The sequence below is a fragment of the Hylobates moloch genome, unplaced genomic scaffold (genome assembly GCF_009828535.3).
Source record: "Hylobates moloch isolate HMO894 unplaced genomic scaffold, HMol_V3 SCAFFOLD_2, whole genome shotgun sequence".
NCBI classification, from domain to species: domain Eukaryota; kingdom Metazoa; phylum Chordata; class Mammalia; order Primates; family Hylobatidae; genus Hylobates; species Hylobates moloch.
Window position 1 is genome coordinate 97,519,925 of NW_026652277.1, and position 142,768 is coordinate 97,662,692.

Genomic DNA, 142,768 nt, shown 5'->3' on the forward strand with positions numbered 1-142,768 from the left:
AAAAAAAAAAAAAAAAAAAAAAAAAAAAAAAAAAAAAAAAGGGTGCTGTGGTGGTACCTAAAAATGCCAAACTAGGAACTGGGAATGAGATTCAATCTAAAAAAAAAAAAAATATTTATTATATATATATATATATATATGATAAAATTATTATTGAGGCATCTTCATGTGAATTTTGACTGTTTGAATTAACTTTATTTTATAGTTCTGGAGATGTCACTTTGTAATTATGTTCAATTACTGGTATGTATGTCTTGTCAACATTTTCTAAGAAGTCACTGAAATAAGCATATTTATTGAGAATTTACAACACTTTACATATTTATATGACATGGAGAGGGGGCAGTTACTCTGTTAGTAGACAGGCATTGTTTCCTCCTCCCTTCAGTATATACTATCTAAAAACAAATCAGTGGGAATTTTATTGAATAAGGCATTAGCTTAATGTAGATGCCTGAGTCTTAATTGCTGCTTGAACATTTGTTTTACATGTAAAGTTAAAGCGGAATTCCACATAAATTTGGAAGCAGAATTCCATGACAAACTTGGAGTTGGCAGGCAGAAATGAGCTTCTGAGTCTAGCTTAAACTTCAGTGCTCCTAATTATAATCCTAAACTAAACTATCAAATGAGAGTATGGAAATATTTTTATAAAATAAATAAATTAGAAATCATGTGATAATATTTCACAAGATATTCATAATAGTTTATATAAAGCAGGTTAAAAACACTGTGACCTATAAAATTTGACTGTGAGACAAACAGAATGTGAGACAGACATTATAATGTAAAGGGTTCCTTATGTATAATGTGAAAAATTTGAAGTTTGAAATTAACTTCATTTCTAAATTTGTTTGTTAAATGTTTTTAAAGTACTAATATCATGCTAGATTGTTGTTATTAGTGAATTTTTAATTTCTAAACGTGAGCAGGATAGGATACAATAATAAACTGTCACGCGCCCTTCAGAAAGCTTTAGTAGTTATTATTATTTTGCTGTTGTTGTCTCATCTATCATCTCACACATATTCTCTCTCTCTCTCTCTTCTTCCCCATCTGTTGGCTGTTACTGTCTAGAGTATCTTAAAATGAATGCAACTCTAACTAAAAAATTTTATTTTTTATAGAAGCACCATTCAACTAGTACAGCAAAATTAGCGATACTTTCTTAATATAATCTATTGTTTCCAAGTTTTCGTTGATTGTCCTAAATATGAATTTTTAGAATTGTTTAGTAAAAATAAGTATTCCAACGTCTTCACATAGCATTTGATTGGTATGTTTCGTAAGTCTTTTCAATCTATAACTATTATCTCCTTACTGTCTCTTTTTTCCATTGTAACATATAATGAAAGAGAAACCCAGTCATTTATCCTCTGAAATGTTTTATATTTTAGGCTGGGCACCATGGATCATGCCTATGATCCTAGCACTTTGGGAAGCTGAGGAGGGCAATTTACTTAAACTCAATAGTTGGAGACCAGCCTGGGCAGCATAGCAAAAACCCATATCTACAAAAAATAAAAATAATAAAAACTAAATTAGCTGGGTTGGTTGCACACACCTATAATCCTAGCTTCTCAGGAGACAGGTGGGATGATCGCTTGAGCCTAGCAGGTCGAGGGTACAATAAGATATGATGACACCTCTACACTATAGCCTGAGCAATAAAGTGAGACCTTGTTTCAAAAATAAATAATAAAGCTTTGTCTATTTTTGGTTGAGTTGATTGCATCTTTGTACTATTTGTTCTGTTGTCTTATGTATTCCCTGTAAATCAATCATTTGATTCAGAGGTTTACTCACTTAGGTGTTATTTTGTACTTTAGTCACTTGTAGAAACAGTCACAGTCTTAGGGCAGTTACTTATCCAGAGGCATATAATGCCTAAGTGCCCTACTCTCGTTGTAGCTTTTGTAGTTTGGTGAGAGGCAGGGAATGGCGCCCAGCAGGTTTTTCTTTTTCTCCCTTGTTGCAGGAGGTAGGGTTACAGTGCTATAGGATTCATTCAGTGCCACTTCATCAGTCAGAAATCTGTTTGGCTGCTGTGACCTCTGCCTGGGAACTTGCTTGGGCCAACCAGGCTCACTCCACCTGCTCAGCCTGTCAGGCTGCTCTCTGCTTGCACCATGGCCCAGATCTTGCACCCACTATAGGATCTGTGCTCATCCCACAGCTGAACCAGGCATGCCACGAGTGGCTTCCATGTTGGGCACTGACATCTAGACAGTGATGTCACACTGGTGATGCCTGAAAACTCAGAGATGCCAGCCACCACGGAGCCCCAAGGGGTTTTACAGCTCTTTTCTGGGGAGTCCCAAGGTCTGAGCCCCCAAGAAATGTTACAGCTCTCTCTTATTCCTGTCTGCAGCTCAGTGAAAAGAGGCATGATACAGCTCATTCCTGTCACCCGAAGCTTTGTGAGTTCCAGGTTCTTGTCCTATAACCAAGAGGACAAATGTGTGTGGACATCAGAAAGTGAGTAAGGCACAGAATAATTTTATTCAGTGACAGAAGGAAAGCTTTCAGTGGAGAGAGGACTTGAGAGCGGGTAGTCTTCTGTGTGACAGGGGGCCCAAAGGAGATTGCAGTTTGTGAGGCTAAGTCTAGGGATATTATGGGCTCAGAATGGGGCAGTGTGTGTTGGTTGGTCCAAGAGTGGACCTAAAGAAAGCATCTTTTGATGGGCTAAAAGAGATGGAAGAAGTTCTCACTCTGGTCGAGGACTCCACCTGGAACTGGCAGCTCAGTTCTCAGGATTTGAACTGTCTTTCGTTTGAAGGTTGGGTTTCACTGGGGACCCGCCCCTCTGTACCTAGGAATTTGTCTGTCTCCTGTAACTATTACTCTTAATAGATGATCAGTGGCTTCCCATGTTATTTGATTCAATCCATCCATTGTAAAATTTCCCATCAATTTTTCACCTACTGATTTTTGTAGATATTGATGAATTTTTTTAGACTCATTATTTATTTAGGAAATATAAACTAGTGAAGTTTGTGTTGCATAATTTTTCCACATCTTTTAGCTATAACTCTTTTACAAAGTGGAAATTTCCGGAATTGGCACATTTGGTCATTAAGATAAAATATATACAGAAAATCTTGGATAAATAATTGGTACTCCTCCATCCTTTTAAATCAGTTTTCAGAGCAATGATTAGTTGCCCAAGCAGTGGTATGACCAGTGAAATTATTGATTTTTTTTTTTTTAGTTATTTTGAAATGGGGTCTCGCTTTATTGCCTAGGATGGTCTCCAACTCCTAAGTTCAAGGGATCCTCCTGCACCAGCCTCTGGAGTGGCTAGAATTACAGGCAGTAACAACCACGCCTGGTGTGATGGGTAACACTGAGTGTCAACTTAATTGGATTAAAAGATGCAAGGTATTGTGCCTGGGTGTGTCTGTGACAGTGTTGCCAAAGATTAACATTTGAGTCAGTGGACTGGGAAAGGTAGACCCACCCTCAATCTGGGTAGGCACCATCTAATCAGCTGCCAGCACAGCCAGAATATAAAGCAGGCCGAAGAACGCTGGAAAGACTACACAGGTTTAATCTATCAGCTTACATATTTCTCCTGTACTGTGTGCTTCCTGCCTTCGAACATCAGACTCCATGTTCTTTAGCTTTGTAACTTGAACTGGCTTCCTTGCTGCTCAGCCTGCAGATGGTCTATTGTGGGACCTCACCTTGTGATTGTGTGAGTTAATACTCCTTAGTAAATTCCCCTTTATATATACGTCTATCCTGTTAGTTCTTTCCCTCTAGAGAACACTGACTAATACGCCTGACAATATTTTAAAAATATTATTTTGAAATTGTGCACTTTATCAGTGATTGCCATCCTGCGCTTACCAATTAGCAAACTCCAACACAGTTACTCCTGTAATCCTCATTTTTCTCTTAATGATAATTTCCTTAGGTTTCCCACTGGACTTAAGTGAAACATTATGTTTCACTGGGTTGTGAGAGTTTTGAGTGGTAAGAAACCATTGGGGAAGCTCAGACATATTTACGATTAGTTGTCTTCTGACTAACCAAAAGGCATTCTGAATGACTAAAGGACTACAGTCTTTAATCTTGGAGATCATCACCTAGATTAACAGATAGAATACTACAAATACAGATGCAAATACAAATTAGAAAAATGCAGTAGTAGCTAAAAATTTGTAGATATGGTGAATACTATTTGAAAGTGTTAATATAATCAATAACAAAATAAAATAAAATAATGTGTATGTTGGTGGACAATTTTTAAACTATAAATTCCTCTCATGTAGTAGTACATTGAATGGCATCATCTACATATATAGCAAGTTTTAATTAACTCATATAGAATGAATCTAAGATCAACTTACATGTTCTTTCCTTAAACATATATTGCTACTGAAATAAATCAAATGCTGAAAATTCCAATTAGTTTATTCTTCTTTTAAATATATCTATATATACATATATATGGCTTATATTTGAGTATCTCTAGAGTTTGTTCATAGAACTTGAATATGTTAGTACAAATCAGAAAACAAGAATAATTATCATTTGGAAAAACCAAAGGTTATAGGGAGGTTATAATTTATAGCATCTTGCTATCAAGACCATTCAAAACTATCTTATCTTTCCTATGTTTGAATTCAAGATTTCCTATACCATAAATACCAAAGCATTAACATACTTTACTCAGCATTTCCCTTATTCACATTTTAAAGTTTATTTTGAAGTATTGATTTATTCCCTTTGCTCCATCCACAGTGGTTAGCACTTTGTACACTCTTCTGTACTTCGTTAAAATATTCACGAACACTTCTTGCTTCCTCAGGGACCAAGTGCAGTGAGAAAGAGGACACTGTCATCAACTGAAAGCTACTAAAATATACACACATTACTGTTGTTATTTCTTGCTGCATTTCATATTTTGATATTGAGAGCCCTTCTGGAAAAAATACTGAGATGCAAGAGGTATATCTGGATAACTTGAAAATTATACCTTATTATATACTTGTACCAGTTCTATAATGAAAACAAAACAAAAGGAGCAACTTTAGGTAAGTGATGTTCCCAAAATCTGACCCTGTCTTTTACCATCAGGATATTTTTTTAAATATCCTGATATTTTTTAAAAGATTAAGAAATCTTTTCTTTGATTTAATAACATACAAGAAGAAGTTACTAATGCTACAGAGTATTTAAAAATAAATTAATCATTTCATCTCCACCTCAGCAAAATTCCTAAAGTCTCTTTTAACACTAAGGTTTTCTTTTCTTATTTATATTAGCTTTTGTGTATTAGAATTCTATCCACTCCAAATTGCATCAAATGTGGCAAATCAATGTCAATATTGATCTGAAATCTTTCTCAAGTGGCATATATCATCACACAATAAAAGGAGATATTTTTCTTCTGATAACACAGACGGTTGGCCTGCTTATCCTTTAATCCTATCTCAAATTTTATTTCCGACTTTATTTCTTACAATATTTTTTGTTAAGGACTATAAAATAATGTACTCACGACACTTTCTTTTCTTCCTTAACTTTGAAAATAAATGCAGAATTTCCCATTAATGGGTATTCTTTCATTCTTGTGGTCATCCTAAATCATCCTGGTTAGAAATTTTACCTTAGACAAATGGATTTAATAATAGCTACAAAAGTTACTTTAGTACCTATTTTTGTATTAAATCAATGGCATATTACCATTATAACAAATTTTATATTTTTGAATCAGTATAGAATATAACATTTTTATATCTTTGGCTAGGAAATGCAATGCCATTTTCAACATATACACAGAAAAAATATGAAGACTCACTTGTGCAAATGGAAGCACACACACATGCAGATACAAATTCATATCTAGCTGACACTCTAGTTTTATACGAAGTTGATCTATTTTTGCTTTTAGCTTTCAGCACAAAATACTTACCTCATTACATATTGACCCTTGGCTTTTGTTCATACTGAAAATATTTTCAATTCATCTTTGAAGAATTTTGAAATCTCTTTTTATGAGTTTTCTTTAATGTTGCACAAAACAGAGTGCCAAGAATGTTAATGATATTGCTATATTTTCCATAATTGAAAAATGACAAATTATCATCTCTAAGGGCTGAGCTTGTAATCTATAATCAATCTACTTCATTGCTAAAAACAACAATGGCAAACAATAGGCTTTGTTTTATTACCTAGTTCATTTTATTAACTTATCTTAAAATTAATATTGAGTAATATTTTTATAATGTTGTTAAGTGCTGAGATTTATTATTTCCTTTTATGTGGATAATTTAATGTAGTACACAATATATTACGTATGTGTAAGTTAATCAGCAATGTTTATCTTCTTTAGCAATGTACTTATTAATCAAAAGTGAAAACAATTATTTATATTATATGAATTTTCTAATAAAACATTCAGAACAAAATTATTATTTAAGTTAGTTGAGGGATTACTAGAAGTTACCAAAAATAAAATCACTTGCTCTGAATGTACTTGTACTAAATTTTTGAAGAGGAAAAATTATTGGGGGAACCAGCCCCCAATATTTCAACGTAGGTTCTTTTCTATTTTCCCTAAGTGTTGGCCGGTCTGAGAAATAAAGAGTAACAGTACAAAAGAGAGAAATTGTACAGCTGGGCCTCCGGGGATGACATCACATATCAGCAGGTTCTGTGATGCCCCCCTGAGCCACAAAAGCAGCAAGTTTTTATTAGGGATTTCAAAAGGGAGAGGGGTACGAATAGGGAGTGGGTCACAGAGATCTCATGCTTCAAATGGCAATAAAAGATGACAAGGGCAGAAGGGCAGAGCAAGGTCACAAGGCCAGGGTGAAATTAGAATTACTAATGAGGTTCCTGTCCTGCTGTGCACTCATTGTCATTGACAAACATCTTAACAGGAAACAGGGTTCAAGAGCAGAGAACTGGTCTGACTAGAATTTGCCAGGCTGGAATTTCCTAATCCTAGCAAGCCTGAGGGCACTGCAGGAGACCAGGGCATATTTCTTCCCTTATCTTCAACCGCATAAGGCAGACACCCCCAGTGTGGCCATCCATAGGCCTCCCCTGGGAATGCTTCCCTTCCCAGGGTTATTCCTTACTGGGAAAAGAATTCAGCAATATTTCTCCTACTCGTTTTCTGCAATAAGAAAAATATGACTCTGTTCTGCCTGGCCCCGCAGGCAGTCAGACCTTATGGTTATCTCCCTTGTTCCTTGAACATCACTGTTATCCTGTTCTTTTTCAGGGTGCCCAGATTTCATATTGTTCAAACACACATATTTTACAAACAATTTGTGGAGCTAATGCAATCATCACAGGGTCCTGAGGCAACATACATCCTCAGCTTATGAAGATGATGGGATTAAGAGATTAAAGTTAAGACAGGCATAAGAAATTATAAGAATATTGATTGGGGAACTGATAAATGTCCATGAAGTCTTCACAATTTATGTTCAGAGATTGCAGTAAAGACAGGCATAAGAAATTATAAAAGTATTAATTTGGGGAACTAATAAATGCCCATGAAATCTTCCCAATTATGTTCTTCTGCCGTGACTTCAGTCGGTCCCTCCGTTTGGGGTCCCTGACTTCCCACAACAAAAAATCACCTATAAGAGACACATTTTCAATGGCAATTAAGTAATATAACTACAAAGTGTTGATTTGGGATACAATTTAAAACCTTTAACTTATCTCTTAATAGAGTAGACCTATGAAGATGGATTGTTGTGTGACAGCTCATTCCAGCGTATCCTCAGGTCCCTCTGGAGTCAGTGAAACACAGATCTAGCAGATGTTTACGACAGTGCTAGGTCCAACTCAAAATCAAACTCACAACTCTGTGAATGCAACCAAAATATACTGTTTAATACTTATGAAGAGTTGGAAGAAGGCTAATCTGAGGTAATGCATATCTTGATGGCAGCATGACTACATCCCAGGCAACTATGATTAGATTAATTTGGCTAAAAAATGCATTCTCATTTTGAAGCTCTTACATTTGATTATCAAGTTGAAGTTTCAACAATATTATATTGTTTTATTTTTGAGACAATAGTTTTCTATTAGATATTTCTATATTATATAATTTGGAAACAACTTGTTATACAATCGCATACATCACCATTATTGAAATATGAATACCAAAAAATTGATTTTCAAGTATATTTTACATAAATTAATGAAATAATAAAATACATTATCTAGACTACTAAACTAACATAATTAACTTTAAAAATTCTCATACAAGTATATATCTTCTTAGCAGATTTTATGTTTTATGGAAAATCTTAAAATTGTTGAATTTAGATTTTTATACATTTTATACTGATATATTTGAGTAGCTTAAGATTAAGTGGCTCATATCAATAAACTAACAGCAAACACTTATTCTTATTGGTGTATACTGACTTATCACAAATATTTACACCGCTTTTATCAAAATAATTTCATTAAAAGGACTAAATAATATAATATGTAAAAATCAACTTTTACTACTATGCAATAGTTTACCATAAATAATAAATTATAAAATGTAAAAACATCTTGTTCCAGACAATAAATTAAAATTAGTGAAATGCAATTTTTTGATGTTTAAATTGGATTTATTTTTTTTAAATGGAGTTTTGCTCTTATCGCCCAGGCTGGAGTGCATTGGCATGATCTTGGCTTACTGCAACCTCCACCTCCTGGGTTCAAACTATTCTCCTACCTCAGCCTCCTGAGTAGCTGGGGTTACAGGTGCCTGCCACCATCCCCAGCGAATTTTTTATATTTTTAGTAGAGACAGGGTTTTGACATATTGGCCAGGCTGGTCTAGAACTCCTGACCTCAGGTAATCCAATACACTTATGAACTTTGCAATCATTACTTCAAATAATATGTAGGATTTTCTGTCACTCCAGAAAGTTATCTCAGCTTCTTTCTAGTCACTTCCTCCCAATTCCTGGCAACATGCAACCACTGATCTGCTTTCAATTATGATAGATAAGTCATGCTTGTTTTAGAATTGTATATAATAAAATCATACAATATATACTCTCTTTGGTTTGCCTTCTTTTGTTCAACATAATAAAATTGAGATTCCAAATATGTTTTTACTGTATCAGCAAACTTCTCCCCTTTTCTTACTAATATTTTATTGTAGAGATATAACACAATTTGCTTATTATTTGATGGACATTTGGATGGTTTCTAGTCTGGGGCAAATAATTATGAATTTACCAATCTATTATAGGGTTTAAATTTTCATTTTTCTTGGTAAATATTGTGTAATTGCTAGAACATAGATTAAATGAGTATTTTAATTTTTAAAATGTGCAAAATAGTATTCCAATGTGTTTGTACTGTTTTACACTTCTATAACAATGAAGGTCAATTCCAGCTCCTCCGCATCTTGTCCCATAGTATATATTGTCAGGCTATTTAATTTCAGCTATTTTAGTGGGTGTGAAAAGAAATTTTTTTGTAATTTGTCTTTCTCAGAGATTAATGATTTTGAGCATCTTTTCTTTTTTTCTTTTTTTTCTTTTTTTTGGAGATGGAGTCTCACTCTGTCACTCAGGCTGGAGTGCAGTGGCACGATTTCGGCTCACTGCAACTCTGCAACCTCCACCTCCCAGGTTCAAGCGATACTCCTGCCTCAGCCTCCTGAGTAGCTGGGACTACAGGCATGTGCCACCATGTCCAGCTAAATTTTTTTGTATTTTAAGTAGAGACAGGTTTTCACCATGTTAGCCAGGATGTTCTTGATCTCCTGACCTCATGATCCACCTTCCTTGGCCTCCCGAAGTGTTGGGATTACAGGCGTGAGCCACTGCACCTGGCCTTGAGCATCTTTTCGAATGCCCTTTGTACATCGTTTTTTTTTTGTGTGTGAAATATTTCTTTAAATCTTTTGCCTGTATTTTACAGAACTTTAAAATTTATTATTGATTTGTATATATTTCTTATATAATCTGGACACAGATTTCTTGTATATTTTCTACTAGTCTGGGGCTGCTTTACTTAAAAAAAAATTGGGAATATGATATAACATAATGTAATACAATAAGAGAGTGTAATCTAAATACAATACAATACACAGGTTTTATGTGTTCAGTTCGATGACTTCTGAGTATTGTATACACAATATAACCAACACGTAGGATGAGATAGTGTTTCCATTATCTCGAAAACAAGTGTCTCTTGTGCACTTTTCTAGTCCATTTGCATTTTCACACAGGTAGCCTCATTATTATTCCTATAATCATAGATTAAATTATACTGTTTTATAATTTTATATAAATAAAATTATATGATATATTGTTTTTAGTTCATCTTCTTTCACTCAACATAATGTTGATGAATTTGTGATGAAACATTTTTTCTATATTCTTTGAGAGTGTGGTAAGTATAATGCACTAACAATTGTCAGAACTCAATAAACTAGACACTTAAAATATAGGTGAGTGGTATCGGTTTTGATCTAAGAATAATAATGTTGAGATTTTCTTTTTAAAGTTTGATGTACTGAAATATGAAAAACAATTAGTTTTGGGAGGCTAGGCAATTTATCAAATAGGAACTATAATAAAAATGAAACATTTTATCAAAATAAGGAGAAGGCAATGTGGTTAATATCCTAAAAGAATATGAAAATTAACAATTGTGAAACCATAACTCTATACGTAGCTGAACTATGATTTGACAATAAAGGCAATTTTAATACTCTTTTTAGATAAGTGAAAACATAGTGTTTGTCACTTAAGAAACAGATATTTACATCAGGAAGAAGGAAAATTATTTCAGTTGAAATGTTGATAGAAATAATTGGTAAACGTGGCTGTCTCTACAAAAATTATTGTTTAATTTTACAATAACCAATCTGAATTTAGAAAATAATTAAACTCTAAAACTTAGAACACATTTAGAATAGGCTCATATGAAATGGCCTGTTTTCAAGCTTTCTAAGATTTTTGTACTATTGAGGAGAAGAAGGGAGATATTTCTTGGTGTTAACATTTCTTAGTACTTTTTTTTTTTTTTTTTGAGGAGTCTTGCTCTGTCTCCAGGCTGGAGTGCAGTGGCACGATCTCAGCTCAGTACGACCTCTGACTCCAAGATTCAAGAGATTCTCCTGCCTCAGCCTCCCGAATAGCCAGGATTGTAGGAGTGCACCACCACGCCCTGCTAATTTTTGTATTTTTAGTAGTGATCTTCTTTCACCATATTGTCCAGGATGGTCTCGATCTCCTGACCTCATGATCCACCCACCTTGGCCTCCCAAAGTGCTGGGATTACAGGCGTGAGCCGCCGCACCAGGCCAAAATTTCTTAGTATTAAAAGTTAAGTTTTTTAGCAAAGCTTTAAGTATATTCATTATAAAATTTAAAATAAAGAATAATTTCTAAACTAACAAAAAAGAAAATACTGAAAGAACACCAATGATCCAAAATAAGGCAGGAGAGTAGAACAAATGAAGCACAGAAAGAAACTATGTAAATCAAAAGTGCAAATTGTAATGGTAGAAATAAATTCAAATATAGTTGTGGTTACAAGCAATGCACAGAAATAATTATCTCTACTTAAACAGTAGACATTGTGAAATTAGGTTAAATATATACACTATAATTCTTTACAGTGTATCTCAGGGCATGGAAAAGTCAACAGTAAATGTATGGGAAAGTAACTAGGATAAATAATAATAAACAAAGCTTACGAAATTAAAAGAGAATGTCCTATTTCTAAGTAGCTAGTGTATAAATCACTTCTTTATAAGGAAAACAAATAGGAAACCAATAACCCCCCAAAAAACTCAAACAAGAACAATCATATTACAAGAAATGTAAAACACATAGCAGGTAAGCAAAATAAAATCATGAAAAAACAAATAAATAATATGAATCATGTCAATTATAACAACTTATATCAGTATTTTACTTCTATTAAAATGGAAAGAAAATTAGGATGCATTGAAATGATTAATAATAAAAAATACAAATTACTTGCTACTCCCTAAAACATATCTGAAACAAATTGGCAAAGATGTTTTAAGGCATAAGAATGGGCAAATATGTAAAAAGAAGATAAGTAAAATTAAAGGTTGGACTCTATTAATTTAAGAAAAAATATTAGGGCAAAAAGCACTCAAGGTGACAGAAAACATCCTATTATATGGATACAAGATACTATGTACAATGAAAATATCATAGTCATAAAATTTTATGAACCAAGTAACAGAGCATAAAAGCATATTAGGCAGCAGTGTTAGAAAGTCAGAGATACATACAGACTACACAAATGTACTGGATTTTAACACATCATTATCTGTCCAAGAAACATCAAATAGTAAGAAAATAGAGCCATACAAAATTTGTACTACATATAACACCGAGATGTTATAGGTGACAAAGCTAAAGAACTGTGTTGTAAATTTCATTCTTTTCTTCTTTTTTTCTTGCTTTTCTTTTCTTTTTGTTTTTTGTTTCCCCTTTTATTTGTTTGTTTGTTTCCTAAAGGCATATATTCACTTACTTTAGAAGCATACTTTTGAGGATATGTGAGGTGGGAAATTAAAAATAAAGAGAATGACTTTTTAGTTACTCAAAATATTTTTTTCCATTCGTTGTAAATAAGACAATGGTGATACAATTAAGCTTAACTTATATGCTTCACTATGCTATGCTATGCTAATATGTTTATTTATGAAGAAAATTTAATGTAACACTATCAAGACTATATCCTTCTAAAGTTAGAAATATCTTAGCTGCACAAAATAGGAAGTTAGGTGACAAATGCCTTAAAATTTTTGCTATTCTTATTGTGATATGTGTACAGGTGTATTTTTTTTTTTTCTAAAAGCTCTCTGAAATTGAGACAATGCCATAAAACAAAAGCTATTTGTAAGTTCTCAGGTAAACTCATGTTTGCTTGTTTATTTATGTCTTTTTTCAGAATTATTTGGGAATGAATCTATACAATTTTCTCTCTCTTTTTTTTTTGTTTTTTTGAGATGGAGTCTCACTCTGTTGCCCAAGCTGGAGTTCAGTGGCGCAATCTTGGCTCACTGCAACCTCTGCCTCCTGGGTTCAAGCCGTTCTCCTGTCTCAGGTTCCTGAGTAGCTGGGATTACAGGCACGCACCACCAGGCCCAGCTAATTTTTGTATTTTTAGTAGCGATGGGTTTCACCATGTTGGTCAGGCTGGTCTCAAACTCCTGACCTCGTTATCCGCCCACCTTGGCCTCCCAAAGTGCTGGAATTAGAGGTGTGAGCCACCGCACCTGGCCTGAATCTATACAGTTATTAATGTAAAATACAACAGTGTTTAAGAAGAGAATGTCTTATCACAGCTTGGCACACTTTTTGACACTGTATTTTTTTCCCCTTTTTGCTAAGTAGGATTAAATTCTTCAGCCTCTCCGAGTAGCTGGGACTACAGGTGCCCACCACCACGCCCGGCTAATTTTTTGTATTTTTGTAGAGACGTGGTTTCACAGTGGTGTCGATCTCCTGACCTCATGATCTGCCCGCCTCGGCCTCCCAAAGTGCTGGGATTACAAGCGTGAGCCACCGCGCCCAGCCTAAATTCTTCTCTAACAGAAAAAAATAACAATGGCTCAAGCCAAAAGTTTCATTTTTTTCTCGTACATTAAAAATAGGTGGTTCAGGATGTGAGAGGGGATATGAAGTCATCAGGGATACTAGATCTTCGTGTTTTCCTATTTGGCTATCCTCCGCGAAGGAATCAGAGGAGGCTGCTGAATTGCAGCCTTTCTTTTATTCTTCTTATTTGTTTTATTGTTCGGCTTTCTCTTTCTAGGTAAAAATCAGAAAATGCATATGAGACATTTTCCATTCCAATGTCTGCTTGCTTAAAGTCTGAGCTCCAGAAAGGGATAAAGGACAAACAAAAACAAAACAAAACACCTTGCCCCTCCTGGAGTCCTCTGTTCCGGATGCGACCTAGAATGAACTGATCTTTAACTGAAGGGACATGGGCCTGATGGACAACTGAACATAGTGAACATGAGTAAGTGATAGGTAGATTACTTAACAGATTTCCACAGTATAAGTTCTAAAGCCTTTTCTCAACCATTAGAGGCATCTCCAAAACTGTCTGAGATTGAATTATGTACCAGTTTGTTGTGTGAACACAAAATATCTGAGACAGGCAGGTCTCAATCAATTTAGAAAGTTGACTTTGCCAAGGGTAAGGATGCACCTATGACCCAGCCTCTGGAGGTTCTGACAACATGTGCCCAAGGTGGTTGGGGCACAGGTTAGTTCTATACATTTTAGGGAGACATAAGGCATCAGTCTGTGTGTTTAAGATGTACATTGGTCCAGAAAGGTAGGACAACTTGAAGCAAAAGAGGGTGCTGCCAGGTCACAGGAGACAAAGGTTGCATTCTTTTGAGTCTCTGATTACCCTTTCACTGAATACACAATTCACATGTGACAGGAGGGCAGAGGAGTAGTCACTTATGCCTTAGTCTGGCTTAGTAAAACAAAAGCGCAGAGGAAGCAATCAGATAGATGCGCATTTGTCTCAGGTGAATTGAGGGCTGACTTCCGGTTCTCTCTGTCCTTTGTCCATGGGAAATTTTCTTGCGTGGAAATTGTGAGGCAAGTATGTAGCTTTTTTATCTTTGCAGCAATCTTATTTAGAAATAAAATGGAGGCAGGTTTGCCAGATGCAGTATCAAGCTTGATATTTTCCCTTGGCTTAGTTATTTTGGTCCTGAGATTATTTTTTACAGCTGACATAATTCAAAGTTGTGTTGAATGTGTGTGTGTGTATGTATGTATATGTGTGTGTATATATATAATATATAATACACATATATAACACAATAGTAATATATATAACGTACAATATATGAGTAACACCTAATAGTAATATATATAACATAATAGTAATATATAACATATATATTAAAATTTATATAACATACAAATATATATTTGTTATATTAATATATATGCTATTATAATATATAATATATTATTAAATATGTTATAAATTTATATATTATAAATATATTTAAATATTATATGTATATATTTATAATTTAGAATATATTTAAATATATATAACATATTTATGTAATAATATATAACTAACATATAATACATATTAATGTAACATTACATATTAATATATATGTTAATATATATTTTATATATAGTATGAACTGAATTATCTCCCTCCAAAATTCATGTGTTGAAGCTCTAGCCCTTAATATGACTGTAGTTTGTGATATAGCCTTAATAGAATTAATTAAGGTTAAATGAGGTCATAAGAAAGACACCGTTATCTAATGGGAATGTGTCTTTATAAGAAGAAGAGACACCAAAGAGTTTTTTCCCACCTGCCAAGTACACACAGAAAAAAGGTTATGTGAGGACACAGGAAGAAGGCAGTGGTCTGCAAACAAAAAAGGGCTCTCACCAGAAATCAAATTTGCTAGCATTTTAATCATGGACTTCAGTAAACAATAAATAACTGGAAACAGATCTATGTTGTCATTATAAAATGACAAGGAGTTATTTGTTTAAGACACTCAGTCCATAATATTTTGTTAGGGAAGCCCAAGGCAACTAATACATATGAACATATGAATGAATAGTTGTGTGTATATACACACTCACATATGTGTACACACAAATATTTATAACAAAACTATTTCATTGCATATAATATTATGCTTCCATTGTCCATTTCATACTTATATCATGAGATAATGTTCCATTAATATAGGTCTAGCCTGAAATAATGTTCTATTAATGTAGGTCTAGTCATTGATTCCTTATGCAATTTTGTGGGTGATTTTTAGATATATTCAAGAAAGTTTTCTAGGTAAATAATTATTCCACCAGTTGACCACAAGTTCTAATCTCATAGATGCTTGTCTTCTAAATTTTTTTAAATTTTGATCTACTGCTAGATTTAAAGAATAGTTGTAAAGATAGCTTAGGGTGTTTTCATACATCCTTCAATCTATCTCCTCCAGTGTTTATGCCTCACATATCTGCAACTCGATTATCTTGTAACCAAAACTTTTATGAAACTTTGACATAAACAATGCATTTGTTGAATGCGTTAATGTTAACTTGGTTCTGTTTTACAGTAATAACAGTTGTGTATTAATAAATGCAATTTATTAATATATGTGTGCCTGTTAACTAGATTCTTACCTTTTTTCTATTTTTTCCTATTTATTCTCATTTGTTTATTCTGAAAAGTCTTGGCTATACTCTTGCTTTTGATACTGTAGACACTTTAATCAACAGACTGTGAGATCATAAACAATGAATTATGACCTCTTATGTGATCAAACAGCAGGAGAGAAAGAAAACTCCTCAAATATGACAAATTTAACAATTAGCAATTTAGGGAAGGACGTAACCGTAACACAGAACAGACAATTTAATTAATGCATTTTCAGAATGCATGTGTGAATTATTTGACTCAATTCAAACTAATATGAAATCTCAGAAAGCTGTGTCTACCTTATCTTTCTAAGCATTATCTGGCAGGAAAACACCAGAGATGATACCGGCTGTAGTCTACAGTCATCCGCAACATTCTTATTCTTACAGCTCATATTAGCTTTTTAAGTAATAGCACTGGAAGCGTCCACAAAACTGTAACCTCTGTATGATATCAAATTCATAAAAGAACTCCAGTGACTTACCTTTCTCTACCATTTATATGTGAAAGACACAGAACTGCTCAATCAAGTCACCTTAATCTACTAAAGTGATTAGAAGAGTAACTCCCATAGTTTTCTCTCTTTTCTATTAAGCTTTTTTGAAAACATAACCAATATTAAAGAAATAATGGCTAGCAGTGAGGCACATCAATGTTCACAAGATAAGAAAATTTGAAATCTATTATTTCATGTAGTAGAGTTCTTGTAATTATATATTTTATACTAATCCCTATCGTGTCACCTGGGGTCCCCAACCCCCAGGCCACAGACTGGTAGTTGTTTGTGATCTGTTGGAAGCCAGGCTGCACAGCAGGAGGTGAGCAGTGGGCAAGCATTATCACCTGAGCTCTGCCTCCTGTCAGATCAGCAGTGCCATTAGATTCTCATAGGAGGGCAAACCCTATTGTGAACTGCACATGCAAAGGATCTAGGTTGTGTGCTCCTTATGAGAATCTAATGCCTGATGATCTGAGGTGAAAGAGTTTCATTCCAAAATCATTGCCCACCCCCAACACCCATGCTGATCCTATGGAAAAATTGTCTTCCATGAAACTGGTGCCAAAAAGGCTGGGGGACTGCTGATGTAAGTGACCAACCTGAAAAGTAATTGAGCTAAAGCCTCAACTTATTGGATAATATTTTATTATCCATGTGTTCTTTATGATATTTAAATGAACTCATAGCTTCATTAAATGTCTAAATTATATAGACTACAATTACATATCATTGCTAAATAAAAAATATTTTCTAATGTAAGCTTAATTTTTGTATTTTAAAGCCTACTCATATAGAAAAAGGATTATGAAATTTAAGTGTGAGATGCTTTAGATATTCTATTACTATCTACTTAACAAAATGTATTATTATTAACTTAAATAATTTTGTGATTTCTTCTTTTCAAATTACTTCTGAATGACTTCACTGAATTCTTATGCTATATTCATATATGGCAGTCAGAAAATTGCCCTTTCCTTGTTAGCAGAAATGAAATATGCCATTTTGTAACTTTTAAAGGGCAGCAGGTAATAAACATATTTAAACTATTTGCAGCTTTAAATAGTGAAACAAAGTATTATAGAATGTAAATCACTAAATATATAATATTTAAACTGAAAACTGTCAGTCCACAGACCTACTATATCACCAAATGGAAGTGATATTTCCTTATAAAATGGTAAGATTATAATTAATACATGTGTTTTTCACATCAGAGTTTGACTGTCTATAAATGTAAGACAGAATGAGAAGTATATCAAACGGAATACAAAATAACCTGATCACTGAGGCAAAACATTTTTTTCTCTTTTCTTAAAATATGTGAAAAAAGTGATGCCTTGTTATAGGCTTATATTCAGGTTTTTATTTTGAGTCCTCATTAAATGACCCAAATAATATTACTCCATAATGTACAATGGAGTGATGTCAAGTTTAATGGTAGAATAGATGCTAAACAGAATCTACCCTGTTCTGCTCTGTTACCCACTCAAGAATCTGAATTTTCCACATGAACTCCTGGGATTCTGTGTCACAGTTGCCATAGGCAAATTTACCAAACTTTATGAAATATACATTTTCAGAGTGGGGAGAAAAAAATAAGTAAACCAACATACATTGAAACCAAAAATTTATCTCAATTGTTCAACTCAGAGAGTGGTCTCAATCAATATGAATCATTTAAACCATACTGAATCTTCACATTTTAGCTGTTAAAATGACTGACTAGCATTGCCTTTCTGCAGCATATATTTTTAGTCACTTATAGCAATAGTCATAGTCTCAGGGAGCTTATTGAAATTAGCAAATCTATAACACATTTGGAATAGTTTTGAAGGTAGTCTAATGAAATACACAGTGTACAATCAATACAAAACAGCAGGAACAGAGTTATACAGTGATTCTCAATCATACATTGTAATGCAAATTGTGAAGCTTGCTGTGTAATGCTTTCTATAAATCCTTACATTTCAGAAACTGTAGAAAATGGTAGGATTTTTTTCCTTGAAAATAAGAGCAACTAAGATAGTATGCACTAACTTGAAAAAGAAAAGAATAAAATAATAAATGTACCTCTATAGTTTGGAGGTCATACTGTACAAGAGGTTCATAGTAGATTTTTCTTTTAACAATTCTTTACTTCATTAAAAACAAATATTCACTTTCCCTTTACTTTATTTGTTCTTTTTCTCATTGCCAGTGTTATACATCTTTCCCTTAAATCTCCTGGCCTATGCCTCGTGTCACTGACACCCACTAGGACGTTAAAGCCATGGAGATATGAACTCTACTCTTCTTTCCACAAGAGCAGAAGTAACAAACAGAAGTCAGATTCCACCACAGCGTGCAAGATACTTTCCTGTGCCCTTACCTAAATCAGTAAGGGTGATTGTGCCCTTCTCAGGGGATATCTTAAAATGTCTAAAGACATTTTTGTTACAACTTCAGGAGGAGGTGGTTACTAGCACACACAGTGAGTAGGGGACTGGGATGCTGGCCCGGCATCCTGTAATGAACAGGTCAGACCCAGAGCAAGGGATTACCCATGCCAATATGACAATTGCCTAGAGATTAAGAAATTCTGCTTTATATGAACATTGGTTTGCTTGTATGCTTTTCTGGCACACAAATACGTCTTTCATGAAATTTATTAGGACTTGATTTTTCTCTTCAACTTTATGACAATTTCATATTTTCTCCTCTTTCTGATGTTGCCTTTATTTTCACTGTCTCTGGTAAACATTATTTTGCTTGTTTGCTGTCAAGTGTTATTTCTGGGTAGGCTTTTTTTTTGCTTCAAATAATTATATATTCACTAAACTTCTCTTTTTCTTTATATTGCTTATTATATTGCATTCCAAAACCTAAGTAGGACCTAGAAAGAAATATTTAAATTTAGGCGTTCTACTATTGAGCACATGTCATGCATAGAGTATTTTATGGATACAGATGTGTTGGATATAGGAAAATAGAAACAATCTCTCTCGCTTTCTTGGTCATTAAAAATTTGGAAGAAAGAATACCTTGAATAAATATTTTATATCCTTCATACTTTCAATTGAAGGAATTATCAACATATTTATAAATAGTGGCATATGTGTTTGTGTTTATCTGTAGGTATATGTATAAATATATGTACATACACACACAGGTATACACACATAATGCACATAATAATGACTGTAATTTTAATAGACTACATCTCAGAATTATTTGAATATTACACTGAATTCATATAAAATTTTAATCTATTTTGATTTTTGTTTTGTAAATTAATTTTTTAGCTAAACTATTTTATACTATATTTTATAATGAAGTATGCTTATGCCACTTGAGTTTTTATTTTAATGTAATTCAATTCAACAAAATTGTATTACAAGTATTGCAAGTGTTACAAAATAAGAAAGCTGAAAATTTGGAAACGGTGAGTAACTGGGATTTATGAACTTGTAATTCAAAGGCAGGAGAGTTTACATTAATAATAAAAGTCATTATATGGCCAAAGAAAAAGGGTTGAAAAAAATGGAAAGGAAGAGCATTGGAAGAGTTGGTCAAGAAAGCAAGAGGCCAGGATTTTGAATGGATCATTCACAAAGATGTAATTTTGTCAAAATCTGGACTGTGAAGCAATTGCCAAGTTACTGAGGAATGATGGAGATTGACAAGAATGTTGCTAAGTGCAAAAATGAATGTGGCTATAGGATAAAATAAGCAAATTATATAAAGCTTGAGTAACAAGGACTTGCTTATTTATTTTTATGTTTTTAGTTATTTATTTTTAAATTTAAACCATGAAGGAACAATATTTTCAGAAAAACATTGCTTAAGAAAATAAAGAGGAACGTGATCTTTTCACTCATGTTACTATATCAGTAACTGTTACTGTATCAGTAACATGAGTGAAAAAGTATCAAAATTTGAAAAAGTATCAAAATTCTACTTGAGACAATTTCAACAACGCAATCTTATGAAGCACGAACTTTAAGGCTAAGTGTTACAGGGAACAGTCCGAGAAATTTTAAGGACGTTGAAGCAGCCTATTAACTGCCTTCCACTTCTAGGTAAAATTGTGAGCATCAATCAAAAAGTCATATTTATTTCTACTTACATATTCAATTAAAATATGTTTGATTCTCTTGAAAAATAATTTTAAATTACTGAGCGGTCTTTTGTAAAGCAAAGGCTATCTCTGATTTCCAATTTTTCACTTGCCATTTTTATGGCAATAAGTGCTGAAACGCTCAATAAAAAAACTATAGGAAAAAGAATCAAAACCCACATATCTCCATGTGATAAATAAGTGTAAGTTTGTGTCAAAGAACAACAGACTTCTATAAGACCTGTTGAGTAAAATTCATGAAGCCTCATTCCCTTTGTCCTTAAGTCAGTGAGGTCATTTTTGGCAAGGTCTGTCGCATTGATTTGCTGTCCATGTCAACAAAAAAAGCATTACAAATCTATGTTTCAATTTGGAGGTCATCTGAGCAAGAGTAACCTTCAACAATTTTCTTCAGGGTTTCCAAGTTTCTGCAGATTTCTGCCTGGAGATAAATTAAATAGGATAATTTGCATAGTTGCCTTTCCCAAGTAACTTTAACACGGAGTACAGAGTACTAGCTAGGCCAAAAGCAGAATTCATAATAATGACTTGCAGAATTTTGAATTCCAAAGGATTTTACTCACTCATACATTCCTAAAACTCTACCAAACAAGCCACATTATGGATTTACTCTGTATTTTCAAATTATTCTAAGTGGCCTTTTCTTACATTTAAAAGCAGATCCTTCTGCTAGATTTTGAATGAATTATTTTATTACATGCTTTATTAAACATTATGTAGTTGGGAAACTGCATTTTTCTCTTTGATTTTTACAAGTCCACTTGAAAAGTCTTCAAGTTTTAGTTCATAGAGATATGATTTCATAGCAGTAGGTTTAAAATATGTAATATTTTTCCCTTCACGAAATCCATCAAAGCTTATCAGTTGTGAAGAATCAAAAAAGTCTCATAAGTTAATGAATTATCAAGAATTTTCTTTCAGTTGAGCTACTCTTTGACAAAAAAAGGCCACCCACAATTTTAAGTTGTTCCCATAATGTTAGTATATGTGTTTTGAATTCTGAGATGACTATTGTAAAAATATCACCCTAAATACTAGAAATCAGAAATTATCTGGAAAACCTAATTTGGAGTTCCAGGTTAAGAAGATAAAGACTTACATTTTTTTTTGTCCTTACGAAATTTTATTCTAGCTATTGTAAGAACACTATTTTTAAAACTTACAACTACAATAATAGAGATTATAGGAGATACATGACAACAGCTACAAAAGTTTAGCAGTTGGAAAGAGATAAATGAAAGCAGCTCTGAGATAACTGAAACCTAAGCTAGCGTGCACAAAGATGAGAAAATACATTATTTCAACTAAAGATCCCTAAAGAGGATGAGAAACAGGTGTCTTTGAAATTAGCAATAAAGGATTGGTGGCTAAAATAACAGGGGTTGCTTGAAGGCTATTTATGAGTCCATTAGATCTCTACATTACAAACAGCAAGCTGCTACAGAATTCCACCTTTCTCATCCCAGCTGAATTATGAAATTATATTCTTTGTTACCAATTACAGTTCAAGTATCCATATCTAAAGCTATTATTCCTCTTAAATAAACTTATTAGAATTATGTATCGTGTTTAATTATGAGATCCACAATGGTGATTTACTAGGTCTAAAAATAAATAATGAGACCAGAATGAAGTATCTTTGATATTTTCATTCTACGATCATCAGTTACAATAAAGCCAAAGAATATCTGCTTTCCAGTTTATTTATTTGTTAACATATTACATATCTACATACTTGCAAACATGAATGCCTGACTAAGCTTGAAAATTCTTTTTTAAACAGTAACTTGACACATTTTCTAATGTCTACAAATGGTAATGCAGATGAAAACACAAAATTTCCAGAGTGACTGAATAATCATACATTTACAATTTGTATAGATGCCTGGCATTTGTGTAGCCTCAAGAAGAAAATACAGCTAACAGGTATTAGTGCTTGCCTTGGAGAAAAAGAATTAGGTGGCTTGAGTAAAAGAGTTAAAAGGATACAACGGAAACTTATTCTGCACTTTATTTTGTTCTTTCTTAACTTTGTATAACAACACATTACCCGTTTGAATGTAATTAAAGATACATAAATATATATTTTTATCTTTATATATAATAATTATATATTATATATAATTTAAATATATACATATTTCCCTCTATCAATAAATAGGTAACAGTGCATCAACCACTGGAAGAGAATAAATTTTTAAAATTCAACAAATATAAAATATTTCTTACAAATAAATATTTTAAATGGACACAGGAAATCTTTGAAGAAAAAATGTTCTTTTATATTTGAGACATGACTTTCTTCAAGTTTATTCATTAAATTTCTAACTTAATAATACCAAATTTTAGAGATTACAATTTTTTTAAACCACAGATTTGATCGGTATGGCTTAGTTCCACACTTCTTGTGTTTTGTAGCAAGCGCATTAACATATGAGGCAATACATTTATTTTATGCATCCCCTTTTCCCTCTGAAATCTGAATACAGAATGTATGTAGAGCATTGAGAGGCAAAATAATAGAGCCTATGAGCAAAACAAATATTAAATTACATGATGCTAGTTGCTAGATTTATCTATTAGGGATGTTTTAGCTGCAAGTTATAAAGCATCTGACTAGACCGTCTTAAAGAAATAGGACTCTTTAGGATTTATTAGTACAACAAGTCTACAGGTACAGGCCTACTGGTTTGACAGTGCAATGGTAACAGAAACAACATACCTGTGACTCTTTCGGCACCAACTTCAGAGTTGTAAGATGGCTTGGACAGACTGAGCCATCACATAACTATCTAACAAAAAAGAGGAAGGAAAAGACATAAAAAAAAAAATTCCAGGAAGCTTTGGGTTATGGTTCACTAATAATAATTAGAAAAAATTGGCATGCACATTGAGAGAGATAATAGTTAGGTAACATATTCTCAACAATAGTGGCAAGCGTAAGAAACTATAGGTTGAGTGTGCCATCTTGCTGTTTCTTATACACCATAAAGAGAGGCTACTACTTGATAAACTATTCCTTATCTTCGTGATGGGCATCGACCTTATTTTCTAGAATTTCTAAAATGGACTCAGACCTAAATAAATAAAGTAATATGTTTTGTTTGCAGAATTAGCCAGCACACCATCCTCCACTATCTTCTTCCATCTGACATTGGATGTTGACTCTACAGTGACTCAGAAGTCACATAGTGAAGATGCTGAAGTCTCCCAGACCTTTGAATGTTTAGAAATACACTTTCTACCACCCATTAGAAACAAGTATTTTAGAATGATAGAGAAAATTTTATTTATAAGCTACTAAAATTTTGAGACTTATTTCTTATAGCAGCTAACTTAATATAGTATCTTAATTTTCTTTATCACTATAGCGTTTAACAAAATTTATTTTAAAGAATCTAAGTATAGATTAAAGATTTCTCACGCAAATAAAAAAGTCAGTTTAGGAGATGTTTATTTTTTCTTTTTTATAATTTACCTATCTTCAATAAAATACTGAGCATTGAAGTATTTTAATTTGAAAAGTTATGCTACTAATTGTGCATTTTACAATATTTACTATGGCCATGGTGTAAATTTGCTGTATGTAAGACTGCAGATGGAAGGATATTGTCAAAATAACTTGAGTAAAATGATGAGTTTCTAAAAGAAGAGATATACAGTGGGGAGGAAAAGAAGTTTATAGATCAAAAAAGTAGAATATTCAAAAATAAATTTGTGATGAAATTATTGGAAAGAAACATGGTTTCAAGAGTGTTGACCAAATTTCTAGTCAGGTAAATGTGTAGAGGTGGAGTCACTCACAAAAAGGGATCATGGGAGAAGAGGCATATTTGAGGAGACAATATATGCTCAGCTTTAGACATGTTAACTTTGAATTACATGTCTGTGGCACATAAATGTATAATCATCCAGGTTATGGAACTTATTATAAAAATATAGATTTGAAAGACTGATGCTAATTGGGTACATAAGGATAAATAAAATAATAATGATATGAATGAGAAGGAAAACAAGTAAGATCATTCTTGAGGAAAACAAAAAGCAGTCATCTAAGAGGAAGACAGTGAAGGATCAAGAAATAGAAAACAAAGAAAAGAGAATTATAAGGAGTGTAGAATATCAATGATATCATCTGCTGTTTAAAGCACATGCTAAAACACAGTCTACTAGTGATTTTAGCATGACAATCCTTCCAGGCTTTTTGGGGTGATACAGGTCATGGTCAAGTTCGATGTAATGAGATAGAAATGTTACATCAGAAAGAAGAGACAGCATAAGTTCTCTGTCAAGCAGCTACAGGAAGAATTCCTATAAAACATAAGATTCAAATTTTTTAAAGGAGATACTGAAACATATTAATGCTAGGTTAAAAGATCACATACAGGGGGGTGAAAATACTGGTCAAAAATGGAGAAATTGTAAGATTTAGGTCTCTAAGAAAGCTAGGGATGAAGAGATCCAGAGTGGTGGGATTACATTGACTGATTATATGAAGAAAAATTTCTGTGATTGTTGTCAAAACATGAGAATGATGATAGTAGATTTTGAAATTTAGGTAAAGTAGACGGAAAGACATTCTAAAACCAGGCACTGTGGTGTGCACCTATAGTCCCAGCACTCGTTAGGCTGAGGCGGGAGGACTGCTTGAGCTCATGAGTTTGAGGCTGTAGTGTGCTACAATTGCACTTGTTAATAGGTACCACATTCCAGCCTGAGCAGCATAATGAGACTCTTTCTCTAAAAATAAGAATAGATTCTTAATTGTATAGGGAAACAGAAAACTGGTAAATGTTGAGGGCCAAACTGGGGTCAGATAACTTGATATGAATTAAAGGCATAAAGCCTAAAGTTATAAGATATTTTCCATTTTTGTTTAGTAGCTTAAAACAGATACGGAAAAGACAGGCAGATAGACTGATCTAATGTTAGAATTTTGCCAGGCTTTGAAACACAGGATAATGGGCCAAGGAAGTAGTGACTTCAGTAAGGAAAAAGTTCTGGTGATTTATTTTGAAGTCTACATTAGATATATAAAGAAAGTTGTATAATTGCAAATGACGAAGTTGGCAGCAAGTAAAATGTAATGAGTTGTTATCCGAAAATTTTAAAGTATGTAAGTTCTGGGCTATAAACAGTGGGATGCTGGAGCAGATTAAGCATATCTCCTTCCAACTTATGTTCAATGCAAGAATTTATTACATGTAAATCTACATATCAGAATTTTTTTGTTTGTTTTCTGAGAATTGGCTGTTAAACAGTTATGACACACAGCCAACTATAAACTCCAAGACATGTCTATGGAAATTGGATGGCTGGCTAACATGAGTAAATAAAGAGAGATGCTGAGTTATTACTTAGCTCATCCACATTACAATTTTAAATTCTTGATCGTAATAGGAGGACTTAGTGTGAAAGAGTTCAGTGTCAATATTTTCAATAAATTACAATAAACAAATATTTGATAACTTAAATAAATTTATGTAAATTAATTTACTGCCTACCAGATTGTAAATAAAGGTCTGAAGCTGGATAGGGAGCAATAATGACTAGATGACTATATATATAGAGAGACTATATATATATATATATATATATATATATATATAAAGAGAGTATTATGATTATAAAGAGAGTATTATATATAAAGAAAGAGTATTAGGATTATATGGAGTGGTATTGTAAAGTGAGTATGACTGAACTCATGTATTGATACTGAGGTACATGGGATGTAGGTGAGAGGCCGTCCTGAGAAGCCACAGAGCAAAGAATATGCCAAAAGGAAAGGAGATTTAACTGGGAATAATAGATGGAGTAAGTATGCAGTAATGAAATCAACTACATATAACAATATTTACCTATCAGAGAATAAGCTTTACAGATGGTTAAGACAGGAATTTAGTCTGTGTGCTCATTTTCTTAGACGTGAAGTGGGGGAATGTGGGCCAAAGAGAAGAAGCCAAGTCTATGTGGTAATGAGTGTATGAGATTATGAATGGTCAAGGGACTCTTACATTTTAGTGGTAACAGAAACCTCATTAAAGAAGCATAGATGGAAAGTTTTTCAGAGGAATTAATCTCAAAAGCCCCAGTAGATGGAGATCTTAAGTGTTTCTAGAACCTTATTTAATTGTGTTTCTATAGCAATCTGCAAAGGGGTTGTTTGTTTCCTGAGCAATCTGCATGCATTGAAAAGACAACTGTCTCTGATGATTGCAAGAAACACCGAGTTTTAGAAGAAGCCATCTGTGTCTTTAATTGATTTTATTCCCAAGGAAGTTATGACCTTTGTTATTTTTTTTTAAAAAGCCAGCAATGAAACTAAGTCATTTTCCATCTCTGATTATTTGCTCTAAGAAATGTGGACAAGCTCTACTGGAAAAGTAAGATAAACAATTCAAAGAGATCTATCTTGAGTAGTAACTACCTGCTAGAACAAACGTTTCATAATGTGTGCCCTCTGGTATTGATTTTCTGCTCACAATCTCACAGTAGCCGCTTTTATTAACATTATATTGTTTTGCTCTACACTTACACAGCCTACCCCTCAACTAAGAATTAAGGGAAACCCCCATACTCCTTTCCTGTGTCTCATTCTTCTTTTTTTCTAAGTGCCCTATCTCCCAAATTCCAAATGCTTCAGCAGCTGCAAATTCTGATACATGCCTCCTTAGCTCAACAGAATGGCAAAGTTTTGCTTTGAGAAATTGTTCACAGGCCATTGACTGGGGTAATCGTAGGGTTCATCTTATGAATTTACTTTCTTTTAGCAATTGCCATCTTAAAATTTCTGTTTCCCATGACTAAAAACTGTGCCTGATATATTTTGCTATTTTTGTAGTTGCTGCTAGTAGGAAACCTAGCATAATAATTATTCTGCCATGTCTGAAAAAAGATGTTCTTTACATTTTGTCTACTCTTATACCATTCATTCCTAAAATGGAAAGATAAAATCTTGAATGATAATTATAAATTTTGTCTATTCAGTCCTGTATTTTGTCAGTTTTTATTTTATGTTTGAAAGTTCTATTAAGCATATCTTCTTATATGATTATTGTGTCTTTTGGAAAAAGTGGGGATTTAATAACTGTGAAATGACCCTCTTTATCTCTAGTGATACCATTTCTCTTTAAATATAGTTTTTCTAATATGAATATAGTCACATTTTCTTTTTTATAACTAGTGTTTCTATTACATACATTTTCCATATCCTTTTACTTTTAAAGTATCAGTGTCTTTATATTTAAAATGGAGCTGTTGACGATATCACAGAGTTGGGTATTGCATATTTTAATCTACTCTGACAATCTTGCCATCTAATTTTGAATTGGGAGTAAATTTACATTCAGTGTAACCATTAATATGATTAGATCTATTTATACTCCTATTATTTATATTTTACTTGTTTCCTGTATTCCTTGTTTTCTTGTATTTTCTATTACTTTTGGTTTGCATGATTTACAAATTTTTGTTATTTTTTTCTCTTCTATTGGCATATAGTTATGTGACCTTATTATACTGTTTAAATGACTGCTTTTTGAATTAAAATTAAGAAGCAGAAAGAAAAGGCAGCAATAAAAGAAAAGCAGAATAAGAGTTTACCTAAATCAACTTTATTTCACATTTTATATAAAAGTTTTATTTTCAGCAGAGATATTTATAATCAAATCATATCCAGTCAAATCCTATATTTTTCTTCAGTTACAATTATAATTAAAATGTTTATTCAGAATTGTTTAAAGATCAAGCATAATTGGGATAAGCCAGGTCTCTAAATCACAGAATTTACACTAAATAATTATTTAATCTTGGGCGAATTTTTTAACTTCACTTGGTATCAGTATCTTTATCTGTAAAATGAGGATAATGGTACTTGGTACATACCTCACTTATTTTAAGTTCTCTTTTCCTGATTATTTTGAATGACTAAGTTTTTCAAATCAGGAATTCAACTAATTCAGTATTTTTTATGCTTTGTCTGGACATACTACTATATTTCTTTGCCTCCCACCATCAGTTGCTTTTCTAGGAATCACTTTATAAATGAACTTTTCCCAATTTAATTTGAATTAATATTATACCACTTTACCTATCATATGCATATCATTTCACTTATAATATGAGAAACAACAAGTACCTCTGTTGATATCCATCAATCTCTATTCTATCAGTGTCTTGTACATTGATGTTTATTATAAATCTCAAAGCATATTTTTATTATATTTTCATTAAATAACTCAATTTCTTGATTTAAATAAATCAAAAAAGAGAAAAATAGTTTTTACATATACACACGTATTTATTATTTTTGCCTTTCTTCTTCCTGTAAATCTAAATTTTCACTTGGAGTAATTCTCTTCCAGTTGGAAGGACTTTTCTGGTATGTCTTATCATGCGGGTCTGCTGACAACTGATTGTTTTTCTGAATCTGTAAATAATTTGACACATATAAGTTAACAAGATATATTCACAACAATGCCAGGATGCTTACATTTAGTATGAAATAAATAGCATAATTTTTAAACCTTCACAAATAGACTACAGGAAATTATCAGGAATAGACAATGTAGGATATCACTAATTCAGAAGGAGTTCATGTCAAGTTGATATACTGAACACATAAATATTTATGAAATCAGTCACTTATTTGGGGCTATAGGATTTAGGTTTCTATGGATTATGCCTAGTTATCTGTTATGTGTGTGACAATATGAAAATGTGCACAAGCTGCTCCTATTGATTTATTGTCCAATAAATAATTACTGTTCATTCCTTATTGATTATATCCTTCCATAATCATTTCACTTATCTCCTATTTGTGGTATCAGTGTCACTTTTAGAGTCTGAACAATTCACACATAAAAGCTAAAAGTCAGTTTTACAGACAATATTCAGTATCACATACTCTGTCCTGGCTTGTCTATTTGTATATGACAAAAGAATGTATTATTCTGGTTACCAGCACTAACTCTTCTGAGTATATTAAGCAAATCTCACTAAATAGGCAGTTGAGCCTATTTTAATTGGTCATGTGAGGTTTCAAATGGTCTCATGTCAGAAATGCTTCATGACAAGAGCCAAGACAAGGCACCTGGAGACAGAACACTCAGGATCCAGATTTCCAGGTGGAAAGGAGTCTAAGGAAGAACTTTCGGCAGCTATTCATATTTTTTTATTCCTCTTGGTGTCCCTAGCTCTACTAGTGAAAATTACTGCTGGCACTTGTTTTAGCCAATAAGGAAACAAGACAATGAAAAATAGAGAAAAATAAAATAATAGATGTTTACTCAAATATTATTTCCTCAAGGAAAGAAGCTTCATCTTTCTCTCATGTTATCACAGCTATTAAAGTAGAAGGAATTATTGACGATATTCAATATGTCAGTTTCCCCAAATGTGTTTCTCAGAATGAAGAAGTTTAAAAAATATATCAATTCAGGTGTGGATAATGGCCTTTAGATGAAGCATGAAATAATTCTGTGTGTTCTGTCTACAGGGATCGCTGGAAATCACAGGAAGAGAAACAATCACCCCAGCAAGGGTTTCAGATGTATTAGTCTTCATTTTCTTTCAGAGTAACTAGCAAACATGAAAATAACTGGGAAATTTTAAAATGTCCCATGGGTGAAGTCAGAAGTAAAGATTTACTTTACAGGGATTTCTGTGAACACTGAGAGCAACTGATTCTCTTCTGTTCCTAAAATGACAAAGAGATTAAAAAGTGCGTGCCAGAGTACAAAGGCTTAATTGGTTTTATTTTTATTAGCATTTAAACAGTTTTAAGTGATAGTATAATATAAGTCTGAATAATTATACAAAATTATTTAAAGCATAAATATAAATAATTATAAACTAAAGTGTCTATTTTTAACTATTAATAGATGCATAAAAGTATATAACATTTGACATAATATCTTCACATGTGTTTGCTTTCAAATAACATATAAAATTATGATAAAAATTACAGACAAAATTGTGCTGTTTTGAGTAGGTTTCTTAATCCTGAGTTCTAATCTGATTGCACTGTGATCTGAGAGACAGTTTGTTGTGATTTCTGTTCTTCTACATTTGATGAGGAGTGCTTTATTTCCAACTATGTGGTCAATTTTGGAATAAGTGCGATGTGGTGCTGAGAAGATTGTATTTTTTGTTGATTTGGGGTGGAAAGTTCTGTAGATGTCTATTAGGTCTGGTTGGTGCAGAGCTCAGTTCAAGTCCTGGATGTCCTTGTTAAACTTCTGTCTCACTGATCTGCCTAATAGTGACATGGGGTGTTAAAGTCTCCCATTATTATTGTGTGGGAGTCTAAGTCTCTTTATATGTCTCTAAGGACTTGCTTTATGATCTGTGTGCTCCTGTATTTGGTGTATATATATTTAGGATAGTTAGCTCTTCTTGTTGAATTGATCCCTTTACCATTATGTAATGGCCTTCTTTGACTCTTGATCTTTGTTGATTTAAAGTCTGTTTTACCTCTGCTTTTTTTTTCCTTTCCATTTGCTTGGTAGATCTTCCTCTATCCCCTTATTTTGAGCCTATGTGTGTCTCTGCACGTAAGGTGGGTCTCCTGAATACTGATGGGTCTTGACTCTTTATCCAATTTGCCAGTCTGTGTCTTTTAATTGGGGCATTTAGCCCAGTTTCATTTAAGGTTAATATTGTTATATGTGAATTTGATCCTGTCATTATGATGCTAGCTGGTTATTTTTCCCATTAGTTGATGTAGTTTCTTCCTAGCATCGATGGTCTTTACAATTTGGTATGTTTTTGCAGTGGCTGGTAGTGGTTGTTCCTTTCAATGTTTAGTGCTTCCTTCAGGAGCTCTTATAACGCAGGCCTGGTGGTGACAAAATCTCTCAGCATTTGCTTGTCTGTAAAGGATTTTATTTCTCCTTCACTTATGAAGCTTAGTTTGGCTGGATATGAAATTCTGGGTTGAAAATTCTTTTCTTTAAGAATGTTGAATATTGGCCCCCATTCTCTTCTAGCTTGTAGAGTTTTTGCCGAGTGATTGGCTGTTAGTCTGATGAGCTGCCCTTCGTGGGTAACCCAACCTTTCTCTCTGGCTGCCTTTAGCATTTTTTCCTTCATTTCAACTTCAGTGAATCTGACAATTATGTGTCTTGGGGTTGCTCTTCTCGAGGAGTATGTTTGTGGTGTTCTCTGTATTTCCTGAATTTGAATGTTGGCCTGCCTTGCTAAGTTGGGGAAGTTCTCCTGGACAATATCCTTAAGAGTGTTTTGCAGCTTGGTTCCATTCTCCCCATCACTTTCAGGTACACCAATCCAACATAGATTTGGTCTTTTCACATAGTCCCATATTTGTTGGATGCTTTGTTCATTTCTTTTTACTCTTTTTTCTCTAAACTTCTCTTCTCACTTCATTTCATTAATTTGATCTTCAATCACTGATACCCTTTCTTCCACTTGATTGAATCGGCTACTGAAGCTTGTGCATGCATCACGTAGTTCTCGTGCCATGGTTTTCAGCTCCATCAGGTCATTTAAGGTCTTCTCTACACGGTTTATTCTAGTGAGCCATTCGTCTAATCTTTTTTCAAGGTTTTTAGCTTCCTTGTGATGGGTTTGAACATCCTCCTTTAGCGCTGAGAAGTTTGTTGTTACCAACTTTCTGAAGCCTTCCTCTCTCAACTCCTCAAAGTCATCCTCCTTCCTGCTTTGGTCCATTTCTGGTGAGGAGCTGCAATCCTTTAGAGGAGAATGTGCACTCTGGTTTTTAGAATTTTCAGCTTTTCTGCTCTGGTTTCTCCCCATATTTATTGTTTTATCTACCTTTGCTCTTTGATGATGGTGACCCACAGATGGTGTTTTGGTGTGGATGTCCTTTTTATCGATGTTGATGCTATTCCTTTCTGTTTGTTACTTTTCCTTCCAACAGTCAGGTCCCTCAGCTGCAGATCTGTTGGAGTTTGCTGGAGGTCCACTCCAGAACCTTTTTGCCTGGGTATCACCAGCACAGGCTGCAGAGCATCAAATATTGCAGAACAGCAAATATTGCTGCCTGATCCTTCCTCTGAAACTTCATCTCAGAGGGACATTCAGCTGTATGAGGTGTCAGTCGGCCCCTACTGGGACATGTCTCCCAGTTAGGCTACACGGGGGGTCAGGGACCCACTTGAGGGTGCAGTCTGTCCATTCTCAGAGCTCAAACACCACGCTGGGAGAACCACTGCTCTCTTCAGAGCTGTCCAACAGGGATGTTTAAGTCTGCAGAAGTTTCTGTTGCCTTTTGTTCAGCTATGCCCTGCCCACAGAGGTGGAGTCTACAGAGGCAGGCGGGCCTCGTTGAGCTGTGGTGGGCTCCACTCTGTTTGAGCTTCCCGGCCACTTTGTTTACCTACTCAAGACTCAGCAATGGTGGACACCCCTCCCCCAGCCAGGTTTGCAGCCTTGCAGTTCAATCTTGGACTAGCAGTGAGCAAGGCACCATGGGCGAGGTACCTTCTGAGCCAGGCGCAGGATGTAATTTCCTGGTGTGCCGTATGCTAAGACCTTTGGAAAAGCAAGGTGTTTAGGTAGCAGTGTCCCGATTTTCCTGGTATAGTCTGTCAAGGCTTCCCTTAGCTAGGAAATGGAAGTCCCCCGACCCCTTGTGCTTTCCAGGTAAGGTGATGCCCCACCCTGCTTCGGCTCGCCCTCCATGGGCTGCACCCACTTTCTGACCAGTCCCAATGAGATGAACCAGGTACCTCAGTTGGAAATGCAGAAATCACCTGTCTTATGTGTCGATCACACTGGGAGCTGCAGACCGGAGCTGTTCCTATTTGGCCATCTTTGAACGGAAGCCCTCAGATTTTTCAACTTTTAATAGAGTATGTCAATGACAAAAGTCCCATCTCCCAGGAGAAAATAGATGATGTCCTGTGCTGGTGGCAGGGACCTGTCCTCCTTTACCCCCTAAAGGCTATAGGGGGAAAGCCAGAAACCAACTCTTCTGAAAGGAATGAGGTCTCTACCCCTAAACAGCCCACTAACATCTAGAACCCAGTAGACCACCTGCCTCCGCCAAATCCCCTGCTCCAAGCAGACACACAGGAATGCCCTCACTCAGTTCCTCTGACATATAACCCTGAATCAATGCCCCATGCTTCCCCTAGCCACAGGCTTGAGCTTGTGCCTCCCCCAGGAAAGCTGCAGTGTGAGACAGAACAATGTAAAAAGGATATCCAAAACTTCCCTTTCCCCTTCACCTCTAAGGAATCAGCCCCAACCCTCTTCCCCTTAAGGGAAGTGCCCCTTAGAGGAGGAGGTATTGGCTTTGTAAATACACCCTTAACCAGCTCAAAAGTCCAAAATTTAAAGGAAGAACTCAAGCCATTGTTAGGTAACCTTTATGGGGTAGCAGATCAAATTAATTCATTTTGGGGGCCACAACTGTACACTTGGGCTGAGTTAATGTCCATCCTGGGCATCTTCTTTTCAGGGGAGGAAAGAAGCATGATTCTCAGGGCCGCTATGGTAGTCTGGAAACTTGAACATCCTCCTGGTCAAAATGTTCCTGCAACAAATAAAAAATTCCCAGCACAAGACCCCCAGTGGGACAATAACGCAGCTTACCAGAAAAATATGAAAGACCTTACTTAGGGAAATGATAATTAACAAGATTCAGAAGTCAGTTCCCCTGACCCAAAACCTGCCCAGAGTATTCGATATACAACAAGGGAAAGATGAAGGACCTATAGAATTCTAAGATAGACTTAAACAAAAAAATGAGAAAATATGTGGGCCTAGATTTAGAAGATCCTCCAGGGCAAGGAATGTTAAAGCTTCATTTTGTTACTGACAGTTAACCAGACATCTCAAAAAATTACAAAAGAGAGAAAATTGAAAAAAATAAATCCATAGAACTTCAAAGGGAAGCTCAAAAAGTATATATAAGAAGGGATGAGAAAAAAACAAAAAAAAGCAAAAATTATGCTACTCTCCTTCACCCAAAGGCCCACATGCATCTAAACAAAGTATCCAAGGACCCAGGACTCATAAAAAATTTAAGCCCCCACTTGCTGGGCCATACAAAGAGCATAAGAAGGCAGCGCCAGGGAACCCAAAAATAGGAAAAGTGGAAGGACAAAATAAATATTTCAAATGTGGAATAGGTCATTTTAGGAGTGAATATCCTGAATGAGAGAAAAAGAAAGAAATCATTCCACTTATAACCTCCGAAGAAGAATACGGAGGTCTTGTCTCAACTACATCAAGAAACCCACTGGGGACCCCAAGCTATGTGTGACACAGTTTTCAGTTTATAGGTGTATAGGAATCTATACCCTACCCAAAGAGGTTACAATCAGTTGCTTGATATGTAAGAAAACTAATAAGCAAAGTTTAAAAAAATCACCCCCCTGGGGAAGGGATCCAGGCCTAAGGCCATTCCAAAGTGTTCAAATTGACTACACTAAAATGCCCCCAGTTGGTCACCTGAAGTACTTATTGGTAACAGTAGACCACTTTACTCACTGGGTAAAAGCTATCCCCTTCTCAAGTGCAACAACCAGTAATGTAGTTAAAGCATTAATTAAAAAGTCATACCCAGGTTTTGAGTAACAGAGAACAGTAATTCAGAGAATGGAACTCATCTCACAGCACATGTGATTAAAAAATTAGCCCAGGTGCTTGATATAAAATGGGAATACCATATCCCTTGGCATCCATCTTCCTCAGGAAAAATAGAAAAAAAGAACCACACTCTAAAAAGCCACCTAACTAAATTAGTCCTAGAGACCCGTTTACCCTGGATTAAATGTCATCCCATTGCCTTGTTAAAAATCAAAACCACACCTAGAAAAGATATCGACTTTTTCCCTTATGAAGTGATATATGGGCTGCCTTATTTACATCCACCACTGACGCTCCTACATTTGAAACAAAAGATCAGTTCCTCAAAAATTATATACTTGATCTATCTTCCACTTTCTCTTAAGACCAAAAGTCTCCTAGCACAGGTGCCACCCCTGGAGATCACATCCTCATCAATGGGTAAAAAGAAGAAAAACTCAAACCAGCTTGGGAAGGACCTTACCTAGTGCTCCTGACCACTGAAACCACAGTCTGAACAGCAGAGAAAGGATGGACTCAACGTACCCGAGTCAAGAAAGCATCACCATCAACAGAATTATGGGCCATCATTCCAGGGCCAGGGGAAAGCTCTACCAAACTAAAGCTAAGAAAAACCTAACCCTCTTATATCTACTATATTATTCTGTCACCTTTCCTCACTTTACAGCTAGTCACCTGATTATTAATGTAACTAGATCAAGCCTACCTCAAGTTATCACTTTTGATGCTTATCTCATTCTGCCCTGTGGGGATCTCCAAAACCAAAGAAAGCTATCCTCTATTGACAAGTATCTCTGCCCCTCTAGAATAAATAAAACTGCATATAATAGTGACACTTATACCAGAATTGCACGAAGCGCTGAGTGAAGGTTCTGTTATGGTTGGGGAGATGTAATCTGGACCACCGAATATCAGGGCTGGACTTCCCCAAGAAGAGGCTGCATTGATCGAAAACCCTAAATCCACTTTACCAAAAGAGTAACTCCCTCTAATTGTCAGCTTCATCAGTGTAATCCTCTGCAAATCTCTATCACTGTCCCCACCTCCACCAACACTAACCCCACTCTAAGTCACTTCTATGGCCTAAGAGCTAATTTTCATTCCAGGACAGACCCAATAGGATCTTTTAAAATAAGCTTTATTGATCTCCCACCCCCTTTCCTTTCTCCTTCCCCAGAACCTTCTCTTGATCAAACTGCTATTCTTTCCAATAACAAAGCCTTAGTCAGCATTGTAGAAATTAGAGATTTAGAAAAAACTTTATCAGTGGAAACATGATATGAAGATACAAATGCCTGGTTGGAATGGATTAAATATTCTATTCACAAATTAAATAAAAGTGACTGTTATGCTAGTGCAGCAGGCAGGCCAGAAGCTCAAATAGCCCCTGTCCTACATGGACGGTCCTCTGACCAATTGGGCATGAGCTGCATGATAAGTCTCTTTCAAAACCTCATATCCTGGGGTAGTAAGGTGTGCAAGACTCTCTCACTACTATTTCCTGAAGTCAAAGCCTCTGCTGGCCAGCCCCTGATAGCCATCAAGCCTACAGCCTTGGATGTTAATTTTACCTCATGTCTCTCATGACAGGGGGAGAACCTGACATCTCTCAGAGACCTAAAAGAGTGAAATGAAACTAAGACTTTCCTGTCTAGCTGCTCTTGTTCACTCCCAAGTAGATGTATGGTGGTATGGTGGAGTTCTATGCTAAATAATTGGAGCAGCACTTACGCTCTAGTCCAATTGACCATCCCTTTCACCCTGGCATTCCACCAACACAGTAAGCAAGAAAATCACCACTGAGTTAGAAGAAGCACCCCACCCAGATCTTTTAACACTCACATTTACATAGATGCTTGGGAGTCCCACGGCAGGTACCAGATGAATTTAAAGCTCAAAATCCAATAGCTACAGGGTTTCAGTCCATGTTGTTCAGGTGATCTACAATAAACAAAAATGTAGATTGGACAAATTACATATATTACAATCAACAACAAATTGTTAATTATACCAGGGATGCTACTAAAGGAATCACTGAACAATTAAAACCCATCAGTCAAATGGCTTAGGAAAATAAAATAGCATTAAACATGATACTAGCAAAAAAAAAGGTGGAGTCTGTGTTATGATCAAAATCAAATGTTGTACATTTATCCCCAACAACACAGCTCCAATGGAACAATTACCAAAACTTTACAAGGTCTCACCTCACTATGAAATAAACTGGCCAAAAATTCTGGGACAAATGACCCCTTCACAAGTTTTATGGAAAGGTGGTTTGGTAAGTGGAAAGGGCTCATGTCCTCAATCCTAACCTCTCTTGCAATTGTCATAGGTGTACTTATTCTCATAGGATGTGCTATCATACCCTGTGCCTTGAGATTAATATGAAAACTTATTAAAACAGTTCTCACCAAAAACTCCCTCAATTCCCCCCTCCCTATTCAAATGAACATTTTCTTTTAAAAGGCCAAGCAAAACAACAAAGTCAAGAAATGTTAAAAAGGTTTGAAGAGGAAGACTTATAAAAATTAAAAAGGGGGGAGTTTTCAGATACAAGAAAAAGTTCCTCTTCAAAGGTTTAGCTTGTTTAGTTTCCTTGTTCTTTGTTCTCTACTTTCAAGGCCAAACTTCCTTGCTCTTTGTGCCTCCCTGTCTTGGTTTCAGTAAACAACTCTTCTGTCAGTCCTTATCTGCAGAGCCCACATCTGCTACCCACTCTAAATTACCCCTCCCATCACAACAGCCCTTCCTGCCAAAACTGTCCTTCTCTCCAGTGCAACTGCATTCCTGCACTTTTCAAGTTAGCCAACCAGGTTCAGCTTAAATTGTGTGGTCCAACTCCAGCCAAAGGAGGCAGGACACACTGACAGGGACAAGCTGCGTTAGAAATAAAAACCCTTTCCCTCCTTTGTTCAGCGTGCTCTCAGGACAACCAGACTTGTGAGAAGCACCCTTCTGCAGAAGTAAATTTGCCTTGCTGAGAAATTATTTGTTTAAGTGTCCATTTTCTTTGCAACTCCAAGCTTTATTTCCAACATCTCTCTTTCTTTGCATTTCAGTTTGGGAAGATTCTATTGACATATCTTCAAGCATAGTGTTTTTTCCTCATGTCATTCTACCAGAGAGCAAATCAAAGGTGTTTTCATTTCTGTTACTTTTAATTTATAGCATTTCCTTTTGATTCTTCTTTAAATTTCTGTTTCTCTGCTAAAATCATGAATTTCTTCTTGTATTTTTTCTACTTTTCCCATTACTGCCATAATATTATTCATGGTTATTTGAAACTCCCTGTCTGATCATTCCAAAATCTGTGTTATATCTAAATCTAATTATGATATTTATTTTGTCCATTAAGGTTGTGTTTTCCTTTTCTTTTTAGCAAATTTGTAATTTTGTTTTTGTTTAAAAGTATATATGGTGTATGGTCTGATAGTATTACATAAATATGGTTTATATCAGTTACTACTGTTTGGGACAGAAGGCAAGAAAATTCTAGACAGGAAAAAGTGGGGTCCCTGGCAAAGCCCACCCTCAAGCCTAGAACTGTAGCCCAAATTGAGGACATGTATTCCTGTTTTCCTGCTCCAATGGTTGCCTTTTCAAAAACCAACCATGGTCCTCCCTGCCCCCCATGCTGTACCCATAAAAAACCCGGGCTTCACTGTCAGAGAGTAGAGATGGGGAGAAAAGAAGAACCAGCTGAACATCAAAGATAAACAGCCTGACTTCAGAGGGACAGCTTGATGTCAGGACTTTGGAGAAGAGTCAGCCAGAGACAGCTGAACTTCAGGGGAAGGATACCTCCCCACTCCATCTCCTTTCCAGCTGAGAGCCACTTTCATTGGCAATAAAATCTCCACATTTACTATCCTTCAATTCATTCACATGACCTGAGTTTTCCTGAACCCCAAACAAAAGCTTGGTTGCCACGGGTGCAGATGCTAAAGGCTGTCACACTGACCCTCTTTCCTCACTGATGAAGAGCAACCACCTCACATGGAAAGGCAGAAGACCCAGTGAGCTGTTTAATACTTAAGCCATTTGCAGACAGCAAAGCTAAAAGAATGCACTGTAGCATTTGCCTTCTAGGGCTTTGAGGATCATGGGTACTCCCTGCCTAGATGCTACCATGGGATCTGCATGGAGTTTTGCTCCTGCTGATGCCCAGAAGCACTTGCCCCAGCCCCTACATCCACTCATCTTCTTGCTTCCCCTCCCAAGAAGACTTGAGAGCTGTGGGCTGAGTAAGTGAGGCACCCTTGTGGCGAGGCCCATTTAGGGGTCAGGGAAAATTTCCTGTGTCACTGTTACATCATATGTAATATTAACTGACATAAATAGGCCTTTATTGTGATGTTTGTTGTTAGATTGGCTACTTGTTGCTCTGCGTTCAATATTTGCTACAGCGTTAGGTGCCAGAAGTTTCAAGTGCTTTTGTTGCTATCCCTCTTTTTAAATCTTCATATAATCATTGGGCTTCCTCAAGTTCCTCCTCAAACAGAGTTGGCAACTTGCAGCTTTTTCAGATGTAATCCACTGTTATTATGATGTAATGATGATGGTGCGGTGGTAATGTGCGCAGAAAGATAAGTATTCTACAATCTTATAATTAAATTTCTGTTTCTTAGTGAGCCTGTATCCCTGGGCTGTGACCTTCACAAATGATTCCTCTTTTAAGTAAGAGAGGAAGGCTAGAAGGGTCTGGAATGAGGGAAATGCCTTTCTTCCAGGTAAGATAAAGACTTTTATCCTGGAGCATAGGCATCGTTATGGAGAGTTATCTGGTAACACATTTAAAAAGGGTTACTCCTCCCTTCCCCTGAAAGAGCCATGAGGGGAACTCTCTTGGCTCTTCACCTTGAAAACCCTAGGGAAATTCCTGGAGAAAAAAAACTCATGAATGTCTAAGGTCTCTTCAAAGTGCCACCATAGCAGTTTCTTACTGTCAAGCAAGTCCACACTTAGTTTCCAAAAATGTATCAGAATTTCTATTTGAAAGTTCTACCAGTTTATAGTTAAATAATTTCTGCTCCAGGGAAGCAAATCTCATCTGTGACTATCTAGATTTGTCTGTCCCTCCAAATTTCCGGATGGCAGTTTGCTCTGCAAACTCAGCTCTCTGAGGAGTCCAGGAAAAGTGATTAATTTTCAGATCGCTTAGCTTTGTAATGGGAGTGATGATCTCCAAACTCTTTGCATATCAGACCTAAAAGAAGAATTTATTCCATAAACATTACAAATTTTCCTGCAAAAATGTCAACATTTGACCTTATAGTAGCTAAATTCAAAGAGACAGACAAAAAGAAGGAACATAGGAAGTAAATACAATATTTTTTTAAAATTATAGTTTAGACAGAACAAAATTTGATAGAGATATGTATGGATGATTAAATAATTATAGTATAAGAAGGTTATGAATGTATACTGAGTAATAAAATAAGGCAGTGTTTTATTTAAAATATCATCTCAGTTTGCATATGACATAAACTTGCATATAGGAAATCATTAAAAATTCAAGAAACTTTGACATTGAGGCTTTTTTTAACAAATATTGGCAGAAGATATTAATGGCATAGAGAATCAAAACAGTGTATACCGTTTATAAAAGTGTTTTCTTTTAATCTGGAAAGAAACGTGTAGTATAACACAAATGCAAAATTTGAACAAGTCCTGGGCTTGAAGTCACTTAAGAGCTTGAATCCAAACCCACCACTTAAGTACTTGTGTGACTTTTCACCTTTCTAAGTCACAATTTTCTTATGTATAAAACAGTAATAACAACTTGCATCTCACTCTGTGGCTGTAAGGAAGTAAATTGGTTAAATCATTTCTTTAAATGCACCAGTAAATATTATCAGTGGTTCGATTATACTTGCGATGTTCAATAAATTTTCTTCCGTTGCTTTTCATTGCCTGATGGGAGTATTCACATCTCTTTTTCAAATATTGCTCTTCACATCCAATGCTACAGTGGTAGTCTTATCACCAAATGGAGATCTGACCCTTGAATGAGCAGTGTGTTAAAATCTATTTGCCTGGAATTTTGAGAATGAATGTCATTTATATAAAAACTAATTGAAGATGGAGTTTGAAATAGAATACCTTCAATAAAATTAAACCTGTTTTTGGAAAATATGTATAATAATTGTAGGTGTTATTACATCTGACTATGATATATTAACCTGGTTTTATATTACTTCCTTCAACAATTATCACCACTTTCAGTGTCCTGGGCACTTGGTGAAAGGGATAAGATAGTGAAGAAAAAAATAAACTAGGCCGGGCGCGGTGGCTCACGCTTGTAATCCCAGCACTTTGGGAGGCCGAGGGGGGCGGATCACAAGGTCAGGAGATCGAGACCACGGTGAAACCCCGTCTCTACTAAAAATACAAAAAATTAGCCGGGCGTGGTGGCGGGCGCCTGTAGTCCCAGCTACTCGGAGAGGCTGAGGCAGGAGAATGGCGTGAACCCGGGAGGCGGAGCTTGCAGTGAGCCGAGATTGCGCCACTGCACTCCAGCCTGGGCGACAGAGCGAGACTGTGTCTCAAATAAATAAATAAATAAAAATAAAAAATAAACTGGAGCCCTGAACTTTAGTTCTAATGAGGCTAATGGTAAATTTAAGTGTCTAAAAAAATTCATAATGTTAAAAAATGTAGTTTTATTAAATCTTCATTCTTAAACATTTTTTAAAAACAGTCTGTACATGTCATTAAGATGGTAAATGTAAAGTATGTAAAATATTACATAGAACATAATAATTTGTCAACCATATTTTTTGTTGACTAGAAAACTTCTGATTCATTTCGGCAACCAAAATGAGGTAATTGGCTTTAAAAAGCTTTGTAGGTTTATTTGTTTTGATTTTTCTTGCTATTTTGTTTTTAGGGTGTGTGTGTGTCTGTGTCTGTGTGTGTGTGTGTGTGGGTCTGTATTCACAGTATGGTGAACATTGCGGTGGGTTTTAAACTTATTTTTCAGTTCACCACCTAAGCTGAAGTTTTTAAAATCTTCTCTGGACTTGTCTATAGTAACTTTACTAGTAGTGAAATCTTCTGCTCAAAAAATGTATTCTCACCTGTGCTTACAAATGAATAACTGCAGTAAGCAAGAGATTATACCAACATCTAAGATAGAGAAGAACAATACAAGAAAAGAAAACTGTAAGCCAATATATTGATGAGCATAGATATAAAAATCTTCAACAAAATACTAGCAAACCAAATTAAATAGCAAGTGAAAATGATCATACATCATAACCAAGTGGACTTTATCTCAGGGATGTAAGGATGCTTTAACATATGCAAATCAATAAATATGATACACCACATTAACAGAATGAAAGACAAACATCATATGATCATCTCAAGCAATGCAGAAAAGCATTTGACAAAATTCAATAATCTTTCCTGATAAAAATTCTCAAAATACTATCTATAAAAACTGAACCTCATGATAATAAATGGCATTTAAGAAAAGCTCATAGCTAACTTCACATTTAATAGTGAAAAGCTGAAAGTTTTTCCTCTAAGATCAAGAATGATACAAGGATGTCCATTCTCGCCACTACTAACCAGTATAGGAATAGCCAGAGCAATTAGGCAATAAACAAATAAAAGGCATTTAAATCAGAAAGAAAAAAGCAAAAATTGTCTGAGTTTGCATATGACATAATCTTGTATATAGAAAATTGTTAAGACTCCACCAAAAGTAGTTAGAACTAATAAATGAATTCAGCAAATTTGCAGGATACAAAACCAACGTAGAAAAGTCAGTAGCATTTCCATATGTCAACAATAAACTATCCAAAAGAAACAGAAATAAAGAAAAGAATCTGATTTACAATAGCATAAAAGTGCACTTAAGAATAAATTTAACCAAGGAAGTGAAAGATATGTACACCAACTCTATGAGATATTGATGAAAGAAATTGAAGAAGACACAAATTAAGGGAAAAATATTTTAATCTATGGATCAGAAGAACCAATATTGTTAAAGAGCCCATGCTATCCAAAGCTCTATAGATTGAATGCAATACCATTAAAAATTCAAAAGGCATTTGTCATATAAATAAGAAAAATAAGTATATAATTCCTAAGGAACCACAAAACACCTCAAATAGCTAAATCAATACTAAGCAGAACAAAGCCAAAGGCATCACCCTGAGTTCAAATTATTTCAAAAAGATACAGTAATCAAAACAGAATACAGAGACCAGAAATAAACCCACACATACATAGTCAACTAATATTCAACAAAGATACCAAAAATATGCAATAAGGTAAAGATACAGGCATATCCAGGAGAGATACGGATTTAGTTCCAGACCACTGCAACGAGGTAAATATCACAATAAAATAAATCACATGAATCTTTTCTTTCCCAGTGTATATATAAGTTATATTTATATTATACCATAGTCTGTAAGTATGCAAAAGCATTGTCTAAAAATACATATTTCAATTTAAAAATATTGCTAAAATGCTAATGATCCTCTGAGCCTTCAATATGTCATAAACTTTTTGCCAGTATAGAGTTTTGCCTCAAAATTGATGGCTGATAACTTATCAGGGTGATGGTTGCTGAAGTCTGGGGTGGCTGTGACAGTTTCCTACAGCAAGACAACAATGAAGTTTGCCACATGAATAGACCCCTTCCTTTCATGAAAGATTTTAGTCTATCATGTGATGTTGTTTAATAGTTTTTTACTCAAAGTAGAACTACTTACAAAATTGAAGTCAATTATTTCAATCCCTGATACTGCTTTATCAAATTTAATTCATATTCTAAATCCTTTGTTGTAATTTCAAAATGTTCACAGCATCTTCACAAGGTGTATATTTAATCTCAAGAAACTACTTTTTTTGCTCTTCCATAAAAAGCAACTCCTCACTTGTTCAAGTTTTATCATGACATTGTAGCAAGTCAGTCACATCTTCAAGCTCCGTTTCTAATTCTAGTTCTCTTGGTATTTCCACCACATATGCAATTACTTTTTCCACTGAAGTCCTGAACTACTCAAAGGTATTTATGAGGGTAAGAATCAACTTCTTCTAAACTCCTGTTAATGTGGATATTTTGTTCTCTTCCCCAAATTATAGATGTTTATAATAGCATCTAGAATGGTGATTTCTTTCCAGAAGATTTTCAATTGACTTTGCCCAGATCCATCAGATAAATGACTATCTATGGCAGCTATAGCCTTATGAAAGTATTTCTTAAATAATGAGACTTAAAAATCAAAATTACTTCTTGAGGCACTGGCTACAGAATGGATGTTGTGTTAACAGGCATGAAAAGATTAATCTCTTCACATATGTCCATTAGAGTTCTTGGGTGGCTAGAGAGATTATCAATGACCAATAATGTTATGAAAGGAAACTTTTTTTTCCTTTCTGAGCAAGTAGGTCTCATCAGTGAACTTAAAACATTCAGTAAACCATGCTATAAACAGAAGTATGGTCATCAGGCTTTGTTGTTTAGTTTATACAGCATGGGTAGAGTAAATTTAGCATAATTTTTAACCTGCAAGTGTTTTGGAATAGGAAAAGAGCATCTGCTTCAACTTGAAGTTACCATATGCAATAGGCCGTAACAAGGGAGTAGGCATGTCCTTTGAAGCTTTAAAGCCAGACATTGACTTCCCCTCTATAGCCAGGAGAGTCCTGTATGGCATCTTCTTCCAATAGAAGGCAATTTTGTCTCCATTGAAAAGTATAGACACCTTCATTAATGATCTTAGTTAGATATTACAGATTATTTTCTGTAGCTTCCACATCACTGCTTGCTGTTTCACCTTGCCCTTTAAAAAATGCTTATGGTTACATAGTAGCTGTATATATCTATAGAGTACATGAGATATTTTGATACAGGCATACAATACATAATAATCACATCAGGATAAATGGGTTATTCATCTCACCACAAGCATTTATACTTTCTTTGTGTTACAAACATTCCAATTATACTCTTTCAGTTATTTTAAATTGTACAATATGTTTTGACTGTAATTACCCTGTTGTGCTATCAAATACTAGATATTATTTATTCTAACTATATTTTTGTACCCATTAATCACCCCCACTAACTTCTCCCAGGTCCACTACCCTTCCCAGATACTGGTAACCATCATTCTACTCTCTATCCTCATGATTGTAATATTAAATATTAAAACAATATCTAACCCCCATAAATGAGTGAGAACACGTGAAGTTTGTCTTTTTTGCCTGGCTTATTTCACTTAACATAATGACCTTTAGTCCAATCTGTGATGTTGCAAATGACAGGATCTCATTCTTCATTATGGCTAAATAGTACTCCATCGTGTATATGCACCACAGTTTTTTATTGATTGATTTGTTGATGAACACTGAAGTTGCTTACAAATCTGGACTATTATGAGTAGGACTTCAACAGGATTATTATAAATAGGTAGTGTCGATATCTGTTCAATATATTGATTTCCTCTCCTTGGGGTATATACCTAGCAGTGGGATTGCTGGATCATACTGTAGTCCTATTATCAGTTTTTTGAGGGAATTCCATACTGTTTTTCATAGTGGCTGTACTAATTTACATTCTCGTCAAGTGCGTATGAGGGTTTGCTTTTCTTCACTTCCTAACCAAAATTTGTTATTGCCTGTTTTTTGGATTAAAGCCATTTTTACTAGGGTAAAATGATATCTCATTGTATTTTGATTTGCATTTCTCTGATGATCAATGATGTTGAGCATATTTTCATACATCTGTTAGCCATTTGTATGTCTTCTTTTTGTAAATGTATATTCAGAGCTTCTGCTTATTTTTTAATTGGATCACAGGAGTTTTTCCTATTGAGTTTTTTGAGCTCCTTATATATTCTGGTTATTAACCCCTTGTAGATGGATAGTTTGCAAATGTTTTCTCCCTTTCTGTGGGTTATCACTTCACTGTGTGGGTTATTTTCTTTGCCTTGAAGAGGCTTTCTAACTTGATATGACCCCGTTTGTTCAATTTGGCTCTGGTTGCCTGTGCTTGTGGAGTATAACTCAAGAAATCTTAAATGACTTTTTCTTTTCCAATTTGGATGTCTTTTATTTCTCTCTCTTCTCTGACTGCTTTTCCTAGAATTTCCACTACTGTGTTAAACTACAGTGGTGACTAGGCGCATCTTTGTATTGTTCCAGATCTTAGCAGAAAGTCTTTCAGGTTTTTTACTTTTTGGTATAATGCTAGCTGTGGGTTTGTCATACACGGCTTTATTGTGGTGAAGTATGTTTCTTCTATAACCATTTTTAAGAGTTTTTATAATAAAGAGATGTTCAATTTTATAAAATACTTTTTCAGTATCAATTAAAATGGTTATATAGTTTTTGTTCTTCATTCCATTGCTGTTATGTATCACACTGACTGGCTTGTGTATGGCAAACCCCACTTGCATTCCTGGAATAAATCTCACTTGGTCATGATGAACTTCTTTTTATAGTATTGTTGAATTTAATTTGCTAGTATTTTGTTGAAGATTTTTGCAATGTTCACTAGGGACACATTCTGATGTGTCTTTGTCTGGTTTTGTTATCAGTATAAAACTGATCTCATAGAATGAGTTTGAAACTATTTCTTCTCAATTTTTAAAAATATTTGAGTAGAACTGGTATTATTTCTACTTCACATGTTTGATAAAGCTTGGGAGTGAAACGATCGGGTCCCAGGCTTTTCTTTTCTGGGGGACTTATTTATTTACTTATTTATTTTTACAACTTCTATCTCATTACTTACTGGTCTATTCAGGTCTTGAATTTTTCATAGCTCAATCCTGGTAGATTGTATGTCTAGGGATATATCTATTTCTTCTAAGTTTTCCAATTCGTTGGCGTATAGGTGCTCAAAGTAGTCTCCAGTGATCCCTCAAATTTTGCAATATCAGCTGTAATTACCTGTTTTTCATCTCTGATTTTTTAAATTTAATTTTATTTGTTAATCTGGCTCGAGTTTTGTCCGTTTTATCTTTTCAAAAAATGATCTTTTCATTTCATTGATCTTTTGTATTTTTTTGCTTCAATTTTATTTATTTCTGCTCTGATTTTTTAATATTTTTAATATTTCTTTTATTTTATTAATTTTGGGCTTGGCTTTCTTTTTCTTTTCTAGTTCCTTAAGATGCATCGTTAGGTTGCTTATATGAAGTTTCTCCAATTTTTTTATGTAGGTGCTTATTGCTATAAACTTTCCTATTAGTACCACTTTCTCTGTATCCCATAGGCTTTGGTATGCTTTCTTTCCATTTTCATTTGTTTCAAGAAGTTTTAAATTTTTTTTCTTAATTTCATTATTAACCCACTGGTCATTCAGGAGCATATTGTTTAATTTCCATGTGTTTGTATAGTTTCAGAAATTTCTCTTCTTGTTTATTTCTAGTTTTTTTCCCATTATAGTCAGAGAAGATACTTTTTTTGAATTTTTTAAGTTTAGGTTTTTTCGTGGCTTAACATATGGTCTGTCCTTCAGAATGAATAATGTGCTGAGAAGAATAATGTGTATTCTGCAACTGTTTGGGAAAATATTATTTAAATGTCTTTTAGGTCCATTTGGTCCATAGTGCAGATTAAATCTGGTGTCTTTGTTGTTAATCTTTTGCCTGGGTGATCTATCTAAGGTGAAAGTGGGGTTATTAAGTCTTTAGCCATTATTGTATTGGGTCTATCTCTCTCTTTAGGTCTAATAATATTTACTTTATATATCTGAGTACTCCAGCTTTGGGTGCATATATATATATACAATTGCTACATTTTCTTGCCGATTTGACCCCTTTATCAGTATATGATGACTTTCCTTGTCTCTTTTTATAGTTTCTTTCTTGAAGCTTATTTTACCTAATATAAGTATAGCTACTCCTGCTCTTTTCTGGCTTCCATTTGCATAGAGTATCTTTTTCCATGTCTTTATTTTTAGTTTATATGAGTTTTTACAGGTGAAATGTCACCTTGGACTTGTATGTTATGGAGATTTAATGATATGTTAACTCTTGAACCAGCCTATGCTAGTATCAAACTTTTCTTCTGTATCTTTCTTACATCTCTCAGCCTTCACAGATTTGAAGTGAGTCAGGCCCTTGACCTGAGGTAGGCTTTGGCTTAAAGAAATGTTGTGTCTGGTTTGATCTTCTATCCAGAACACTCACTTTCTGCATATCAGCAATAAGACTGTTTTGCTTTCTTATAATTCATGTGTCCACTAGAGTCTCATTTTAACTTCCTTTGAAAATCTTTCTATTGCATACACAGCTTGGGTAACTGTTTGGCACACAAGGCCTGCCTTTTGGCCTATCTTATGTTTCTACATGCATTTCTCTCTAAGCCTAATGATTTTTCCAAGCATTTGATTAAAGTGGGGGATGTGAAATTCTTTCTTTTACATGAACACTTAGAGGCCATTAGAAGGTTATTAATTGGGCTAATTTCAATATTGTTGTGTCTCAGGGAATAGGGAGGCCCAAGTAGAGGGAGAAATGGGGAATGGCTGGTCAGTACAATAGTCAAAGCACATACAGTCTCTGTCAATTAAGTTTGTCATCTTTTATGGGTAGAGTTTCTGATGCCCAAAACTACTAAAATAGTAACATCAAAGATCAGTAATCACAGATCACCATAACAAATACAATAATTTTTTGAAGTTTGAAATATTGAAAAAATAACAAGATTGTGACACAGAAACACAAAGTGAGCATATATTGTTGGAAAAATAATGTCAATAAAATTGAATGACACCGGGTTGTCACAACCCTTCAATTTGTTAAAAAAAATCAGTATTGTGAAGTACAATAAAATGAAGTATGCTTGTAGTCACTTTAGTAAAGGGTGTTGGAAAAACCGGATATAATAAAATTAAAATTGGATTCTTATCTTACACTATACACATAAATCAACTCAAATAGACTGTAGACTTAAATATAAGTCATGATATTATCAATATTCCAGAAGAAAATCTTCTTACTATGGTCTTGGCAATAGTTTGTTTGGATATGACACCAGAAGCACAGGTAACAAAATAAAAAACAAACAAATGGAGCTACATCTAACTAAAAAGTTTTTGCACAATAAAGTAAACAACAAAATAAAAAGACAACCTATCAAAGGTCACAAAATATTTTCAAGCCATCTATCTGATGAAGGGCTAATATGCAAAAGACATAAAGAACTCATACAACTCAACAGCAAAAATGAAAACAAATAAACCAATTAAAAATAGCCAAATGACCTGAAAAGACATTTCTCAAAAGAAGACATGCAAAAGGCTAGCAGATATCTGAAGAAATCTTCAACATCACTATTGAGCAGGGAAATGCACATCAAATCCATATTGAGATGTCTCCTCACATCTGTGAGGATGACTGTTATTAAGAAAGTAAAATAAAAAGTTAGTGAAACTTTAGAGAAAAGAAAACACATGTACACTATTGGTAGTATTGTTGTTTGGTAGAGCCATCATAGAAAACAATATAGGGGTTCCTCAAAAAACCAGAAGTGTTTCTATCATAAGACACAGCAATCTCATGATGTAGTATACACCCAAAAGAAATGAAATCAGTATTTTGACAACATATCTGCACTCACATGTTCATTGCAGTATTACTCACAATAGCCATAATATACAAAATTCTAAGAACTGGTCAATGAATGAATACATAAAGAATATGCAGTGTCTGTACACAATGGAATACTACTCAGCCTTAAAAAAAAGGAAACTCTGCCATTTGTGACATGTATAAACCTGGAGGACATTATTTTAAGTGAAATAAGCCAGACACAGAGAGAAAAATATTGTGTGATCTCACTTATATGTACAATGTAAAAATCTGGATTCATAGAGACAGAGGGTAAATGGTGGTCATAGGAGGCATGTGGTTCATAGGATAAAAACTTTTATTTATAAGTGACTAAGTTCTGGAGACCTAATGTACAACATCGTCACTATAGTTCATAATAACGTATTGTACATTTGAAAGTTGCTAGGGAGTAGATATAGAATGTTCTCCCCCTCTCTCCCTTGCACCCCCCAAAAAGGGAAGAGATAGTTTAATTAGCTTGATTGGGAGTCCTTTTACAACGTACACATATATCAAAATATTGCACAGTATATCTGAAGTACATGCAATATTTATTTGTCACTCATACCTAAATAAAACTGAAAAAGATTATACAATGTGGATAATTATAGTAACTTGTATTTGTATCATATTTTTGAATTTGTCTTAAAGAGAAGTAAAAAGGGACTTGTTTTGAAATTAAGATAGTTTTTAATTATTTGATGCTTATATTACTTTCTCAGATATAATATACACATTAACTTATTTTGCTTCTGCCAAAAACAATTATACATATTATGCAGTTTTTGTACATATCATGGTAGTAGTGAGTGTACTTAAATTTTAAAATATATTTTTAAAAAAACTTCATTGTGAATTTAGATTAAAAACAATGGGGAAAGAATAAAAAGTATATACAAAAGTGTTGATTTTCTTAGAGGAAATAAGAAATTAGAATAAATAATGTCAGGGATTATAATTAATGCAGTGACAAATAAATGGATACTAGTTGATGAAGGAATGTTTTACAAGTTTTCACACCCATATTTAATGATGTTTGCAAATTAGCCTTGAAGAAAAGCATTCAAGTGGGGAAACAAGTAGCTTTTGCTGTTAATAAAACTAATACAAGAACAGTATCCATTAGGTATTTACATAGTGAATATTTGTCTACTATTTCCCTTAATGAAAATAAAGTTTCAATTAGAAAGTCACTAAGGATTTGTTTCAGAAAATCTAATTGGCTATATTTTTAAGTAAGTATGAAAATACTACTAACTGTGTGAAATAAAAGAAAGCTAGAAGAACGAGAAACATCAAAAGGAGGGAGAAATTAGGAAGCCAGAACTTGGAATAAGTAATGGACAAGATAATTTTTTTCAAAGATGTATTGTGAAAGGACTGCCTTGCTGTCTTCAAAGGCAGCTCAAAAATTGCACTTTATTATCACCATTATTATTTCTACAATCACTGTAACCACAGACGTGCACAACTTTACAGAGGCACGAGTAACAAGGAAGGTAATTCACCACCCTTCTTTAGGACAATATTAGGAATTTGAAAGTAGTATTTTTCTCTTGTGTGAATAATAAGTGTTCATAGATGATATTAGATTTATTTTGAAGCATCACAGATAATTCCAATGACAAATGCATTTCATTGTATCTTTTACATTACTTTCTCAGTGAAGCAATTTAGAGAGCTATCTATGGTATACTTACTGCAGGATTAGGCAAGACCTCCAATTAACCTAGTGAAGCCGCTGGATGTTAGCATTACCTTGGACAATCAAATGGATACTTTTCTTATCCAGAAGGCTATAGTTATTTATAGTAAACCCCAAATACTTGTCATGATGGGATGACAATAGACCAAAATGAAAATACCTAGTATTCTAGTAGATATATAGGCTACAAAACAATGTTTAATGAAATACCCAGCACGGTATGTCAGCTAAGGTACGGGAAAAGTCCTTTACAGAAGACACCCCTAAGTTATCTATTATTTTCACATAAAAATATCTTAAAAATAAATAAGTCATTTTATAGGTTATTTATTTGTTTGTGGGGAGGTATACCTCAAAAATGAGTTCAATGAAACAAAGTTTAAATAACAATAATAATAATAAAACATTTATCAGCAATGTATTACAATCAACTAAAAAAACACAACAATGTGTCTTAAGCTCTAAGTTTGACTATCACAGAATGCTCAACATTTTTAACTTTAGGTTTATAGCTCATTTATTAAATTTTTTTGTAAATTTTATTAAATTACTTTTTGTAAAGAAAAATTACTTACATTAGTCACAGAGGCAGTTAATTAAGAGGTAGCAATGAGGCTGCAGCTCTAATGTAGGACCTGCATGGGACAGGTGGGGACACTGAATGGCAAAGAGAAAAAACGAGAGTAGAAATGAGACTTGAATCCATGTGGTGCATATTATAAGTACTTTAATGGAATCTAAATATTTATTTTACTTACTTTCATAAGCCAATAAACACTTTTATTACTAATTTTACAATGTTTACTAACATTCAAGATGACTTTGGAATTTGGTGGAAATATTTTACTATTGGTAAGAGGATAAAGATTACTATTAATGCAAATTAGATTTTTCTATTTATAACTTTAAACAAATTAAAGGCCTAAAATTAACTCTGAATTTTCTCTATGTATATAAAGTTTAATAAACATATTTCTGTAACAATATATAATTTAACACATAAAATATAATTATGTTCTTCATGTGGTAGATTTTTTCTATAAAAATTAATTTCACTCTTTTAAAATTACCAATAAAGAGAAGCAGTAAATTTTTCCCTGATTACATGAGCAAACAGTTAAGGTTAAATTTATAGTTTTTAACTGAAAGTTGAAAAAATGGGAAATCAGTTTGGATTTTTTCTCCAAAATAAAAATACTATATTGTAACCATGTCAAAACTTTTACAGCTCACTCTATGTCAGCCAATAAGTCAAGGGACTAGTGATGGAGCAAAGAAGTTGCCTTTATTTAGAAAGCCAGCAAAACGAGAAGATGGCGGACTTGCATCCTAAAGAACCATCTTAAGTTAATATGAATTTTAGATACCTTTTACGTTAGGGGAAGAGGAAAGAGGGAGCAGACTGAGGTCAAGATATGATTGATGACCACAAACATCTATGAAGCAGTGAGGGTCTGAAGAGATTGTGAAACTTCTTTGTTCTTGATCCGGTCACAGTGCTCTTACAAAACTTTAGCATAACATTTTTATTTGTGTGTACGCCCTCCTTACATCCTCAAGGTTTAGTTTGGGGAAAGGACTATTATCATTCTTGCCTTAAAGTTAAACTAAAAACTAAGTTACTCCCATTGTTAGTTTTTCTTACAAGCAGAGATAAGTAAAAGGATTTATCCTAAAAGTTATCACCACAGGGAGAGGAAGAGTTAGAAGCAAAATGGAGATAGTTATGCTGGGCCTCCTTTTCACTGGTACATATATGGCTTTCTGTGACAGAGTAGGAGTTTGTTTGTGCAATCTCATTTCTCTTGAATGTCACACAATAGCTTTGGTGACATAAGTGTGGATGCAAAAGGTTGTCACACTTGCCCTTTTCCCTCACTGGCAGAAGGCAGCCACCTCACATGAGAAGTCAGAGGACCCACTGAGCTGTTAACTCTTAAGCCACCTGTGGACAGCAGAACTTACAGAGAACTGTAACACTCCCTCTGGGGCTTCAGGGGTTGCAGCCAAGCCCCCTAGATGCTGCTGCTGGGCATGCATGGAATTTGCTCCCGCTGGTGCCCAAAATCACTCGTCCTGGTTTCTGCACCCACTCACCCATGAGCTCCCTCCCATGAGGTGTGGAATGCAGCAGGTCTGAGTGAGTGAAGTTTACTTCTGCCAGCACTGAAGTGGCTGACTAGTTCCATGTATTCATGCATTCCAGCTCCCGCCTCATTCACTCACATGCTCCCTCCCATGAGGAGCTGAAAGCTGTGGGCTGGGTAAATGAGGCACCCCTGTCAAGGGTCCCACGAGGGGTCATGGAAATATCCCGCTTCTTCTCGGGACATGTCTGGGATGTATCAGAAGGATGAATAAATAAATGCAGATATACTGGATCTGTCTCTCTACTTTTTGTCCTCAGACTTTCCTCTGAGCTATGCCATTTTCAGATAACAGGATGCAACCCTGCCATCTCTGACTTTCAGGTGAAAGAAAGGTTGGCTCAGTTTCCCTTCATGAAGGTCTACCTATCATGTGGGACTAGAGTAAAGTCTTGGGGCTACTGTGAAGTCATCTGGCCAAGGACACTCTTCAGCATTGCTGGAAGGCCCCTAGACTGGGCCCTGTCTTCAACCACCTGTTAGGGCGTTGGCCAAGACTCCCAGACTTTTCTGTTGCATCTTTTCCGTTCTTCTTTCAGGGTGTAAAATGGCTCCTATCTCTTCTCTTATAATGTTAAAGGTTTTGCTACAAACTACAGAAATGTTATTAGGTAGAATGAGCATTTGGGCCAGCCACCAGATATGCAGCTCAGAAAATGTGATTTCCATTTGTTCTTAGAGATGCCCTCCCAACCCCCTCACCAACAGCTGCAGGTGAGTGCAGCACACAGTGGCTCCCTCCTTACCTTCTCCCCTCCCAGCTGGGGCACTTGGGTGTGTTCGCAGCATGCACTTGCCACACCCAATGGCCAGGTGGGGTGGGTGAGACCCACAGCCGCTGCTGGGGCCCCAAGGCACTCTAGGGCGCCAGTGGCCCCATGCAGCCAGTTGACCAGTGTTTCCTACTTGCAATCCCCTTCCGCCACATGCCCAAAGAATCTTTCCCCCTCTGTCTGAGGGGTCCAGCTCGGTCCAACCCAGGGGAAGAATAGGGTGATTCAAGGAACCCACATTCACAGAGCAAGAGGTTCTTCGGCCGGGCGCGGTGGCTCACACCTGTAATCCCAGCACTTTGGGAGGCAGAGGTGGGAGTATCACGAGGTCAGGAGATCAAGACCATCCTGGCTAACACGGTGAAACCGTGTTTCTACTAAAAATACAAAAAATTAGCCGGGCGTGGTGGCGGGCGCCTGTAGTCCCAGCTACTCGGAGAGGCTGAGGCAGGAGAATGGCGTGAACCCGGGAGGCGGAGCTTGCAGTGAGCCCAGATGGCGCCACTGCACTCCAGGCTGGGCGGCAGAGTGAGACTCCGTCAAAAAAAAAAAAAAAAAAAAAAAAGGTAAAAAGGTTCTTCTCCCACTTGAAAGAAAAATCAGATCTGACGGATCCAAAGCCAGTCCACAGGCACAGTGTAAATTGGCAGGACTAGTTTCCGCCGATTATGCCCTCTCTTCTTGGAAAGAGGCCAGGCTCAATGGCATAGGTAAGGCTCAGGGAATCCAAAAATTGGGGATGGAGGTGTAGGTGTGTGTGAATAATTCCTTTTCTCTAGGGCCCCCCTGCTTTATGAGTGCAGGCCACAACGGCACCCATGGGTGGTGTCTAAGTTCTCCAGGTCTCTGGGATAAAAAGACAAAACAGAAAAGAGGGAATCCTGTATTCTTTCTCTCCCACATGCTGAGTTTTTGCTGAAAGAGGGAAGGGAAATGTGGGACATCTATTTTCCTCTTCAGAATGGGTGACCAACTATCTTAGCCATCCTCAGTCTATATTTCTCCGAAGTGTATTTTGAATCACGGTGGCTGCTTTGATCCTTAGACTCTGGAGCAAAAACGTGTTTTGCACAAAGGCTTAGCCAAAGTATAATCTGCCAGAAGGACTGACTCGGGAAGGACCCATTCATCTTCATACCATCCTGCAGTTGGACCTTTTCTGTGAATATGAAGACAAGTGGTCTGAGGCCCCACATGTGCAGGCTTTCTTTACCCTTCAGGGTAATCCAGGCCTTTGTCAACAGTGTAGGATTGATCAAGCCCTCCTTTTTGCCATCTCAGGAGAGGCTGCCCAATATCAGGAAACTAAAGAAACAAACTCCAGAGGCACCTCAAGCAGGACAGTCAGCTCTGTCTGTCCCTGTTCCTCTGGGTCCACTCCATCTTCCCTGTTCAGTTTCTCACTCGCACTTGCCCCCTTCTAGAAATCCTCACCCTAGATAAGCCCCAGTCTCACTGTTGCCCCTCCAAAAGACGCCTGGTCAATTTGGCCCCAGTAAAATCCAGGTCCCCTTCTCTCTACAGGACTTAAGGCAAAGTAAGGGGCATCCTGGTAAGTTTTCAGATGACCCTGATGGATATTTAGAGGCTTTCCAGAATTTAAGCCAAGTATTTTAACTCACCTGAAAAGGTGTTATGTTACTTTTGAATCAAACCCTGACTAACATTGAGAATCAGTCCACTGCACAAGAAGCAGAGAGATTTAAGAATGAGATTTGTATCACATATACTTTCAGGGAAGGGGTCAAACTTTATCCAACTGGAAGATAAGTAGTACCATTGAATGACCCTAAATGGGATCCCAATGATGAGAAGGGAGAATGGAAGAGAAGACACTTTCAGGTGTGCATAATGGAGGGCTTACATGGGCCTAGAACCAAGCCTCTTGTTTATAGCCAGCTATCCATAATAGATGAGGAATTTGATGAGATCCCACTGCCTTCCCTAAAAGGCTAAGGGAGGCCTTGGTAAAGCACACCTCTCTACCTCCTGATTCAGTTGATTGACAACTAATCCTAAAGGATAAATTTATTACTCAGGCAGCCCCTGATATCAGGAGGAAACTATACAAACAGGTCCTGGGACCAGACAGTACTTTAGAGAACCTCCTGAAAGTGGCCACCCTGGTCTTTTATAGTAGATACAGGGAGATCCCAGAGAGAGAGAAGACAAAGGAAAGAGGTAGAAACTTTAATGGCCACCATGGAAGCCCACAAGCCCCAGAATCTCTGAGGTGCACTTGTTAATGGCTACAGATATGGTAAACCAGGGCATTTTAGGGAGGATTGCCTAGGCAGCATGAAAAACCCATCTTGACCCTGTCCAATCTACAATGGGGATTACTGGAAGGTGAACTTCCCCCAGGGATGCTGGTCACTGGGCCCAGAGCCAATTTCCCAAATGGTCCAGTAGGAATGAGGAGTCATGGGGCTTCTCTCCCTGGCTCTGATGGTCCAGATCACCATTAACATCCAAGAGCCCTGCTGGAAACTGAAGGAAGGAAAGTAGACCTCTTTCTGGACACCGGGGTTGGTTTCTTGGTTATTTTCTCCAATTCTGGCCCCCTCTACTTTCTTAGCATGACCATGTGGGGTGTCTCAAGAAGGTCTTTAACCTGATATTTTTTCCTAATCCCTTAGCTGTAGGTGGGGAGACCTCTTGTTCACTTGTACCTTTCTAATTATGCCTGAAAGCCCAACTCCTCTGTTTGACAAGGATATTTTGGTCCATATGGAGACCACCATCCTGATGGCTTCAGTACAAACTCTTTGTTTCTTCCTAGTGAATACCAATATTAACCTAGAAGTTTGGGCAATTCAAGGGAAAATTGGCTAAGCCAAAATTGCCATACAGGTCCAGATCCATTTTAAGGATCCCGACCCCTTTTCTAACTAGAAACAATACTGCGTGAAACCAGAAGTTAGGAAAGAACTAGAAGCCATCACTGGTAATTGAAGGTGGCAGGGCCTCCTCAAACCCTAAAGCAGACCTTGTGATACCCCAGTGTTGGGGGTACAAAAACCCAGTGGGAAATGGAGACTACTTCAGGACCTTCAACTCATCAATGAGGTTGTGGTTTCAATTTACCAGGTGGTTCCCAATCCATACACCCTGCTAGCTCAAATACCTGAGGGAACTAAATGGTTCTTAGTCCTGGACCTAAAAAATGTCTTCTGAATACCATCACACCCTGACTGACAGTATTTTTTTACATTTGAGGATCTCTCTAACCAAATCACCCATTTATCCTGGATGATGTTACTCAGATATTCTGAAACACTCCCCACTCCGTTTGGGCAGGCCTTATCAAAAGACCTCTCTGAGTTTGTTTATCATCAAGGTAAAGTTTTACAATATGTAGTTGACATTATTCTGTGCATTCCAACTGAGGAAATTTCTCAAGAGGGCAGTAAGGCTCTTCTTAATTTTTCTGGCTAACAGAGGATATAAGGTTTTAAAATCTAAAGCTTAGCTCTGTCAGATTTCAGTGAAGTGCCTAGTTCTGGTCTTTTCAGAGGGGACCTGGAAATTGGGTGAAGAAAAGATTAAGCCCATCTTCTCCTCTTCCCTCCCCCGAACCCTCAAGCAACTGAGGGGATTCATAGATATTATGGGATTCTCCAACCTATGGATCCTTGGGTACAGTGAAATAGCTCATCCCTTGTATCACCTAATAAAAGAGACTCAGGCAGCTAATACATACTCTCTAATTTTGGAACCAGAGGCTAGAAAGGCCCTTGACTAACAAAAACAAGGCTTTCTTAGGGCACCAGTCATAAGTTTTTCCATAGGAAATATTTTTAACCTTTACATGTCAGAAAGGAAGTGAATGGTCCTGGGAGTTGTAACCCAGGCTCGGGGTCCAGCCCAGCAGCCTGTAGGATATTTAAGTAAGGAACTTGTTTTTGTAGCCAAAAGATGGCCAGCCTATCTCTGGGCAGTTGCAGCAGTAGCTTTGCTGGTACCGGAGGCTACTAAGTCAACCATAGGGAATGATTTAACTGTTTATACTCCACATAACGTGGCAAGACTGCTGTCCTTTAAGGGGTGTCTCTGGCTAATGGACAACTGCCTCCTCAGGTAACAAGCTAGCTCTGCTATTATAGGGTCTGCATTCCACTTAACCTGTCCCTCCCTAAATCCAGCCACTTTCCTCCCACAGGAAGCTGGAGAGCTTGAATATGACTGTGAACAGGCAGCAGTACAAACCTATGTGTCCAGAGAGGACTTCAGAGAAACACCATCAGAGAAACAAGACTGAATTATCTTTATGGACAGTTCTTTTGTAGAACAAGGAATCCATAAAGCAAAGTATGCAATAGTTACTCTGAATGACATTGTTAAGAGCATGTCTCTCTCTTCAGGCACAAGTGTTCAACTAGATGAGCTAATTGTGCTCACAGGGGCACTGAAACAAAGGGAAAATGGTTCACATTTATTCTGATTCTAGTCAGCATAGTCTTCCTCACAGCTAACAAGTTCTCCCATTAAATACCATCAGAAAATTAGTAGACTATTATCCTAGGTTATCCTCTCATGAAAAGTGGCAGTAATGCATTGTAAATACCACCAAAAAGTGATTGGATGAAATAGTCAAGAGAAATAGGTTGATAGACCAAGTAGCTAAATCAGCAGCAAAAGGGGTCCACATTTAGGAGTCACTTGAAGCCCCACTGATCTGAGAGGGCTTCATAAGTGAAATAAAAGCTCAATATTCTCCTGCAAAAAGTAGAATGGGCAACCTCTTGGGGATATATCTTTCAGTCCTCAGGATGGCTACAATCAGAGGATGGCAAGCTTCACCTACTGGCTGCCAACCAATAGAAAGTCCTTAAAAGCCTTCACCAGGCCTTCCACCTAGGTAAGGATAAAACCTATCAACTGGCCCAGATCTTTTTCTCAGGTAAAAACCTGATACAAATGGTTAAATAGGTTTTTAATGCTTGCCAGACTTGCCTTAAAAATAATCCCCTCAACTGATGCCTTCTTCCCCCAGGAACCCAAAGGACAGGTGGCTACCCAGGGAAAGACTGGCAAATGAATTTCACCAATATGCCAAAGGCAAGGGGCATCTAGTACCTCCAAGTATGGACAGATACTTTTACTAACTGAGTAGAAGCATTTCTATGTTGAATAGAGAATACCTCTGAGAAGATTAAGATATTAACTAATTAGATACTTTGAACTTCCTAAGTACCTCTAGAGTGATAATGGACCCTCATTCAAGGCAGCTGTCCCTCAGGGAGTCTCAAAGGCACTAGGCATACAGTACTATCTTCATTGTGCTTGGAGACCACAATCCTTGGGAAAGTTAGAAAAGAAAAATGATATTATCAAAAGACACCTCAGGAAACTGTCTCAGGAGATTCATATCCCTTGGACTATCTTCCCCATATCCCTACTACATGTTAGAAACACCCCTTCAAAGTTAGGTTTGAGTCCTTTTGAAATGATATATGGAGGGCCTTGTCTCACTGATGTTTTTTGCTAGACTAAGAAACCTCTGATTTAATTAAACATATAATTTTTTTGTACCATATCTAAGAGGAACTGAAACAACTGATGGAGGCCCAATCCAATGAACTAGGCCCACTCAATTCAACCCACAGAACCTAGTACTGGTGAAGCTACTTCCTCCTCTTGCTTTCTCTATAAGCCCAGACTGGCAGGGACCTTACACCATACTTCTTTCTACTCGTAAGGTAGTGAAGGTCACTGGAACAGATTACTGGATTCATTATAGCTGAGTAAAGGACTGGGAAGTTAACAGAGTTACCCTGTCAACCCAGAAGAACATCCAAAGTACCAATGTGAAGATATCGGTGACCTCGAGCTAAAACTTACAAAAGATTAGTCTTGATAATTAATATCCCATTGATATCCTTTTTATAGTCTTGCCTATGCTTGCTATTCTTACCTTTGATCTGTTCTACACCAGATCGAAGAATTTCAGAATTAGTGTATTTCCTTTTTTATTTCTGTAATCTTTGGCAATAGATTCTTTCCTTTTAACTCCTTTTTTGTATAATGCACATATTTGATCTATGCTTACTTAACCTTGTAAAATTTGTTTCTTCTTGTCTAGAGGCCATTAAACTCCAAATGATCAGGCAACTGGAGCCTCAGATGATGGCTCCCTTCTGCCGAGGAACCTTAGGTAGACGTCTGGGAGGAATTCCTCAGGGAGGAATTCTCCCCAAAGCGATGTCCCCTGTAAGCAGGAAGTAGCTATGATTGGCCATCATCCATATTCTGACTGCAGTTGGATGTGTCTCTTAAGAGGAGGGAAATACTAGGAAGAGGAGGCAGAGAAATTCTAGGCAGAACAAGGTGGTCCCCAACAAAATCCCATCCTCAAGCCTGAAACCATGGCTCAAAGTGAAAACTTACATCCCTGTTTTTCTGCTCAAATGTTGTCTTTTTCAAAAACACCCATGGCCCTGCTCCACCTCATACTCTGACTATAAAAAACCCAGACTCAGCTGGCAGAGAGACGAGAAGCAGCTGGATGTCAAAGACTACTGCTGGACTTCGGAGAGAATTGGCTTGACTTCAGAAGGACAGCGGGATGGCAAAACTTTGGAGAAGAATCTGGTCAAAGATGACCAGACTTCAGGGAAAGATTAACTTCCCACCCCATCCCATTTTCAGGTTCCTTTCCTGCAGAGAACCACTTTCTTTGGCAATATAACCTCCCACATTTACTATCCTTCAATTTCTTCATGTGACCTAATTTCTCCTGAATGCCAGACAAGAGCTCAGGTGCCACGTGTGTGGATACAAAAGGCTGTCACACTTGCCCTTTGCCCTCACTAGCAGAAGGCAGCCACCTCATGTGAAAAGGCAGAGGGCCCACAGAGCTGATAACACTTAAGCCGTCCATGGATGGCAGAGCTAGAAGAGCAATTTAACACTCCCTCTGGGGCTTCAGGGGTCACAGGAAACCCCCATTTGCTGTCACAGGGCCTGCACAGAGTACGCCTGCCAGAATCCAAGAGCACTCACTCTGGCTTCTACACACACTCATCTGTGTGCTCCCTCTCATGAGGGATGAAGAGCAGGAAGTCTGAGTGATTGAAGTTTGCTCCTGCCAGCTCCGAAGTGGGTGGTTGTTTCCAGAGTTCACTCATTCCAGTTCCCACCTTGTTCACTTGCATGCTCCCTCCTATGAGGAGTTGAAAGCTGCAGGCTAGGTAAATGAGAAACCCCTGCTTAATGGGTTGTCTCTGGGTCAGAAGAAGAGAGAACGGTCACCCGAAGTCAGACCTCTTGAGCTTTCTTCAGGGCTCATGGAATTTGATGAGACTTACAAAGTGTTCTCTGAGTTAGGCCTGCTGGATTTCCATCAGCAATTCCTTCCGAGATCCTCTCAACACATACAAACACCACAACAAAGACAAGACAGACAGAAGGCTTTCCAAACCAAGATCCCTAACCAAAATTTCTAAGAGTATTCCTCCCAAACTAACCTCTTATTTTCCCATTTCTATTTTCAATTTTCCATTAACTTCCTTGAAACCTTCCTGATTGAGGAGAAATCTCTCAAACCAAGACTATTTCTATTAATTAGGAAGAGCCAATTGAGACCCCCAAAGGTGCGAAACCAAGACACTGAAGGATCTGGACCAATCAGGAGAAGAGAGGAGGTATTGGCAGCAACTAGAATACTCACCAAATTAGACACTCCATAATCTGAATACATCTACAGGCACTCCATTATGGGTCTACAGACACCACACAATGGGGATACAGTTATGGGATGTCTTCCCAAGACTATTTCTCGATTGCAGTCAAATCCATGCACATTGGGTTGGCAATGACCCACTGGTAGAGACAGTGCCAGAGTCAGCCCCCAGTCCAAGAGAACTAGGTGGCCACTTGGCTGGCCTCCAGATCCATCACCGAAGTGAGGCTCCTAAACCACAGGCAAATAGTCCCAAGGGCAACCTCTGCTTAACCCGCGAATTTGTAAACACCCAATGTGTTAAACTTGCCACTGCCTAGACAGAGCCAATTTATCAAGACAGGGAATTTGCAATACAGAATTATTCACACAGAGCTGGCTGTGTGGGAGACCAGAGTTTTATTATTACTCAAATCACTCTCCCTGAGCATTCGTGGATCAGAGTTTTTAAGGATAATTTGGTGGGTAGGGGCCATTGAGTCAGGAGTGCTGATTGATTGGGGCAGAGGTAAAATCAGAGCAAGTTGAAGCTGTCCTTTTTTGCTGAGTCAGTTCCTGGGTAGGGGCCACAAGATAAGATGAATCAATTTATTCATCTGGGTGCTGCCAGTTGATTCATCAAGCGCAGAGCCTGCAAAATATCTCAAGGACTGATCTTAGATTTTGATGTTATCCCCAGGAGAAATTTGGAGAGGGTCAGAATCTTGTAGCCTCCAGGTGCATGACTCCTAAACCATAATTTCTAATCTTTTGGCTAATCTGTTAGTCCTACAAAGGCAATTTAGTCCCCAGGTAAAAAGGATATTTGTTTTGGGAAAGGGCTGTTATTGTCTTTGTTTTAAACAATAAACTAAGTTCCTGACAAAATTAGTTTGACCTATGCAAAGGAATGAATAAGGACTGCTTGGAGGTGAGAAGTAAGATGGAGTTGGTTAGGCCAAATCTCTTTCACTGTGTCAGTTACAATTTTTCAATGGCAGTTTGAAAACCAAAGGCTAGGTTGTCAGGATACCTGCTGTTCTGTGGGAACCTGTTGGTCTTCTGTGCTGGTTAATGTCAGAAAGGGTTGTTGGGTATGTCTACAGGTGGTCTCTTGATGCAGAAGGCCAAGGGTGGGGAATCTTTGGGGACAGTGGTGTTGCTGTAGGTGAAACTGTTGCAGCCTGGGATTTTTTACCCAGCAGGCAGTTGTGGGGACCACCAACTCATTCTCCACTCTCCCTTGAAGAGATCTCCTTCTCAGTATCTGGCCCAATTAGTTAGTTTTGTCCCAAGCTTCCTATGCCCAGATCACTGGGCAATTAGGTGTCCTTAGCCAAGGGAATCCACCAAGCAGAAGCTGTGGCTGGCAGACAAACCACACTCTTCCCAAGCCAGCCCTGTGGTGGGAGGCACACCCGGCTTCCAACATTGGCCCACAAACCCATGCCTCTCTCTCTCCAGTGTTCTGAGAGTGAGGGCTCTTCCCTCACTTGAGTTCTGGCCACAGATTTCAGTTCTGCACTCCTAGGTTCTGTGCTCTAACTCTGGGGTGTTCATACCAGACCCATGGCTTTTTAATCTGGCCCCTAAATATTAAGCACCAGCTGTGTTAGGGGCCGAGATGCTCTCAGGCCATTGGCAAAACACCCTCACAGGGGTTACTGGAGAAGTGCTCCAGCACAGGTAGCCAGCAAAATGCTCCAGTGGGGGCCACCAGAAAGGCAATTCAGTGGAACAGTTGAGACTGTGCTACAAGCCTGCTTCTGTGGGAGTGGCCAGGCATGGACCTTTGGAGGGGCTTGCAAGTAAGGTGCATACAGACCTGACATCCCCAGTCTTATAGAAAAGACAGCCCTGTTTTTTCTAGATCTGGCAGTGAACGAAGGCTACAGCCACTCACAGCAGTATGGAGAGCCCTGGGAGACAGACCCCTATGGCTGTGTTTTGTTGCAGCTGTCTCTTTGTAAAACACTCTAGGCTCTGTGAAGGCATAAGCCCTGTATTTGCCTACTTTCTGGGAAGTATCTCCAACGAGCTCAACTGTCAATGGGGTTTGTAGGATCCTTTGTAGCTAGGGTACCATAGTGACAGTCGGTTGTCCCACAGTTATTTAACTCACCACTTCCTTAGGAGTCATTCAGGGCCAAGAATGAGTCCTGGTGCACACAGCAACCCCTTGCAGGGCTCTTAGGTTCCCCCTCTTCAGCCTCATTGTCGGTGTCACTTCTCTATCAACTCTCAATTTTTTTTTCAAAAGATGAGTTGGATATATGTTCGTTTACTTGATATTGTGGTCTCATTTCGGGCGAGAGGCTTTTCCTGGCTATGTCTTGTTGGCTATCTTGTGCCTTCCTTTTCTTTCTTTAGATTGAAAAAGATACTGATTAATAAGAAAGATAAGCTGAGTTGGCCAGAGAAAATGCACACCCCAAGAAACTCACTGATTAATAAATATGTGTCCTGGGTTAAACCGAGTAATGATAGTGAGGAGAGAATTATATGATTGACACTCCTGGGTCTCCTCGAAAGGGCATGTAGTAAGCCATCAATGGGCTTGAGAGCCACTACAGTGCAGAAGCATAAAGGACTGAAGCACCACCCAGCGAAAAATTTGCAGAGCATTGGAAGGAAATATAGTCTTTCAGCGAAATCAACTGGCAGACAACAGATATTTAAAGACCCTCTTGACCCAGTACATTACCAAACACTGAAAACCATCTGAATAGCAACAGTTCTAAATCTGAAAGCAGATACCACAGGACACCTGGAATAGAAATAATTTGGGACCCAAAATATACACAGACTGGTCTAGCATTAATTCATTATCCAGTTGTGGTCCCAGAATTAATATAAAAAAAGTGCCAATCTGCTTAGAATCCAGGTTCACATTACTCTTAAAATAAAACGAAAATGTGATGATATTCTAGACCAAAAATCTTAACTTTTGATAGATATTATTGGAGAAAAGACTAAGTCTTACCTCTGGTCTGCCCTTAACATATTTGTAGTTCAGGGAGTGATAATATCAATTAAAGTCCATATACTACGTGTTGAATACCCAAAACTTATAAACCAATCAATGAAATGTGTTTTATTTTCTTAACCTGACTAACATACCTTCATAATAATGTGGAAGATCATATTTGAGTGGAGGATTCTTAGACTCTTCTACGCTCTGAGCAAGAATATGCTAGTAAGGAGAGAGCCAGCTCCTGGCCTTTGGCTGATCTCCCCTTCTCCACCTCTGCCAGGTTCAAACTCTCACCATGACAAGAGTTTTGCACATGAGCATGGACACACCAGCCTATTTAAGTTTTGTCCACAGTTTGTGACAAGAACCATTCTTTGTCCCCAGTCTTCTACTCCTAGGCTTAGAGATCAACGTTCTTAATTGCAGCAGAGCCCACCCTGTAGAGGACACATTGAAGAAGAGATCCATGTCTATGCAGGTCCTGGAATCAACTCGTGAAACATTTAGGCTTGGTTTTTCAGGTAGTGGATATCAGGACAATGATCTGGAAGGAAGGATATGGGATATATGTGACCATATAACTTTGTGGATTTTAGAGAGGGAGAAAGGGATTTTATGACTGACACTTATGTAAACGTTAAGTGTCACAGTTCAATGAGGATAACCTAAAACTCAGACTTTTTCTATGATTTTTGTCTGTGTAATTTAGAAGTAGTTATAGAGTTAGAGAAAAAATACAAATAGTTCTTATTATACAGTTTTTCAGTCATTCTCAGTTTTTAAAATATAATTATTGTTTTGCTTTTAAAAATCTTTAATGTATTGAAGGTTCTAAAAATAAAAATATTATTTGATAATTTGACCTCTAGAGTAAAAAATTGTAAAGTAAGGAGTCAATATCTGAATATACCTGATGAAGAATTATCCTTCTTATATATTACATGATCCAAATATAAACAGCTGTGGTTATTTATCTACAATCAAAAGAAGTTCTGTTGCGTGAAAATACACTCTCAGATTAACTGTTTAGAATGAGATTGTTTTATTCAGGAAGCATTTGGTTTCAAGGGTCCAAGAATCTTCTGATAAGGCCAGCATATAAAGGTAGGTTATTGTAAATGTACAGAGAACTCCAGGCATCCAATTTGAAGCAACACAGTTGGAACTTTCCCAAAACTGGAAAGTCTTTAGACAGTGATCTTCTCTCCATGTCTGGGACTGCATGGTCTTTGTTTTCTATTCCTCTGTGTACACATACCTCAATATCTTCTGCTCAGTGTTCAGTTTCAGCTTACTCAAATTTAACTTGCCCAATGTTGGCATATAATGGTGCCATCGTCAGCTGGTTCTACTTACTTTACTGCCCACAATGTCCAATTTAAGAGTCAAGTCACTCATTTTTCTATTTCTTATTTCAAATTACTGAATGGCAGAGTTTGGATATTTGTCCCCCCATATCTCATGTTGAAATGTGATCCTCAGGGTTGGAATTGAGGCCTAGTTGGAGATGTTTTTGGGTCATGAGGGTGGATCCCTCAGGGCTTGGTGTTGCTTGAAAATAGTGAATGAGTTCTTATGAGATCCGGTTGTTATACAATTATGTGACTTCTCCTCACTGTCTCTCTTGCTCCCACTCTTGCCGTGTAAGACACCTGTTCCCTCTTTATCTTCCATCATTATTGTAAGCTTCCTGAGGTCCTCAACAGAAGCTGATAGCAGTGCTATGTTTTCTATACAGCCTGCAGAACTGTGAGCCAATCACACATCTTTTCGTATAAATTGCACCCCCTCAAGTATTTCTTTATAGCAATTCAAGAATGACCTAACACGCCAAGAAAGAATGGAATAGGCTCAAACTTGGACAACGGTCAATCCCTTTTGATGGTTCTTTATTTTGGGGGAAAATTTATTTTAGCTCTTCTTTACATAGGGTGGCAAAAGTCTATTTATATGTTTATATGAATTGAAAACTGCAGAAGGGAGATATATCTCATTTTCTTAAAGATAGTCATAGATCAAACAGATTTTTCTATTTTTAGGAGAGAGAATGAGAATGAGAACAATTTATTTGGATTTATATAAAAATAACATACAGAGTTACATTATTAGATATTTTTTGAATAATTTGTTCTCAATTCTTTTATAATCAAATTTTCTAAAATATTCACAAATTGTTTCTTAACATCTCAAACTTGCAAAATAGGTGCTTTTTGTAATTATAATACATTCTTTGTAGTTTTTTCACATTTGAAAAAATCCAGACATAGTTGACAACTATTTTATTTAGTAATTAACAAAACAGAACAGCTTGCTAGTTAATAAAATATATAAGCTATTAGTCACACAAATTACTACCATACAGGAGAAAAAAAACATTAAATTTCATGAGAAAAGCTAATGACAGGAAGCCTACACTGATAACTGATTTTCACTTCTTTATTAGAGTAAGCTACTATGATGTTAGAAACAGAATGACATTGTTATTAGCAATGTATATAGACTCAGAGAAAAGAAAAGAGTTATGAAAATCGGAACGAGTTTTGTTATTGGCAACTATGTTTGCTGTTATTTGATACCTCTCTCCTGGGCAGATATAAAAGCACGCACCAATCAAATGTCTATCTGGGGTCTCTATTCCAGTGTCTGTAGTTCTGCTTTTGAGTGTATTTATGCTATTCTGTTATGAATACACAGATTGCTAGATATTCTGGCAATCTTACACTACTAAACCTATATTCTTTGAATGCCAATTTTAAAAAGCCTCCGTAGAAATCCTTCCTGGGTTAAATTCTTCCCCTGATATTTGCTAATGGAAGAAGTCACTTTGAAGCAGTTGCCTCAGTTTATTTATTTTTTAAAATGAGGACAATAGTTGTACTTATCTCAAAATTGTTGTGAAGATTGTATCTGGCATTAAGTACTCTGTTTGTGTGAGCAATAAAGATGATGTTATGACAAAAATGATAGGGAGAAAGATTCCAATACTAAATATTGTGGAGGGTAGAAGAAATCAGAGATACGCCATGAACTTAAGGAGCTAAAATATCATCACTAAAAAAAGAGACAATGAAACCATTTTGAGGCCTACTAAATTGAAATGTCAGTATTTCTATATTTGAGATTTACTGTGTGCAGTATTTATAAATAATGGGGTAAAAATAATAAAAATCAGTATTTAAAGAAAAAAATGCATCATATGAAAAGTTACCTGCAAGAAACAAAATAACTTTTAGAACAGGGCTTAACCTCACATTAACCTATCTAAATTTTCTTAAGTATAGTATTCTAAAATACTTTTGGAATTCAATAAAAGCACAGAATAATCATTTATTCATTCTTTTTATTTAAAACATACTATGTATAGGTTGTTGTAAGTATCAATTTAGTTCTTACAAAGAGTAAGCACTAGAGATTAATGTAAAATAAGACTTTACCTGCCTTTGAGATTAGTCTCACTAAAGAAGTAATTCTTAAGGTATGCACTAAAGGATGAATAGGATTTAGCTAGAAAACCAAGTGGAAATAGAAGTGTTTCACTAAAAGGACAGTATGTTCAAAGGCCAAGGGCAGGAAAGTTAAAGGAACTTCTGAAAAACTGTGAAAAGCCTATTATTAATAGCAGAAGAGGAAGAGTGATGGAACCTAAGCCTGGAGAAATTTTAAAAATGACCAAAGTACTCAAGGTCTATTAGACCATGACAATGATTGCTTATTTTATTCTATGAATAATGGGAAGTAGTTAAAATATTTAAAAGCAGCAAGTGAAATAAATTATTAATTTATTTAATAATTGAAATAAATTTAAATTATTACATACCAATGTTTATCAATATATCATTATGATCAATATATTAATATTTAAAATCATGGAAATTCATGTACTTGTTTATGGAAGGAATGCATAATAAACAGCAAAGTAGACCTTGTCTAAGAAGACGAATGAAAGTAAATATTTGTAGTACTCATCTAAGCAGTGTCCCAGGAAAAAAGATTCCATGCCATCTAATATTAGGAATTTCCAGACTTATATACAGGACCTTTGCTTTGTGTTTGTCTGCTCGAAATTATAAAAGAGTGATTATTTGCCTTTTCATTGGCCAAATGAAATTTTCTGATTGTATCTTTAAAATGCTCTAGAATGCAATATTTTCAGTGTCTATCTACTACATATTCTCAGTATTTTGAAGATTTGGGGAAGCATTTTTGTTGCTTGTATGACAAAAACTTGACGTGTCACATGTGTATCTATATATCTACTTGTCTGTAGACCTATATATTTACATCCATCTATACATATACACACTTACATTTAATATACACTCAATCCCTTCCAATAAAGTTTTCAATATGTACTTGAAGAGTACTATGCTTCTACGTTTGAGACACAACCAGTGATATTGTTGCTATGGGTCAGTATTAGCTTGAAGTCGTTGAATATTTAAATTACTAAACTTTCCTTGATCTTATTCTATACTTAACAAATCATTTTGATTGTGATTTTGTTGCCCATGTACTTTAAGTATCAGTAGCAAAACCAATTTACTAAGTACACATAGGAGTGTTCAGGGCTGTGTTGGAGTTATCAGCAGCTTTCCTAGACTCTATACCTAGTAAGCTGCAAACGAGGGTCTCTAATACTGATCTCTACATAACTCTGGAGTCCATGCACTTAGAATCATACAGAACTGAGGCAGATGCCAGTTAACTACAGTGTTACTCATTCTACAGCCTCAACAAGTTACTTAAACTCATCACTAAAACAGGTAAAGCATTATTAACCTCATAGAGTTGTGGAAAGGATTAAGCTGGATATATTTAGTGTTCTGCCTTGTACATAGTATGCATTTAATAAACTGCAATTTTTAGTGTTTTTGCTTTAGTTACCTGTGCATTTTCTATTCCTCTTAGGGCCCTGATAAAGATAAATGACTGGGCTTATACAACAAGCACTGTAGCACGAGGTTGTCATCTTATCTGCTTTCTCTCAATGAGCTTTTCATACCTTAGTTCATCTAATTTTTCAGGGAACACTTTCCTCCTATGACTTATGTTCACAGATACGTTCAGGAGGAAGAAGGCAAGTGTATGCAGTCAAAGGACCTATATATTGAAGAAAAGCTAAATATCTAATGAATATTTACTATGTGCAATTATAAGGTATAATGTGGAATATAACATATCTATAATTACGGTGAACAAACAGTTCAGATTAGCCTTAATAACAATACTTTTTGAAGTTCAAGAGTGATGATTCACTAAAATTATAATTAAAAGTGATTGGATTTCAAGGATTCCATTGATAAAACTTCACAAGTTAATTTAAAAAGTGTGAATGTTTATATATTGTTGATATTTCATTTGGGAAAGGTTAGGAAAATACTGTCCACACGGCTACATATACTGTCAAAAAATATCAAATCAATTGAAACCAGTGTTCTTCAGCTGTGTTAAGAAGCGATCATATTAGATACCCTATGAGCTTTTTCAAAATATATGATGCTATCTACTGGTTTTCCAGCTTTAATCCACAAACCTCCTAAATGCAGGAGAGTCTCCAAGAGTTCAGAGTGAGACAAAGGTGTGCAATTTGGGAAACATTCCCTAACACATTCAGAGAGGCATTTTTTTTTCCAGCCATTTCCAGGCAACCTTATGATCTCATCAATTTAACTGTCAAAGCATAAGTATCCAATCACTTATTTTCTATACAACGCACTTCCCAAAAGTCAGTAAATCTGAAATAAAATTGTGTCTCTCTTTTGTTCACCTATGTTTGGTAGTAGGTTAGGAAGAATTTTCTGACTTTCCAAGAAAGACCTTATGGCCATTTCTATTCTAGCTATCATGTTTTACACAGAAGGCTTCAGAAACTTTTTCCAAGACATACAATTAGTGAAAAACTCATGTCTGCTGACTTAATTATTTTCCAATACTTTGCATTTGAATGAAGCCATATATTTTGATCTTATCAATATGTTATATATATAAGCGGAGAATCAGAATAACTCTCAGACTTCTTCCACCACAGGAAATACTGATAATTTTGAATTGTTTAAAAAGGGAAATTTAGTGACAAATGTACTTATTTGAGTATGTTAAATATTGTTTTCTTCTGAAGTAAGTTATTCATTTTATTTAGATGTAATATTTATTTTTAAGCTTTACAAATTCGAATTTTTTTGTTCCTCCAATATGATCCTGGTTAATATTCTTAATTAATTAAGGTGGCTTTTAGGCAGGCATACCAAGTTGATCGTGTCAATTCTTTAGATAGAGCAGTCTGGAAGTCAAATAGAAGGATTTTTTAGTCTGGCTTCTGACAGTTTTTCTTCTTTCTACATTTGACTATGCTATTTAAATGAACATTTTTAGTAATATATTTACATGATTGCTCATAAAAATGTAATTATGTTCTTTGTCTTCTAACTCTACAGTTTCCTGTCCCATTAGAGTAAGTCATGGGATTCATGCTTTCTTCTTCTAAAACCACCATATTGCCATAAGCCAAATATGATAAGTAGGAAATTTATCTGACAAATGCAAGGTGAAATTTCTGCCCACCAAATGGTTTTCAAATCACAGAATAAAAAGGAGCCTTGGGAGATGAATCTACAGAGTTTGAAAGGAGCTCTTTTAAAATTGCCAGAATAATCTCCTTCATGGCCCAAAGCAACATGTAAATTAAGAAGCAATACACTATGAGTGTAATGGAGCATGTACTTATAAATGCATGGTTCCATTCATCTCGTGTAAACAGCTCACACATTGTACCTCCCAGGAATAATTACACAACACCAAAGAGTTTGAAATTATAAATATTAAGATAGAAAATTTTCTGTGCACTTCTTCGTGGAATAAGTTTGAAAATATTAAGAAGGGCTATAATGTTTAATTGTTATAGTACTTTCTAATTGCATACTTGATAGGGTGAATGCCAAATGAATCAAAAAAGCTTTGGGAAAAATCAGCAGGAGAGATGCGGCTGTTGTCAGTTCAAAATAAACGTTTGCCAGCCTGTTGGCATGGCAGCAGTGTGTCTCACGACAAGGCGGGCTTTTAGCATTGAGGAAAGAACATGAGGCTTTTAGTGTTCAAAGTGCTAGAAACTGGATTCATTAAATAGGTAAAAATTGACCTCTTCAGGAAAATAAACTATTAGCAGGAGACTGACTGAACAAAAGCTGTCTTGTACAAGAACAAAAGGTATCTTCAGAAATGCTACCAAATGCAAGCTTTATAAAGCCATCCAGATTAGGTTGGGGAGGTTGTATGTGCATTTAGTGTAATTTGGGAAAAGGATAAGAACAAAAAACTACGACGAAAATACTGTGTAGAGGCCCAGAGATACTTTGAACCTGGGAAATATAACTATGTCTTAAAATACTAGTTTTCAAAATTTTAGAAATATCTATGACATAAATCCCAAGAGACTAGTATTAAATATATTGGAAGTGTAAACAATATATTTTAAAAAGTACTTACTAATTTTGTATCATAATAAGAAAATATTTTATGAGAACAGCTAATTCAATAGACCAAAAGCTGATTTTCTGATGTGATCACCAAGACTCTGAAATATTTGAGATTGCAAGGGCCAGAGATAAATGTCAGAAAATTAAACATGGCATATAGCCTTCATTTCAATGGAGTAAATATAGGTTTGGAAAGTGGACTGCTAAGCCTAGTAGTGAGCATGAGGAAGGGAACACTCTAGAATAGCGTGTTAAATTACTGTTTTGGATAATCATAAAAAGGGAATAAAAAGATAACATCATATTTCATGTTGTAGCTTCAAGGCATATCAAAACCTCAGTAGTAGGTATGAAACAGAGAAAAAGCAGAGAAGGGAATATAGCAACTAATCTGTCTGCTGTCCTGCATGATGCTAAAATATTAGAAAAGAACAGCCAATCTCAAATTTAAAAAGTTGATGTAATTCCTCCCCACCTCCCACCCCTTGCAAAGATGGTGAACTGGAGACATTGGTAGCATGCCTCTCTCACTTGGAAAGAGAAACTAGTATGTAGAAATTTACTCTGTGAATTGTTTTCCAAGAAGCAACTTAGAAACTTAACAGAATAACTTAAAGAAACCACCGACCCTTCGAAAGAAGCAGCAGGCAGTAGCCTACATGATGCATCAGACGGAACACTGTATCTCCAGAGGGTGAGTGGGAGAGAGACTGCCTTCATGATGCACACTCCCACAGGGGAGCCAGGCAAACCCCACCACAGGGAAGGCCTTAACCCTACTCAGTACTGGAGGTGATTTAGCGAACAGTGAGGAATATATGAGAAGGAGAGGCATCAGGCATACTTTGCATTCACTTGCAGACTAAAGCAGGGACAGAGGGAAGCCATTCCAGATCATACCTCACAGGGGACCTCACAGAACTCTGCCAGCTAACTCAGGTGGTGGGCACAGGTTGAGATAAGCTCCCAATGGAGATTTGCCATAGAATATTGAATGGGAATGGACCTCAGTGAGCAGAATCAAGGGGCAAGTAAGAAGTGTGTTATAAACATGGGTGCAAGAGTTGGACGCCTCTGCTTCATGAGCAGGCGGGGAGGGGTGTGGCCTGAAAGCACAGTTTCTGTCTCCATTGGGAAAGCTTATGGCCTGAGGTAGTTTTGAGTTCTGAGCACAGGCTGCCTGGAACCCAGCTGGCTGCCACTAGCAGAACACTGGTTCTAAGACATGCCTTTTCAAGTGTATAGAAGCTGAGTGGGGCTTACTGCTGCCTGCTACCACCCCCATTCTCTGTGTGGATTCTTTTGTGCAGCAGGGGCAGCTGTGCTCCTCCCTGGAACATTACTCCAAAGGCTAGTGAACTGCCTTCTGATCTCCGTTGCAGCCGATGCTTGTGCCTGCATGCAAGGAGCCAGAGCACAGACTTACCTGGCCCAATCCCAAACTGGCCTCTCCACCCAACCTGGTAGGATAACACAACAAGAACATTTAGGAGCTCCATGGCCCTCCCTCTTGACTGAGGCACCAGAGTACATCCCCTGGGTAACACAAGGAAAACATAAATTCCACTTCTTCCACCACCACCACCACAGCTGGTGCTTTTTATAATCACCAGCTCCTAGATGGAGGTCAACTGGCATAGCCCATTACAAAATTTGCAGGCACAATAACACAACACTAAAGAAAGAGAAAACTTTTGCATGATCTCAGCTATTTCCTTTGCCTAGATTACCCTGGCTAATCAGGAGGTCTTGAGTCCATGTGCCAGGTACATTACTACTACATTTGGCGTCTGAGAAAGCCAATATACTAAGGCTATTTATAACCAAGGAAAGCTCAGAGTCTATGTCATTCTCCTCCCACTCCTGTCATTGTGGATGCTGGTACCCACTGCTAGGGGATTAGAGGGGAGGTCACATCACTGGATCTCTTACAGACATTCCCCAGCACCATCCTGGAGTGTGGCAGTCCCAGTCGGCAGCTAGACCCAGAAGAGCCCAGAAAAGCACAAGGATTCTCAGTAGTCTGTCCCTCAGGGACAGTTACTCCAAGGGAAAGGAGAAGTGCATCACATTGAGGGAGCACCCCATAGGACAAAGAAAACCAGCCTGAAGTCCTGAGTCTGTGAGCTCTCGACTTGTGAGAAGTTTATTTCAGCACAGGTACAGGTGCAGTGCTGGGCTCAGTGGGGAGTCTGCAGCTCTACCCCAACAATCAGGCAGTCACAGTGCTAGTGAAGTGTTTTGGAGAAGAGGACTTCTAATCCCCTTCTCCCACTACTGAAGACACAGCTAGGGCTTCTTCCATGGGAGCATGGCATGAGTGCAATAGACAACCTTCCTGGAACACTTCAGGGTGACTGCATCACCTCAAGAGGAGTGCCCTCCATGCTCAGGCTCAGATAAGAGGTAGAGTCAAACTCACTCTCTACATGGAACATCAGCATTCCTGCAGATAAAAAGGGGTGTTAGCGTGATCTGAAATAGCTGGGACACTGGGTCGGGAGTGTGACTAGGAGACTGATTGCTTTTCTGCTGGATTAGAAGGAGAGCTGGGGTAGCTCCCTTCCTTTCCTGTGAAAAGACTTCAGTGCATTTCAATGAGAGCTTACCCAGGCACCTCTATCAAGGCTGGGACCTCTTCCTAACATGGGGATATTGGATTTACACACCTGCTTTAGCTGCAGCCAGTTTTTACCCATGGGCACCCCCTACTTGCCTGAAGCGTGAACTGTTCAACCCAATGAATAAAATACTGAGATAAAATTTAAAAGAAATAGAAAGTCTTCAAAAAATATGGAATTATATAAAACAGTCAAACCCAAGTATTATAGGTGTTATTGAGAGAGAAAAAAATATAGTTTGGAAAACCTATTGGAGGAAATCATTGAGGAAAACTCCCTGGTCTTGTTAGATGTTTAGACATCCAAATACATGAAGTTCAAACAACTCCTGTGAGACTCATAGCAAAAAATACATCAACAATGTATATAGTCATCAAGGTATCTAAAGTCAGTGTGAAGGAAATCATTCTAAGAGAAGTGAGACAAAAGCATTAGGTAACCTGTAAAGAAAAATCTATCAGCCCAACAACAGACTTCTCAGCAGAAAATTTATAAGCCAGAAGGGTTTGGGATCCTAACTTTATTCTCCTTAAACAGAATAACTATCAGCCAATAATTTTATATTCAGCAAAACTAAGTTCCCTAAATGAAGTAGAAATAAAGTCTTTCTCAAACCAGCAATGCTGAGAGAATTTGTCAATACTAGACCAGCCATACAAGAAATGCTAAAGTGAGTTTTACATCTTGAAACAAAAGGTTAATACAAAGCAGAATGGAAACAGAAACTCTTGAAAGCATAAAATTCACAGAACTTATAAAAAAACACAATGAAGAAAACAAAGTCACTAGTTAACAATCAATACTGTGACTGGAATAGCACCTCACTCTCAATATTAATGTTGAATGTAAATAGTCTAAATGCTTCACTTAAAATACATAGATTGGCAGACTGGATTAAAAAATAATTACAAACCAAATATATGCTGTCTTCAGGAGACACACCTAACATATAAGGATCCTTATAGACTCAAGAGAAAGAGATAGAAAAAAGATATTCCACACAAATAGAAACCAAAATTGAGCAAGAGTAACTATTCTTGTATCCGATAAGACTGACATTAAAGCAACAACAGTTAAAAAAAAAAAAAAGAAAAATAAGAAAATAAGATAATTTTAAAATGATAAGAGGATCAATTCAGCAAAATATGTAATTGTAAATATATATGCACCCAGCTCCAGAGCTTCCAGATTCATAAAGCAATTACTACTGAACCTAAGAATAGAAATGCACAGAAACAAAGTATTAGTGGGGGACTTCAACGCTCCACTGAAGCACTAGACAGATCATTGAGGCCGAAGGTCAACAAGAAAACACTGGGCTAAAACTGTACTCCAGGACAAATGGATCTAACAAATATTTACAGAGCATTCTACCCAAGAACTGCAGAATGTACATTCTTTTCACCCTCATGAAACATTTTCCAAGGTAGACCTTATGATAGGCCACAAACAAATCTCAATACATTTTAAAAAATTAAAATCATATCAAATATCTTCTCAGACCACAGCAGAACAACACTTACCATGAACACCTCTATGCACAGAAACTAGAAATAAATTCCAAAAGGAACCTTAAAAACTGTACGAATACAAGGAAATTTAAAAATTTGCTCCTGAATGATTTTGGGCTAAACAACAAAGATAGAAATTTAATAACCTTTTCAAAATGAAACTGCAGGAGTGACACAAGTTACCAAAGCCTCTGGGATAGAACAAAAGCAGTGCTAACAGGAAAGTTTGTATCACTAAATGTCTACACCAAAATGTCCGAAAGGTCACAGATTAACAACCTAATAAATTGACAATGTAGAAACTTATTTCTCTAGTTTTTAGTCACACCTCAAGAAACTAAAGAAAAAAGGAACCAACCAAATACAAAGCTGCCAGCAGAAAATACATGACAAAGATCAGAGCAGAACTAAACTAAATATAAACAAAAAAATTACAAAAGATTAATGAAACAAAAAATTCTGGTTCTTTTAAAAGATAAACAAAACTGATAGACAATTAGCTAAATGAACCAAGAAAAAAATAGAGAAGATTCAAACAAGTTCAATTAGAAATGACAATTGAGACATTACAACTGACGCCACAAAAATACAGAAGATCATTCAAGATCACAATGAACACCTCTATGCACAGAAAATGGAAAATCAAAAAGAAATAATAAATTCCTGGAGACATGCCATCCCTCCAGCTTGAATCAGGAGAAATGGATGTCCTGAGCAGTCAATAACAAGCAGTGATTTTGAATCAGTAATTTACAAAACTACCACCACCACCACCACCACCAACAACAACCCAGGGCTGGATGGATTCACAGCTGAATTCTACCAGACATTCAAAGAAAAATTGATACCAATTCTACTGAAACTATTCAAAAAGATCCAGAAGGAGACAGTCCTCCCTAACTCATTCTATGATGCCAGTATCACTCTGAGACCAAAGCTAGAAAAGGACATAACAGAAATGGGAAACTACAGACCAATATCCTTGATGAATATAGATGCAAAAATTCTTAACCAAATACTGGCAAACTGAATTATTCCTGTATTCCATCTTAAAGTTCTACTTTAAAAATATGTATGATTACTCTTGTTTCAAAGAGAAAGTTTTAAATTACCTAGCCATAAAAATACTAAGATTTTTAGGACTAAAAGCTTTATTTTTTACAATTATATATACATCTGTATGTATTTGTATATTTATATGTATATGCCTATGTTTACGTGTATATATGTATGTATATTTGTGCATCCTAAGAATGCATACAGGCAGGCTAATTGTTCTTTGAGTATGCAAACTGCGAAATAAGAGGGGACAGACTATTACATCCACTTTGACTGCTGCACTGAATTTGTATCACAATTTACACACAAATTTTATTTTCATCTATTGGCATATGACACATCCTTGTCATGAAACACCATCATTGCTTTTTGCATTAATGAATTTTTCATGAAAGCCCTCTGAGTAATACAATACAGCATATTTCCTAGCAAATGGGCTCACTTTTCTTACCCCAATGGTTCCCACTCAGCCAACCTCCTAGACCATATTTCTCATTATAATAAAAGCATCACTACACTAAATAGCAAGAAAAGACAGATAGGCTATTCCTATTTAGCAGATTCAACTTTAAAAGGATGCACTTATCACTCTTTTAAGAATGGTAGCTACTGCTTTCCTCAAACTAGTGTTACCACAGAGGTTCAGGAACTGGTAATAGCAATGAACAATCAGGGAACTTTTCCTTCAAGAAGGACCTCTTCTTCTAGCTTCAGAGTGTAGATTCCACTTCTAGAAAAAAGCAAGGCAACGTCTCATCCTAGGAATAATTTTCCTTATTTGTATGTTCAAAACACAGATAAAATGTTAAGATTAAAATTATTTGAACAAGAAAAAAAATCTCTTATTTTTAATGTGTCTGTGTATGTATTTAGAGCTGCTTTTAAAAAATTTTATATTTATAAATTATATATTATCAAGTAGAAGCTGTGGAAACAAAAATTTAAAAATTATCTAGAGATAATAGTTGAATAGAATTAGGGAATAATAGTTGTTCATGAAAATTAAATATTAATTTAAGTAATAGATTTTATTGTGTACTTATATACATGTGTTTATGTTAGTATATATTAGTATTATACTGTATACATGCATTGCTTTATAATTTTTTATAATTTCACTTATTAATATCTGTTACATGTCCTTTAAGATATAATTCTTAATATTTGTATATTAGTCTACACTGTAAAATAGCTATAGACTTTATCTTATATTAACAAATTATTTGACATTAGACATCAATATTATTTTCATTTGTCTCTACCATGAATAAAACTTCACAGAACAACCTTGAAATTATATCATTGTATGGGCATCTTATTAGTTTGTGAATACAAATTAGTTAAAGAAAATTGGCTGGGACCAAAGAACTCACCGTATTTAAGGGTTTTTCATCACACAATCTATATTTAAACTTATAAATATTTACATACACAGCCATCATCCTGGGGTACCTCTGGGGTACTGGTTCCAGGACCCTCCATCTACCAAAGTCTGTTGATGCTCAAGTTCCACTGTAGGCCCTGCAAAAGCCAGGATTACTACAGCCAGTCTCTCAGTATCAGTGGTTTCCACATCTCACAAATACTGTCTTTTATATATGGGGCTAGGTCAGTATGAGGAGTTAGAACCCACGAATATCGAAGGGCAATTGTGTGTTTTATACACACACACACACAGAGAAACGCACATGCCTATATACATATATTTGGTACTAATGTGAATTTAAATTGTATACATTTATATGAGTTTATGCATATGTGCACGTATTTGTACATACACATATACATACACATATAGGTATATGTACCTATACCTATATGTATATGCATATATAATTATGTATGTGTGTATTATGTCTGTGTTTATACATTGATACAATTTAAATTAACTTTGTGGTGTCTAACAATGCCAATTTCTTCATACTATCAAAACCTAGCCCATAACATTTTATTTTTAATAAACAGATTATATTATCAATGATGTTTTATTTTCATGGGTTTTTTTGGGGGGAGGGAGGGTTATTTGGAATATTGAACATTTTCTGAACTTATCTTGATCACTCATATTTTAAAGGGTAATATCTATTCGTGTTAGATACTACTTTCAGTTTTGAGATGTTTTCATTCTCTTGCTTGTTAAAGCTCATTTTCATAAAATACAAAAAGGTGTTTACTTACTATGATTAGATGATAACTCAATTCTAGTAATTATATTTTAAAATTATGTTCCATTTTGAAGGTCAGGATTTGAAAGAAACAAAAACAATGCAATTTTAACCAACGCAATTTTAGATTTTTCACTGTTTAAAAGAGATCACTCAAACTATTAACTCAGAAAATATTCAACAGAAAACAAAGAATAGGTCCAAGAAACAATTGCTTGTTATTGTGAAAACTTTAACAATTGGAGTAAACTCTAAAGGGCATAAATAGTTTTGTCAATTATACCCAAAATGAAGCTGCAAAGCAAGAAAAAAACAATAGTGTTTTGAAAGGTTTGCAATAGTTGGTTCAACTAATGCATAATGAAATCAATACAGAGGTCTTTAAAAGTCATTTTGAAAGAATGTTAGCAAGATAATTTGCCAAATCCAAACAAGAAAAATAGAATGCATTTGAAAAGTGTTCAATGAAGAGTAACTGAGAAGTAAACACAATGATGCTAAGTAAGTCAATTACCTGATATATAGAGAAAACATTGGCAATGATTAGAGAAAAAGTTTGTAAATAACAGCATACAATGTTACTTCAAAGACAGAGAGTATTTTTATAGTTCCTTTTCTGAGTATTTCAGTTTATTTGCAACAAATTTGTTTAAAATGTTTAAAATATTGTGTTTAACACAGTAAATCATTATTGTTTCAATTTAAACTGAATTAGTGATTTTTAAACCTTCATATGAATCAGGCTTTGAACTAGATATTTTCAGGTATAGTTTTTAAATCCTTGATTGCAGAATGAAATATGCCACTACATCTTCCCCAACATATGTCAAAACCATGTTTAGCTATAGATTGTGGCACATATAAAGTCAAACTCACAAAATGATCTACCTTATAATAATGAAAACTATTTTTTCAATGATAGTAAGATACAAGAGGTATTGTAGTTTTGAAAAGATAGATGTTTATTCACAAATGAGTGGATGAAGAGAATGTGGTGTACACATACAATGGAATCTTATTCAGCCTTAAAAAAGAAGGATGTACTACAATTTGTGACAATGTGGATGAGCCTGGAGAACATCATGTTAAGTGAAATAAGCCAGACTTAGAAGAACAAATAATGCATAACATTTGTATGCTGAATCTGAAACAGTTAAACTCCTAGAAGCAGAATATAAAATTGACTAACATCAGGGGCTAGGTGGAGAGGGAAATGAGGAAATATTTGTCAAAGGACACAAAGTTTTGGTTATACAAGATAAATTAAGTCCTAGAGATCTACTGTACAGCTTAGTGCTTACAGCTGACAATGCTATATTGAATAGTTTAAAATTTGCTAGGTCTGGTGTTGAATGTTCTTATCACACACATACACACACAAAAAATAAGAGATGTTGTAGTTTAATAGGAGACTTGTTTTAGTGGTTTATGATAATACCCACAAGAGATTAAAGACAGAAAACACAAGGTGGGGGATGAGAGGCCAGGGAGGATTAAAAACAAGAAAGTGTTTTTGCAGGTGTTTTTATTCTCTAGTTATCACTACTGTTGGAATTATGAGGCCGATATCACAAAAACCTGCTGAGGTAAAGCGTTTTATGGAGAGGAGAATCCATTTCGAGATTTCCTTTGTGAAGCCTGTAAGTTATGAAATATGTGAAGAAACCATGAAATGGGGGTCTAGAGTATGCATTCTTCTGAATTGCCTGCCTTTGTCTGATTAATTAACAGTAATGATATTTACTGAAAAACCATATTATATCTTCTACCTATTACTAGACTTGGTGAAGAGGTTACACTTCCTAATGGAGGTATTTGTATCCCCATTTAGAGATGAGTAAACATTCCCAAATATGATAAATAACTGGTTTAATTTACAAAGCTGGGATTGAAATGTAGGTGTGCTATTATGCCCGTAATCTAATGTTTGGGCTCCCAAAGATAATATTAGCTTCCTAGTGAATGGACTTGGAGGTGAAGAATTACTTTTTCAAATATTTTAGTAGATAGTATGGTCAATAGTTAACACTTGACTATAAGATAAAATCTGTAATAATTTTATGGTGGTGATTTTAAAGTAATATAAATGTACATAAACTATAAAAATCAAAATGTATTATTTTTATAAAGAGTTATTTGTGTGCTTTTTTTTTTAAAGTTGCTGAGTTGCTTTATTTTTTCTGTTTTGAAAATCGAAGAGCATACTTATCTGGAGATATCTTACTTTAGAGACAAGAATCTCACTTCACATTATAATTGCAGATAAAAAAATATCAAAACATCAGTTCTTCAAGCCTCTTCTATGACCTGTGTAGAATATCTCCTTTTCTGATGTTTTTTCTTGCTTTTTTATTTTTATTTTTTAGTGCTTCAACTTTGTTTTTGAGTATCATGGAGCTTAAGGGTTATCAATGTCATTGAATCATTTATCTGTCAAAAAATGTAATTATTTTATTCAACAGATATTTATGGAGTGTCTACTATTTGCAAATTCTGTCCAAGGCATTGCTATTTGGCTATTTGTTCTTGTTTAGCATAAAAATCCAGCTTGATGAACTGATATCTAATATTAATTTCAGATACTAAATGCATTCCTAAAGGTTTAATTGAGAAGATGGATATGACTAGATCTGGTAGGGAGACATAGCTGTTTCTATGTTGCCTGCTGAAATTATCTCTCAGGCTTGAAAAATATTCTTATTCAACAGCATAATGTTTAATTATTACATCTAAAACATAATGTATTTTTTGGTGATAGTTTCCAATTAAATATAAGTACATATACCTAGTTTTTTTTTCTTTACTATGGATTGAAATATTTACTTTTATTTTAAGCACTGATGAATATATAGTTTCTGTGAGTTAATTACAGAGGAAAATTTGGCTACTGATTTTTAGAGATATAATTAGTCATTCCTTGTCACCCACAAATGAGTTAAATGGGTCACATCACAGATGAAACTGTTTCAATTAAGGGTCACATTGATTCTGAGTTCTACTTTCCTTATGGCCTAAGAGGATGTCCACCATGGCATTTGGGAGTGAGAGTTTTATATTCCATATAATAGCTTAAAGACTTTTGACTTAGGCAAATAGAATAAAACTTAACTTTTGTCAGTCCCCTTCAAGTGGATGTGAGTCCTCTAGGGAAGATTTTGGCAACTGGGAAGAATTATCGTGAAAAGAGAATATGCAAATTGGTTTAGGAACTTCTCTTCATATTAAACAAAATTGAGGAGTATGTCAAATGAGTCCATTTGACATATGATATTACTTCTAGAATCACCGCAAAGTGTTTTCAGGTTTGTATTGATAATCAAACTCACAAGACATAACATACTCTATTAATTTAATAGAGAGACACAGGGAGAAAATATAGTATACATCGCATCTGTGTTTAAATTTTTAAATAATCTTTACTGAATTTTAAATGGACATGCAATACAATTTTACCAATTTCAAATGTATGATTTGTGAGTTTTGACAAGAGCATAAAGTCATGCCACTACTGCCACCATAATTTTGATATAGAACATTGCTTTTACTTCCAAAACATTCTTTTGTGCCCCTTTTTTGATGCCCTTTCTACACCGTGACCCTTAACAATCACTTCGCTGCCACGACATTTTTTCATTAGACTACTCTCTAAATGAAATTAAACTGCATATACATTTTCGTGCCTGGATTCCTTTACTTAGCATAATGCTTTTGAGATTCATTCATGCATCGCATGTGTCAATAGTTCACTCTTCTTAGGTGCTGAGTAATAATCCATTGTTCAGGTATATCACAATTTATGATCACTGCAGTTGATAGCAATTTTCATTGTTTTCAATTTGTGGTCATTACAAATGAAGTTGCCACATTTTATTATGTTATTGTATGAAATTATATGTCTTTATTTAGCTTGTCTAGATACCTAGAAGTGGATACTTTGGGTTATAGGTAAAATGGAGTAAGCCACTGCAGCTTGTCTCTCCCACTGATTACAACTAAAAACATTGAGCAAAATACACAAAAAAACTGCCTAAGGACTCTGAGAAGTAAATAACAGCAGGCAGATTGGTGAAGGAAGCTAAAATTTGAAGAACAACAAAATGCTGGCAATAAGTTTCCTGGGTGGTTTCTTTTATTATCCCTTTATTCTCTGACAGGAGAGCAGGCTAAATTAAGAAAATGCGTGTCAGGTGTTAAGAAAACTTTGAAAAGGATTCTTTCTGGCCAGAGAGCTTGTGGAGAAAAGTCTCTGCCAGCCCTAGACTGTGTGGTATGTGGGAAGAATGGCCATTTTTTACTTTCTCAATCTCTGTGTGTGTGTGTGTGTGTGTGTGTGTGCGTGTGTGTGTGTGTTTGTGAGTGTGTGTGTGTGCTTTCTTTTTCTTTTCTGTCCTTGCCCTGAAGTAAGCATCAGTTATGGAATTAAACTGCAGCTGTGCAGTTTGAAAAATCTGAGCACCTAAAACTCTAAGAAAAACTTGTCTCTCCGAACACAGAAAATGGGATGCCTGTTGTACTAGAGCGTGAGAGGAATTCTTTCAAAGAAATTTTTTTCTTTTTATATATATTTTTTCCTAGATGCTTAATAGTTATTGTGGACCATTTGTGTGGAAGCATGCAATGGTACAGAAAACTGAAACTCCGAAAGAAATCTGCATATATGGCCCATGGTAACTGAGCTGGGGCCCTAGGAACTACATACTGGAGGTGGGGGAAGGGGGAAAGAAATACAAGAGGAAATATCCAAGGAAAATATCTGCCAGGGGATTACTAAATCTGTATGCAAACAGAGACAATTACTGGAATTTTTCTAAGGAGTGCATGCAGGGAACGCGCCCAGAAAAGTACACAAAGACTTTGAGAATTAACTAGGATCTAAACCATCATTCAAGTCCCAGATCAAACTCTTAAGTGGCACACGTGAAGGAAAAACAAACAGTATAGCAAAGGCTTTGAAACTTAACTGATACTAAAACTGCTATGAACAGAAGATGAGAGACAATTTGCAGACCGAATTTAATTTAATACTTGCTTGCTAAACCATAATAAAACAGAACCGAAATGAGCATTCTTAGGAGGATTTTAAGAGATTTTATGAGAATTTAGGGTCTCATACCATAATATTGAAAATGTTCTGGGCATGGCTGGGCGTGGTGGCTCACGCCTGTAATCCCAGCACTTTGGGAGGCCGAGGAGGGCGGATCACGAGGTCAGGACATTCAGACCACCCTGGCTAACACGGTGAAACCCCGTCTATACTAAAAATACACAAAAATTAGCCGGGCGCTACTCGGGAGGCTGAGGCAGGAGAATGGCGTGAACCCGGGAGGCGGAGCTTGCAGTGAGCCGAGATCGCGCCACTGCACTCCAGTGGAGCAAGACTCCATCTCAAAAAAAAAAAAAAAAAAAAAAAAAAAAAGAAAAGAAAAGAAAAGAAAAGAAGGAAAATGTTCAGGGTCATTATGCAAGCATTCTTGATATACCAAAAACCAGGGGAAAAAAAAAAAATCAATCTCCTTTTTGTTCTTCGTTTTTTTTTGTTTGTTTGTTTTGTTTTTTCAAAGGGGATCTCTCTGTATCACCCGGGCTAGTCTCAAACTCCTGGGCTCAAGAGATCCTTTTACCTCAGCCTCCCGAGTAGCTGAGATGACAGGTACCAGCCACTGCATCCAGCTTTACCAATTCTTAAGGAGAAGGATGATCAATGCTAACCATGAGATAACTTAATTGCTGTTATTAAGCAAAACTTTTAAAGCAACCACCATAACAATGCTTGATAAAATAATTGTTAATATACTTGAATTAAAAAAATAGAAATTCACAGCAGGTAAAAATAAACTTATAAAAGATGCAAATATAATTTTTGAAACTAAAAACTGCAATATGAAAAATTTTTTAAAAAGATGGTTTAGTAGCTGGTTGGTGATAAAAGAAGTATGAGTCAGTGAAGTTGGAAACAGATCAACTGAAATGATCCTATCTAAAGAAGATAAAAACTAAATAAAATTCGCCAACCCTCTGGGCCTATGGGACAATATCCAAAGGTCTAACTTCCGTGTCATTGTAGTCTCCGAATGATTGGTACAGCAAAGATTTTCAAAGAAATAATTATGGAAAACTTCTCAAATTTGGTAAAATTAGTTGTACAGATTTGAGACTCAGTGAATTTCAAACAAGATAAACTCAAAATAAACCATGACTAGACACACCATTAAAATATTGTCAAAAACTGAGAAACAGGAATGCTTTTACACTGTTGGTGGGAATGTAAATTAGTCCAACCACTGCGGAAGACAGTGTGGCAATTCCTTAAGGAGCTAGAACCAGAAATACCATTTGACCCAGCAATCCCATTACTGGGTATATACCCAAAGGATTATAAATCATTCTACTATAAAGACACATGCACACGTATATTTATTGCAGCACTGTTCACAATAGCAAAGACTTGGAACAAAGCCAAAGGTGAAGAAAATCTTAAGGCTTTCAGACAACAGTGATACATATTGGGGAACAACAATTGAATTGACTTGGAGAATTGTACGTTAGTAACCCTGAAGCCAGAGGACAGTAGAATAATATTTAAAATTCTGAAAGAAATGGACTGTCAACTAGCAGTTCTATACACATAAGAGTGAAATAAAGATTTTATCTCATGGAGAATAATTGTGAGGATTCATCATCAATAGATCTGCTCTGAAAGAAATGCTACAAGAGATGTTTTAGGCTGAAAGGCATTTATAACAGAAAAACAAAAAAAAATGAAACTTTAGAAATTGATGAATTCTACTGCATGTAAATTATAAAATACATTTACAACAATTTCTAAAAGCTCTAGGATAGTATTGGGTTGTAAGTGAATGTTTATGGAAGAAACTACTAAACTGCATTCTGAAACTTGTGTACCATTTTACATTTTCTCCAGAACTCTATGAGTTCCAGTTGCTCCAGAGCCTTGTCCAGCAATGGTTTTGTTAGTTTGTTTTAGCCAATCAAATAGGTATGTAGTGCATGTACAACCTGTCAATCTTATGAACATCTCCAAAAGTTACCACATAACACTGATGTTTGTCTCTTCATTAACACAGTGTTCATATAGCTGCCGAAGGACAAGGCTCCTACGGGTCACTTGGACACAGGTAAGAAGGAACTTCGTTTTTGATCAGTTTTTTGTATCATTGTAGTCAAGTAAGTCCAATGCTAACACACATTTTCTCCCATCATGATGTGGTTTTGCCAGGAGCGGCAGGCCACACCTTTAATCCCAGGGCTTTGAGAGGCCAAGGTGGGAGGATCACCTGAGCCCAGGAGCTCAAGACCAGCCTGAGCAACAGAAAAAGATTCCATCTCTACCAAAACAAAAACAAAAAATCATTAAAATTGGCCGGGCATGGTGATACATACCTGTGGTCCCAGCTATGTGAAAGGCTGAAGTGGGAGGATTTCCTGAGCCCAGGAGGTCAAGGCTACAGTGAGCCATGATTGTGCCACTACACTCCAGCCTGGGCTACAGAGTGAGGCCCTATTAAAAAAAAAATGTGGTTTCACTTATCAGAAGTTTTTAAATTACAAAGCAAGTAGTACACAATTTCTCACAGTCATCTTATTTCAATAGTTCCTAAAGTACACGACATCCAAACAACATTATTCCAGGTTCTGTTGTTATCTCTTATTTATGCTATCTAGTCTATTTATCCATTTAACTTCATCTGCTCTTAACTTTTTATGTAGGTATTCTTGGGCTTTTATTTAAGATACAATGAAGATATCTCAAAATTTTTTATTATGCACATCTTTAGGACTAATTTTGCTTGCTCTACTGCTAAGGCAATACCTTTTAGAATATCCTATCAAATAAGCTGTGAATTGTTAAGTTTTCCATTCTTGCCAGTAGAAACATGAACAGCACTTGGCCATTTTAGAGCCTTCGGTATTCTTTCCTTGCTCTTTTTGTCATAGGTGGTGGTGGTAATTATTTCCATGGCTTCACACAGTCTCTTGATACATATGTGGTCCTCAGTACTCAGCTAAAGATTTTAGCAGAAACTTCTGATGACTGGCTATCCAAAGCTTCTTCTCTGTGTGGCAGCTTCCTCTCTGACACTCTTCCCTGTGAACTCAAGACACCTCAGTCTGTCTTGGCTCCGAGCTCTATCTCTTCAAAATGTGGAGTCTATCAGCCTCTGACTGGGCTCACTCTTCCTTCTCTTTGCCCTGGAAACTCTTTTTCGGTGATGTGAGGCAATTTGGGGACCCATCTTCTTTTGTATCTTTTCTCAAGAATCACCTTTTTTTTGCCTGATGGCCTATTGCCTGAAACCATTGTTTCATACATTGTGTCCATCTTTTTTTGTTTTTATTTCAAAAGTAAGTGTACATTTAATCCTTGTTATTCTACCTTGTCTGGGAAACTTGATCATTTATTTCTATATGTGTTTATTAACAGCCTGACAGTAAAGAAGATTAATGAGGACACTTAGGCATAAATATTTAAGTAAAGGAGAATTTCCTATTTGGGAAGACACCCACTTACACACATTCAGAAAAAGGGAGAGAGATATATTTAGATAAATAAGCAAGAGATATATTTAGAAAACTATGACATCAGTTTCAGCTGGGGCTTGAAAACAATTGATGCTGCATTCCAATTATGCCATTTTGCTGGAATTGCAAAACATTAGTGACAGAAAACCTGCCAACCAACATCTACACTTCAGACGAGCTTGAAAAGGCTAAGAAAAGAAGCATAGGAGGAGTGAATAATTTTTTCGTTGACCTGTGAGCTTTACTACTTTAAGAGAGGTAATGGTTTGTTGTTCCTGCTCTTCATCATACACTTAGTAGAAGGTACTTGAGCAGAATCACTTAGAGAGCTTGAAATTTGTCACTTGATGTAGATCTGTGTGTGTGTTCACCTTACAAACCTTAGAGCAAAAGATTTGCAAAGCTAGCTGCTGAGGGGTGAGCCAAATTTGAGATGGCTGGATTCACCATGTTGTACTTTCAGATTTTGTTAAACAAACATTTTGTCTGTTTCCTCTGAATTTGATATGAGTTACAGCTGATAGAGAGTCAGGATAAGATTTTCTCAAATTCCTTTTAAGAGCTAAAGTCAGCATACTGCACCAGAGAAAAGCTAGAGTTATGTTCAGATGCAGAAGTGCAAGGAAATTAGAAAGCAATGAGTCAGGATGACAACATAGGAAATTGAAGGTAAAAGGTTCCCAAGTGTCAGCTGATTTTCTGAAGAACACATAATAGCAGTCATAGAAGAGCATAAAAATTATACTGATTACAAGTCCATAGAGTATGATGTCTGCCTATAACACTGCCTGTTAACTCAGCACTTGACTGCCTATTTGCCTCCTCATGTTCACTGTGCTCCAACTTTGGAGTGTTCAGAATCAAAGGTGGTGGAAGAAAAATAGAAAGACAAAAAACTAAAATAGAATAAATATACAACACCACTTTCTTAAATGCGGGCTGGCTTCCTAGTCTTCTGTCACGTGAGCTGAAGGTGGACTGGTTCAAGAGGGATGGAGAGGAAGCCACGACACTAAACCATTCAAAGTTTTCACTAGTACATTGGGTTGGATATTTTAATTCCTCATTAGAGGAATCTTAATTATTTTAAAATTACTAAAAATATATGGAACTTATCAGTATTATATTTTTAGAAGAAAGTAATAATAAATTAAGCTGAATTTTTTAAAAATAAAAAACAATCCTTGAGGATTATGTCTTCTAGGTTATCCTGGTTCACTAAAATGCTTTTCCATACACATACAAACACATACACAAAGACAGGGAGACAGAGCTTGGTTTTATAAATTTGGGTCTATATTATATATGACCTTGCCTGCCTGACTCACTGAATATGGCACGATTTATTAACAGTAACTCCAGTTGATGAATCATGATTTTGACCTTTTCTTCCTATTGTTTTATATCTATGCTTTTTTCCCCTGAAAGATTTGTTTTTTTCTTATTTATCTGGATTCCCGTTTCCTGTGGTATGAGCAGTGTTTTCTCTATTGGGAAAACTGTGGAAAAACCAGTGGCAAATGGTGACTGTGGCACTAGTGATGGTCAAGGGAGTGTCAGTGTCTTAGGACTGTGTTTAATAAGAAGCCACACTTGCCACCAAGTACCCCATGAAATATAGCAATTAGCAGCAGATTCAAGGGGAGTTAATTATTCAACAATGTCAGTAGAGGCTACTTTGCAACAAGGTTTAATGTGAATGATTAATGATGCTTAGCATCCCAAAGCTGTAGGACTAAATATGTAGATCAAGGGAAGAGTACACAAATGTTTTAGACACTTCATCAATTTTCTAATTTTTGTCTTGACTTGTCCAGTGACTATATCTACTAATAAGTTATAAATGCTACAGACCCATCTCTAGCTTCTAAATCAACGATCACAGGGAAGACAGCATCTCAGAAAAGCTTGTGTAACCTGCCACGAGCACCCGCATCTTAAACATGTCCCAGTACTACTGAACCTGCCTTCTTTATATCTTGGTTCCTCCAAGTTAGATCTTGGAACAATCCACCCAAGGAAAAGTTTGCATCTGAAGGTTTAACCATCTGTAAGGAGGAATGACTCTGCAATGGCTCTTGGGCTCTCAGTAGTGTGTAGCAGAAAGAATTTGCCAGAAGACTCATCTCTAGTATGCAGAACTCAGCAGATACCACTGGTGGGTTTACTATATGGAGGACAGGAGCACTCAATGACTATGTAAACCACACAGCAGTACAACTAGAAAGAAAATAGGTATATCCATATGTTTATGCCAATCTTGCCATCTTCACTATTCATTCTTAGGAATACATGAATAATGGGGCTAAGAGAATGATAGAACTACACTTTCCAATATTTCTGAATATGTTAAAGTGATGGATATTCTAATTTAACAGACAGACAAAAATAAGAAAGAATGGGACTGCCGTTCTCTACTGTCAGTTTTCTCAGATTCTACCAAATATTATCCTTGTTTTTCTCACCATTCCAAATTGCTGAAGTTTGTATGTTCACCAGGTAATGAACGGTGTTTGTCCATTAACTGTAGATATGATTGAGCATTCAGAATGCTTTTGCCTCTTGGGACAGAGATCCTTAATCCTCAGTGGGTTTCTCTTCTCCTTGCTTGCATTTCTGTGGTAAAAATTCCAGAAGGTAAAAAGAAATTTCTTTTTACTTCCATAGCCTTTTTATAATGTTGGAACACTTTAAACCTCAGATTATAGATAGATTAGATAGATAGATGATAGATAGATAGATAGATAGATAGATAGATAGATAGATAGATAGAGATAGAGAGAGATAGAGAGAGAGAGAGACATAGATAGAGAGATAGATAATAGATAGATAGACAGAGATAGAGAGAGAGATAGAGAGAGAGATAGAGAGAGAGATAGATAGACAGATAGACGATAGATAGATGATAGATAGATAGATAGATAGATAGATAGATAGATAGATAGATAGATGATAGATAGATAACAGATAGATATAGGTAGATAGCTAGAAGGATAAATCTGCAGTGCTATGGTCTTCATGTTTGTGTCCTCCCAAAATTCATATGTTGAAACCTAATCACCATTGCAATGATATTAGAGGGTGGGGCCTTTCTGGAAGTGATGAAGTCATAAAGGCAGATACCTCATAAGTGGGATTAGTGCCCTTATAAAAGAGGCCCAAGGGATCTGAGCTAATTTGCTCCTGCCACCATGTGAGGGTGCAGCTAGGAGACTCCCTGTATGAACAAGAATGTGAGTCCTCACTGCAGAGCAAATATGCTGGTGCCTTGATCTTGGACCTCCCAGTGTCCAGAACTATGAGAAATAAATATCTGTTATTAATAAGCTAACAAGATTATCACATTTTGTTACAGCAGCTGAAAGGAACTAAGACATGAAGTCAGGCTATTAATGTCTTATTTGAACCCAAGCAATCTTCAAGAATTTAAGGATATTTATATATGTTGACTAATTTGTAATTCACCCAAGGTCATATCATAGAGGGATGGAATAGTTAATATTAATGGGGATTGAAATTTCCACATATCATTTACCTTTGTTACCCAAATTGAACATAATACGATATTAAACTGAACACTATATAAAATCATGCATTGTTGTGATATTATATACATATTGATTTCCATCTACAGTTTCTGGCTCATAACTCCCATAGCCTTTTTATAATGTTGGAACAATTTAGACCTCAGAAGCATGCCTCAGAAAACAGTATCTCTCTTTCTCTCTCTCCGACTTTCTCTGCATTCCTGTTCACTTTTGTTTTTGTTTTTGTTTTTGCTTTACATCTCAAGGCAAGAGTCTCCCCCAACATTTTTGTCTTGCACCTGGCCATAAAGAAATTCCCTGACCTACCTTATCTGATTGAAGGTCATAAGACCCCCATTTCATAAGGCATCCTGCTGCATACCTGAGAGGAAGGAATGCTGCATGAAGAGACCAAGAGTAATATCAACAGACATGCCTTACTGGGTTACCCCATCAGTCTGTCAGTATTAAATCAGACATACCCCTTTGTCTAACCACATTTTGACATGGTTTTCCATGAATTGATCATGGCTATCCAATGAACTCTTCGTAAAAGGCCCAAGAGGACAGAGCTCAGGGAGCTTCCGGGATAGCTGAACACGTGCAGTTTCCTGGAGGAAGACATGCCTGGGGAGGGCATGGAAGCTCCACAACCTTTCCTGTATACCTCACACTATGCATCTCTTCATCTGTATCCTTTTTCATATTCTTTTAAATAAACTGGTCAATGTAACTAAATGTTTCTCTGGGTTCTGTGAACTGCTCTATCAAAGTAATTGAACCTACAGAGGGAGTCATGGTATTTCCCAGTGAGCCAATTGGTCAGAAGTGGAGATAAAACCACCTAGGCCTTGTGACTGGCATCAGAAGTTGGTGGCGGCGGGGGGCGGTCTTGTGGAACTGACTCAACCTTCCAGGTTTGATGCTATCTCCCAGTAGATAACATCAGAATTGAGTTGGATTGGAGGACACACAACTGGTGTTGGCAATAGAAATCATTGCTCATTTATTGGTGAGAAAAAAGTCTTCATGCATTTGGTCACAGAAGTCTTCTGTGCTGATTGTTGTGGTGTCAGAGCAGAGGTAAACAGTTTGTGTTTTTATTTTCACTCAATTGCATTAGGTAGTAATTGATTTTTAATCTATGTCTCCTAAACATGTTACAACTGCACATCAAAATGATCCTGAAGTTTTCTTTTAATAATAGTGACTTCTAAAACAGCATTATTGAAATATAATTAAATTAACATACAATAATATATGCCCTTTTGAAGTGTATATGCCCTTTTGAAGTGTATTACTGCTATTTAATTTTAATGTACTTTCATCACCCCAAGAGAAAACCAATATGCATTAGCAGTCGCTACTCATTCCCATCTCCCCAGAGCACTACAAATCACTAATCTATTTTCTGTCTCTGTGAATCACCTATTCTGGGTAATTCATATATACATGGAATCATAAAATATGTGGCTTTTGGTGACTAGCTTCTTTCATTTGTAACGATTTTAAGGTTTCTCCATGTTGTGATGCGTATTAGTACTTCATTCCATTTTCATTGCCAAATAATATTCCATTGTATGGATATGTACGGACACATACGTTTCATATGTATGTCCATTGTATGGACACATTTGCTTATTACTACTGATTCAATGTCTTTATTTAGTAAGTCCAACAACTGGGCTTCTCAGGGACAGTTTATATGACTTATTTTACTGCCGATGGATTACGCCTATTTTTTTATGCCTTGAATTTTTATGTTAAAATCTGGACATTTTATATAATGCAATTTGGCAATTCTTGAAATTCTTTCCCAAGAAGATGTTGTTGCTATTTGTTGTTGTTTCTGTTGCTGTTGTTACTTATGAATTTCCTAACACAAATATTTATTGAATGATTCAATAATTATTGTGACTTTCCTAAATTTTGTAAAGTCTATATTTTTTGTGACATGTGGCCACTGAAATCTGCTCAGTTAGCTTAGTTGTCAACTAACGATTGGACAGAGGTTTCCTTAAGTTTCTTAAAACAACATAGTTTAGCGTTTTTTTCTTAGGGATGTTGTGTGTATTTTGTAGCATATCTTCAACATTCTGGCAGGTGAGTTTTAACTTTTCTTTAGTGTTCATTTTCTGCTTGTGAAAAGACTCTAAGTCAGCTAGAGGTGAAAGATCAGTGTTTTTTAGGTCATTTAGCCTGTCATTCCTGAGCACGTGCCTAGCCCTGCACATGCACGTGAACTTCCAGATTTCTAGCAGTAGATCTCAACTGTTCAAATCCCATACAGGCATCTCAATTTTCAATTTGGTTTTTTGTTTGGCCTTTAGTTATCGCACCCTAATCAGCTGTGATATTAAATAATTGCCACAGATTGTTATCACGAAATGCCCTAGGAAAAAGGCTGAACAAAATCTGAATTAGATCAATGAACACTAACCCCCAAAATCAGGTTTCCGTAGTTAAATGCTCCTCAGATTGTTGTAAGTCCATTGTTAATATTCAGAGTTCTGAAAGTTGATTTTGATAATTTTTGCCAGTACTCTTATTGCTTTTAAGGAAGAAGTAGAATCTTGGGGTTCATTAAAATGCCATTCTAGAAGTACTTCCCAGTAACTAATAAGATTCTTTGACCAAACTTTAGTCATTCTCCTAAACCCTATCCTCGTCCCATCTGTGCACTTCCTCGTAAAGACCAATTTTAGCAAGAATCCTAACAAAGTCAGTTAAGCAAGAACACTCCACCCTTTATATCTAATTATGCTCAATATCCGATCAGGTTCTTTATCCTTCACAATCTCCCTGATGATATCGAATTACTCCAGCCTGTCTTCAGCAAGAGTTCAGTTAGGTTATTTTGGTTAGAATCTCCCTTATTATTGAGGCTTCCTCTGCAATTTTCCATCTGCTGACCACCTCTTTGCTCCTTGGCTATGAATTTCCACTGCCCCATGCTGTATTTAGAGCTGAGGTCAATCTCTTTATTCCACAGCAAAATTCCATTGCAATGTTCCCAACACCAGTATCAATAGCCTTTGTTACCTACCTTGAATAAGTCTTCTATATGGTGCTTTAGCAAGTGTCACTGCATTTTTTTTCTTTAACACTAACTTAAATATTCAATACATGAAATATAATACCTGGAGGACAAGATGTTTTTTCTTTTTTCTACTGATTTTCCTCAGCAATTATTGCCTGGTACATAAAACAGCATTCAATTAATATTTCTTAAAATGATTCAATATATTATATTGTGTTGTTAAGTTGAAGGTCTTCACATATTTTAACTTTCAAGAAAAATAAATTGGGTATATGTACCATACTTAAAAGAGTAACTCCATTATTCTTAGGCTGTGACTTTGTGCTAGCAGTATGCCTATTGCTATTCTCTCCATCAGCTGTCACTGTCAACATGCTTCTCTGCCCTTCCTTTCCCTCTGTTTTATGAATTATTTCTCTAATGCCTTCTGATATGACATAATATGACAAAATACAATGTGACATGGTATTATATAAGATAATCTTTATTTAATTAAAATGTTCAATTAGGTCTGATTCTTATTTGAAATATTCCAAAGACTTATTGCCTGAATTATAAATTCCAAACCATCTATTCCATCATAGAAGACCCAAATATACCCCATTAGTCAGAATTGTTTATTCTTTTTTGATACTCTCAGCAAAAAAGATCAACTGTAATTTGAGGCTACATGTTATTGAAGTTGAAAGTTAGGGCTTTGAAAGCTCATGTTTTACCTCCAAACCCGGTTGTTATTCCTTTTCAGGTGTGTAAACATTTCCTAGTAATGTCACTTTTATGGGTCTAATTTTGTTCATCTACAAAATGGAATAAATCATACCACTTTGACAAGATTATTAAAAAGGTTTAATGAGATAATGCATTTATGTAGCAAAGAATGAGTGGCATAAGATGCTAATATCTGGTGGGAGCACATTTATAATTGGCAAATACTAATATTAGTAACTCTTAATATTGTCATTCTTATCATACAATGTTGATGATGAAATTTCAAGTGGCATTCAATACTTTGTGATATATGCACGTCTCCCTTTCTATACTGTGAGTTGAGAGAAAACATGTACCATTCCCAGGAAATGTACCATTCCCAGGAAATGCTTATTTATATCAATTAGCATAGTGCCTAGGGCAGATGATGTGCTCAGCAAATAAAAGTTGAATAAATGGATAAGATTAATATCTACTTATTTCAGTGTATACACATGTATTTTACAAAAATATTTGAGAGGTATTTAAAACAATATAAATAACTCGTCAATAACTGAACCTCTTGAATATATTTATATATGACAGTATATTCCTGTTTCCAGTCAAAATTTCACTTTATCTATTAGAACATAAAAAGACAGAAAATTAAGGAAAAGTGTTTCTCATTCTTTAATTTCACATTTTCTATGTTGGTATACTCTTATTTTAAGATACACATTGTATCAGGGACCTTAAATAGATTAAATACAATGGGTCATTGTAACATTAACATCTATTTGAAGATAATCCAATATTGAATTTTCTATGACACTTAAAACATATAGTACTGTATAAATTTTTTTCCTATAAGTTTGTGTAGAACTATAGTATTCAAGTATACACTGCCTATACTAATATCCACAGAAAGATCAGAGTCATCTACAAGGTTATGAAAAGCAAAGAAAGTTTGAGAATGACGTTGATTACTAGCTAGAAAATGAGAATAAAGTTGTCCCTTGAAGGTAGACATTATTATGACAAATTAGAACAATATAATTATTTCACAGTACTAAACATAAAGATGTAACTTTATTCATTTAAGATAAAATGTAAGTAGATTAAAGAACCCTTAACATTAAATCATGATTTAATTTTAAAAGGTGAAACAATTACTTTATACCATTTAAAAAATATTTCCTTGAAGGATGCTTATTGTTTGTTTTGTTTTGTTTTGTTTTTCTCCAACTTTTATTTTAAGTTCAGGGGTACATGTGCAGGATGTGCAGGTTTGTTACATTAGTAAACATCTGCCATGTGGTTTGCTAGACAGATCATCCCATCACCTAGGTATTAAGCCCAGCATCTATTAGCTTTTCTTCCTGATAGTCTCCCTTTCCCCACCCACAGGCCCCACTCTTTGTTTCTCCAATGTGTCCATGTGTTCTCATCATTCAGCTCCTACTCATAAGTGAGGAAATGTAGTGTTTGGTTTTCTGTTCCTGTGCTAGTTTGCTGAGGATAATGGCTTCAAACTCCATCCATGTCCCTGCAAAGGACATGATCTCATCCCTATTTATGGCTGCATAGTATTTCATGGTGCATATGTATCACTTTTTTTTTTTAATCTGGTCTATTATTGACGGGCATCTAGGTTGGTTCCATGTCTTTGCTATTGTGGGCAGTACTTCCTTGCAGGACATTTCTATGCCTCCCATGTAATACTCCGTTCTACCATTGTGGGAGACATAATATTGGCCAAAGAAGAGGTTAATTCTGCTGTCTCACCACTTACGTTCTTAGGATTTAATTTAAACCTTACTGAAGGCAAAAGCAGGTCTAAGTACCACTAATGGAAGTCTAATGAATGTTAAGAGTTAAGAGAAATTGAGAAGAAATTCATAATAAGCTTTCAAATCAGTTCATAAAAATAAGGGGGCAAATTATATTTTACAAGACGTTTTAGGTTACAAATACTCATGCACTGCAAAAGTACAAATTGAACTAGCTAGCCTAGGATGACACTGAAAGATGTTAAGTAGTTAAACATGATATTCAGAAGATTAACAAACAATTTTTTACTTCAAAATTATCTGTGTGTTTCTCATTCTTTAATTTCACATTTTCTATGTTGGTATACTCTTATTTTAAGATACACGTTGTATCAGGTAACAAAAACAATGGAGTGGGAGATTTGCCTTCAGAAATAGAATTCAAACACATTTGTGTAAAACTTGGTGTCTCCAAACGTGCAATGTATGGGACAGATGTAAATCTGGGGAGAATCAAAGCAACGTTTTATAACTTAAGTCATGTAAAAGCATCTGGCAGGAGTAGAGGTAATCTATTAAACCATTAGCACTGAAAATTTCTCCTAAAAAAAAACATCTGGCATATACACTCAGAGAGAAATGAGGACATTATATATAGGGGAATACCTCTTTCAGAAACAAGCAATTGATTTTCATTTAATATTTAATCTTTTTGTAAAATGGAAAAAACAGTCTTTGGAGATTTGATTATATTTGATGTTTGCCTCCACATTGTGGTAGCTTGGAGAATACAGTAATTCATTTAATGTATCTTGTATGTGTTTTACTAGAGTTGTTCCTATAGGGTTTGTAGTACTGCATACTATACAAACAACACGAAAATCGGGCATTGCAAATAACTCTTTTGATTAATATGCAGAAAATCTGTAGGCAATTCTGACATAAAAATATTTATTCTCGCTCCTTACTCTCCATCAGCTACCAGAAACATAATTTTTCACAATAATCCTAAGTGTTCTTGAAGATAGGATAGTTCTTCAAGAGATAGATGGTTATCATTTAAAATATTCACAACAACCTCAGTCATGAGGGGTTGTCAAGTCCTGTATAATAAGAAGCTGGAGCAAAACAGAAAATTTAGGCTAATAGGAGATAATGGAAAAACAATGTTAATACAAATACTTTTAAAATGTCTTAATATTTAAAATGTATCAATGTTTACCCTTTACTTCCTCCGGACCTCTCTCCTTCCCCCACACCTTCTTTCCTTCCTTTCTCCCTTCCTTTCCTGGTATAGTCTTTTAATTTAAAAAATTTTATTGTGACTATTTCTTAGAAAATATGTCCCATTCGATTTTAAAAGAAACCTTAATATTTGCATTTTTTTCTGAGAAGGAAATGTGTTACAAACACAGTATTTTGTGATGCAAAAGAACTACGTGATCAAATATCACCAGTGCTTCTAAAAGTGTTTAAGAAAAAAAATCTATTTTTAGTTAATCTATATATTTTTCATCATTTTTACTCTAATACTGCAAGCCATTTTTTTGTGGACGTGGTTAAAGCAATACAATTCAAAATTTCCAATACTGCTCTACCAATAGTTGCACATTGCCTGTAATACTGACTATTATCTGAGGGTGATTTGCCTCATTCTTCCTCAATAAAAGTAATTGAGTAAAAGCAATGGTTTCAGAATAATGTCAGACATGCACATATCTGATCTCAGTATATAACCATTATAATGTTTTCATGGATGTACTTTTACACCAAAACTGGACATTTGGTGACACTCTTACTCCTCAGCTTTGATTCTCACCTCCATGTGACCATGTAAATTTTCCCCATCATCCTCCAAAGGCCCTTCATTGTTCTAGGATAAAGTCTAACAATCCTTAGCATGGCTTATAAGGAGCTTTATGATCAAGCCTCTGTTGATCTACACCACACACACACACATACACACACACACACACACACACACACATACACACACACACAGTCAACTCCTTAGTGCAATGTTCTCCAACCTCCTTATAGATGTTTAAGTTAAACAGTTAACACTGTTATTTTCTTATATGATACTTACTACAGTTTGTAAATGCAAAACTGTAGCCTCTATGGAGCAGGATCTATATTTGTTTTGCTCACCAATATATCTCTAGGACACTGCAGAATAGAGCTGGTATCAAAATAAGTATTTCAAAATTAAGAACTGGTTTGTTATATATTTTCATTTTTTTCAAACGCTCATGTTTTTATGCTTTAATTTTTTTTTTTTTTTTTTTTTTTTTGAGACGGAGTCTCGCTCTGTCGCCCAGGCTGGAGTGCAGTGGCGCGATCTTGGCTCACTGCAAGCTCCGCCTACTGGTTCACGCCATTCTCCTGCCTCAGCCTCTCCAAGTAGCTGGGACTACAGGCGCCCGCCACCACGCTCGGCTAATTTTTTTGTATTTTTAGTAGAGACGGGGTTTCACCATGGTCTCGATCTCCTGACCTCGTGATCTGCCCACCTCGGCCTCCCAAAGTGCTGGGATTACAAGCGTGAGCCACTGCGCCCGGCCTAATTTTTCACTATTTAATATTCCCAGTATAATTTTGTATTCATATTTATATATAAACCTCTACGTATGCACATTTAAGTTATTAACTTTAATCCTGGCATTGTCAGAACTGGTCCTTTTCTTTAGAATTCTACAACCATTTTACTGCTCAGACTCTTGCAATTAAATCTAATTACTGTATCTTCATGTTTTCACTTGGAAGTGTAGTTGGCTATTATCCTGAGATTGGTTTCAGGCCAGAGTTTTCAAGATTTGGCTTTACTTGATTCCTGCCTTATGCTGCTCATTCCATTTCTTGGTCTGCAATGACTTTGCCCATTTGCTTCGACTGCCTGAGCTCTGAACTTTTCTTTTTTTGTTTTTTTTAAGTATCAGATTGTATTAAACAGGTTGGCAGGAGAGAGTGTTGATTGAACAAGCTTTGATTAATAATGCAGTGAAGGCCCAGGCATGAGTAGGAAGGAACTGCCTGAGCAACACTCCCCAGGTTTGCATGACCCCTGTGGTTCTTACGTCTGAGCCTATAAATAGAATGCCAGAAGAGAAGCATCTGTCCAGAGATTATTTTATTTTATTTTATTATACTTTAAGTACTGGAATACATATGCAGAACTTTCATTTCAATACAATAAATCAGTTTTCTCACAGCACGCTTTGGAACCTGTGGGTGGTTTGGAATCTCAAATATTGACAATCAATGATTGTCTTTTCATATATTTGATTTCTCTGTTGCTTTCCCTGTAATATGGGTCCTCTTTGACTTGAGTTTTAATATTCATAGCATTATTGACTTCAACTTACCTAATTTTGCTTCAAACTCTGTTTTTGAGTGTGTGTTTCTTCAAATTATATCATACACCAGTTTCCTAATATAGTTTAGATTTTATGGTAAAGTGAAATTTCAGTGCCCTTATATATGTTGCCTTTAACATATGGTGCCTCAATTTATTTTCAAATGTCAATATGTAATTAATAAACAAAAAATAAAAAAATAAGGTCCGGGTGTGGTGGGTTACGCCTGTGATCCCAGCACTTTTGGAGGCCAAGGCGGATGGATCACTTGAGGTCAGGAGTTCAAGACCAGCCTGGCCAACATGGTGAAACCCCATCTCTACTAAAAATACAAAAATCAGCTTGGGTGAGGTGGCGGGTGCCTGTAATCCCAGCTATTTGGGAGGCTGAGGCAGGAGAATTGCTTGAACCCAGGAGGCGGAAGTTGCAGTGAACCGACATCATGCCATTGCACTCCAGCCTGGGCAACAGGAGTGAAACTCTATCTCAAAAAAAAAAAAAAATGATTCTTGACTATTAGTGAAGGATTGAATATATGCTTAAATATTCTGTAAAGCATCACTCCTACATAGAGTTGCTGGACTTAGCAAATAAAACTAAAGTACATTTAATTAAGTATGTCTTAAATTACATATTCCTATATTTACTCATATAAAGTAGTATTTGTTATTTATCCGAAATTTACATTAACCTGAGAGCCCTGTATTTTACCTAGCGACCTATTATCACACGTTATCTAATATTTATAATTGAAACATTTATTTTTATTAATAGTTAAACCAGAATTGGCAGATATCAGAAACCTTAGATTTGAGACCTAGAAGGAAGTCTTGTTTAGAATAATTATTAACTATTCAATATCTTGCATATAAAGTATTCCTTTTATAGAGCTTTTTTTTTTTTTTTGAGACGGAGTTTTCACTCTTGTTGCCCAGGCTGGAGTGCAATGGCGCGATCTCGGCTCACCGCAACCTCCGCCTCCTGGGTTCAAGCGATTCTCCTGCCTCAGCCTCCTGAGTAACTGGGATTACAGGCATGCGCCTCCATGCCCGGCTAATTTTTTTTGTATTTTTAGTAGAGATGGGGTTTCTCCATGTTGGTCAGGCTGGTCTCGAACTCCTGACCTCCAGTGATCCACCTGCCTCGGCCTCCCAAAGTGCTAGGATTACAGGCTTGAGCCACCGCACCCGGCCTATAGAGCTATTTTTTAAATATCAGGATTTTTTTGGCTTTATCTAAACCATGTCTTTAAATGGGGGCTTATGTAATTACTTTTTTTTGAGTAATTTTTGCGATCATAATTTTTGTTCTTTCCTTTTTTGCTTGTCACTATAACCTCTGCCATTTTTACCACTTTTTATTTTTTATTAAACATTTCTGTATTTCCTAAGTGGATTTTTCTTAATTCATTTTGAATTTTCAATTGCTGTCTTCTTGTTATCTATTCTTCTTGAAGAAATCCCATATCAACTAAACACCGGAAGCAGATTAAATGCTCTATTAATTGATGACTCAACAAATATTTTAATGATATTTAATATTTAATAACATTTTAATGATTTAAGAACTTTTATCACTGACCACAAAAATTAGGTAAACATCCCCCGAAAAATACATGAGAGGCATTCAGTCTCTTAAATCAAATTATTAATACATGTACATAACACAGCTATGCTTGTATGTTTTCAAAAAGAAGAGAATTACTCAAGAAAATGCTTTTGTACTTAAATTATCGTACACAAAAATACATAACTGAAACATTTCCAAAAATTGAAATATAATAAAAATATATCACTGTGAAACATTTGAAAAGACACACAGATTCATTCAGGAGTAGGCCCATTTTAAGAATTTAAACATTTAAGGCACATCAGAAACAATTCCAGCAATAAGTCACTGGTTTGTCAAAGCCAGTATAACAATACCCTCATTAACTATTTTGTGAGTTCTTAGTGTGTATGAGCCAGGATTGCACTTAGCTAGCATTTTACCTTCATTTCCATGTTCCATCTTTACTTTAACACTATGAGATAGCAATATTCTTGTTGCTTTTCAGAAGAGAAAATGTGTGGCCTTTTAGAACAGATTTTTTAAATTTCAAAAAACAAAATGTATATTAAGCAATTATATTTAAATGTGCTTTAATATTTAAAGGTAGGTAAAATAAAAATAGGTAACTTTTTTTTTTAACCATTATCACTACTTATCTTTTTCTGGGATAGAAACTCTCATTGCTCCTCACAAGGAAATAGAATATTGCATCTGAGACAATTGCATACTGACACAGTTAAACCTCAATTTCCACCCCAGTATGCTAAATGCTAGCAGTGATTTTGGGCAAAATACCCTCAGGCTTCATTTTCTTATCTGTAAATTTAGGTTAACAGTCACTATATCATAGGGCTGCTGTGGCAATTAAATCAGACAATACATAAGACAGACTTAGTATCTGGCTCATGGACATTCAATACTTTTGGTAATCATTAATTTAGCTTACTGTAGACTAAGTTTTTCCAGGTTAGGTTTTGTCTCTCTTGTTACCACTTTTTACTTTAGTTTATATTGAGTCAAAATTGTCTTTTGGCAGTTTTCTTTAGTGTTTATCTCACCTCACTTATCAGAGGTCCGTTTTGCCTTCCTAAATTCTTAATCTATTTTTCCTGCTTCTAATCAGCCGAACAAATAGACCATTCTATTACCAGGGGATTTTTCTAATTCAACACTCATTTTTCTATGTCACATTGCAGAAGCAGGAAAACAAAATGATCTGCTATAAAGCATGCATTTGACAAATTTTTTTTTTTTTTTGAAACCCTGACTCTGAAAAAAAATATTCTCATTGCTTATCCCTTTAGCAGTAGGTTGGGGGTAAAAGGTAGGCAAGAAGAAACTTGCTTTCTTTTCCATCAAGCAACTGCCTTGAATAATTGACACACTTTATGAAATTATCTAAAAACCTTAAAACATGATAAAACTTTATTGGGTTTTTAATTAAAAAGTTAAGAAATGGTCATCATGCTAAGTCAAGCAAATTGGTGTTATGCCTATGTCCCTTCTTCTTAAGATAATCATACAATAGGAATTCAGTTGAGTTGTTTTCATTATTCTTTTTTCAAAACATTTAATATAAAATATCTCAACAAATTACATAATTACATCTTCAGAATTTATGTGAAAAATCATGGATATAATGAAATATTAAGCATAGATGCAAAACACACATATAAATGTATAACTGTATATATAAATAAATGTATTTTATATATTTATATATTTATACATAAACATATATATAAATATATATATGTTACTGCCTGTGTTTATAGAACTGCACACAGATAAGTATGAGAACTTGATGGAAGCTCATTAAAATATTAATCATTTTGCAGTTGAAGGCCATAATCCTAAAAGAACATAGGAACAGAAAATCAAAGACTACATGTTCTTGTTTATAAGTGGGAGCTAAACACTGAGCACACATGGACATAAACATGGGAACAATGTACACTGTAGATGCTGGAGCGGGGAGGAGAGATGAAGTCCTGGGTTGAAAAACCACCTGTTGAGAACTATGCTTAGTGCCTGGACACGGGATCCGCATCCCAAACCTCAATATCATGCAATATTTCCATGCAACATACCTGCACATGTATGCTCTGTATCTAAAATAAGAGCTGAAATGTAAAAAAATAATAATTTTATCCTATGATTTTATTTCTTTTGATATGTGTAACTTGGTAGTTTCTGAATTTTCAAACATGAACATCTAATTATACTAAAATCAGATATAAGTAGCAACAAAAGAAAAAAGGAAATATAAGACAAAGAGGGGAAGAAAAATAAAATCAGATAAAAATCATTTCTTAAAATGCATTTTTAAAAAGATTAAAATGGTTTGAAGAAAGAAACTAACACAGAAAAGAGACAGTGAGCACAAAGACAGTTCCGTATTAAGCCTGCAGTTAATGGTTTTTGCACACATTTTTACTTTTTCAAAGACAAGGCTAGACATCGATGACAGGAAATCCAACATATTGGGAGTAGCGAATAGTTTTGAAGGGTTGATTATGTTCCTGTTTTCTCCCCTTCTACTGCTTCTAACTTCTAGTCCCTGTTTCCAGTAGCAGAGAAAACTTGCAAGAACCAATTATATTATTTTTATTTCTAATGTTTAAAAGTAGTGGGGGTTCCTCAAAAAATAAAAAACAGAATTACCATATGACCCAGCAATTCCACTACTAGATATGTATCAAAATGAAATGAAGTGAGTATACTGAAGAGTTGTCTAGTCTCCCATGTTCATTCATTTCAGCATTCTTCAAAATAGCCGAGAGGGAATTAGTCTAACTGTTCATCGACATATTAACAGATGAACCAAATGTGGTATATATACACAATAGAATACTATTCAGCCATAAAAATGAAGAAAATCTTGTCATTTACAAAATAAATGAACCTAGAGAACATTCCATTAAGTGAAATAAGTCAAGTACAGAAAGACACATAAATACTGCCTGATCTCAGTGATATGTGGGATGTAATAATATTGAACCACAGAAACACAGAATTGGGGTTACCAGGAACTGGAGACAAGAGGTGGGAAATGTTGGGGAAAAATGCTAGGGGGGTTAATAGTAAAAAGGACAGGCATTAAAGAGTGTGATTAAGTAAGCACGAGGGGTAGCTATATAAAAAGTCAAATCAAACAAATATTTTGGAGCATTAAAGTCACAGCCCAGTCACATAGTGTCTTGCTGGCCTCTGATGTTGACATCTGCAACTGGTGAATACATTCTTTATTTGGCTCAGGACAAATTCTAGGATGCCATGATCAGCTTTTAATTGCAAATATTTTCCCCTTCAGAGTTTACTGTCTGTAGGTCCTGGGTCCTGCCATGTACTCCCTTCAGCTTCCTGGCGCAGTGGTCCACCACTAACGTCAACTTTGTAGCTAATAAGTCCTATAATGTTAGGCTCCATAACAAACTTGCTGGCTCTCAGCTTAATGTGGCCATGCAGCCCTGAAAGAAGGAGAGGCTTCTGAATACTTGCTAGTCTGTCTGTCTTTCTCTCTGTCTCTAACCAACAAGTTTCTATTCTTGATTAGGCTTAGACTTCCCCATTTTGACACAGAACAGTGTATATGTAGAACTCCTAATCAGAGGAGTATGCATTCTGTAATACCTTCATCTTTCTACCACCTGCACTTCAAACTAAAATCCACAGAAAAGAAATGAGTACACATGTAAACATTTGATTCTCATTCACCTATATGTTTCTCCTTTTTTCACTATAAATTTCAGGAGGGGAAGGGAATTTCCATCTCCTTCTCCCTATCTGAATAATTTTATTACATACAACTCTGTTGCCCAGCCCACAAAACTAAAGTAGGAAACAGAGTTTAGAGAGTGTTTCTCCCACCCAAGTACTAACCAGGCCTGAACCTGCTTAGCTTGTGAGATCAAATGAGATCAGGTGTATTTAGGGTGATATGCCTGTAGACTTAGACTATGTCTCAAGAAAATAGGCTTGTGATTTTTACACCAAAATTTTGAATGTCACTAGCTAAATATTATACTTTATCTTCACATTTTTTATACCTAATCCTAATCTCTTACAAGGTAAAGAGACAAATTGGTTGAGACAGAATAAAAGCCATGTATTTAAAAAGGGAAGAAGGAAGTTTTTAATTATTACCCATTATGCATGTGTATTAGTCCATTCTCATGCTGCTAATGAAGACATAACTGAGACTGGGTAATTTATAAAGAAAGAGGTTTAGTTGACTCGCAGTTCAGCATGGCTGGGGAGGCCTCAGGAAACTTACAATCATGGCAGAAGTGGAAGCAAACATGTCCTTCTTCACATGACAGCAGGAAGTGGAAGAATGAGAGAACTTCAGTGCTAAGAGGGGAAAATCCCCTCACAAAACTATCAGATCTCATTAGAACCCACTCACTATCACAAGGACAGCATGAGGGAATTGCCCCCATTTTTCAATCACCTCCCATGGGGTCCCTCTCCCAACATGTGGGGATTACAACTTGGATTATAATTCAAGATGAGATTTGAGTGGCTACAAAGAGCCAGACCATATCATTCCATCCCTGGCCCCTCCCAAATATCATATCCCTTTCACATTTGAAAACACAATCATGCCTTTTCAACAGTCCCTCAAAGTCTTAATTCATTCCAGCAAAAGCCCAAGTTCAAAGTCTCATTTGAGACAAGGCAAGTCCCTTCCACCTGTGAGCCCGTAAAATCAAAAGCAAGTTAATTACTTCCTAGATGCAACTGAGGTACAGACATTGGTACCTCAATTAAATACGCCCATTAAATACACTCATTCCAAATGGGAGAAATTGTTCAAGACAAAGGGGGTTACAGGCCCCATGCAAGTCCAACAAGAAAGTACTTAAATCTTAAAGTTCCAAAACATCTCCTTTGACTCCATGTCTCACATGCAGGTCATGCTGATGCAAAAAGTGGACTCCCACAGCCTTGCGCAGCTCCCCCCTTTTGACTTTGCAGGATAAAAACCCCTCCCAGCAGCTTTCACAGGCTGGTGTTGAGTGTCTGCAGCTTTTCCAAGCACACGGTGCAAGCTGTTGGTGGGTCTACCATTCTGAAGTCTGGAGAATGGTGGCCTTCTTCCCACAGCTCCACTGAGCAGTGCCCTAGTGGGGACTTTGTGGGGGCTCTGACCCCACATTTCCCTTCTGCACTGCCCTAGCAGAAGTTCTCCATGAGGACCCCGCCCTTGCAGTAAACCTCTGCCTGGACATCTATACAACCTCTGAAATCTAGGTGGAGGTTCCTAAACATTAATTCTTGAGTTCTGTGCATCCACAAGACCTACAGCACATGGAAGCTGCCAAGGCTTGAGGCTCACATCTTCTGAAGCAATGGCCTGAACTGTACCTTGGCCCCTTTTAGCCATGGATGGAGTGGCTAGGAAGCAGGGCACCAAATCTCTAGGCTGCACACAGCAGAGGGGCCCTGGGCCTGGCCCTGGCCCTGGTATGAGAGGGGCTGCTGTGAATATCTCTGAAATGCCCTGGAGACATTTTCCCCATTATCTTCGTGATTAATATTCTGTTCCTTTTGTACTTATGCAGATTTCTGCAGCAGGCTTGAATTTCTCTTCAGAAAATGGGGTTTTCTTTTCTACTGCAGTGTCAGGTTGCAAATTTTCCACACTTTTATGCGATGCTTCCTCTTGAACACTTTGCCACTTAGAAATTTCTTCCACCGGATACCCTAAATCATTTCTCTCAATATCAAAGTTCCACAGATCTCAAGGGCTGGGATGAAATGCCACTAGGCTCTTTTCATAGCAAGAGTGACCTTTACTCCAGTTCCCAACAAGTTACTCATCACCATTTGAAGCCACTGCAGCCTGGACTTTATTGTCCATATCACTATCATCATTTCATTCCGAGCCATTCAACAAGTCTCTGGGATGTTCCAAACTTTCTCACGTTGACTTCTGAGTCCTCCAAACTGTTCCAATGTCTGCCTATTACCTAGTTCCAAGGTTGCTTCCATATTTTTGAGTATTCTTATAGCAGCACCCCACTCTACTAGTACCAATTTACTGTATTAGTTCATTCTCACACTGCTAATAAACACAGACCTAAGCCTGGGTGATTTATAAGGGAAAGAGGTTTAATTGACTCACAGCTCAGCATGGCTGGGGAGCCCTCAGAAGACTTACAATCACAGTGGAAGAGGAAGCAAACACATCCTTCCTTATGCAGCAGCAGGAAGGAGAAGAATGAGAGAATTGCAGAACAAAGAGGGGAAAAGCCCCTCACAAAACCATCATTTCTGAACTCACTCACTGTCCTGAGAACAGCATAAAGGAAGTGCCCCCCATGATCCAATCACCTCCCATGAGGTCCCTCCCCCAACATGTGGGAATTACCATTCAGATTGTAATTCAAGATGAGATTTGAGTGGGGACACAGAGCCAGACCATGTCAGCGTATTATCACAGACACCTTGAAAAAAGTCTCTTCAATAACTATATGCTGTCCTACAAGGGGGTTGTTACATAACCCATTTAAATGTCTTCATAATATTCCAAATTTAATTAAATTTTATATTTTATATTTGTGTGTATTATCTCGTTCCAGAAATTAATATACTAATGTCATCGTTAGATAAACATTTATTCTAAAGTTGTTATTATTATTATTCATAGTTCTTAAACTTGGGGCTTCCATATTTGGAAATATCAGCATTCAGATCAGTGAGATTACCTGTCAGAAAGATGCTACAAGACATGTCAGTTTAATTGTGCCTTTTAATTTACAGATTTTCTTTTTCCATGAACAACTGCCTTTTTTATTTGTAACTTTTTGTCTTTATGTGTACTAGAAAATATCTTCAGTATCATTAATGGCTTTTCTTATTCATACCACATAATTATATTTAACTCATATGAATTAAATTCATATTTAATTAATATGAATACAATTTACTATAATCTTTCATTTTTAGAAAAGCAATGGTGTGCTTTTTATATAAAAAATTAATATTTCATTGAATATGAATAATTATCTAGTACTTTATAATTTTTATATAAATTCACTATGAAATTTTACTGCATAAATACACTCATTCCAAATGGGAGAAATTGGTCAATCCTTTTCCAGGGTTCTTCATAGCTGCTAAGTATTTTAAGGTCTTTAATTTCTAATGTAAAAGTCTTAATTAGTCCAATTATTTGCACTTAGTTATAATATCGTTTTAAAAAGTGTTTTGGGGACCAGTTCTTTCTATAGTTACTAGGAATTCAAGCATGATTACACTAGGAATTCAAGCATGATCCCACTAAAGTGAGATCCATTTGATCTCCCCCTCTGGAAGAGATTTAGCAAAATGCTATCTAAATAGCATTAAAGCAATCCATTTTATTCACTTAAACTCTGAGGAAAACACATTATTTATTTGTACTATTTCAGCCAAATTCCAATATAACGTAAGTTGCATTACAGGAACAGAACTTAGTAGTCCTTAAGTGATAAAGAAAGTACACTAAAATAATATATTCAGAGTTTAGGGGTGGAGGCTTGGAGCTCATATTTACCATTGCCTCACCCTCCTTTAGTGTTTCAAACTCTTGCGGCTCTACACAAAAGGACTGATAACAGAATCACGAGCCTAGTACAATTTTAACAGCGGAACATGCACACAATCTACTCAAATGCACAGTGTTCTAAATATTTAGAGAATAAATCTTAGATGATAAGTTTAAGTCAGGCTTTCTCTTCTCTCACCATTATAGATAGCTGATCACCCTAAAAAAAACTTTGCATCTACTTAAACCTTTGAGATCCAGGGTTGCTGAATAAGTAATATAGTTGCAAGAAGGAGAGATGCCGTACAGACTCTACTCTAGGAAGCAGAGGGGTGTAAAGAAGTCCACTTATGTGTCCTAACTTCAACAGAAGATTGTCCAGGGTTTTAAGTATCCTACATACTAAGCAATAGAAATAGCAACATTTTCTCTGAAAACAAAAAGGTAAATATGGAGTAGACAGAGAAAAAGAGGTAAGGAAACAGTGTTGGAAGTTCCCTCTCTGTTGTGAATTTTTCAAGCTAGAATATTAAATCTCTATTAGTCTTCCAAATGAGGGAACACCCTCAGACTCAGACTTTTTAAGAGAACTAAATTGATTCATCACATCTGTTAGGTTCTGATTGATCATTCCAGTTCCTTATAATGAAACTGTTTCTTCAAGCAGCATGTTTTTAAATTCAGCAATTATATTGTAACATTGAATAAAACATAGATTTGGGAAAACTACTGTTCGCTAGCTCATTTTCTTCTTTCACATGAAGTGTACATTTAGTTTATTAACTATTGAATTAAACATAGCAATGTTACCATCTTAGAAGGATTTTATAAAAATTAGAAAATATTTATGAAAAGGTTTTATAAAACTCCAAAAAGAATAGAAATTTTAACTGACATTATAATTATTGGTAGTGTGATAAAATGTTTCAACATGTTTTGGACACACGCAAATAGGAACCAAATGTATTGAACCAACTTCACAAATAAATACAGCAGTTATGAATATCAATCACAATATTCAGATTCAGGTATGTAAGAACTTTATTTTCAGTAGCTCATATTCTTATATTTTCTTCCATGGAATTGGCAGGTAATCTTGTTTCCGCACATAGAACCCATCCCTAGAGATTGTGTCACAATTCTGTTTGTTACAGAATGTAAACATTTGAAGACAGCAGGGCAGATACTCAACTCACATATGTTACTGCAAACCCATCTCTCACGACTGCCTTGAAGGTATCCATCAAGTTCAATGAGTTTGCATAGTTTTCTGAGATATTTAGAATATTTAACTATTTTTCAAAAGTTGCTTATCATCTCATCTGCCTAAATATTTTATGCGGCCCAGACTCTCTCAACTTACTGCCTCGTTCTCATACTGCCAGAAGCTTAACCCTGTGCACCACCACGTAGTGAACATTTTGTTCCAGTTTTCCAGGGAAATTCTTTTCTTGTTTTAGAGGAAAAGCTGCACACATATAGATTCTTCCCCAACATAGTATTTGTATGACTTCAAATATCTTCCTCCACTTCTATCCTTTTCATTATCTGACTTACTAATATATTAAGCATTTAGGATACAAAAACTAGAATGGCTTGATTCTATTTCTCATTTCTTCCCTACATTGTTCTTTCTCTACAGAAGTAAAAGATATAACTTTCCCACTGCTTGAGTGCAGGTAAGAGGAAGTTAAATATATTGAGAGAAATAGGATATGTTATTAATTCAAAATATCATCCTGTCATATAGTTTAACTACATAAGTGCTTTTAGCAATCTTGCTTTGTGTTTGTGCTTGTATCAGTCAAAATAAGTTAGGTTACACTGACATAGCAAATACTTTCCAAACCTTGTGGTTTCAAACAATGAACATTTTTGTTTTGTTTTTTTCTTATTCATTTAATTGAAGGTCATTTAGAGAGCCTTTTAAACATTACTGCTGGCCTTGCTCCAGGACCTGAGCTGCTATTTGGAATGTCCTGGTTGTAACAAAGGAAAAATAAAGGTCTTAAATTGCCAAATAACTATACTGATCTAGCAATAAAACACTACTTAAAAATTCTTTGACCAGTAGAGTTACACTCAACCCAAGATGTTGCTGAGAAGGAGAATACATATTTGCAAATACCGTTAAAGGATGCAACAGTTTTGTTCTTTAGTATTAAATACATTTTTTATTTGTTCTTGTTAAAAAGCATAATCATTCAATATGAGTATTAAAAAAGTGCAAAGTGAATGATTTTGACATCCTCTATTTCTCCAAAAAATATAGACCAAGTTAAAATAGGCAACTTAGTAAATCAAACAGTTTCAAAATGAAGAGCTGGTCTTCCTTCTTGACATCACTCAATAAATTTTTCCAAAATATTTATTAAGTGTTCATTTGGAAAGCACTATGCAATTTACCGTGTACAACACCATGATAAAAAACATTGACCTTGCCATCAAGATATTTAAAACTGAATGAGGTGGACAATGTACACAAATAAATTTTACCCTACAATTCCAATAAAACCAGTCTTGTAAAAGTCACAGAGCCTACCTGGTTCCATCTCCAGGGGTTAATTCCCAACATATTCGTAACAGACTTCTCTCCACCTTGTAACACAATATTGCTCATTTCCTCTTTAAAAAGCTCTATCCACTCCCTCACTTATAATATTATTTTTCTTGTGGGAGATATAAATTAACTTTTTTCAGCTACACTCATTTTCTTATCTCCAGATTTCTATATTTGACCATCGTTACATCACCACTTGTATATCTAATAAAAGGTTCAAAAATAACATGACCCAATTTAAATTCTGGGTTTTCCCTTACCAAATACATCTTTTACATTTGCTGCCCATTTCATTAAGAAACACTACGATTCAGACAGTACTAACAAAAACTTTCTTAAAGTCATCTTTGCTCTAGAGTTTCACATGGCCCAAATTTCTCATCCGAGGACTCAACAAACTTTTCAGCCAAACATTTAACTGAATTCAACTACTTCTCAATAATTTCACCATTAAAACACACAACCAACTCTTATGTCAACTTATACATTAGCTGTTGGGCTTATACTTTGCAATTTTGTCCCAGCTTCACAAGGATTGTCATAATCTACATGAAAATAATTACCGAGTCGTGATTGTATATATCCGGGCTGGAGTCAATCATTTAGCTTTTGATCAGTTATTTGTTGAATGCCTAATACATGCAAGAATTTGTAGTAGGAATACAGGTGACACATTTTATGCCCTTAAAGACTAAATATGTGAGCACAATTATTTTTAATATAAGAGTCTTTCTTTTATGTTCTTATTTTTAAAAATGTTTGTGTTCTGTTTAAGAGATTCTCATAGTTATTTTGATTATTGCATAATAACTAAGACAAAAATTTCCAAGAATCTTTTAGTAAAATTTGTTTCAACCTTATTTTTCATTTGACACTCTTACTATTTTCATAAAAGAAAAACGATTACTACATTATATGAAAAGCATATGTCAGTAAATCTTTCCAAATGAAGGTTCAAACATTTGTCACTGAGTCAATATGTTTAAAAAAATCTTCTTATAGAATTAGCTCCACCATATAACTGATAAACCTTTTTAAAAAATAGATTAAAAACAATAATTTCTTTTCTTTGAGAAATCCACTGAAATCTGCTAGTTATTACAGTACTATCATATGAATTAAAATAACAACATTTGAAGTGAATTAAAGAAAAATTATCATCTAATATCATTTAAATGAATAATTTTCTTATACACTGGTAAAATTAAACCAGGAAAGAAATCCCCATGCTTTTCTGAAACAATTATTTAAAAATAAAGCTGTGTCAATACAAGAATTACCTTTCTTTATATCTTTTTTGTTTCTTTGTTTGTTTCGTAGTCCCAGATTTCAAGGTACTGCTGGTATTTTGGTGGATGGTTCACCTTAAGAGACTCCTAGTTCAACACTAAGTTGTTTAAAATCTTCAAAGTTTGGTCTGTGCTTCAGAGCCGAGGATATAAGTATTAATGCTATATGGAAGTAGCTCATTTCAGGCACTTGTGCATTTTCTAACTGATTCTTTTGGAGATAACTGTAAATTCCATGTTTGAGCCTCATGATGACTTCTGTGGAGTTTAATAGCTGACGGGTCTCCCTTGATGTACAGCTTGTCTGTTCTTCTACTCTGAGGAGCTAAGGTGTTTTCATGGTAGCACTATAAATTTATGATTTTTAATAATATTAAGGGCCGGGCACGGTGGCTCACGCCTGTAATCCTGGCACTTTGGGAGGCCGAGGAGGGTGGATCACGAGGTCAGGAGATCGAGACCATCCTGGCTAACACTGTGAAACCCCATCTCTACTAAAAATACAAAAAATTAGCCAGGTGTGGTGGCAGGCACCTGTAGTCTCAGCTACTTGGGAGGCTGAGGCAGGAGAAAGGTGTGAACCTGGCCGGCGAAGCTTGCAGTGAGCCGAGATCACACCACTGCACTCCAGCCTGGGAGACAGAGCGAGACTCCGTCTCAAAAAAATAAATAATAATAATAATAATATTAAGAAAAAACTTGAGGCTAGTTTCCAATGTTGATAACTCAAGGACACTTTCTGTCTAAAAGAGATGCAGCAATCTCAAAAAGAATAGCACATGCAAATTATATTATAATTTTCTGATCATTTGTGATGCTTTAAAGAAGTTTCCATGTATAAAAAGTGAAGAGGACAATGGAAGAAGTTAGCAAAGAAATATATATTGAATATATTAATTATAAACACATTAACTTAATATAATTTAATATGTTTGTATCAATTTTTCTACTTGCCAGGTACCTGAACAAAGCAAAAAATAGTAAAACTTTTGTGTCTACATTCTCACCTGATTCAATGAGAATGTTTTTCTGATAACCTCTTGAAATATATTGTCTTGCTTGATTTTTAAAAAGTATATCTTCATGTTGTTAAGAAATATCACTGAATATTTCAAAAGTCAAAAGTATAATTAATACTTGGCTGTTATAGTTCAAAATAAAATACTTTTTTATTGCGTTTTTAACAAATCTTTGAAACTGGCTTCATATTTAGTATTGTGTATTCCCATTTTTTAGATAAATCTATGTGTACATTTAGTTTGTTTTTAAATTCTAATGAAACATATTAGCAAAGTGTACATTTAGTTTGTTTTTAAATTCTAATGAAACATATTAGCAAACTTCTTGAAGAAATATGACGTATCTTCGCCAAACAAAACCATTCTAGGTGTACATTTAGTTTGTTTTTAAATTCTAATGAAATGTATTGACAAACTTTATGGAGAACTATGACATATCTTGGCCAAATAAAACCATTCTAAAAAGCAAATGGCGTATTCTTTTAATGTAGTTTAAAATTCTGTGTGCTGATTTCTGTTAGTACAAAAAATAATAAATAGATTAAACTCGTGAGCTTTCCCATCACAAAAAAGTTCTCTGCCAAGAGGAAAATTCCGCTCAAGGCTGAGAAATGAGTCTTGTGGGAGGATGTACAGTGTAGTTTGCCTCCGTTTCTAAAGTGTGCATTTCTAATATGCTGCTAAAGGGTAAAACATATCTCCCCGTAGAACATGGCATGATTCTCTTCACTCTATTTTATGCTTTCAATCTATTGTTCCACAGATTTTTCAGAATGAAACCACCTTAAAATTTATTATTTCACTAACCTGCAATTTAAATAAATTAGAAATGTGCTAAGATGCATCAGAGCATGAATAAAAATAAATATGAGGGAATTCTTCACAAGCCAGTAAGAAATAAACATAAAAATGATAACGTAGTAATATTATGGGAAGCTACCAGCAATTGTTTCATTTTTTTCATAAAAGAATTTAAGTGTCAAAATATTGTTATCAGAAGATCGCAACTGACTTTCTTTAAATGGAAGCTATATTGCTAAAAGGCACAAGTCATTAACAAAAATGTATAGACTGTAAAGAGAGATATTAAAAAGTATTATTTTACTTCTGGTTTCAAATCCAGCATGAAAAGAGTTTGCAAATAGTCACTTTCTTATGATAAAAAAATCCTAATAAAACTGAAATTCATTTTTCTTTCACTAATCAGAAAACTAAGTTTGGAGGGCAAACTGCCATACCAAAATGTGGAAAGACAGATGAATCTGCAGAATCAAAGACAAGATCTGCTTACCTGGAGCAGAAGCCATAAATTGAGAAACTGGACTTCAACAGAAAGGGAAGAATAAAGACTATACCAGGCTCTGAAAGACATATGAAAGTAACTTCTTCAGGGAGAAGGAAAATCATATAGGTAAGACATTCAGATCTATATAGAAAACGGAAGAGAAAGAATACATGAAGGTAAAATAAAACTATTTTTTATTAGTTTAGAAAACTATTTTTATGCCTAAATGATCTAAGAGACAACTGTTTGTTTAAAATAATAATAGTACATATTCAGCATCCTTGATTTGAAAATCTGAAATCCAAAATGCTCTCAAATCTAAAATTTTTTGAGTTCCGACATGATGTCACAAGTGGAAAACTCCACTTTCGATCCCACGTGATAGGCTGCAGTGAAAATGCAGTCAAAACATTGTTTCAGGCACAAAATTATCTAAAGTATTGAATAAAATTATCTCCATGTTGTGTATAAGGTGTAAATGAAACATACTTTAATGTTCACACTTGGGTTCCACCCCATAGACATCTCATTATGTGTATGCACATATTCCAAAATCTGAAACATTTCTGGTCTCAAGAATTTCAGATAAGGGGTAGTCAACCTGTAGCAAATGTACTGGATGATTATAGCACATATTGTAAATAAAATGAATGACAGCAATATCATAAGTAACTGGAGGGAGAAATTGGAAACTCTGTTAAGAGGTCACAGCACTATATGTGAAATGACATAATGTTATTTGAAGGCAAATTAACATTAATTGTATATGCATACTGAAAAATCTAGGGCAAAAACTAAAAAATTTAAAAAGAATATAATCAACATTCTAAGAAGAGAGATAAAATGGAAAAGCCAGAGGCAGAAAATGAGGTAACAGTAGGAGAAAAAGAAACACAACAAATAGAAAATGACTAAAACATGAAAGTTATAAATCTGTGTCATAATCACGTTTTCAATGAATGTTCTAAATATACCAGTTAACAGGTATTGTAAGGGATGATTTAAAAACAGGCACAACTATATATTGTCTATAAGAAACCAAATTGAAACATAAAACCATATTTTATAAATTTTATAAATATGGTATTTATAAATATCATACTTTTATAAACTCAGATACAACTTGCTGAGTAATCAAAAAAGTTGGACTAGTTATATTAATTTCTGCTTTCTACAGGGAAATTTGTCACTGATAAAGTTGAGCATTGTGTGATATTTAAGCAGTCATTCTCCAAGACATAGCAACATTAAATTTGTATGTACTAACATCAGAGTGTCAAAAATTAATGAGTTTAAAACTCATAGAATTAAAAGGAAAAAATATATATTTATTATGATAGTTGGAGACTTTAACACCCCTCTGTTAGCAACTAATGTCAAGCATGCAGAAAATCAGTAAGATTGAGATAATCTCAATAGAACTATTAATCAACTTGACCTATAATACCATAAATATATGGAACACTCTATCCAACAACAGCACAATATACAATATACATCCTCCTCAAGCCCATACATAACGTTAACCAAAATAGACCACATTGTGTGCTATAATACATAAGTATTTTATGAAATATAAATAATACAAAGTTTCTTCTTAGGCTACAACGGAATTAAACTAGATCTCAATAACATAAAGTTAGCTGAAAAATTTCCAAATATTTGGAAATTAAACAATATATTTCTAAATAAATCACAAGTCAAAGAAGTTATCTCAAGAAAAAATTTAAAATATTTAAAAATTTTCATTTTAAAGTAAATGGAAATTAAAATCAACTTACTCAACATGAAAAAGATAAATAAAAGCAGTGCATAGAGGGAAATTTATACTATTAAATGCCCACATTAGAAAATAATAAAGATCTAAAGTCAAGTTTAGATTCTACCTTATAGCAATTTAAGCATAAAACAAGAAAAATCAAAGATGATAAAACTTAAAGTACTAATTAATTAATTTAGAAAAAGGAAAACATTTAAAAGAAACAGCAAATTCAAAATCTGGTTCCACAAAATTTAAATGAAGTTGATAAACCTCCGGTTGGGCTTACTATGAAAAAAATTGAAGACATACATTACTACATACATACTTCAGCTTTGACCACTGGACTTTGGAGGTCATATTTCCAGAACCCTCTACAGAATAATATGGAGGCAAAAGTCTGATTAGAGTTGGTTGAAGAGTCACTGATATTGAGCAATAGGAGACAGAAGTATATTCCCTTTAATATCTTGAAAAGCGTTGCTGAAAGATGGGGAGGAGAAAAACTGACCACTATCCAAATTGGAGTCAGTGAGTATAGTAAGATGCGAATAATACAGCATACTTATAAGCTCATAAAAATGATCCAGAGAAAAGAAAAATTTGATGACAAACAAGAAGATGGTAAAATTGCTGGCATACTGGCTTTTAAAAGAGTTAACAAGGATGAGATTTAGCACAGTTTAGTTAAAGAAACAGGACAGAAGATGTGATTACGGAGACTGGTGGGTATAAGATATGGTGGTGGTATTTTGAGTACATCCTCTTCTGATTGCTTCAGGTCCATAGGAGAGTAGTAAGAATGCACTTGGGGTGATCGTTGAAATGAAATTATTGAGCATTTGAGGAGAGAAGAGAAGGCACGTGGTCATGTTTTAGAGGGGTTAGAGAATAATGGACAAGGGAAATATAGTATGATTGGCAGACAGCATTAACTTTTCTGGTCACTACTTAATTTGACTACTTCATTTGACATTTAAAAAGGTTTTTATGCTATTATTAGAAGTATTCTCTTCCTATTTTAGTAAGCAAATAAAGCCTGAACTGGTATATTGGAAAAATAGAGAGAGAGTTTAGTTTTTAATAAAGTATATATTAAGAGGTTTTTAATAATACAGTGTTTTACTTTCAGAAACCAGACTTGTCTTAACTGAATTCTAAATCATTGATGTAAAATCCAGATACTGTATTAGGTGGAAGTAAAATCTTGTTGCAAGTGTATGGATACACCTGCACTGAGCCAATCTAGAAAATTCAGGCAGTAGACCTCTTTTACACAGTAAGACTAGTTTATAAACAATTCATTTAAAAATTTCTGCATGAGCTTCATAGATAATTTGAGACTATTTTACTACAGAATTTTGTCTTTGACAAATTTAATAGGGAGTGCATACAAACAGGTTCTTATAAAAAGAAAGCCATAAAGTTTATATATGACCTACCTGTTGCACAGATTAATTACGTCACACTAGAAACACTGTGATGTATTTACATTCCCTGTAATATATTCTTGAGGGCTCTTTACAACTTGTATATGACAGTGCTGACCATAAAGAAGCATGTAAATTCTTTTCACCATCACTTCATGTTTTAGATAGTATATTCTGTTAAGCTCCTGGAGAGAAAATTAATTTGAATAGTTTTCTTATAATGTGTATATATATTGAAATGTTTGAATGGCTTATTATGTCCTCCTTAATGTTACCTATTTATCTATTGGCCATTTTGTGATGTTCGATTGCTGCTTGATAATAAGGATTCATAGCAGTATGTTTTTTGGTAATAGAAAGTCGAGTTGAAATTATAGGCAACTGTGAATTAGAACTGAAAGTTAGTATTCCTCCTATTGAGATGAGTATTAAAGTTAATTTTTGTATTGTAAAATACAATCATGCAATCTACTCTAAATTAATTCTTTTCTGAATAATGGAATCATAAAATACTGCACCAGAGAGAGGTAAACAATTTACCTATTTATCCTTACTTAGCAATGAAATATCTATTTTCAGAAATATTTTTAGAAGAACAAATTCACCTGTTTTAAAAATCACATCTTTTAGGTGTTGACTTCTGCCTTCCCTATAAATCAAAGCAGAAGGATGCAGCCAGGCTCAGTGGAATAAACAGTGCAGCCATACAGGGGGAAAACTGTTTGTAAACCTGAGTAGAACAGCTTTGCTTGATAGAATTCCTTGGCTCTCAATATTTTTATTCAACAAACGTCCACAGAAACAGCCATACAAGATGAATCTGAAAACAAAAAAAAAACCTCTACTAGGCATCTTCTGTGAACAAATCATTGAACACAGCAGATACCCTCTGTCTCTCACACGATGCTTCTGTTGGATTATCTATTTTAACTTAGTAGCACTCATATGTCATTACAAGTAATTTTTTACTTCTTTCAGAATTGTATTTACTATGTGGTTCTGGATTAGAATCTAATGATAGGAGTGCTTTGTAGATATGTGAAAAATGAAAAAGAAAGACATGTTATTTTCTGGAGACGGGGAGACAAGTGAACAGATGTGGGGTTTACTGAAGCTTCAAAGTGAGTCTTTCTAAACTACCAGCTTTATTTTTGCATATTGAGATAGAACCTTACAAAATCATTGGAAGGAATAGGGGAGAGACTGATAGAGAAGCTGTCACCAATGCTTTTATTTGCAGAAACAAAATGGGCTTAATGTGAATCTCCAGATCCTTTGTAGGTTTTTTGCAACACCTTGGCTTACATGCAGTCTTCCTGAACCTGAATTGAACACATGGATCCAAAGATGGCGTAGTGACAGTTTGACTGAGCTTCATTGATCACTTCCACCTCTGGGGTGTGGAGCTGCCAATGTCAGAGGGTTTCTTGCATCTTTTTAAATTTGGCATATGAGGCAAATTTAATGGCATCATTGTCTTTTTTTAATCAAGAACAATTTTCTCCTTGAAAATACTGAGGGACAGAGACTTCCTGGACAACTCAGCCGTAAATGGAAGGGGACTGTCAGCAAACCTTTGCCTTTTTGCATTTGATTTTCATTAAAAGAATGCCCCTTAGAGTCTTGGGGCATTCTTTAATGTCAGTGAAGGAAAAATAGAGCTTCTATTTAATTATATCTTAACCTTTTAAAATTTGGATTGTTGTCTATGGTTTAAAATTAACATAATAGTTCTAATATTATTTAACTTATAGAATACAATGTTAATATGTATCTCTTATAGATATAAGCCAATAAAATGTTGCTGCTAGTAGTTACAATCGACATTGTTTGAAAATAATTGAACTGCATAATATATTATCAATTGGTAAATGAAAGCTATTGGTATTTTTTTAATTTAATATTTTGCATTCTGTGATTTATAAATATAACATAACTTATATATTTTCATAATCAAAAAATGTGGCACTATCATTTACTACTTAACACCTATATTTTCTACCTTTTGTACAAGTGGCATGACACTGTTTCTGTCAGGCTGAAGTATTTCAGAGCTAGTGCACAACCTTACAGCTTTGTCTTCTCTGAGAGAATGAGAAAGACCTTGCATAGATTTGAAAACCAAAATAAAAGTTTGAGAAAAAAAAATGAAAAGTATGATTTCCAAATTATTTTTAATTTTTAAATGTTTAATAGATAATAGTGAATAAATTGATCATGTACAACATCATGTTTTGAAATATCTTTATAATATTGTGCAATGGCTAAGTCAAGCTAATTTATATATGTATTACCTCACATAGTTGTCGTTTTCATGATAAGGATACTTAAATTCTACTCTGCTAGCATTTGTCATTTGTCAATACAATATATTTTTTATTAACTATAGTCACTATGTTGTACAAGAAATCTCTTGAGCTTATTCTTCCTATTTAACTAAATTCTGTAACATTTGACCAGAATCTCCCCAACACCCTACCTCATCACTCCAGGTCCTGAGAGCCACCATTCTACTCTCCACTTCTACGAGATCAACTTTTTTTGATTATATCAATGAAATCATGTAGTATTGGTGCTTCTGTGCCTGGCTTATTTCATTTAATATAATGTCCTCTAGGTTCATCCATGTTGTCACAACAGACAAAATTTCCTTTTTTATGGCTAAATAGTGTTTCATTTTGTATATTTACCACATTTTCCTTATAATTCATAGGCTGATATATTTATTTATTAAAACACTAATGCTTAAGAATTGTTAGCCTAGGCAACATGGCAAAATCCCATTCCTACAAAAAAACACAAAAATTAGCCAGAGATGGTGGTGTATATCTGTGGTCCCAGCTACTCAGGAGGCTGAGGCCGGAAGATCGTTTGGGCCCAGGCAGTTGAGTCTGCAGTGAGCTGTAATCATGCCAGTGCTCTCCAGTCCAGGTGATAGAGCAAGACCCTGCCTCAAAAAAATAAAAAGAAATGAAAGAAAAATAAATGTTGCCACAACCTAGCATTAATAAAAATGTAATTTACATTTAAAGTCATGGATGGGATATCTTCAAAAATTATTAATGAATATGTTACTCATCTTCAAATAGGGAAAAACTTCAAGCATGAGTGGCATGGACTTAATTATGTCTCATCCAAATTGATATGTTGAAGTTTTAAACATCAAGGTGACTATATTTGGAGATAGGGCCTTTAAGGAGATAATTAAGAGTAAATGAGGTAAAAAAAAAAAAAAAAAAAAAAAATGGAGCCCTAATCCTGTAAGACTGGTGTCCTTATAAGAAGAGGAAGAGACATCAGAATATGTGCACTCTTGGGCTCTTCTCTCTCTCTCTCTCTCTCTCTCTGTGTGTGTGTGTGTGTGTGTGTGTGTGTATGCTAACACAGAAAAGGCCATGTGAGGACACAGCAAGAAGGTGTCATCTGCAAGTCACAGGAGAAAAGCCTGACCAAAAACCAACCATAATGACACCTTGTTCTGAGACACTGAGCCTCCAGAACTATGAGAAGATAAATCTCTGTTGTTTAAATCACCCAGCCTATGGTATCTTGTTGGCAGCCTGAGCACAGGTACATTGATTAATGAAAAAGAAAATAGAAATGAGAATCTTTTGACTGTATAAATATTAAAAAATTATTTATAGTAAATACCTACAACAAATAAAATTAAAAGCTGAATGAAGAAATGGACAACATTTAATATAAATGGAAGGCAACTGTTTAAAATGTAGATAATTGTACAAAAATCAATACAAAATATGAAAAGGGCAAAATCATAAATGGAAATTTATTATTTGAAGGTTTCTTCTATAGTCTTGTACTTATTACTATAATAAATATAAATTAAAAATATTAAAACCTTTCACTTATCCAATATTCAAGGGATGTCACTTTAATGATATTTTCATTATAAATTGGCAAAGATCAAATTTTAGCTATCTGTTATCTGTATCGCCACTTTTATATCTCTCTGAGTACCTAGGATTGACAGTGGTGCAGTAAAAGGGTACTACAGTAATTATGGGGGAATAAATTATGCTGAAATCATGGTCTAAAAGTTTACTTCTTGTTCATGTCTAATGCAAGACAGTAATAGACCTCTTTTCCTCAGAGTTGTTCTACAGACTCTGTAACACTGCCACATGAAAACAGTATTTAATAGTTTCCCTTGTCAGGAAAAGAGAGAAACAAAGGAACAATCAGTTTACCTGGAAGTAAGGCAAAGCCCTTGTATCAGAATATACTAGCTGAAACTAATCACACAACAACAGCCAAAAGGTCAATATAGTACAGGTGCCAGGAGAACTGAAAGAGCTGGACATTGGAAGTCTCTCCTACAGGAATCAGATAATGTAACAACAAGAGAATAGGTTTAAAGTATTCTGAAGAAAATTTAAAATAACACAATAATAACCTTAAAATGTTTGTTCCCTCAGAGCCAGTAAATTTTCTTTTTATAATTGATTTAAATAAATTGAGTATAATAAGCAGTAGCATATTTTTAAAATTATTATATGCTAGGTATTCTGTAACTTAATTTTTATTCATAATCTCACTTAGTTCTTACAAAACAACCTATGAACTAGTTAGTAATATCATCTTTATTATGATTCACAAAGAAAAGAAACATACAGAAGCTTTAGTAACTTCTACAATGTCACTCAACTAATAAATTTTGGGGCTGCCGTTTTAGTACAGGTAATATTATTCTAAAGCCAATGGTCTTAATTTCTACATGTTACTAATGATACCTAAAAAATATTCTCAAGGAAGTTTACCAAAATATTTTTATTATTGAGTGATATTCAAAGGAAAAAAATAGTTTCTCAACTACAGAAAAAATGGTTAAATAAACTGGACTATAGCCATATGATTAAACATAAATAGCCATAAATAAAACAAAAACATGTATTTACATTTAATTATTTAGAAAGCACTTTAAAGTGATAGAACAAATAAAAATGCAGCAATCAAACCTATATTCTTTTTCACATTTTAGTTATCTACCCATCCATTAATTCATTTACTGAACTTTTTTTTTTTTTTCTTTTTTGTGACAGAGTCTTGTTCTGCCTGTCACCCAGGCTGGAATGCAGTGGTGCAATCTCAGCTCACTGCAACCTTAGCCTCCCAGGTCATTTACTGAACAAATATTAATTGTGCAAATATTATTTGCCACACACTTTACTCTGCTATTAAGGACACAGCAATGAAGAGAAAGGGATAAGACAAGAGTGTAGGGAGGAGGGGATTGAGGGGTGAAGTTAATTTGTAGATGGTAATTAGTCAGGCTACTCTGAAAAATTAATGTTTGTCTACACATACATGACCTTAGATCCTAGTGTACCATAGTACAGAGAACATTCTGGAGAGACGGAAGAGCCAGTGCAGTAATGGTGGTAGAAAACCATTTAGCAGTTTCAGAGGCAGAAATGAAGCCTGTTTGGTGATTTATTAGAGAAGGGGTGGAAGTATAGATGATATAAACAAGAGGCTGCAACAAAGAAAGAGCCATCCCTGCCCCTTCTGTCCCCTTCCATTTTCCCTAATGACACTTCACACAGTAGAGAGCTAGGTATACAGACGAGAGGGGTCCTCGCACCATGAGGAAGACCCCCCAGAAAAGGCTTCTCCTGTTGTATGGATCCAAGGGCTAGAGAGCGAAGGGTGGCAGGAGTTGGAGAGGAAAGTACTGAAGATTAAGAGGAGAAAAATGTCTTCAGATTTCTCACCAAATTTCCTAATGAAAAGGTTTAGACAGTGGTATCTGGAGAAAGACACAACCTAAGGTCATTAATAAAACAGCCTCTGAACAAGGGTCCCAGAGCTAGCAATACAGATATGCATAAGAGGGTAGCTGGCCAGGGAAAGTGAGTTCCTGACTGCATCTGCCTTCACAAACTGCAAGCTGCAATGCATTGGCTCTGCCCCAGGTCTGGTGTTGGGAGGGCAACTTCCCTGTGAGACCTGCCAGGTAATGTGTTTGTTTGCCTATGGTCAGGCCTGAAAAATCACATAGGTTTTGGGCCATGACCTGGATCCCTCGAATTCGTGTTCTTAAAGCTTGTCTATATAAGAAATAGTGTATATACACGTATATTAACATAATATTTTTATTGAAAAATGACAAAAAGAAGCATACAGATTATTGATCGTGATCATCTTTAATTAATTCAATTATGATTTTTTGTTTTTCTTGTTGAACTTTTCATATTAAGATGATGATGTGAGCTTATGCGTAGAAAGAACACAGCCTGAAGGCATTAAGTTAGTGCAAAGAAGTAAGATTTGAGTTTGGCTTTGGATCATGAAAAGAAATCCAGGATGCTAAAGAAAGGAAGAATTTATGAAGAAACAGAATAATAAGCCAAAGCTATGATACTGAAAATTTTGGTATCTGTTTGAAGGAAATCTAATAGTTTTATTTAATTCAAAGAGGAAAACTTAGTATTGAATGGTACAGTGATGGGCATGTTGGTTTATATGCAATGCTAAAATTAATGGACAGTAAGTTGGAAAAGGTTTGTATCAAATTGTGGAAGCAACTTTGAGCTCATCATATAAATTGTGGTCATAACTTTTCAAGAAATAAACAATAGTAGAGTCAGTTAATGTGAATTTTCTTGTGTCTCACTGAGAACTCCTTGGTTATAACATACACTTCCCTGGCCTTTGATTGCTTTACTTTCTCCTAGCTTGTGTGCAATACCTGTGTAGTTCTGAGTATTTATCTGATCTCTTTATGTAGTAAATTAATAAGTGATTCCTGTTCAAAGACATGAGTTCAGATTCAAGTCAAAATAATATTTCTGTGCCATGTGAATTTCCCAGTGTCAAATTACTTCTAAGTTTACAGATAATGTCGCCTCCCACCTCCATCATAAGATGTTAGCTTTTACTGTATTCAGAGGAGCTTACACTGTGAGTGTCATGACTTAGAGCTATGAATGAATGCAGCTTTTTGTTTTCCTCTTTATTAAAAATTCTTGTCCAGAAGATCAGATTAGGACCTAAGCAAAGACATCTATACCCATTTTCCCAAAGTAGAAATATTAAGAATAACTCCAAAAATTCAGCCAGCCAAACCGTCCTTAGTTGTCTAAAAATATATGTTATCCTCACTACATAAGGACTCTGTCAAATAGCAAGAGGCAGTGGCATTAATGATGACCTGTAGAATAAGCTGGAATTTTTTTAGAAGTGGAGACACAATATGTTAAGTTGGGAAGGAGTTAATATAGATAAGCCTCAGGAAGATAGAATTGTAAATCAAAGAGCAGGGACAGATGGGGAAGAGTTTACAGAATGAAAATCTGTGGGATTTGTGAATTAATTGGTTGTGGAGAAGAGGGAGTGGTAAACAATTACTCTGAGGTTTCTAATCTAGTTGACTGAACAAATTGTGGTGTTATCTCTCTATATAAAGTGCTTAGGCATTTTTCCCTGAGACTCAGGGGTCGTAGTTTTTATGATGTTTCCTAGGATTCAGTTGAGTGTGGTTTTCACTCAATCAATCCAGTCAATAAACATGTCACACACCTATATCACAGAAAAAATGTAAATCTGAACCTTGGAAAATATATTTAAATATTCTGCATATGTGTAACTGTGTGTGTGTGTGTGAGATGTGTGTGTGAAGTACAGCATATTAATAGCCTGTACCCAACCATTTATCTCTGCTAAGCACTGTTTTAATATGGCTTAATATACATCGACTCATTAACTCACTCAACTTCAAACAAAAATGATGACTAGGTGCTATTATTAATTCAATATTTACAGAAAAAAAAGTGAGGTTTAAAGAAGTTAAATGATTTTCCAAGGGGCGCAGAACCGGCAGACAGAGGCTTATGTGAAGTCAATCTCATTCTAAGCCTTACAATAATTCCTCATAACGTGCTTCACTATCCAAACCTAGGGTAGTTGGGAGAGTAGATATATGCAGACCACAGAATCTGAGATACTTTAGCAAAAACAGAAGGTCTTTGCTGAGATTATAAGCATGGATGAGGCTGCTTGTGGGGGAAGCACTGATACTCAGATTTCCTGAAACATAGGATGAGAATACCCACGCTAGGAGAATAGGAGAGCAGGTTTAATTCATGCCCCATGGCTGGGACAACTCACCATTCCCATCAGAACCTCGGTGCAGAACTAGATTAGGTAAGGTTAGAGGAGTTGACCAATAAAAGGAGTTCCCAATATTGAAGGGGAATGCTAGGTAAAGAAGCCTGTATTTTAAAATGATTGTAAGATATTTCTTTCACCTTTACATTCTACTCAAAATCCACTCATAAGGCTTTATCTATGTTCAAGAATATAGCAGTGAAAAACAGGCCCAGACAGACTAAACATTCTAGACTTAATAATAAACTGGACAGACTGACCATTGTATTTACATAGACTGACATGCTTGAAGTACTGACTATGGTAGACCCTTTGAGACCCTAAAGCAAAATGGACTACTGTGAACATCACTTTACTGCCCGACAGTCATTATCCTTGTTGTCCTTCAGCCTCCGCCTTCTGTTTAGGCAACCTGTGTAATTCAAGGGAAGCTGCCGAATTGGAGCTTCAGGGCTTGATCCTGATTAAGAACTGTTAGAGTAGCAATTCCACATTTCGCTGGTGAAAGGTTTAGGAGTGAACTCATAGCGCAATGGACTTAATGAGACAAAATATTTTCTGAAAAGTTTCTAATTTTTTGTCTGTTTGTTTCCAGGAGTAATTCATTCCAGATTGTGAAGAAGTCTTAGTGCCAATTGCTCTGGCAGCCATGTTATGACCACGAGACAATCAGCCATAGAAAGAAATATTCTGCCTGATAGTTTAGAAAGAAGCAGGACAGAAACTTCTAGAGTTACATTGATTAATGGCTGAATCTGTGAATCCTGATATCTGTCCTAACTTTGGATACATATTTATATAAGTAAATTATTTTCCTTACTAAAATCTGTCCTTGTTTAACCTTGAGTCAAAGTTTCTGTTTTGCATAAATAAATGTCTTTTACTGGTATGCTGACAATCTGATTAAACTGAGCAGTCCAGACACAGAGCTATGACCAGTTATGAATACCAGTTTGGTTTTATGAACAATTCAAGACCTTGACTACTCCAGAAGTAATAATACTCTGGTACTTTTGAGTAATACCAGATCACGATCTCTGACTAATCCTGATAGACACACAGGTCAAGTACCCAAAAGGTTTCTGTGCACCTGCCCAGCCAACATCTCAGGAAATCAGTCATTCACGTGCAAAGTGAGAGCTTGATCACCCTACCTAGGCTCTGTCATGCTTCTGCATTTAGCGGGTGGGTGAGCTGAAGATGGCTCAGCTGGGATAGCTGGGCCTCTTTCTTTAAGTGGTCATTTTTTCTAAGCTTTTTCTATTGGTCAAGCAATAATGCATAGGTCAGTCCAGATTCAAGGCGAGTAGAAATAAACCTATATGTGATTGTTTATTTTCCCATAAAATTAAACTACAAATTATATAGCAGGGGTGCTGACAATGAATACTTGAGTAAAAAAGATTGCTCATATGAGTTACCACATAAAACGATTACATTCCTGATAGATAAATTGTTAGAGTTGCTCTTTTTTTAGTCACAATTTATGTATAGTACTTTGAATAAGTTATTCCAATGATTTTTAGGTTGTTTTTCAGAGGTCCCTTGATTTAAAGATGAGAGGAGAGGTTGGGAAGAAGCACATGAAGCTAACCCTCAGTCCCCACCAATCCTTCCACATTCTACTCCCTAGCAGCTCAACTTTATCTGTTATATGTATTGAGCATCTGGGTAATATTTTACTTGGAAAAATAATTCTATTCTTTTTTGTTTAAAGAACTTTGTATAGTCCTCTATGACTTTATATGGTTTACCACATTTTAGATATTTGGGATTGTAATAGAACCCTTACATAAAAAGTAAACCTGTTGTTCAGATCTCTCATATTCAACTACAGGTCATGTTTTCAGAATGCCATTGTGCACAAAGCTATGAATCTACTTAAATTTACATAGAGACATACAGTATTATGAAATTGTTTATTACAAAACTAGGATTTTACCTGTTGCATAACTAATACCAACATTAATATTTGATATTGTCCTTGAGGTTGACTAAGAGTAACAATATTTTCAATAAAATAGAAACTTTTAATATATTTGCTGTTTTAAAATGATAGTTTTTGTACTTATAAATTAACCTAAAATTATTTTAATCACTATATTATGTGACAAGGTGCCGTTAATTTTAAAATTGTTTGCCACATCGTTTAAAAAACTTGATGACTTCTCTATGTCAAAACAAAAGTCAAGGTCAAAACAAAGCAAATTTGTTTTATTAATAACATAATTAGTACATTGTAAGATAGTTATTTTTGTTTTAGCCTCAGCTGTGAACAATAAAGCAGAAGGAAAATAGACATAAAAAGACATATTTAGAAGTTTGATACGAGACAAGACTGAAACGCTGTACTCCTTCACTAAATTTATCCGCTTCCTTCTTAAGAGTTAGACTTAGGATGATGCACTTCTCTGTTCCATAAAAGAAATTTCTACTGAAAGTAGAAAAAAATAACCTCTGTCTTTCATTATGACCCATCATATTATATCTTGCACACTGAGTAGACAGATGAAGTGAAATTTCTACTTCTTCTTCTTATCACAGTAAGTCAACTCTAAGAATGCCTATATTTTTAGACAAAGGTTTAGTAATTTTCAGTGCTGAAACCTTTAATCATTCATTGTGCCTGTAACAAAAAGATAGAATTTATTTCAAAAATAGCAGCCTTGTCATTTGAACTAAAGAAAGAAATCCACAATGTTAATAGATCACTGTGACAGTTTTTGTGGTCAGAAATAGGACAGAGGCAAAAAGAGAAAGTACTATTTTCATTTATCTTTCTTAGTAGTATGGACAGTCAGAGAGAGAAAGAGAGAGACAGAGTGAGAGAGAGAGGGCATCTGAACATGCAGATATTTTACTCTGGCTAAAAACAATAAAAAGTTTTATCCAGTGGTTTAAACCTTATGTTGACAGATAATAAAACTTTCTTTTTTTGTCAGCTTTAAAGCATATTTATTCATCCATCTAATCATTTTATCTTTTGATTATTCATTTAACAAGTATTTACTGAACACTTCTATTATTTTAAATATTGTGCTAGTTAATGCTTTTCTAACAGTGAAAAATATGATACTATTTAACAACCTACCAAAACAACATGAAAAATTAAAACATTAAACATAAAATTTAATAATTAGTTTTAGCCCAAACAAGTTTATATAAATATGTGGTAATCATTTCTGACAATGTCCATATGCAGATTCTGCTAACAGAGTTTTCTGTATGTTCCATTAATTTAAAAATTAAACTACTGAATATTTCATAGAGGAAAAATTATATTATACAAAATCTTAAGAAATAGAACAAGGAAATAAACAGAAATAATGTTTTATTAAACACTCAAGTATTATTAAAAGAAAAACTTTATATGAGTTAAATTTAGCAGAGTATATTTGAGCAAAGAAAAATTCATGAATTAGGCAGCCCTCAGAACAAGGAGATGTTCAGAGATTTCCATCTAGCAATGTGGGCAGGCAGTATTTACAGACAGAAAAAGGAAGAGACATATAGAAAGAGCTTGATAGGTTATAGCTTAATAATCGCCTTATAAGAACCTAGTGTGACTAGTTTGCAGCCTGTGATTGGTTGAAGTGTGGCTGCTGTGATTGGCTGAAACTCAGTTACATATTACAAAAATACAATTTTAGTTATGTTGCAGTTTGTTTACGTACTAAGTTACATTACAGTTCGCTACATACAAAGGCAGCTTTAGCCCAAATTTAATTTAACAGTATAATGGAATATTATATAAACAGTCATTTTTTGTCTTGCTGTCTTGTAGGAGATAAAATAGCATATTTTTAAAAATTTTATTTAGGCATTAGTGAATTTTTCTATGTTATTAAATGTTGACAGACAGTATTTTAAATTTTAGATAATTCTATGCAATTATAATTTCTTTTAACATTTACAAGGCCCAATATCTTCACATTACATATTAAACCAACATTTATTATGAACTTTGCATAAAATAAACCATATCTTATACAAATATGTATTACATTTTTATCTTACAATCGGGTGGTATGAAAGTATGGTGGGGAGAATTATCACCAAATTCAATTTTAAAAAGAACCAAAAAAAATAATAATAATTAAAAAAAACCTTTCTCCTTGAGATGCAAAGATGTGCCTTTTTAGGTATAATGTGTTTTCAAATAAGCAACAATACAGTTCACATTAATTAATTCCTCCAAATTCTAAAAGAAAGAAAACAGAAGAAATTAAAAATTTGGCATAAAATGTACTGAGCATTTACTAGATGACATGCATTGTGGTTAGAAGGGAAGTGAGTTTGTTATTTTCACATTTTCAAGTGTAACCTGAATTTTTAAGGTTTAGAATCTCTCTTACTTTGTTCAGGCTGCTATAACAACATATCTAAGACTGGGTAAATTATAAACAACAGAGATTTATTGCTCACAGTTCTCTGAGATCAATGCACCAGCAGACTAGATGTCTCTGGTGAGGAGCCATTCCTCATAGATAGATGGCACCTTCTTACTGTATCTTCACATAGTAGAAGGGTGAGAGCAAGGCATCTCCTTTCAACCTCTTTTATAAAGGCATTAATCCCAAACATGAGGGCAGAGTCCTCATGGCTTAATCATTTCCCCAAAGGCCTTACCTTTTAATACTACTACATTGGGTATTATGATCCAACATACGAATTTGGGGGTTATGCCAACATTCCAACCATAGCATTCTGCCCCTGGCTCCCCCAAATTTATATTATTATCATATGCAAAATGCATTCATTTTATTACAATGGCTCCCAAAGTTTTGTTACAGCACCACTTTACATGTCTAAAGTCCAGAATCAAATATTCTTTTTTTTTTTTTTGAGACAGAGTCTCATGCTGTTGCCCAGCCTAGAGTGCAATGGCACCATCTCAGCTCACAGCAACCTCCACCTTCCAGGTTCAAGCGATTCTCCTGCCTCAGCCTCCTGAGTAGCTGGCACTACAGGCGCGGGCCACCATGCCCAGCTAATTTTTGTATTTTTAGTAGAGACGAGGTTTCACCATGTTGGCAGGCTGGTCTCGAACTCCTGACCTCAGATGATCCACTCGCCTTGGCCTCTGAAAGTGTTGGGATTACAGGCGTGAGCCACCACTCCTGGCCCAGAGGAGTCACAGCTTAGTATTTAAATCAGATATGGGTGAGACTCAGGGTACAGATTATCCTTAGGCAAACCACTCTTCAGGTATTAATATGCAAAACAAAAAATGTTGTGTACTTTCAAAATACAGTGGTGGAACAGGAATAGAACAGATAGTCCCATTACAAAAGAGGAAAATAGCAAAGAAGAAAAAGGTAATAGGTCCCAACCATATCCAAAACCCAACAGAGGAAACATTAAATTTTAATACTCCAGAGTAATCTTTTTTGACTGAAAGATATACCTTCTGGCACACTGGATCGGAAGCTCGGTCTTCAAGGCTTTAGAGGATCTCACTCATATGGCTCTGTTGAGAGTACATGCCTCAGTTCTCACTGGTTGGGTAGAGGCACATGCTGAGCTGGACTGTATGTTGGTCGCTCTACCAGTCTGAGTTCATAGGGTTGGCCCTACTCTCATAGCTCCATTAAGCATCACCCTGGTGGGTACTGCCTGTGGTAGTCCTAACTCCAGGGCTCTACTGACCATTGCCCTAGTGGAGGAATATCGTGGTATGTACACCATTTCAGTAGTTCTCTGCCTGAGCCCCAAGACTCTCTGGTACATCCTTTGTCATCTAGGTGGAGGAGGCCAGATTCTTACAACTTGTGTATACTGCCTCGTGATAGAGACTGCACCACAAAGACGCAGCCAAGCTTTATAACTTGAACCTTTCAGAGAGGCAGCACGAACTACACTTGGGCTCACTTGAACCTCAGCTGCAGCAGCCAAGTAGCATTGCACCAGAACGGAGGCAGTGGAGCCTTGAAATTGTTCATTTCCCAAGTCTCCTGCAGTCTGGGAGTGTGATGGCTAGGAAAGTCCCAAAGATCTCTGAAACACCTTTGGGATTTCTTCTGTTGTCTTGATGAGTAGCACCAGGCTTCTGCCCACCCATACTAATATCACCATCGGCTGGTCCCTTGGCCACACTCTTGGTGTTCTCTCCTGACCATGCTTTTTTATTTTAGAACATGGCTAGGCTAAAACGTTTCCAAATTGAAGTTCTCCTTCTATTCTGTTATTAATTCTATCTTTGATTTGTTTCCCTCTTCGCACATTTTACTATAAGCAGTCAAGAAAAACCATCCCACACACTCGACACTTAGAGATTTTCTCCACCAAATATCCTATTTCACTGCTCACAAGTCATAACGTTCACAAAGAACTAAGATATCAACACTATTTAGGAAAGTTCTTTACCAATTTCTAACAACGGTGGCCTTTCCTTTGGGTTTTAATAGCATGTTTCACACTTCCATCTGAGATCTCATCAGAATGGGCTTTACAGATATTTACAATTCTACCAACATTCTAATCATAACCACTTAGGTAATCTATAAGAAGACTGAGTCTCTCTCTACAGCTCTCTGCTTCCAAGCCCTCACCAAAATCAGCCTTCATGGTTAAGGGCAATATAGGCTTTTTCTAGCATTTGCCTTCAAACTCTTCCACCCTCTGCCCATTCCCAGTTTCAAAGCTACTTCCTAATTTGGGGGTATTTGTTATAGCAGCACCCCATTTATCAGTACAAATTGCCATCTTAGTCTTTTTTGGGTGGCAATAACAAAATACTTTAGACTGGGTAATGTATAGGTAATAAAAATAAATTGCTAACAGTCCTGGAGACTGGGGAGCCCAAAATCAAGGCAATAGTAGATTTGGTTTCTGGTGAGGACCTTTTTCCCAGAGATAAATGATGCCTTCTTGCTGTGTCCTCACGTGGCAAAAGAGGGCATGGCAGTTCTCTTCAAATTCTTTTATATGAACACAGATTTCGTTCATAAGGGCAGAGGCTTCATGACTCAATCACTTTCCCTATTGCCCCACCTCTTATTATTACCACATTGGGTATTAAGTTCCAACATATGAATTTTGGGGGACACCAATATTCAGAGAATAGCAACATCCCAATCTAGAGCTGTACCTTGTCCCCAAAGCCAGACTTTAAAAACAATTTAAAACATGTAAAATGTTTGATGCCCTACTGCTTCATTGCCATTGTATGAATGCTAATGATAACCTTTACAGATTTCCACATGTAAATGGCAGAAAAAGAATTAAAGTCAAAATCCTCCACCTTCAATTCCAATACCCTTTCACTATAACTTGTTGCCTTACTCAATGGGACAAATATTAAAAATATTATACAACATGATTATAAGAAAATGGTTAATGTCCATAAAAGTGCTATCTTAAAAGAAAATAATGACCGGGTGCAGTGGCTCACACCTGTAATCTCAGCACTTTGGGAGGATGAGGCAGGCAGATCACTTGAGGTCACGAGTTCAAGACTAGCCTGGCTAACATGATGAACCCCATCTCTACTAAAAATACAAAATTTAGCTGGGTGTGGTGGCAGGCGCCTCTAACCCCAGCTACTCGGGTGGTTGAGGCAGGAAAATTGCTTGAACCCAGGAGGCAGAGGTTGCAGTGAGCCTAGATCACACCACTGCACTCCAGTCTGGGTGAAAGCATGAGACTCTGTGTCAAAAAAAAAAAAAAAGAAACAAAACAATATCTTTCTGCATATGTTATAGTTAATCTTAGATTATATGTGTGTTATCAGTTTTCCAAATTTAGGATATTTACATAAGAATCTCTTAAACTTGGAGAAATTAAATCTGTTTACCAAATTAATTTCTAAATACCTCTCTTCATTAAGAACATTCACATGCAGCTTAGGACAGTGAAACTATTAGTCAGATTCTCTCCTAATCTATTTTAGGAGGAGAAATTTATTTATCACTTACACTTCATCATATTTATGAATCATTAGAATGGTGAGTGAAGAGGAAAGAAAACCCTTCCCCATGTATATTATTCCATTCTCACATTGCTAAAAAAACTACTTGAGACTGGGTAATTTATTAAGAGAAAAGGTTTAATTGGCTCATTATTCCACAGGCTGTACAGGAGGTACAGCTGGGGAGAACTCAGGAAACTTACAATCATGGTAGAAGGTAGAGAGGAAGAAGGCATGTCATGGCCAGAGCGAGAGGAAGAGAGTGAAAGTGGAGGTGCTACACACTTTCAAACAAATAGCTATCATAAGAACTCACTCACTATCATGAGAATAGCAAGGAGGAAATCCACCCCTATGATCCAATCACCTCCCACCAAGCCCCTCCTCCAACACTGGGAATTACAATTCAACGTGAGATTTGGGCAAGGATACAAATCAAAATCATATCACCCACCACTGTAAAAAATTACAAAGATTAGCTACCATAATTTTCTTGCTGGCACCTTATGGCATGTAAATATTACTTTATTTTTTTATTTAAAAAATTCATGAAAACTCTCAAAGTTTTATATATAATTTAGGAACATTTCTATAAATCTTATATGTATAAATAGCATCTTATATGATCACTTTAAAAATATGTTTTATCATTTGCAAAAAAACTAATAAAAGCAAAGAAAAATGTATATTCACATTCATTTGCTTATTAGAGAGATTGAGAAATATTCAATGAAAGGACTAACTTATCACTCTCAAATTAGTCTTCATTTGTTAAGAAGCATAATTTTATTTTAACGTAATGATCTTTGCTGAGAGATTTCCTAAACAGTGATGTTCTCCTTATAAAAAGAGACTCCCTAAAGTAGAGTGATATATATGGGGAAATGTCTACTAAATCAACCTCAGCATTGTTGGTACTTGCAAGGGATGTCTTTTATTGGTTAATATGCAGAATAAAAATAAGTTATTTATTCTTAATGTCCATACTAATTCAGGAATCTCTCTGATTAAAACATATATTTTGTGTTTAATTCTTTTTATTAAATATTTTTTTGAAGGATACATTTTCCAATAATATGTGAGTTTCTTAGTTTTTGTTGATGTAACAGAATATCAGATTGGGTAATTTATAAAGAACAGAAGTTTATTTGGCTCATATTCATAAAGACTGAGAAGTCCTAGGGTATAGCACCACATCTGGCAAGGTGAGAATGACCTCTTCATACAGAAAGAAAAGGTGCGCCAAACTTCCCTCTTTTATAACTAAACTACGGCAAAAACAATTTCATTAATCTATTCATAAGGATAGTGCTTTCATGACCTAATCACCTCTTGAAGTCCCCATATCTTAATAGTTGTTACAATGGCAATGATATGTCACATGAGTTTTGGAGAGTGCATTCAAATAATAGTGGTGAGTTTTTATTAAAATTTGTACAAACTATATGTATAGACACAGTGGTTAAAATAACACAAATTCCACAGGTTAGTAGTGTCAGTAAGGCATTACATGTTATTGTCATTAAAAAACACATAATACGTATCAGTTATCATCATATCACTTTGCTATGGTTTGAATGACCCCTCAAAAATGTGTGTTGAAATTTAATTACCATTGTGACAGTGTAAGTGGTGGGAACATTAACAGGTGATTAGGCCAAAATAGTTTTGCCCATATGAATATATTAATGTTATTATTGTGGGAGTGGGTTTGTTACCTTGAGAATGAGTTTTTGTAAAGGTATGTTCAGTCTTCTCTTGCTCCTTGGCTACCTTGCCTTATCTTTATCTTCTGCCTTCAGCTATGAGATGACACAGCAAGAAGATCCTCTCCAGATGCTGGTTCCCTGCCCTTGGACCTCCCAACTCCTTGAACCATGAGCCAAGTAAATGTCTATTGTTTATAAATCACTAAGTCTTTGTTATCCTGTTATAGCAACACAAAATGGACGAAGATACACCTATACATCAGCAGATGTTAATATTTTATATGTTACAAAGTTGCTATAATTTTGAAGGAAGACATACCCACTCCTACGGCCCCTCCTCAGAAAAACTTTGTACAATAAAGATTTTATTTAATGTTAGAGAATCCATAAATAATTTGTAAATTAAGTTGCCATAGATCAGTATAATGATAAGCCACATATTAAACCCTAATAGCTATAAGAGTTTGATTATTCAATAAGAATTAATCAGGAATTCGGCTATTTGAAGAAAAATATAAATTTTATCTTAATTCTGAACCTTAAATAAAACTTCAGTAGATTAAAAAGTATTAGAATGTATGCTATATTTATAGAACCCCTAGCTTCTTAATAAATTTTCTTCACCTTTTAAAAATCAACCTTATTGGGGCATAATTTATGTACAACCAAATGCTCACAGTTAGATCTGTTTTGTTAAATCTATAAATCTGTGTAATCACTACTATAATAAATGTACAGAACATTTTTTTCACCCCACTGCTTTCTTTTATTACCCTTCACAGTGATTTTTTATGGTTTCTCCTCAGATTCAGGGAACTACTGCTTTCTGTCACTGCAGTTTAATTTTTCTTATATAAAATCTCATATGAATGGACTCAGACATGTACTTTTGTGTATCTGGCTTCTTTCAGTCATCATATATTTTTTAGGTTCATCCATACTCTTTGCCATATGAATAATTTACCTTCTTTTAAAATATAAAATCAATTTTTAAAGAAATATATAAATATATAAATTTAACCAAACAGTAAATATATTTATTTATGTAAGAAAGAATATTAATTAAAAGGCACATGAAAATATATAAATATTTATATAGACAAAAATTATAATTTGGGGTATAGATGAATCCATTAGGTATGTACTATTACATTAGTAAAACGGATAAAGAAAATTAATAGAAAACTAGTAGAAAGCAGTAAAAGTGATCAACTGACATACAAAATATCCAAGCATATTAATTATTGAAGTAATCTTAAAACTAAGAAGACACTTATTTTTTTCACTATAAAATTATTTATTGGGAAACTATGAGCATGTAATAAATATGAAGACTCAGTTACATAGGCATCTTCATGTATGTAGAAAGCGCTATAAAATAAATTTGTAATTGAAAAACCCCCCAAAACATAAATTTTTTTTTTTTTTTGAGACGGAGTCTCGCTCTGTCACCCAAGCTGGAGTGCAGTGGTGCATTTAGGCTCACTGCAAGCTCCGCCTCCCGGGTTCACGCCATTCTCCCGCCTCAGCCTCCAGAGTAGCTGGGACTATAGGTGCCCGCTGCCATGTCCAGCTATTTTTTTTTTATTTTTAGTAGAGACGGGGTTTCACCGTGTTAGCCAGGATGGTTTTGATCTCCTGACCTCGTGATCCGCCTGCCTCAGCCTCTCAAAGTGCTGGGATTACAGGTGTGAGCCACTGCGCCCGGCCATAAATTTTTATACTTAGACAACTTTACTGGATAATTCTACCAATTATTTAATGAGGAGTTTGACACAACCTTTTTAGAAAATAGAAGTGATAACACAATTCTACATAATAGTTTTCTGAAAATAGAAGAGGAGATAACTCTTCCATTTTATTAAGATAATATATTACCTGAAAGCAAAACCAAAGAAAGCACAAGACACTATAGGTCAATATTCTACATGACTATAAATGTAAAAATTCTTGACAAAATATTAGCAAATACAATTCGTAATATGTATAAAAATGAGTGTTTTCATAGATAAAAGAGGAGGTAGGTCCTGAAAAGTAGTGAGTGCGGCAACTAAAGAACAACACGAAAGATTCTTGTGGCAATGGAAATTTTTTGTTTGTGATATTATACTATATTTTGACAAGATATTACCATTGCTCAAAGCTGGTTAAAATGTACTTGAGATTCCTCTATGTAGTTTTTTCATAATTTTATGTAAAATTTATATGAAAGAAAAAGTAAAGAAGGAAAAAACAAAGACACGATCTTGGAGAAATTTTGAAAGGTTGCATAAATTGGCATAAACAGAAAGGAGCCAAGTGCAAGTCACCAAGACAATGGGGAGAAGGCCTTGAAGGCATTTCAGAGACCATCAAGGCAGCCCCTCTCATCATAGGCCTGGAAGCCTAGGAGAACTGAATGGTTTCATGAGCCGGGCGCAGGACCTCACTCCACTGCACAGCCTTGGGAGACTACTTCCAGCCACTCTAGCTCAAGCTGTGACTCCAAAGGTCCCAGGTACAGCTCAGGCCACTGCTTCAGAAGATGCAAGCCACAGACTTAGCAGATTCCAAGTGGTGGTAAGCCTGAAGATGTGCCGAATGCAAGCGTTGAGGCTTGGAAGCCTCTGCCTAGATTTCAGAGGATGTATAGAAAAGCCTGGATGTCAAGGCTGAAGCCTGATGCAGGGGTAAAACCCTCACAGAGAACCTCTACTAAAGCAGTTCAGAAAGGAAATGTGGGGTTAGAGCCCCCATACAGAGTCCCTACTGAGGCAATGCCTAATGAAGCTTTGAGAAGAGGGCCATTACCTTCCAGAGCCCTGAATGGTAGAGCCACTGACAGCTTGCACTATGTGCCTGGAAAAGCTGTAGGCACTCAATGCCAGTCCAAGAAAAGCAACTGCGGGAGCTGAACCATGTAAAGCCACAGGAGTGGAGCTGCCCAAGGCCTTGGTAGCCCACCCCTTGCAGCAGTGTGCCCTTGATGTGGGATACAGGGTCAAAGGAGATTATTTTAAAGTTGTAAGATGTAATAATTGCCCTGCTGGGTTTCACATTTACATGAGGCTTGGAGTTCCTTTGTTATGGCCTATTTCTCTCTTTAGGAATGGGAGTATTTACCCAATGGCTATACCCAAATTTTATCTTGGGAGTAACTAAGTTATATTCTATTTTACAGGCTGATAGGTAGAAGGGACTTGCCTTTTCTCCAGTAAGACGTTGGTCTTTTGAAAGTCGAGTTAATGCTGGAATGAATTATGACTTTGAAAGACTGTTGGGAAGGCATGGCTGTATTCTGAAATGTAAGAAGAACACGAGATTTGGCAGGCACCAGGAAGAAAATGATATGGCTTAGATCTGTGTCCCCACTCAAATATCAAATTATAATTCCCTAAATGTTGGAGGTGATGCTTGTTGGAGGTGACTGGATCATGAGGGTGGATTTCTCGTGTGTTATTTAGCACCATCTCCTTGCTCCTGTTCTTGCAACAGTGAGTTCTCATGAGTTCTGGTTATTTTCAAGTGTATAACACTCCCCCACTTCTCTCTTTTGTGACTGATCTCAGCATGTGAGATGCCCCACTCTTCTTTTGATATCTACCATGATTGTAAGTTTCCTAAGGCCTCCCCAGAAGCTTAGCAGATGCCAGGATAATACATCCTGTAAAGTCTATGGAGCCATGAGCCAATTAAGCCTCTTCTTTACTAACTACGCAGTTTCAGGTATTTCTCTATAGCAATGCAAGAATGAACTAATACAGAACCTATTAGATAATTACAGAATATTTTATCCAATGGCTATAGAATACACATTCTTCTCCTCAGCATATGGATTATTCTCAAGTATAGAGCATATTTTAGGTCACAAAACAAGTCTTAAAACACTTCAAAAAATTAAAATAGTATCAAGCATTTTCTCTGACCAAAATGGAATAAAACTAGAAATCCACAACAAGAAGAATATTGGACACCATACAAACACATAAAAATTAAACAATGTGCACCTGTACGACCAATGGATTGATGAAGAAATAAAGAAGGAAAATGAAAAATTTCTGGAAACAAATAATCATAGAAACAAAACATACCAAAACCTATGAGATAGAGTGAAAGCAGTTCTAAGAGGGAAATTTACAGACATAAGAGCCAACATCAAAAAAAAAAAAAAAAACTTCAAATAAACAACACATGCCGGGGCTTGAGAGTTACTGAAATGAATCTATGACCTCAGGAGCTAAGTCCTGCGGGGACTGAAGTAGGCAGTGATTATTTTTCCCGGTGCTTTTTTTCTCCAGAGATCCACCAGAACTGAACCAGTGGGTCATTATTGTGTACATTATTCAGTTCTAAACTTCTGCATCATTGTTTCACAAAGTGTGATTTATGAACTGTCTGTCAGATTTATCAAGGGAGCTTTTTTAAAAAATAGTTTCTCGGCCTGCCCTGGGAACCCATAGCTAACTTGGAGAGACCTTGTAATCTGCATTTATAAGTGCCTATGGTGATTCTGTTTTTTTTTTAATTTTATCATTATTATACTTTAAGTTTAAGGGTACATGTGCACAACGTGCAGGTTTGTTACATATGTATCCATGTGCCATGTTGGTGTGCTAAACCCATTAACTCATCATTTAGCATTAGGTATATCTCCTAATGCTATCCCTCCCCCCTCTCCCCACCCCACAACAGTCCCCGGTGTGTGATGTTCCCCTTCCTGTGTCCATGTGTTCTCATTGTTCAATTCCCACCTATGAGTGGGAATATACAGTGTTTGGTTTTTTCTCCTTGAGATAGCTTGCTGAGAATGATTGTTCCCAGCTTCATCCATGTCCCTACAAAGGACATGAACTCATCATTTTTATGGCTGCATAGTATTCCATGGTGTATATATACCACATTTTCTTAATCCAGTTTATCATTGTTGGACATGTGGGTTGGTTCCAAGTCTTTGCTATTGTGAATAGTGCCGCAATAAACATACGTGTGCATGTGTCTTTATGCAGCATGATTTATAATCCTTTGGGTATATACCCAGTAATGGGATGGCTGGGTCAAATGGTGTTTCTAGTTCTAGGTCCCTGAGGAATCGCCACACTGACTTCCACAATGGTTGAACTAGTTTACAGTCCCACCATCAGTATAAAAGTGTTCCTATTTCTCCACATCCTCTCCAGCACCTGTTGTTTCCTGACTTTTTAATGATGGCCATTCTAACTGGTATGAGATGGTATCTCATTGTGGTTTTGATTTGCATTTCTCTGATGGCCAGTGATAATGAGCATTTTTTCCATATGCTTTTTGGCTGCATAAATGTCTTCTTTTGAGAAGTGTCTGTCCATATCCTTCACCCACTTTTTGATGGTATTGTTTGTTTTTTTCTTGTAAATTTGTTTGAGTTCATTGTAGATTCTGGTATTAGCCCTTTGTCAAATGAGTAGGTTGCAAAAATTTTCTCCCATTCTGGAGGTTGCCTGTTCACTCTGGTAGTTTCTTTTGCTGTGCAGAAGCTCTTTAATTTAATTAGATCCCATTTGTCAATTTTGGCTTTTGTTGCCATTGCTTTTGGTGTTTTAGACATGAAATCCTTGCCCATGCCTATGTCCTGAATGGTATTGCCTAGGTTTTCTTC

At 35.7% G+C, this 142,768-nt stretch overlaps 1 long non-coding RNA gene across 3 annotated transcripts; it reads right to left on the minus strand.

Annotated features, from left to right (window-relative positions):
- Window positions 1–29,087: 29,087 nt before the first annotated feature.
- Window positions 29,088–91,277, minus strand: LOC131381695 (uncharacterized). Of its 3 annotated transcripts, XR_009210580.1 has the most exons (6): window positions 91,072–91,277; window positions 87,467–87,584; window positions 79,332–79,421; window positions 64,386–64,627; window positions 37,230–37,328; window positions 29,088–29,238 (listed from the first exon to the last, which is right to left on the minus strand). It is a non-coding gene; the product is annotated as an uncharacterized LOC131381695 (long non-coding RNA). The 3 variants fall into 3 exon arrangements; XR_009210578.1 differs by lacking the exon at window positions 79,332–79,421; XR_009210579.1 differs by lacking the exons at window positions 79,332–79,421; window positions 87,467–87,584; window positions 91,072–91,277 and adding an exon at window positions 65,384–65,647.
- Between the last annotated feature and the right edge of the window lie 51,491 nt (window positions 91,278–142,768).